Source organism: Numida meleagris, chromosome 11, assembly GCF_002078875.1.
Source record: "Numida meleagris isolate 19003 breed g44 Domestic line chromosome 11, NumMel1.0, whole genome shotgun sequence".
In the NCBI taxonomy this organism is placed as follows: Eukaryota; Metazoa; Chordata; class Aves; order Galliformes; family Numididae; genus Numida; species Numida meleagris.
In genome coordinates, this window is record NC_034419.1 from 6524604 (window position 1) to 6646499 (window position 121896).

Genomic DNA, 121896 nt, shown 5'->3' on the forward strand with positions numbered 1-121896 from the left:
GGCAGCACCCGTGTTGTAACGATGTGATACTATCACACTGGTTAGCAATTTCTATGAGATAAGCTTTGCTGCGAGGAAACAGGGCCACGAAACCGAGCAGCGGCACCGGGCTCCTGCGAGCATCGGGACAGCTGAAATCACAGAGTAAATCCCTGATTAGCTGGGGCCTGAGAGGAGCCAGAAATTATCTCATGCTTAAAGATCAAACAAAGGTACGTGGCCAGATCCTCAACTAATTTAACAGAGCTGTGACTAAATCCATCCATTTCTACAGCCCAGGAGCTGCCTGCTGCCCAGTTCTACAAATAAAGGTGGTTCTGGGGTGAATGCTCAGTGGTTCTTGCAGTGCTGCAGTCCCCCGGTGCGGTTTTAAATGGCTTATTACAACACACCCTCCTATTAAGCCATCTGAACTTTAACCTTTTGCCTTTTTCACTTCATGCAGTGGATTTATCTAAGTGGTGTACTCAAATGGAATTGCTAGATGCTCTGCAACATCATCAATTTATTCATTTAGCAAAGAGCGGTGCCTGAAGGATAGAGACACACAGGCTAATACCGAGCTCCTAACTGCACTCACCTGGCAGGGCCTCGTGTCACTCAGCCTTAGCAGAAAGCCTCACACGCTCACAGCAAAACTCTGAAGTGCTGAATTAGTTCACACTGGTGTTAGCTCATTCCTGGAGCGCCGCGACTTTCCCAGCCATTACTGCGTGCTACTCCTCACCCTCATTATCTCCTGCATTAGACACCTGTCAAAGCCCATCCCATTCCTAGGGAAGAGAATAAATAACTGAATGCTCACCGTGCCTGTTTGCATTGTCGCCTCCATTTTTCCTTGCACTTGGCAGTTCCCTCATTTTTGATTTGCCTTTGCCAACTCTTCTCTCTGCTGGCATAATGCTACATTTCGGGAGGATGGGAAAATTAATAGAAAAGCACTCGCACTGAAAACTGCACTGGGATGATATTAAGTACACCTAATTGACTCGTTAATGAATGCCTCGTGCAACAAAATCATTTTGGTTCCAACTCCTTAATCTGTGATTTTCCATTAAAAAAAGAATAGCGACAGACACCAGTTTAGTTAAGTGCAGAAGGGGGATGGGAGGCAACTCAGAAATAGGCAGCAGCTCCTGGTTAGCAGCTAATCAGAGAAGAGCCTCACCTGCCCAGCGTGCCCATCCTCTCCATCCCCTTGAAGTAGGGCAGATGGAGGCAGCTCCTCACCAGGCCATGTGCCCCCCAGGCCGCAGATAGGCTGTAAGCTGCAGCCCGAGCTGCCTGCCATCAGGGTACCCCGTACTGCAGCTGTCACGTTTTTCAGCCCCATTTCACTTAAATTTAGTCCCTGCTTGGACTTGGCTGCTGCCGCCACAATGGTGTTCACTATGCTGGATCTCTGGGCTGAGGCCAATGGGATGGAGTTCAACAAGACCAAGTGCAGGGTCCTGCACCTTGGCCACAATCCCAGGTAATGCTACAGGCTTGGGGCAGAGTGGCTGGAAGACTGTGTGGAGGAAACCGACCTGGGGGCATTGATTGATGCTCAGCTGCGCATGAGCCAGCAGTGTGCCCAGGTGACCAAGAAGGCCAATGGCATCCTGGCTTGTAGCAGCAACAGTGCAGCAGCCAGCAGGACAGGGATGTGATCGTCCCCTGTACTCAGCTCTGGTGAGGCCACTCCTCTGTGCTGTGTTCAGATTTGGGCCCCCCACTGCAAGAAAGACATTGAGAGCCTAGAGCGTGTTCAGAGAAGGGCAGCAAAGCTGTGAGGGGTCTGGAGCACAAGTTTTATGAGGGGCGGCTTAGGGAGCTGGGATTGTTCAGTCTGGAGCAGAGGAGGCTCAGGGGAGACCTCATCGCTCCCTCCAACTGCCTGACAGGAGGCTGTGGTGAGGTGGGGGTTGGCCTCTTCTCCCAGGTAACAGCGATAGGATGAGAGGGAATGGCCTCAAGTTGCACCAGGGGAGGTTGAGATTGGGTATTAGGTAAAATTCTTCTCTGAAAAAGTGGTCAGGCATTGGAACAGGCTGCCCAGGGAGGTGGTGGAGTCACCCTCCCTGGATGCGTTCAAGAAACGTTTAGATGTTGTACTGAGGGACATGTTTAGCAGGCAATATTGGTGGTAGGTGGATGGCTGGACTAGATGATCTTAAAGTCTTTTCCAGCATTAATGAATCTATGATTCTCTGCTCTCATCATGGCCAGCATATGAAATTTGGCTACATACAGAGAGCTAGAAATGGACAATTAGCAGCTTAAATCTTATTTATGCACTAATATGAAGACGTAAGTAGGATTAGGCAGTGCTTAATCCCTGTGCTTGCCCCTCTGCACAGAAGCAAGCTGTACTCAGAAGAACAGATTTTAGGACAAAGGAAAAACTTAAGCTTAGAGCTTTTCTGACAGATACTGCCAGTGACTTCTCTTTCTTCAGCTTTGGAAACTCCACTCCATTACAAGTGATAGAAGACAAAGAAAGAGAATGAGACTAAGGTCCCTATACATTTTAGAATCATAGAATCATTTAAGTTGGAAGGGATCCCTAAAGGCCATCTAGTCCCACTCCACTGTGATAACAGGGACACCCACAGCTCCATCAGGTGCTCAGAGCCCCTGCAGCCTGGCCTTGGGTATCTTCAGGGATGGGGCACCATCACCTCTCTGAGCCACCTGTACCAGTGCCTCACTGCCCTTAGTGTAAAGAACTTCTTCCTTATATCCAATATGAATCTCCCCTCTTTTAGTCTGGAACCATTTCCCCTTGTCCTATCACACAGACCCTGCTAAATTTTATCCAGACAAAGTCAGGTGCTGCTGTAGATTTACTACAAGTCCCCAGCGACCTGTGGTGACAGCCCCAGAGGAAGGCAGCACTGTGCCCTGGGCCCCTCGTGCTGGTTTTTTAGTACAGGAAACTGATGCAGACTGAGATAGTTTCTACCACAACAGCACTTTGACACACACCCTTTCTCTGGGGGTGCTTTGATATTGGAAGCATGATGTGCTTGCACCAGCCTTTAGCCTTTGTGCCATCACCAACATGACTTTCTTTGTTTCCCGAGATGTTGCCTAAAAACGATATATTTAAGTTATCTTATAATCAAACGCTTCCTCCTAGAAAATGCTTTGAATAGTTGAAATAACTGACAAATCTACCAAACAAAAAAGCTCTTTATTCTAGCTTATGATTACAAAATACATCAGCAAAGCAGCACAGATTTGTGCTCAACCTTGGTCAACTCATGTGACAACCGGTGAAAGGAATCTGCTCTCTTTGGTAGCTTGCTGGAGCGATAGTGCTACTCTTATGGAAAGACCTGGCAGTGCGGTAGGTTGTGGGGAACCCCAATAGAAGAGGCACTGCCTGCACTGCATGGCTTGTCTGATGCTGACATGAGATGCACGTGGTGGTACAGATCAACTTCAATAGCGTGGCTTTGAGGAGAGATAAGAGCTGGCATTATTAACAGCGGTGAAGATGATAACACAGGGGAAACCTAACCTCATGTCTAGCAGTTTGCCACAAGGTTATGAATATTTAGTATTTATTTTAAATACAAACGCATCCGTTCGGTTCAAGTTTACCCTAAAGAGAAGAACTGCTTCAATCCTGCGATTTTAAATGGAGATCTCTAATTAGAGCCAGCCATAAGAAGGAAATGGCACAGTGCATCTTTGTAAAACAGTGAACTACTCTATTCATTTACCCTTCGGCAGTTTCTTCCCTTTTGACCATATATTCTCTCTTGGGCTTGTTCAATACAACAAACTCGTGTCCCTGGGCGGGGGGGAAGGAGACCCTTCCTCCTCACTGAGCTCCCAAAAGCCCATTTAGTGGTCATACCTTTCCTGGAGGAGGGGAGGCTCTGGGGAAACCTGAGAGCAGCCTGTCAGTACCTAAAGGGGCTGTACAAGGAAGGGGACAGATCCTGCTAAAGAGTGTGTCGTAACAGGACAAGGGGAAATGGTTCCAAACTAAAGGAGGGGAAATTTGGATTGGATATAAGGAAGTTCTTCACACTAAGGGTGGTGAAGCGCTGGCACAGGTTGCCCAGAGAGGTGGTGGTGCCCCATCCCCAGAGACATTCAAGGTCAGGTTGGACGGCCTCTGAGCACCTGATGGAGCTGTGGGTGTCCCTGCTCATTGCAGGGGAGTGGGACCAGAAGGCCTATCAGGGTACCTTCCTACTCAAACAGTTCTGTGATTCTGCAACACACTGAGAAAGGCTGATGGTCCAAAACGAAACCCTGTGGCACACACCTTGGTGCCAGAAAGAACAGCAGGAGGGGCTGCACACCACAGGCAGACCAGAGAGGGGCTGCTACGCAGGCACTGCAGAGAGAATATCCCCGAGTTTTTGTTGGTGTATTTTTGTTGAAAGTGGTAACAAATGCAGTCCCTCCGAGCGGTGTGAATCTGCAGCACACAATGCTGCGATCCGGGTGTCTGCTTATATGGGAACCCTGGAAGAGAAATTGTCTGAGGAGCTCCAACTCAGCCTGAATGCACACAACTCACAGTGAAGAATATGTTAAAAAAAATACGTATTCCCTGTAAATCTGGGGAAGAAAAAGTCATATTTGACAAAGGAAAAATAGGTCTGAAGGGAGGTCAGTAGGAATTTTACCACTTGATTTCCAAGCAGCTAGGATGTGGTTTCAAACTGTGACAACACAAGGAAGGGAAATTCCTCCATTTCCCCCTATTCCAGAAAACAAACCCCTTGTTTTAACCTGAGCCGCAGGGTTCGGCGTGGCTGTTTCCTCCCGGCCTCCAGGCTGTGATCGCTGCCAGCAGCCCGCACCGCTCGCCACGCTCTGCATGAATCAAACCAGCGTTAGACTGATGCATTTCTTAGTAACAGGCAATTAGACCTATCAAAATCATTATTAAACACGCTGCTTGCAGTGCTCGCAGGAAGGATACAGATGGTTTGCGATTACAGCAGGGTTTTACAGATCTTATTCCAACTTTAGGGTAGCTGTGATCTGAAAGCTCCCTGTGACAGCCATGGGGCACAGGGGGACGCCGGGCCACGACACCACACTGCTGAGCCCGAGGACTTGAGGATCAGCACGTTCCTTCTGAACACGTTAAGAATGTTACAACATCAGTCAATGCCGCCTGAATCCCAGCCCTGTTTATGAAGAGGCAGCGTTCACTTATTCTAGTCTGCTGAAAGTAAATTCCAACTGAATCGCGTTCTGAATTGGCGCTTCATTCCGTATAGCGCACACGGAAAACTCTTCTAGAAGGATAATGCAAAACAAAGCATCACACTTTTTAATCGTAGCTATTGGCCTTCTCGCTGCCAGCTCTTGCTTTTCTTTCCAGTGTAGCTGATGCTCGTGCAGAACTCTGCCATTCAAGGAAGTGCTAACGGAGGTAATTAAACCTAAGGATTGTTGACATTTACTAGGAGTCACCGCTGGAATTATTGGCCCTGCCGTGCTCAGGTCCCGTTTTACAGTGAGCTCGTATGGCAGCAGCACCCAAGAGCTGAGCTCCTGTCCCAGGGCTGAGCAGTGGGCTACCACGGGCACAGGACAACTCGGGCACGCTGCGGTGGCACCGGCGCATCCCTGAGACCCCCCCCGGTGGGTGGCAGACCTCTCAGATGTCAGCCACGCTTTATAGTGGCACAGACACAAGGCTTTAAGAATTAACACGCTTGGCCTATGGCTAGGCAGCTGCTTTCAGCTTTGCTGCGCAGAGCTGGCACGGCTATCATGTATTTTTATAGACACTGGTGATTGAAACATAAAAATAAAGGAGATTGAGCTTAAACAGCCTGTCAGGGTTGGCATGGCGGGATGGCTGTGATTAATATCCAAACAACACGTTGTTGGTTCTCACTAGATCAAAGTAGGATAAATCCATAAATTTGAAAAAAATAAAACCAGTGTCATAACACAATACCAAAACTCCAGCAATTACTCATTTTCAAGGATGGCACTGCTGAATAATAAAAGATTTGTAGGCATCCAGTGGAAGTTCTCCAGTTATTGTAATTAGGGGCTGTGAATATGGCAGTACAGAGACGGGGAGTACCAGTCAGCACCAGTTCGGGGCTGCCAGCTCTGCAAACAGGTCCTGCTCTTGGCCGCAGTACTCTCTGCCGAGGCACTTTGTTCAGCAGGCGCTGCAGAGCAGCACGCTATTCCAGGATGATCTTGTTAGCAAGCTCGTACCAATTTGCAGGCAATTATTTTGTGGGTGTGGACACACAAGGCATAGCAGAGGAACTGGCATTGAATTGAAGACTCAGATGCTTAGAAGATAGCCATGCTGAGATAGCTGGGGCAGGCTGGGCTCCTGCCACCCCCATGGCAGCAGAATGAAGCCCCAGTGTGCTGCACCTGCCTGCGCCTCAGCCAGCAGCCCACGAGTGGCATGATGTTATTACGTCGTCTTTGCTGTTTTGCTGTTAGAATGCTATTTTCTTCCCTGCATGGCAACACAGCAAGAACGTGGCATGTTTTAGAGGACCTTGTCATCATCTTTGTTTCTAGATTTGTCTCATCAGCAGATTTCTTTTTTTTTTTTTTTTTTTTTTTTTAATATGGCATTTGCTCGGATTGCTGCAATGTACATGTTTGTGAGGGGACCCAGATGTGGCTGGGGGAGCACCAGGCCCTGCACAGAACATCTTTCCCTTCTCGGAGAAGACATCAGTTCTTAGCTCAGCAAGGCAACTTCTTGTCTTCTTTCCATATTTAGAATGATTTTTAGTCTTTCACTATCACCGCACGTGGCCCCTATCTGGGCAATGATAGCAAAGGGCAAACAAGAACAAGCGGGGGGGGAAATGACAATCGGGGACATACGAGGCTGCTTTTGAGGAAGGCATGGAGCACGGGTCCCTGAAGGCCGGCCCCTAACCACGTGAAGCAAGCAGATCGCAGGGTCAGCGTGGAACACCCCCGAGGCACTGGCCCCGCGTGTAGGAAGCTGACAGAAGCAGGCAGGCTGCATCTCCCTGCACTGCGCTCACCGTCTCGGCACATTTACGCGTGGATTTGTGTTCCCGCTGGACTCCAGACACCTGTCAAAACAGCACCACTTGGCGAGACAGCGAGCGCTTCGGCGTGGTGTGCTCCTGGAGATGTGAATGCCATTGTGAGCAAACGCCTCCTGCTCATCACGCTTTCAGCTGGTATTTTTCCCGTCAACCAAACGCGCCGATAAGGCTGAAGTGGCATTGCAAAGGGAGGAAAGGTGCTCCAGGGATGCAGGAAAAAGGATGAACTTGAACACGGAGGCTGGTTGGTGTATCCAAGGGACAGGGCAAGAAAGGAAACGGCATCAACTTGGAAACGCTTCAGAGACTGCCACGATTCTCCGAACGATTCCGCATGTCTAATTAACCTTTAGCTGCATTAATTGGTGTCTGCCCCCTCAGTACTCCCATATGACAACAGCTAATAAGAAGCTCCTCCTATGAGGATGCTCTGGGACTTACACCCTGTGCAGGGCCAGCCTGCCAGGAAGGCACAGCACTTGCCCACCTCCCCACGGCATGCTGCTCTTTCCCTCCTGACTTTGCAGTGTGTGACAAAGGAGAAATGCTTCTTCACGGTTCAAGTGCACTTTTTCTTCCAGTAAGATTTGGTCCTCAGGATCCTTTTTTTTTTTCCTTTTTTTTTTTTTAATTTTATTTTTCCATTTAATTTAACCCAGTTCCACCCTAGCCATTTCTCTCGGAACATTATTTAATCATGTTTCTCTCACAGCTCTCGGGGATTGCTTCTTTAAAAATCACGCTAGATTCTAGTAATTGCGGATGATCACCAGACTGCAGGAAGCAGAAGTCACGTTGTGGTTTCTCAGCTTGCAATATACTCCCCAACATGATGCTAAAACATACATCTGGGGATGGCGGCCACGTGCTGTTACCTGCTCGGGACTCTCACGTCCACCTGCCCTAAGGCACAACTAGAAGATGAAAGCTCCATGAGGGCTCATTCCTTGTGGTCAGCTCTAGAAAGTCACTAATGCAGATTGCTCCAGATGCAGCGTTAGACACTACCAGCAAACCCGAACAGACATGTTTGTTATGGTTGAGTCAATCAGCCCAGTGTCACTCCGCCATTTAGCATGGCTTCAAGAAGACTGCTCGTCATCCACCTCCTGGAACGTGGTACTTCTTGATGCTGCCTAACAGAGGGATTCAGAGCTCGGTTATTAAAAGGGATTTCCTCACACGGACTGACAAGCACGTGGTCCGTACCCTCTCTCCAGACACTCAGTGCTGGAAATACACCTAGCTCCTTCCAAGTGAATTGGACATGTGCAGGACTGGTCATTATTTGAGCACTGGGCGTTTCTGGCACAGCCTAAGGAAGAGGACTCAGATTTTTTCTGAAGCTATGCAGCTTTGCTAACAGAATTAGTACAGGATTGCTCCCAGCTGTTGATATACTAGCCCCGAGGTACTACGTAGCTCTGAGCCTTCTACAACACAGCAAATTTATTTCCCCATCACTTTATTTTTAGTGCAAAGATTTTCCTATTTTAATTCAGTTCCTTATTCCTTTTTTTTTCCCTGACAAGGCTTCAACGATACTTACTGCAATAAAAAAAAAGAAGACTTCTAAAACCTCAGCGAACAATTACCCTTGTGGAAAAATTAAATGGACCGACCACCCTACGAACAACTAAAAAGCACTGGAATTCCTGAGTCACCCAGCTATCCACAACTGCCTGCAGAAATGTCCCACTATTTCCACATTTGCTCAGTGCACCCAGGCCATTATCGCACCACCACAGTGAACTTTCTGTGTTGAAAACCAACATTTCCTGAGGCTCCCTTATAGCTTCAGTATGTTCTGAGTCAATACCGGGCTGTTTATCAAAGCAAAAATGTGCTGCCCCCTGCAAAGCGTGGAAGTCATAATGCGTGCACAGGCCCATACACAGTGCTTAATTATTCTTACTCAATTCAGAAGTCAGCTGGTACTTGCTGTCACCAGTTTCACACTAAACATTGCCACCTTCAACTTCAAATCTGAAGGCATCTTCCTCAGCACAGGAAGTAGGACAACATTGTTTTTCCCAGTTTAGCATCTTCTTGCAAGTCACAGAGCACTATGGTACAAGATCTTACAAGCACATGGATCCTTGTAACACAGTGTAAAAGTCCTGACAGATTCTTTCCTATTCTGAGATCCTGGGACAACTGATTATTCCTTTTCAGGCTTATATACGCTAACTGTAGAACATATAAAATCTCTTTGACGTGAACAGCAAGGTAAGAAACTCCCATGTTAGCAGAGCATCATCTTGAAATACAGGAAAATTACTTGCCATTTGCAGGGAAAACAGGTCCACTTGACTGAAACAATTTGGGGGCTTGGAAATCAGTTTTCCAACACAGCATGCATAGTCTAGACACAGGAACACAGAGTCTCTTTACATTGTACGGATTTTCATTCATTTCCTTATCAAGCTGAACATGACTCATCATTGCTCAGTGCACACTGCACGCACATGCTGAGCCGAAATTAGCTTTTAAATAAGCTTTCCACAGGGCAGTATAGACAGTGACAGGGGAAAAGTACTGGGGAAAACTTTTTTGAAAGCCACTGTCAGTCAACAACAAATCAACACTGCAGGCCAGGTCCTACGTTCACTTAAATAAATGGGTGAAATTAAAGTCATTTATTCCAGGTGAGAGTTTGTTGCTTGAAGATTGAACCACGTTGCTAAGACACGTCCAGGTACCGGTCTTTTACACTGTGCACGTTAAGCAGAAATTTGGCTATATTTGAGCAAGCCACCTAGGTAAGCTGGTCTTAGCTTCCCAAGACTCTATTTGAGAGACTCCAGACAGAATTCCTCCTTTAGTCTAACCTTATGGTCATAGATCACACAAAATCTGTGAGGGCAGCCAGCAACTGCTTTCTGAAAAGCCTGCTTTATCACTATTTCATTTTACAGCAAAAGGTAATCACTCAACAATGTCAAGCCTCCCTAGGCCTGCAGAGCGCCCAGCCAAGCGATAACACAAAGTGCAAGGCAAATGAAAACCTTGCCATGCCCCACACGAACCTAAGAACAGAAAAAGAGAAATGGTAGGTGTGTAAAAAGGGAAGGTGCTTGTTTACAGGATGTGCAGCCTATTATATTTAGCAGCTAATGTTCCATGCTGCTAGTGCAAGACCAAGAGAAGTAACGCGGGTGTCAGCTAGGTTAACCACACACTGTGATCTACATTTTCAGCGTTGCTGGGCAGCTGCTTCTGGGAAACTATGCCAGGATGCAAAACAGGCAGGAAAACCCAAAACTGTTTGTTACCTCAACGCAAAGAACAAGAAACAAATACTGTTGCACTTCGCAGGCACACGATCTACTAAAGGGTAACATTTATCTCTGCCTCCGAGCTCCCTTTGTGCACTGGTAAGCGTCTGTTAAACTGATGACTCAGTTGTCTCTGTTCAAACCAAATAAATGAAGAAAGATGCTCCGTTTCAGAACATCATTGAAGACAACATAGCCCATTGTTTTGTGTTTTTTTTTTTCCCCAGAATAAAATAATACTTTTTCCTTTATCACTTGACACGTTTCTTTTCCATTAACAGCCAAAATGCTGGAAATGTATAGTGTTCTGCACAAGAAGAAAGAAGCTTCCTTATCCTTAATTTCAAACACCTGGACAATATATTCTGCCACACCTCCCCAGCTACTCAGTTTCGCATGCCCATGCTATTTGTGCACTCCATTTACTGGAAGGACAACTGCAGAAACAAAACGTTTTAGAAGAAATAAGCGTTTCTTTCTATTTTATGTGGCTCTCAATGCCAAACATGCCTCTGGGCTCATGAACAATTCCAGGTTCATTGGAATTGTTGCTTAGCACAGTCCCCAGGCTGTACAGGTTTTTAGACATGCCCTGCCTCGCTCTGTAGATAGCAATGGAGATACTTCAGTAAGTTAAACATCAGTACTTGCAGGATCTTTTGTCGTGTAATACCAAAGACTCACCATCACCCTGCACATCCCCACTAACCAGGACTGTGTATTTCTCAGTTGCAACTCTTCACCTAATAGGCCCAAATATTCAGGTCCCACTGATGTCATGGTTTTGTGATTTTCGGTTATTGGTATTCCACATCATAACATCATGTAGTGGACATACCTAGTTCTCAGAAGAGAAGGACTACTACAGTCCCCACGGCACTTTGCTCCTTTGTTACCATTTTCCAGCCGGAGGGAAAAGATAAAAGCTCGCAGTATAAAAACTTGCAGATCACGAGACCTCGTCCCTTTTTTTCCGCCGTCTCTCGTCTTGGCAGCACCTCGCTCTCCAGCCGCCTTATCGTCGGTAGTAGAGTAAGGCCTACCTTGATTTTGGGACATTCTCTCTCTCTGTATTGAATTTATCAGCTTAAATTGTAATTATATTGTATTATAGTGTGTTGTTTTGCATTCCGATATTTTATTTAGTAAATTAGTTTGTTTCTCCTCAGATTGTTGCCGCTGTTCTTTGCTCTCAGGGCCATCTCCCTACCCTTTTCCCCTTTCCCCTTTTCCCGGGACGTGGGCCCTTGGGTCCCCCGTCCCCTTTGTCACGGAATCGGGCCTAACGCCCGTAAACCGTTGACAACTGAGAAGAGAGAGGCGTGACTAAAACGAGGCAGACTACAGATTCACACAGTGCTGACAGCAGCCAAACACAAGTGATGAGGAAAGAGCACTGGATTAGAGGAAACATTTACTGCTGCCTCTCCAGAGCCACATCAGTTTGCAAGCTAGGGCAGACTGACATTTAGGATCTGAAAGCATAATTATAAAACTAAATGGGGAGAAAAACAGATTTTGGAAGTTCAGGGACCCCTGCCTGGTTTAGCTGACTGCAGTTGTGGCATGCCTGCTTATTACTGTGTGAACCAGATTGCTATCTTAAGTCTTCCTTTGCATCTATATATTAAAAAAAGAAAAAAAAGAAAAAAGGCACTGGTTCCTTCACATGTCAGGATACACAAGCTGCCCAGGATTCAAGGAGCTCTGAAGTGGTAGCTCCTTGCATTCTTAGAAGATACGCACTCACGCTTTGAAAAATTCATCATGATCTCAACCTTCATATCACTGAATTTATTTGTATGAACAACTCACACACGTCTCAAGAAAAGAAAGGACAATCCAAAGTCTAAACCGTGCCCGTGATGGAAAGTACAGTGATAGTAGCAGGGTGGCACAATCCTAGGCTGCCGCACACGAGGACAAACCCAAATGCTGCAGTCATGGACACAGAAATGAAGGAAGAAAAACTGCTTACCTTCGGAAGGCCTCCAGTAGGCAGGGATCTGCAGTAAGATACCCCTGCTTCCACTGCCAACCCTTAAATGAGGTCTGGGAAGGGGTGGATCCTGGCTCCCCCCCCTTCCCATCACTCAGGTGCATTGCGTTGCATACACCTGGGCTCCCCTGGGTTGGCCCTGCCTTCCCACCAGGTGCTCCATCACTAGTTCAAGCTGTGGCTTAGCATTTCTGCTACACTGCCTCAAAAAGGAGTGGGGTTAGCTCATTGTATCTGAATACAATGTAACTCCCACTGTAGTCCACAGAGACTGTTCTGTCAGCTTCACTGGGAACTCAACTGGGCTTTGGAAAAAGCCTGCTGGATAAGTATCACAGATTTGGACAAAGGCCACTCTGCTGACCACGGCTGAAGGAATGAGATCCTGACCTCTAACACCACTACCTGTTTCATTTTAGACTCTAGGCTGAGTGTTTTCATGCTATATCAAAAAGGAGCAGAGCTTTGGGATCTGCAGTGGACTCGCATCAGTTCTCCAGACAAGGTTTCATTACCAGCTTTAACCTACAAAAGCTTTTGATGGGTGCAGGGCTCAGTCATACAGTGGAGACTGCCCAGGCAGGGGCCTTGCCATTTCCCCTGTAAATAGAGAGAGGGGCTGGAAATGAAATGAAGCTACTGCACAAGAACCACGGCTCAGATGCCTGCTGATGTGGTATCATTCCAAGCAGACTATAAATCATTTTTACAACTTTTTAAAAAAGAATGTCTTTGGCAGAAGGTGAAGTGAGGTACAGGTAATACTTAGATGTGTGTTTTGACATACTTAAAGTTACTTGTAAAAAAAAAAAAAAAAAAGGAACAAAATGGTGATCCTGTGGAAAAAACTGCAAAAATGTGTGCTAACAAGGCTTATTTTTGGTTAATAAAACTGGAAAATGAGGGATTTATTCCTTTTGTTTTGCTTTACCACTCTTCTCTCCTATTTCTCTCTCAGTAACAAAGGAGGAACAAAGCAAGGGGAAGGGTAAAAGAAAAAAATACACCAAGATTACAAAATCAGTAAATTTTCAAGGCAAGCACCCCAAATCATCACATTCAGGCAGGAAGCTTTGGGGGGGGAAAATAACACACACTGGAAATAATTCCTTTTCATAACCTATACCATAAAAATCACCTTGCAAGGAAGATTTTTCACACTAACTGATTGGAGAGGAGGAGGTACAGAGGACAGAGAAGATGCAAACCATATGATATTTAACCAGCAGCTAATTAAATACGTAACTTCTAATTTGTTAGCATCACAGACTTCAGGAAAGTAATTTATTATATCTACGTTTAAAACAAAACAAAAAGCCCACACACAACCAAATCCTTTTCTATAGGTAAGAAATATACTCACTGATGGAGATCAGTGATTTTCAGCAATTCTAACAAGTTCTGGCTGTATGGAGCAGCTCTTTCTTTCTACCAATATCACAAAATGCAGAAGGCTGAAGAGAAAACAAAAGTTAAGCCAAACCATTTAAAAATTACAGTACTGTGACAGATTTTATTTCATTTTTATCAGAACTACATGCTTGCTACCACTAGGAACAGACATTCCTTTTTTTTTTTTCCCCCCTCTTTTTAACCTATATTAAATGCCGACCTAAAGCTTGCTGTGCCTTGGAGATCTGGCTCAGGAGTTAACTGCAAGAATTTTTATTTAAATAGATAAGCACTTAAGTTTGAAAATTAGACAAATACAAGCGAACAGGAAAATTAAATTACAAATTCAGTTCATACAAATATGTCTTATTCTAAGCACTAAATCCTGTTAATTAGCTCAGATCTTTTAATAATTCTTAAAATACTTATGAAACATTATTTACAAAATATATAAATAAATCGTAGGGCACTTTTAAATTAACCAGTACAGCAATAAAAAAGTCACCTTTTTGTACTGTGTGTACTAAAAACGTTCTTGTTTATTGATCATATCCCAGTTGGCAGTATAAAACATTTGTTCACTTACATTAAAATGGGTTCAAAGAGAAGGAAGGAAGGTATTGGTTTCAAAAGAAAACAAAACAATATTATAAATGCTTAAAATCAATGAGGCTTCTTAATGTTCTTCCCTGCACAGTTTTGCAGTCATTTTTAGAAGTCCCTTCTACAGTATTTGTCTTGTGAACAGGTCATCTCAAAATAGCAGAGACAAAGTTTTAGCAAAAGAAAATATTCAGTACGTTGCTCACACTTCACAAAGACCTTTTACCAGGAGGGAAAGGACAGCGAACGGAATGTCAGTGGCCAGCACAAGCCTTTACAACATTTAACTTAAGAGGCAGCATTTATAGAACTAATCACAGACTATACACATCCTGCACTGAACAGCAATCAAAAGGACTGGAAAATATACATTTAGGAAAACAAGAGACCAATGGTTTTCCATTACCTTTGATAAAATTAATGCTTTTCTCCTTGCCTTTTTTTTTTTTAAACCAGCATCAACACCACCACCAACTACAACTACCTTTTCCATTAACATAATATATGCCAGATAACTACTGTACGTGAGAAATGTACAATAAAAGGAGAGAAACCACTGAATTTCCTATGCAGACACATGAAAATATAAAGCCATACAGATTTCAAAGTGCCATGAATACCAAATTCAAGTGATGGTTTATAGCATGTACAAAAGAAACTAAATGGAACTTGCTCTACGGGTTGCTGAGCCCTTCAGCTGTATCTTCAGTTTCCCCTTTGGCTGCTTTAGCGAGAATTTCCATCCATTTCAGCTGCAGCTCTTCATCTTCTGCACTGAAATAGATAGTTTGCTGGGACTGGCAGAGCTTAAAAACATGCTTCACTTCAAACTTTTCACCAGAACCTGGAAAACTGACTTCGTATCCCGGCAGAGGAATGGGACGTGGACCCCGTCCATCCTAAAAGAAGAGGAAAGGGAAAACATAAAATTCCTGCACCAAACTCTATTTGAAGAACCCCCCTAAAACCACAGCACAGCCAGCAGGCTCGTGCTCACCCTCCCCGCAAGCCTCAGTGCGAGTGGTGCTGCTGTGCTGCTAGCACTGAGCCAAGTGCCACCAGGAGCCCAGCACAGAGCAGCTCTCTGCAGCCTCTCAGGGGCATGCACACAAACCCTCACACACACACACACACTTAAATGAACACATGAGTGCACAGGCATTCTGCTCCTGGTTCAATACTGGAGCTCAGACAACAGCTCAGAGGAGAGACTGTTTAACTAGAAACAACAAAAGGGAATGACTTATCAGTTTTTTATTATTAATCTTATTCAACAGATTCCCTTTTGCAATAAGTCCAGCAGTGTGATTATTGGGGATTTTCATGTAACTCTACATAACCTACGCGTTTTCTTTTACTGAAAACCATTTCATTAGGTGCAGGCAATCATGCCCAGCTCCAGATAGCTGCACGTAGCCATGGGGCATTTGAAAGTTTGGTTAAAGGATGACAAATACACAGAGCTGGGCACTGAGAGCCACAAAGACAACTACCAGGGAGGAGACTTGGAAATAAAAGAGAATTTCAAATTTTAAATCAATTGGCAAATCTCCTCAGAAGGTCTTGGGTTATTTATGATCCCTTTCAGGGTTGCAAAGGAAAGTCAAAGCTCAGATCTTGTGCCATCCTTTAAAAGCCAGATTCACCCGCAGATGTAGGCAGCAATAAAGCTCTCTAACAGTCACATCCTGAGCATAAAGCAACTCCTCTGCTAAGCTGTACGCAGGTAGAGAGCAGGCAGCTTGTTTCACATGATGCCAGCACTTTCAATGTTAGGCCCCAAAACTGAAGTCCAAACCAGACAGATACCAAGCATCTGTAAGGGGACGTTGTCTTCCTGCAGATACGTGCGTCGCAGCCTGCTCAAGTTCAATGTCTGCATCAGAGCTGACAACATCCTCCTGTCTTCCCATACTGAATACAGATGACTTAGTACATCTATAAGGGAGCCAAAGCCCTGAGAACAATAGCAATTAAAAATCTGTATTTCTAACACCTAGGCTAAAGTAATGCATGTCTCACAACTGCTCACATCAATGCAAACAAAGACATTAACCAAAGGGGCAAAAAGAAGACAGTGAAAAATGCACGTACAAGATCTATTAAATTAATACAGGCTTCCTAATTTATTTATCTACTATTTCTTATTGTTACACAAAAATGTCAGGGCCATATGCTTGAAGACCAAGCATTACCCAAGGAGACTTAAGGCAGCTTCATGTCTAACACTGAAGAATTCAGTTCCTCTTCTAAGTGTAACTCACTGTGTTTCTTCTTAGCATACAGTTTCTAGGCCCGGCATATTCAGAACTCAGAACAGGCACACACTGAGCAGATCTAGACCAGACTCAGCTAAAGCAAGACAGTACAGGACAACACAGAGGACACAAAATGCACAAGAGCACAAGCAAGTTCCACCACGTCTACTCTGCAGATCCTGTACTTAAGTTTTATGAAATAGACACTAAGCCTTGTCATATGGAAAATTAGAATTTACCCACGACAGTAAAAAATTACATCATTTGTATCCAAGAAGTGCAGCACAAGAGCAAACTGATGTTTGAAAGGTACATGTTACACCTCCCCAGTACGCGCAGACACAAATTAAACAGACTGCCTTTGGCCTTTCCTTAATATGATGTGCTTGACTTTCTGTGTACCTGCCTGATCCTCAAGGAAGGGATTTGAATAATTTCCTAGAAGTGCACCATTATCAGATAAAAGGCGAAGCACTCAGCCTCTACAGTCACATCACACATCAAAGTCCAAACTCTTTGCCGGACTGTGAACATCTCTGGATTTCTTCTGCCACTGAGCCCTTCTGCTCCAACCTGGAGTCTCAGGGGCTATTCTGAACCCACAAGGAATCCTAGCCCTATAATGAACATGTAAGTGGGATTTAGAGGCCTTCTGCTGGATCTTCCCAGAGATAAATGTCATATTCCATTTTAAGAGCCTAGTGGATATGGCTGCTTGAATTCTTTTTAAATATTTCTGTACAGAACATACTAGGGTTGCATGGTATCAGTATTTCATCAGATCAAGCTTGCATCAAAGCGCAAAGGAAAGCTTCCTTTGGGGTAGATTTAAATCATTTTGCTGAGATTTTCTGCACAAAAATCTACAAGAGATTTAATAACACCAGTAATCATATGCATTGTGCATTCATCCCGACTCTAAACAGCATAATAATAACAGCTTATTTATTTAGGTACTTACAGCAGAGTTAATTTACTGTGCTATTACAGTTATTACAACACCAGAAGACACGCTGTTCAGTTCCTTCCTGTGGGAAGGTCTGTTCCAAGCACCCTCAATGCAGACATCTCTGCCTACACATCCCTTCACATTGCATGAGCCCTCTTACACAAATACACAGAGCAACAGCTGCCCAGTGGAGGCACACTCTCATTGATCTTTTCTGCTTTCAAGCAGGCATAGGAAATCCCTTTGGTTTCTACCTCAGCTCCACTCCTTGCCCACTTATGACCTAATCTGAAACTTGCACAAGTCAGCAAAAGATTCTTCTGACTGGATCACAGACCAAGACATAAAGCTCTGCAGAACTGCAAGAAAAGGACAGGCTTTGTTTTGTGCAGAACCAATTAAAGCTTCAACAAGGTCAACAAACGAGCCACAAACAAATCTCTATTTATTAACCCCAAACTCTACCAAAATCAGATACTCCCTCATTCTCTAGGAGTAAACCACATTTACATGACAAACACAAGATTTTTCTGAGGGAGTTATAAAGCATCATTTTCACTTGGATCAAGCATCCGGCTATGCCAGTTTCCTGCTCTGTATTTCTCCAAAATTAATTACTTCTCTAGCTAGCTGTGCTTCCTTAACTCTGCATTTCTCAATGGCATACAAGTAAGTGTCAGTGCTCTGGAGCCAGCTGTCCATTTTACATGGCAATGGGAGCAGAATGAGAAGCTCCAGTCAGGATCTGTGGAAAGAGCCTAATTTCAGTAAAACCAGTCATCCTTATGCTTGAGGTGGGTTTTGCTTACAAGCAAACTCCTGTAATTCTACTTGGATAAACAAGACGAACAGCTGCACAAATCCAGCCTCGGTCTGAGGACAGATAAAATTGGTATGATTTCCATACCTAAATAAACTGTGAATTTTATCCTCATGCATAAAGCCTTGTACAAAACTTAAACTGTGAACACCCGGGAGATTAATTCGTTCTCTTGGAGCAAGTGTATAAAGCAAAAGAACATAGCTCTTGCTATTTTAAAGCCTGAGAGTCATTCTGCTATTTGCATGAAATCCCTTCTGCAGCATGTGTGCTCTCAGGGCCACCATTAACGTACCAGGAGTTCCAGACCGTGTTAGGTTTATTCCTCCTTCCCAAGAGGCAACTTTCTTTTTTTTAAGATAATCCCACAACTTTCACAAATGCTCCTATGGTCATGCTTCACTTGATCTGTGTTTCAAGACTTTTAATACCATTGTTGGCAGTATTACTTCCAAAAGGTACCTCTTTTGGGGGGCTGCAATTCTCATGCATTTTGCATAAATTCGAACTAGCAAGAACATTAGGTTAATATTAAGGTTTCACTTCATAACTTTTTTCCCTTTGGTTGGACGCTGAAGGGAAGCTGAAGAAAGTACATGAATGGGAACAGCAGTCCTTTGAAGAAAGGACTCATTGATGTTGTTTATAGTCTCAGCCTGTACTGCTGATGTCTGATAGTAAATCCAGGCTTGGTTGTTGAATGTAAAACAGATTAACCTTGTCCTGTATGCTTTCCTGCTGTTCTATCAGGTGATATATCTCACATCGGAAAGAGCTGAGGACACAATCCACTATATTCAACCATCATAAAATCGACAACCAAATGACAAAGGCACCCCTTCCCCCAAAATATGGGATCTTACTAATAATATCAGAAGAGGCTCAAGATCAAATTTGGCAGGACATAGAGCAAAGAATACAGCATATGAAGCACAGAATTTCCTCCAGCTTTCAACCGTGGCTTTGCATGACTGGCAGAAGAGGGTCTGGGGGACTAAGCATCTTTCTGCTTGTGCTAAATATAACTGTTTTACATCCCTTGGGTTATTACTTAGGCTGTCTTGAGACAATCAGCTGAGCACTAGGAGAAATTCTCTTTCTAGGTCATACCATGTAATAGCTGCTGCTTTCCTGCAACTTCTAGTTCCAGTCACTTTTAGATGTCATACACTGTTCCTGGGTGAGGAAGACCAAACAGCTTAAATCTCTCTCTCATTGTTCTTCCCTCCTTGCCCAAGCTTGTCTGTAAGTTAGGATGAATTAATGTATTCAAGAAAAACATGAGAGGTCTGAGAAAGGATTTATCTTAATGTCTGCTGCAGTCAGGACACTGATTCTAGGCCCTGACATCAGGCCTCACATCAATATTTGATGCTCTCCAAGGAGCAAAAGACATTCTGGCTCAGTTTGCATGGGACACAGGGCTTGCACTGGTGCTTTGCTGATGCATAATTTTCACATCAACTGAAAAGTTTAGCAGTAAATCTCTTCTCTCTGCTTTGCTTTTTAAAGCTTTTTTGTTTCCCCTGACTGACTCCACAAAGATCTAAAGATTGGTTTTGTTGCATTAGTTTTAGTGTTTTGTCTGAGGCAACACTGAGTTGCCTTTTCAACTTGTAATTTCAGTCAAGCATCTCCTGTTGACTGGACGGGAAACCAGGCAGCTCGCTGCCTGTGGGATAAGCTGGAAGCTTAGCCAGTGAAGGGTTTGAATTCCAGATGAAGCCAAGTGGGCTTTGTCTGGGGCTCTAAATTTAAGCTTTCACCTTCTTGAGCACTACAATGTTACGCATACTTGTTCAAAACCAGAGGTGTTCTCTCTGACAAGAAGCAAAACGAATACAGTTCCAAAGACAACACATACTTCTTGCTGAACATTTGCTATATGGTAAACTTTACTTCAAATATCTTTATAAAATCATTGGTAGTATTCAGTTTTTAGACCATTCTCAGCTACATCCATACAAAGTGATGCTAATTAAAAGAAAACCCCTCCTATCATTACAAATACAGCAAGGTAGTAGTAGGCTGAATGTGGGCCCCATTCCCTCTTCCATTCCATCCAGAAGATGAAACAAAGCTCTGTATAAATGTATCAAATACCAAATACAAAATGGATGTGGGGGATTTAGTGTCCCTGTTGTCACTTGACATCTTGAGGGCTAAGGAAGCATGATTTGAATCTGTCTTTCAGTTTACTTGTTTTTATCACACACAAATGCTAGTTAGCTTCAACAGTTCACTTAAAAAAAATATATAAGCTTCCTACAGCAACTATGTGAGGTAATGATAAAGTCATGATGCCATGACAAGCTTTTCCAAAGAGTCTCCCTTTGAGGATGAAGAACATCTACATTGCCACAAATTCCTGTGCTCTCAACCTAGAACTAGAATAGCCATAACTATGAGGGGAAAAAAAAATAAAACCAGAAAAAAAAAAAAACTTGAATTGTGATATTCAGGACTGCTTCACAGCTCTGTCGATTCTATAGTAAAGTGCTTTCCCTAATGTTAACATAATAAAACTTTTGAATACATCCATCTGAAACCTCTAGAAAACAAAACAAGAGTTATTACCCCTGTTTCATCCTTCATTGTTAAAAATATAAATTAAAAAAGCTGTGAGTTTAAGCATTTGCTCACAACTGTATCAGCAGCAACTACAGATAAGAAGGAAATTTGAGATCTCTGAGGCTTTGTGCTAAATTCAGAATATCAAGTTCATTTCCATTGTTACAACCAAGTCAAATCCTTTGACCTATTTCTCAGCTAAACTTGCGCTTATTTTTGCAGTACGATAACCTTCAAGAACGACACTTTACCTGGCTAATTCCTTGCAGATACAGAACAAGAGGTTCAGTCTTGGGGATGGTCACCCACATTTTGTACCAAGTCTTCCCTTTTTCAAGGAACTGGAGGTAGCTGCTGAAGAGGCTGTTTTCAGGTGCTAATAAGCTTTGCTTCTGGATGAAGAAAAAAAAGAGAGCTGTTTCTATCATGTTTACAGAGTAAAAATATTTAGAATACTTAGTTTTCCAGAGTCAAACAATACCGAAGGACAAATGCTGGACAGACCATAACTAAAACAAAGTTTAATCATCATTATATACCATCAAGAAATAGCAGAATTCCATGTAATAGAGGCAGATGCTGAACTGCTGTTCCCAGTGGACAGGAAGTTAAATTCCACTTCTACCGAGTAAATTGAGAATGGCAATTAAGATGACACAGCTGGTTTCTTGCTTAGCAAAGTAGACTGGGAGGTGATTTCAAATTAATGAAAAATGTGCCTCAGCATGAGTGAGTCTCCTTTGTATGTAAGGGATGGTGCTGCTGCAAGTCTATACAGAATACAGCTCTATATCACTGGTAAAGGAGCACGAGCCTAGAAATAAGAAATAATTATTGCCTGGAACCTGCCCTATAGAGTGCAGGTCTTCCACTACCCGCTTTCATAATCCACTTCACTGCACAGACAGCAGTGATCACACTTTACATGTCTGAATCGAGTATTTTGGGAAAGAAATGAGAAAAAAGAAAGCTGGTGCCTCTCTACATTCTATAATTACTGTGTAGACAACGTATTTGGTTCATTCTTTCAGAAGCAGTGTACCAAGTGCTCCATGCTTGTTTTAGATTATTGTTGCAGGAGAGACAGGGGAAATGTTTGGAATTTGGAATAAAAACTGTACATAAATACTTGTGTTTCTGTCATTTACATCTTCTCAGCGCTGGTATTAACAGACGCTCTTGTGCATGGCTGCAGAAACATAAGCCAAATCAAAGAGCTCTACGGAGAAAAAAAAAAACAACAAGAAATTTCTGTCTTTTGATAGAAAGCAAAGAAAAAGAAAATTCCTGTTCACATCAGACTTCGCAGAGAAGTCTCCCGAGGATTTCTGCTAATAACATTTGAAAAGTGGCAGTCTCTTCAGATGCTATTAGGTTTGTTAAGAAAGTTTCATGTAAATAGGAGGCAAAGAAAAAGCCTGTCTCTGATCTTTCTTTTTTATATCCGTATTTTCTTGCATTTTACCTGATCCTCTGAAGACTTAGCACAAGGCTAGAAGCCTGAGCATATGAAGGAAAAATGAGTCCCTCTCCTTGGGTTTTTACAGCTTTCTGCTGTAATCTGCTTTCTGAAGTAAAGCCATAGGTCACATTTCACCGGTTTGCCTTTTGGCTTTTCAGATTAACATAGCTCACTGCTGGGTAGGTGTAGGTTTTCGCTTCACTGACAGCTCCACTGAAACAGTACTGGAAAATGTATAGTGAGATACCACAGACTATATGGAGGCATATTAAGTGCTCTTCATCTGTAGACACAGCTATTTTGTATACATGAAGTTTCAGATGGCGTAAAGCTCTGGATCCAGAATCATCTCCCTCTTCTCCACACTCTGTGGAGATGTGAGTTTAGGGAAGGGCAACATGCATTTGTAGCTCTATTTGTATTTCTGAGATTCTAGGTGTGCTGGGGGGCACAAAGCTCAAAAAGTATCTGAGGAGCAGAGTTCAATTTGGCACACGGTGGTAATTGTTACCAGTGCGGTGACCTCTGAGATATTTAGTAGCCTGGAAATAAATAGGACATTCGGGGAAGTATGGGGGCTAGGGCCAAGGTAGCTTTATTTGAGCAAGCATTCATTGCAAGAGTTCTGGATGTGCACCAATAGGTTTGTATTTCTTGCACAGAGTTTAGCTCTCCTCCATGTAGGTTGCTTCTCTTGGGGAAGTATAACAAGGCTGAAAGGTAGGCTTTAAGGAGAGGCTTCAAGAAAGAGGTTTTTCAGAGTTTGATGTTTTTCAGCATAGGTTGCAACTGTTCGCTGATTTTCCACGCAGTATTCAAGCCAGGTTAGCACGTGTCAGCATATCAAGGGGAAGGATGGTTCACAAAGTTAAGATCTCCTGGTGTTTCGGTAGCTCTTTTCAGAATCTGATACACTCTCAGAAGATAAGCCTCTGTGGGTCCACTTTCAATTGAAATGAATGACCCCTTTTATGCATGCAGTGACTTCTGACTGTAATTCAAAGGTAAAATAAATAAAAATCTTTTCTTCAAGTTGACCCATGAAATGTGTTGCATGTGATGGTACTCACACCTCTTCCTGTAGTCTAAAAAAAAAGTGTTGGTAAGAGAAGGTTCACTTGTTGGGAGATGAAAACAAATCATTTGCCAATACGTTTCTTGATCTTGTAAAAATAAAGGTAAGTGATGCTGCTATCATGGTGTAAAGCTTGGTGACATCCGTAGCAATTGCAAAGCAACAGCTTATGCAGTAGAATTTGCAGAAATTGTGCCTTGGAGAAAACAGTCTGCATTCTAGTATGGTTAAGAATGTTTTGGTGAATCCCGATAGTCTTTCAAAAAGGATCCCATGTTTTCACATGATCAAGTAAGAAAAACGCGTTCCGATGACATTTTGGCAGAAGTGCAAAAAGACCCCACATCTTATTTTGCCAAATTCTGCCAACAGTTACTGTGAGAAACTCAAGGTTGGAAACGCATCGTAATTAAAAGTAGCCAGAAGTTTTTCCTATCTTTTGTTACTTCAAAAGCTTAAAGCTTATCTGCAAAGCCTGTGTGCATCTCTGTATGATAAATACCCTATGGGGAACACCCCCACTAACAATTCAGTTTGTATGAACATTCAGTACAATTTGCAAGCCGGCTGGTCAAATGTCACTGTGGAAAATACCAAGGTAATCAAACAATTTGATTCATTTTAAATACATGCGTTTGAATAACAATAATAGTAATAATGGTAATAGACACAACAAGGGCAAGCTAGCACAGCAAAAGTTCCTTAGCTAAACATCATACCTCTGCAGCTTGTCTTTTCTTCTGCTCTCCTACTGCTTCCACTCCAGGGCTGCACGGGCTTACTGGTAGCTGCAGAAAACACTCTTTACACACTCGATTGTGACGACTATTATCTGCAAGTGGTTTAAACTCTGAGCATTTTGCACAGATCACCTGTATCAGAAGGATGGTGCTGTATTAGACATTATTACAACGTGATCTTATTCATACCCTAAACAAACAGAATTGCAGAATAGATGCTACTGAAGTAAAACCCTGAAAACTACTGTAAATATAAAATGAAGTGACCAATCTATAATGCTTACTTTATTTACCTCCATTAAGAATTAACATTTTTGTGATCCCATCCCAAGAAACTCATTAAAGAAAACATATGCCTCTTGGGAAATACTTTATAACTGAGTTAAAAAGAGCTTAGGTTTACAAAGCAATTGGTGTTTTTCAATGCCAATCATAAGACAGTTTTGGAGTGAAGGTGGCTGGCACCTCCTCATTAGTAGGCAGTTCAGCCTGAGAGAACTGAGGCTTCCAAAATTACAAACCATTTTATGAACATAGCCCAATATAATACGCATTACAATTTCTGTCTGATGCCAAATTAACAGCTTTTGATTCCAAGAGCAAGCAAGGAAACATCAGTCCCATGAAATCAGTGCCTGCGAAGAGTGATGGATCTGCAGCTCTGGAACTTGCTTCCAACTTAAATCTACTACTTGCTTTTGAACAGCTGCTCCATGGAGAAAAACTGTCCCCCGGGGTGCAATACAAGGGCAGTCAGATGGATTCAACGTCTATTCAGAAATTACTGTATAATAATACACCAGAAATGCCCTTTGGTTACAAGTATATGTTATTATATGCTTCACTGCAAGACTGTAAGAAGGTAACTGCTTTAATTCGGCAAGCGTTAAGTGAAGAGCCATTCTGCCAAGTTATATAAACAAAAGCAAGCTGGCATTTTTAGAAACATGATAGACTTTCCTTGAGGCAATTTAACTTCTTTCATTTGCTGCTATTGCTGTGTCAGAAAACACTGCATAACCAACAACTATTTAACAATAAATTATTAATAATTCAATTCTTATCATCTCTCTGTCCATAGGGGAAAATCGTTATTTCCTTTCTTAAATAATACTCAGCTTTACAGTGGAACATTTAAATATACAGAAACAATTTATGATTTTAGCTATTACTAAAAACAGAACAAAAAAAACCTGGAAAACTGAAAGTCCCAGCTCTAGTGCAAGGATATCTCCTCCACAGTAATTTTGTTTCAACTGCTGAGACTGAGTATTTTAAACATCTTAGCTATGCATTTACATCTCCTTCCAGCCGAAAATTTATCTCCACTTCCCAAATGAATAACGGTACTTAAATAACATTATTCTGTACTCGTTACATTGGAAACATTGAACCATGAAACTCGAGTCACAGAAGGGAGGTTTCAAGGCACATTACAGAGATCAATCTCATCTTGGCTATGGATGCAATTTCCAGAAAAATCTGAGAATTAAGCTGTCAGTGAATGGCACTGGGAAAGGGCGGCTAAGTGCCCTCAGTAACCTGGCCCCGCACCTCCAGCACTGATTTTTTCAGACTTTACAAGCACTTTGGAGCAAGCAATTCTTGACAATTCTGCTCTAGGAAAAGAAGTGATCATTCATCTTAAATATTGTATCGTTCAGTTGTTCATCCTAGAAATAGCCAGTAAGAAGCAGGGCCACTGGAAGGTCATTTTCTTTCTGCAAATGGTGGGCAACACCTTCCCAGATATATGCACATTCCCAGAGGATGCACCACCCTTCTTTTTAACCACTGATGCAGTATGTGCCTGTAAAACAGCACGGATTATGTCACTCAAAAACAGCAGCAGACATTTGCTCTTTTCTGCCCTACTTCTGAGGCGGTAAAGCAAGTGGAAAGATCTACTCTGTCAATGATGTGCTGTGAACAACGTATTTAGTCCCTGCACTGGAAAAATAAAAATTATCTTCTATGCTCTCTGCAAAGAAACCAAAAGCCTCAATGCGTTCTGAAACTTACTGCTCCACACTGCTTGCAGTGGTGCCGCCGTTTAGTGATAGAGTTGAAGCTCTCGCTGCAGCTCTTGCAAGCCTGTTTCTCCTTGTCCCGCTTGGACTTGGAAGACTTCCTACAGGCATCGCTCTGAAAAGTACAATTGTATGATTTAACAAAAAAATACATATCACAAAATAACTCCCAGAGCTCTCACACGGAGAGAGCAAAGATCTTCCTTGGGTTTCCCAGTAATTCTAGAAAAGAATTCACGTTAACCCTGCTAATGGCCGGAGGCTAAGGTGGAAGCGCTGGTTCAGCCGCTGGGCGCTCCTGGTGTGCTGTTATGTGACTTCCCATCGCTAGAACTAATTCTCCACGTCCAGCCTGACTGCTGACACCACTCCTACAACCTTCAGCCTCCCTGAGTCTCTGCCCTGATGTTCCCTGGGTACAAAGGAAAACAGAGAATCTTTCTGCAGAGCTATTGCAATCACCCTGGCTTGTAATAGGGACAAAACCACAACTAATTACTTCTAATTGGACTGGATCTTTCTGGTTTTACTGATTTTCTACAGCTGCTATTGCAATGTTTCAAACTTTCATACAAGTACATGCGATGTTTTGCAATTCAGCTTGGTGAAGCACAGTTAGATGGGACTGTTCATTCAGGAAAATCACCATACCCCCACATACATAAATATTAATTGTTCAGCAAAGCAAAACGCCTGCAAATCCAACACACGCAGAAGCACAGCAAAGAATTTCACTTTTCCTGTAAAGAACCAGATGTAACCAGTACAACACTGAATTACAACAACTGAACAATGCCTTGGATGATTCACTGGCAAAAATGTTCCCTTCAGATGCTATTAGAGCTCTCCAAGCAAGGCACATAATTAAGGCAACTTGATCTTCTTTTACTGACAAACAGCAATCTACAGAGAAATGCTTTTTATTTGTATCACAGAAGTTGGCCAGTCCTCATCTGTTTCTTACTCCAATTTTGATGATAGTGCTATTTAATTTTTTATGAGATTGCTTTTCCTTCTGACTGACTAGGAACGGATTCCCCTTAAGTTGTTCGATCAGAGCACTGCAGCACTGACAAACGTTATTTTTTCTCCTCTTCTTAAAAGTCAACATTTGAACATAGAATAAAAAGCCTTTTGATTCTTCTGTGAACAACAATTTCATCCGTGTTACTAGAACTGCAAGAGCATAAATGAAGTCACCATTTAAGGTTGGGAGTAGTAACTAGCAGATAATCTTGAAGAATACTAACCAAAAATCAGATTTTGGCTTTCAATTGATACCTGCATATGCCTGCAATGGAAAAATCCTCTACTACAAACTGAACGTACTGCTTACGTGGAAAATGGTTTACTTCGTTTGTACTTCAACAGGAATATCCATCAGCACACCTTTACATGTTTTTGTAACACAGAAATGATTGCAGTTGAATATTTCCTTCAAGGGACCTCATATCTGACTTCCTTGTCAACATGGAACACTGGACAGTGTTCACTTGCAGAAATACACGACCCATGCATCTGATAAAGGAAATAAAGCTGAAAAGCTATTATATTAGGTCTGTTTTATGTTATGACAGCTATGCATTGGGCTTTTATTTTAGACAATTTTAGACAGATTTTAATTCGTGCGGTGTAATACAGCAAGCTTTTGATACAAATTCCACTAATCAAAAAAGGCCCTGTATGAAGTCCCAAGTTGTTTGATAAATACCACCACATTTCTTAACATTTCTCAGCATTATGAAAACACAGCAAGAATACACAAGTTTGAAACATTGCTACTGCAGCTGCAGGAAAGATAACAAAAATGAAAATGTATTTTCTTTACAACTTGGCAAATTCGAATGAGCAATTCTACAAGAAAAACATATTGAATACACCTTATTTAACTGCTGACACTGGGAAAGAAGCGTGACGCCCTTTGCTTTCAATCCCTGTGGAAAGCAATAGACACTGCTGTGCAGGCAATCAGCCATCCACCCAGTGATGGCTCAGGAAGTTGATACCACCATCTTCTCTAACTACACACCATCTGAAAAGAGAGTTTTTCTGTAGTAAACAAGGAAACGCACTGTAATTCACAAACCCTGCTCGTCAAAAGTCACTTTGCATTTGAGTCATTTATTACTCAAACGACATTATTTAATTTTGATGTGTGTTGAGAGGGAAACTTAAGTAAAGCTGCTCTAGCCTCAACTGGACTATCTTGATACTAATGTATTTGAATAATCATTGCATTTGTCTTTCTTGATGTACCCAGACCTGTTTGGAAGTCAGTGAAAAAACACACGTATGAATTCTGTTGTGAGCCAGGATCTAAGCCAGTTTCTTTCAGACTGGACTGTTTTGGTCACTCATTTGCATTAAACTCTTTAAATCTTGGCAAAGGTTTTCTTTTTCCTCAGCCTTTAAAATTCCGGTGGAAAAACAGTATGTACTCCAGAGATAGGTACAACTCCTGCCTAGGACTGTAACGTTTGCAAGGTCAAGGCCTGTGGCTGAAATGCTTAGGAAAGCAGACATCAAATCATCAGTGTGATGTGGGCAAGCAGAGAAGAGCAGCTCATCGGAGCAGCAGGAAACACAACGGGCTCAGCAGATTGTTTTCTGTTGTTTATTACTTGCAGTGTATTTCAGTTTGTTCCAACAGCCAGCCTCAATGCTGCACACACAACATACACACAGGCCGATGGGGCTCATATGGGCAGATACATGAGCACCAAAGGTGTTTCCAGTCTTTTTTTCTCATATACTTCTATAGCTGCGTATTTTCCAGTTCCAAATTACATGTTTGCAGACACCCATAGTGGGGCAGATCATCATCAAGTACTTCTGGAAATGCTGAATATATGCAAGAAATTAATTTAAATTTCTTTGTATATTTCATACTTTGCAATACAACAAAAGTGTTTGGCTTCTTTCTCTATGTGCCAGTGTCACACATGCAAGACAATCTTCCCATGGGTTGTGCTTTCCTCATGCAAACAAGAAGTTTAGTATTAAGCTATATAAACCATTCTAGCAGTGCACTACAGCGAGCAGCCACCACATACCGTACAACAAGCAGGTTACACCTTCCACATTGTTTTTATTGCCTGATCATGATAATGTGCAACGCTAAAGGAAACGCCAGCAGATCCTTCAATAGACTCAGCAAAACCACAGGAAGGAGGCATCAGTTTGCTGACCACCACTACCACCAAGTGGTTTGCATGTGGAAGCTGTGAAGCTCAGAATGTACTTGCTCACAAAGTCACTGAAATGCTTCTTTCAAAGGATGAGATGTTGATTAACTCCACTTTTATCTTTATTTCAGGAATTAAAATTTTCTTTAAATATGCAACTTAACAAAAATGACTTAATGTGTCACAATATACCACGCAAATCACTGACACAAGTATCTATAATCAACCGGAAGGATCTAAATCTCTCTCTCTCTATATATATATGTATATAGAGATACATATATATATATATGTATCTCTATCTCTAGCTACAACTAAAATTTGCTTATCCCAATAAAGCTTTAGACCAACAGAAGTGTTGGTGTGTTTGTTTTTCAGTACTATTTAAACAATTCTTTTCATAAGTAGTTACCTCCCTATAGCAACCGCAACTCAATCAATAGGGCCACTAGTTGTAAAACTGGTCATAAATAAATAAAAAATGCTTATTGAAAATATGAAGTGTAAACAAATAATAAATAGCAACGAGTACACTAATGAGTACACTTAAATGTAATAAGCTCCTGTTAGTACCGGTCAGGTTGCTGGCTTCTTTAATAGTGTTTCACTGATAGTTCGTAAACTTTACCAGCAGGTCACAGTCTTGGAGGGAGATTTAGAGCCTTCGAAGTAGCTCCAAGCTACTACATAATATTCTACAGTACATCTCATCACTTGTGTTGAGGTTTTTTTGTAGTTGTTTCTGTGTTTCTCTGTAAACTTCAGCTGACCCTAAGGCATTTCCTGAAAATCTATTATTCTCTGAAAATATTTTAGAAGGGAGAGACACGAACACTAAAAAAATAAAATAAAAAAGACCATATTAAGGATTCAATCCCCTTTTTGAAGTAGTGCTTGTCTGACTCACAGATGTTTTAAGAGCAAAATTAAAAATATTTTTTTCTAAGTATGCCTTGCCTTTGCAAGCAGCCAATCACTGGAAGGCCGAAGATGTACAAAGGCGCTGTCAACTACTCCTCTGCACTAGCATGCTAGGAAAGAAATCCTCATCAAAATTTGGTTCTGAAGGTGAAATTCTGACTTGCACAAAATGACAGAGTTAACCAGTCTGGTTTCCTTTTGCTCTCGTCCCCACAAGCATTCAGTACGGCTTCCCATCAGACCTTAAAGAACACACCACAACCCTGTGGAAGTGACCACCAGCATCCCTCCAGCTAGGCTCACCGCTGGTGCTGCACATACGAGGAAAAGGAGGATTTACACTCCCTGATGGTGCAAAGCCCTGCGAATAGCTGGGAGTATAACTCAGATGAGAAGTTAAGGAAAGCACAGCTGCATCAGCTAACAACAGAACATAAACCAATACACTGAAATAGCTCTGATTTTTTCCTGATGGAAAAGAAGCATAAAACACCCCACACTACCACAAGTACTAGCCTTGAATTACTTACCCCTCCAAACACACCGCTGTCTGCTCCCGGCATCGATTCCACGGAGCTTGTACTTGCTATCTGTGGGAAACACAATGACACAAAACAACTTCAATGTGGACATTCTAAAAAATCGCAGTTTAACTAACAGAAGCACCGCCGACTCTCATATCTTTGGGATGTCACTCAGCTCTCTACATCTTTTCCTTGCCACACGCTATGAGCCTCCAACTCTTCTGAGATCAAGCAGTGGTAAAACAGGTTCTTTTCCTTTGGAATATTTTTATGTACTTAAGAACAACAGCAACAAACTTTTCCACAGCCTTGAAATGCCGCAGATGAAAATGGAGAGTGGAGAAATGAGTATCCCCTTTCTGCAGGAACTAAGCCACAAAGGGGTCTGAAGCTTTCTGTAAAGATGTCTTCAAAAGATCACAGTGGCAGCAGCCCTGCGGGAGAGCGACTGGCAATGACACTGATTTATTTCCCTCCTGACAGGTGGGTCTTTATTACCATTCCTCTTACATGTATTGTAAGAGCGTGCAAACTGACAGTCTCACTGGATTGCACTTAGACAGACTACATAAGAGATAAGCAGTAACCACAAAAAACAGAAAGTGCACAGTGAAGACAGAGAGCAAGGGAGTGACAGAGACACACTCCTCTCAAGGGGCTCTGGGTGGTGTTTTTTTAAAGGAAATCTTTGTGAAAACAATATTGCCAGGAACCATAATTGCTGTATATTATTGTATAGGGATAATCTCAAGAATCAGGTCAAAATGTCAGACATCGTCAAATCTCTATACCTACAAGAAAGAGTAAATCTTCTGTAGGTGATTCACAGGCAAAGACCAACCCTTAAGGACTGTATGATACTATGTAAGTCAGTAGGGAAAACAAAAGCATGTAAGAATCGCGTGCAAAGGCATGCAGCAGACACACAACTGAAATTAATCATGAGCACTGCAACATATCAAATGTGCAGCCAAGGATAGGAGAAAAGCAATCTGGCAATTTTTCTACAAGCTTATTATAACCAGAGTCCCATTTCTAGTAGCTGTTACAGATCCAGCCTGGAATTCATGAGAGCATCAGTATTTCTTGACTCTTGAGAGTGAAAGATTACTGTCATTTTTTCCTCTGAAGCACACTGCCCAGTATCCTACAAAGATGACGAGGTATGTATGGTGGATGCTGCTCACAGAAGCATGTTGCTACACAGAACGCTCTCCAGTTGTCCAGTTTTCCTTACAGAATTACATCCAGCTGTTTTTAACTGACAGCAATTTCTGGCACATTTAGCCCTGACATCATTTTTCAAAGCTCATTATGCAGATTAGATTATCTCCTAAAAATACAGGTTAGCATTCTGACATAAAAAAAGAATTAATGTGTATACTATGTTCATATCACAGCCAAGAGATAAACCAGAACTCTGTTCTGCTTCAGTTCTATGAACAAATATAAACATGAGGCTACACCATTAACACAGAAACAAAATAAAATGGGGTTCACAAAGAAAGATAATAATTATGAAGTTGAACAGACACTTTCTTAATTAGATAGAGAGAAATATGCCTATTAATCGCCTATCAGCAAAAGATTTTTTCCATCAGAGTATCATAGTTCTGAAGGCAGCCACGACTTAAGAATACAGACACAAACTGATTATTTTCCAATTTTTTCAGAGTATTTTTTGCCAATAAATAAATCGAGATCAATAAGCTAACAGACTATTGTTGGCCACCGTAAGTGACGTGATCGTGGACTCTGAAGGTTTGCAAAGATCTATGCTGCCAGTCTGTGACTTATGCTGGGATGAAAGAAATATCTAACAATATCTAACACCTCTCCTGAGCCCCCTGCGAAATCAGACAGACAAAAATCCAGCCTTACAGAGTCACTGAGGCAGATCGGGGAAGTGGAAGTTCCTTTGATTATTATGTACAATATAAAAGCTGAGGAGGGAAGGGGTAAAAAGATGAAAAGATTCGCAGAGTTCAAGCTCTCCAGATAGATTCCTGTGCTCCGAGATCTTCCAAGTTTGACCACTGATGACATCAACATAGGCAGCTCTGCATCAAATTCCCAAAAATCTCCCTCTACCAGACTCTCTCCTCTTTAGATTTTAAGCAATTATGGTTTAGGTTATTATCATAATATTTAAGTTAAATGAAGAGATATTGTCATTATCCTCCTGTGACTACTTCCAAAAAAAACATTCCTAGCAAACACAGCACAGAGAAATTCACTCCAGTTTCAAGACTATTAAACCTTGGAGACTATTCTGCATATGTGGTTGAAGAGCTGAACCTTTCTGAAACAGACAGCGTTGTTAAGATCCCTATAAAATGCATCTATTCCCTTTCAACTTCTCAGAACTTTTTCAGTAATAAGAAAATAAGAAAAAAAATAAAAAATACATCTCTGAGGAGATGGGGAAAGGTAATGAAGGAAATCTCCCAGGCACACAGACATCATTCCAGGCAGCCAACCACTCATAACACTGAAGAATTACACCTGTTATGCTAAATGAGCCACTCATCTGGAAAACATGACTGATAGGACTCTTGCACTGAATTACCCTGAGTAATTTATTCCATACCTGCATGGTTGAATAACTATGACTGATACGCATTTCAGAGCCAGAGAAATAGAGCTGACTGTACAGTAATGCAAAACAAAATCAAGAATAAGATGACAGTATTTTAAAGTTAGCTGGGTAACTCCAGTTTAACTGTCAGTAAAACTGTTACAGCAAAGAAGAATGAAACATTCATACTTACTGATGAATCAGGAAGATGCTCCTCTTCTTGAGAAAAAGAGCTATTGAAAGCTCTAAAGGTTTCACTGTTCTGTTTGTGCTTTTCAATTGTTGCTTGAATGACCTGAAACAAAAATGCCAGAGAAGACAAAATGTATTACAAAAGGAGCCTTAGAAATATTTATTTAAAAAAATATTTTAAAATTATCATAAGTGAATGTTTAGGATCATTTTATTGAAAACCCCTTTCATTTACAGAAACGAAATGCGAAATTTAAAAGATTTTAAAACAACTGAGAATGGTATTGTTAATTCACCGCCATGAGCTCAAAAACTAAGAATACTATCAGTGCTTCTTGCAAGTCAGACTGCAAGAATACAACCTCTTGCTCTTCACTTTCTTCTCTCACTGCATTTGAGGACTGCAGCACATGGGAACCTATTTGAAGCCTCTGCGCACTACATTGAGACAGTAGTTCAGCAGGGGACGCTGACAGGAGCATTAGATTCTCCATAATCAGCTTTTCCATATGGGACTACTCTGCTTCCTCACACAGCCGCATTTGTACAGAAGCCCCACAAGATCATTTTAAAATCAGAAGGTGCTGACTGCATGGGAATTTCATCCATTTAGTACTGGTTTTGTATTAACCTGAATCCATTCCCTCTTCTCCTCTTCTGTCCTGTTAAAACAAAAGAAAAAAGAATTAGAAAACGTCAACATTCTACTTCCAATATTTTCATTAAGTCTAAGTACTGACATCCTCACAGCTTTATATGCATAAGTATTTTAGCTTTTATGTCTGCTATTTTATAAAAATTGTTGATAGTTATTGACTTTCACTATTACCAAACAAAATAACTGCCAAAAATGTTTGAATTATTACTACAGCAGAATCTAAAAACACTACTATAAGCCTTTTACACATTCAACAAAGCCAATCAGCACAACACTTAAGCACGCTGACAGACTGAAGGCCAACAAACTCTTGCATATGTAAAAGAATCATCTCGTATGCTGATATTCTGGTTTAAAGCTATATCATACCACCTCAGCCATGTAACCTAGATCCTAAGTTTGTACATAAATGTTCACCTAGCCCAAAAGACTGAACAAGCACTATACCTGGCTTGTAGTTCCAGCGATCTCTTTTTTCCTGTTATTGAAAACGTATGAGCCACATTTTGCTTGGCAATTTCTTGGACCTGCAAAAACAACACATCAGCTTCTCGTCTTCACCTTTTTTAAGTCCTGTTAATGACTTAAAAGTACATTAGTTATTTGAAATGCTTAGCTGAAAGGATCACTCAGAATACAATACAAAGGTAGAAAAAACAAAGGATTGTTCCCATTATTACTTGTCTCACTACAAAACCTCTGAATCTGTGTAATTTCCCCTACAGCATTAGGAAAAAAAGGGGCTTCCAAGTCTGAGGGAAAGCTTTCAATCGAACACTATTTTCATATTCACCTTTAATTGATTACTTGGTAATAAAAAATCTAAAAAAAGAGAACCAAAGCTGGATTTTATAATTGCTTATATATTTCTATACAGTCATTTTTTTTTTAGATTCAGATGGGATCTGACACTATCTGTTGGAGAAACAAATCTAAGCATTCAAAACAGTGAAAAGAAGAGAGACAAACCTGCAGTCCTCCAATGTCCATCTTTTCTCGAACACTGAACTTCTGGCCTATCAGCCTGAGTTTTGGCACACAGTACAGCACCATGCTGTTAAACTGTAACAAGGAAAAAATTTAAGTTGAAGAGCTGCACGTAGGACACAGCCAGAATTCTGACAGTTTGGGACGCTGGTGTGCTTTCTCTATCATGTAATTAACAGGGAGAGATTTAAGGAGTAGGTTGGAGTTACACACCATTACTTGAAAGAGGTGGACAGACAGAAACATGTCAGCCACCCATTCCTTCCTGTGACACTACTTGCTCACTCTGGTACCAATTCAACCGTCCTGAAAGCAAGTAAGATCTACTCTGCTGGCATCAGAGAAGTGTGCCAACTCACTCAGCAGTGTGGGACAGCTGAAATGCCCGTTCAGGAGCACATCACAGAAATGCAGCCTCTGAAAGGCTCTCCATTTAAGCCTGACAGCCATTGGCAAAGGCGTGAGCACGGAAGGAGGAAGGAAATCCTCAAGGAAAAAGCACTGAGAGAAGACTGCTGCTCAGAGGAAGGAACAGCTGGGCTCAGCTGGTGAAAGCTTTTTGGGTTGTGATTAGAGAGATGGAAATGTATCAATTCACAGCACAACTCTGGAAAAGAGCAGCAAAAAAAACTCACCAGGAACAAATACCTATCCTGCGCTGTGCCATTCTTTGCTGAAAGTTTCTGAATGTGCCCTTCTTTAATGAGCTCGTTGGCTGGGTTAACAATATCCTCTTCACCACCGAGTCGCTCATAGACTTCCAAAAGCTTGTGCATCTTTTCCTGAAATTAGAGAACCCCCAGAAATTAAAATCTATACATACAATCTACGTGGCCTATCACCCACAGTATCCTTTTTTTGTGCTAAGTGTAAATAAGCAGGAAAGAAAACATTCTTTCACTTCTGATATAGCTTTGTGTTCAAGAATTAATGAATCTTTTCCACGCCCCAACACTTTCTCTCTCTTAGACACTCGTGATTCATAATTGGATTACACCATTTTAATGATATTTTTATAACATATTGACACCAATCTATTCGATATTTTTAGATAATCAATAATAAATATGTATCACTAGAAGAATCATCACAAGCTCCAGTAAAGTCACTTGAAGAACTGAAGACTAGCATGTTACCAAACTCTTTTCAAATTTGAATTTATTAATTCAGCTTCTACTCAACATCTCAGAGTAAGATTTCTGCCACAGTAGGATCATTTCTCAGCTTTTGAGAAGTTTCACCTCTTGCGATGTTGCTGGCGCAATGGTAGGTAGGTCTCCTTTAAGAAGCACAATCACATTCTGAATTTATAACCTATGTGTAAAACCTCAGCGCCATGGCTGCAGTCCTACACAGGTGCCTCTATGGCAAAAATAAGCTAAAAATAAGAAAATAAAGAAATAGGCCTAAATACACTTGAAAATATTTTCATGCCATTCAGGCATCCTGCCATCTTAGTCAAAATTCTTTATGAAAGGGGTGAGCTTTTCCTTTTCAGCAAAGCAGTATTTATGCTTAATATTTAGTTGACTTAAAGTCCCTCTACACAGAATTTAAACAGATAAAGGTAACCCACTTGCAGCTGCTATATTAAGTAATGCAACAACTTTAACAAGTCAAAATAACAAAGGTGCACAAATCTTACTACCGAGCAAAAGCAGTCAGAAATGTTTGGCTTTCAATCACACGCTGGACTGATCTGCTCCAAACAGCACTGTAAGCAATGGTCAGAAAGCGAGGACAGATCTGTGCAAACACACTCAGAAAATACCACCAAACACATCTGTAAACCACACCTCATCCGATACGCAGATTCAGCTGGAATTTCAGGTCTTTGTACTCTTTCCCCATTCCCATTTGACACGAGCTATGTCACCATAAACGTACATCACACTAATTTCTATGCTAACCAATTCATCTATCAAAACAAACCAAAAAGACAACTGAACAAATAAAAGCCTTTAAATAAACACTCTGCAAAACGAAATGGAAGGGAGGTGGGGGTAGACTCAAACAAGGAAAGCACCTAAGTCCTGAGGGCCAGGAGACTTTTTCCAGCAAACCGGAAGATGAGCAAAAGACTCCAGTAATTCAAAGAAAATTTCAACGCATCAAACTACTTTTTTGGAGGGAAGACTGGGATACTAAGAGCAGGTCCAAAAGCTGAGGAACATCTGCCCAGCGAAGAAAAGATATTTTGAAAAGATCGTTTCGGAAGCATGGTTTATTTCTTCCACTACCACCACAGGAGGAAGCAGCCAACATGAATGCTAGCTTTCGGATATTTCGCTACAGCGTTTGCTTTTCTTTCAGTTTGGCTCTGACCCCATGCAGCTGCTCACGCTGTCCCAGGGCTTTGCAGAGGTGTGTGCAGGATGCACCCTGCAGCTGGGGCTGCTCAGGCAGACAGTGAGTGGAGCGGGAACGGGGCAATCACAAAGTCAAACCTCAAAGTCTTACTTGGATAATTTTCATCTGAGCCTTTGCTCAATTAAAATCTACTCATGACGTTGATTTCTCTGTAATTAGAGTTCAGGTTCTCATCAGCAAGGGGTACAAAATTATCTTGGCAGCCTTCCCTTTTTTGCATATTACCAGAAAAGCAGCCCACATGGAAAGCAACAGCCTGGTGGCTTCATGTACCTGCTGCCTGTGCAGGTGTTGTAGAAAGGACCCACCAACATAGTCATTACTTGTGGAGTTGCGCAAGGCCCAAAAATCAGAAAAATTTCCTCTGAAATCTATCTTCAGCAAGAGAAGACGCAAGACTCAAATAGAAGTAGACGGTTTCAAAACTGGCTTTCTCTGAGACATAGTGAAAACAGACAGACACCAGTCGGTTACTTCCCGTAGCAGCCCCAGGAGAGGCAGTCTCATGGTATCCTGGCAGCCCCAGAGGGCACCCAGCAAGCTGCTCCCGTCTGCGCAGAGCCATGTGCTGTCGCCCAGCCCTGATTGCTAGAACAACTCAAACCACTCCGTTTCTAAAATAGAATTTTAAAAAAGGCTGAAAGGGAAGATGGGGGAAAAAGAAGCAGTATATGTAAACAAACCAAAATGAGGACTAAAAAAAAAAATAGGAAAGAACTTCCTTTTAATTTTATTCTTTCCTATGACATTTCTTGATAAAGACAAAGTTTTGAAAGGACAGAACAAGGAAGTAAGGATCTGATTCTGAAGGGGATATAAACCTTGTAACCTATGAATGATCACTAAATGTTAAGCCTGATAAGGGATATTTTAGATCTATAAAATACAGAAGCTCTTGAGGCACCTGTGCCTAAAAAAGAGGTAATATCTGCAACTACTGAGTCATTTACTTGGTTGGCAGCACTGTAGCAGTTCTGTATGTAAAACACACACGAACATTCAGCATAAAAGGCCTCAATAAAATAAGAAAAAAAGTCTACATTGTAAAATTTGGCTTCAAAATCTCCATTATCTTAGGCTGCCCAACCTGAAGTACAGCTTACCAAGGCTATTACTGACACAGTCTAATCTCTTCTCTGTGCATTTAAAACAATCCAAGATTCAACCAAAACAACCTCCATGCCAAAAAGGACTTGAGAAATTAAAAACAGCATGAAAATCTGCAAGGACACCTTATGAATAGACTGAGTTGTGATACTTTCAACATTTTTCAGTGAAAAGCAAGTAATGATCTTACGAAGACCTCCTTCTTCAGTGTATTGTCCCATTAAGAACAGGGTAACTGAAATTTGGGCTGAAAAAATCATAGTAACCACATCAGGACAATTTATGATAAAGATAACTCAGATATCTAATTGATGTTTGAGCCTCATCACACCATATTTGAAAATCCTCTCCAGTCTTGCTTTGTGGAGCCTCCGGCAATGGAGAATGATCAGTTCAAGCAAGCATTTCCATCACATTACAATTCTACTACACAATTTCTACTCACCATCTTTCTGATGGCAGCATTTGAATGGTTTGCTGCTGTAGATATGAGCTCCAGTGATTCTGTAATAAAGGAAGCAAGTTATTACCAGATGTAATCAGAAGAAGGTATAGCACAGTTGTTTTTTTTCTTCTCTCTGATTAGCTTTTTTCTTGCAGAACTGCTGTTGCAAAAGCAAAGACTGATTACATTTTGTCCTTCCTAAACCAAAGGGAAGGCTTATAAGCAGTTACACACATAATCACTTTTGCATATTCAACTGGTTCATAGGTATCTATTTAATCATTTGCTATTTTTCTCCTAAAATCATACATGTGACAAAAAAAATTACCTACAGCCTAGTTCTTAAAGTCCTCATGAGCATGCTCTAAGAGTGATTTCCTAAAATGGAGCTTTGTTCCTTTCTGAAAGGAGCAAGAACTCCTAGAAACCAACAGAAATACATCTCTCTTGTTTCTCTGCGTTAGAAGTCTAACTTGCGTTCCTAGGTAATACATATATTTATAAAACCATTCCTATTTTCCTCCACCAGCTACTGCAAGGATATCCTCCTATATTACTCTTTGGGCATTCATCAGATTAAATAAAAATTCCATATGTTCTACCATTTCCAGCTTCATCACTTTGTGTCACTGTTTACTTGCTAAACCTGCATTTATCACCTGAGAGGACATATCAGTTCTTCTCCAGAAAAATACCAGAATCTCTTTGTATTAATTTGGCCAATAATTTGTTTTATTCAACTCTCCATTGCTACCGCAGCTTGAAGTATCTGAATGTGTAAAGATAAGAAAACTCTCTAAGATTTTCTTGTGTTCATTGGAAAGAGAGGTTTACACATACTTTCAGCATCTTTCCGGTCTGGAGATTCCTCTGGAAGTTTCTTTAAATAGTCCTTCAGGAGAAGCTCATAACGAGGAATCCTTTGCACTGGTTCAAGCATGTGATGCTGCAGCGTCAGGTTTCCACACACCTCCTGTTTCTGTAATGGAGAGAAAACAACTGCAGAAGGCTTTGGTTTTGGTCATCTTCGGTGTAAAACAGCAATGAAAAACGGTCTGTATAGTTAGAGGTGCATAAGAAAACTTTCCAAGCTATCAGAGCTGACAGGTCTTTGCCTCATATCTTCAACATGTTCTGCAGATATACAATATCTTATGTTTTACATTTACTGTGTTTCTTCACACACTCAGAAAAGCTCTTCCCACACATGGCATTCCCTCCCCCCGCTGCCCTTAAGGATTAAATCAAATCAGAAACTCCCCAGAGATACATCACTTGCTAGAGCTCACTGTACGAGCAGCAGATATGCTGCTCACACGCCACCTCAGAAGCAGTTACCTCAAATTCTCATTTCACCTGACCAAGGAAGGGCTTAGCTTTGAGGCTGATTCCACTAAATATTACCCAATAAGGCACTGAACTGCTCTGCTTGAAACAGCACTGAGTGCTGCAGTGTACTTGTTTTCATAGAATCCCTATGAAGTAAAGAGATATCTCTATTTATAAGGAGTGGGAGGAGAAAAGAGAAACATAGTCGAGAAATAATTAACTTGTATTTAAGTAGACAGAAAGTTTCTGTTAGTGATACGATCTCATTCCTGAATCCTACATCAGCATCTTAACCACATACACACGCAATCTTCTCCAGACCACTATTAGTAAGTCTGATGCCATATCTTGCTCTGTTTCAGCATAAGCAACCCCTCAGCATGTATCTCAGTATTCTTTTCTCAGGGAAAAGCACTTGTTTCAGGTATGTGTAGTTTTCCACATAAACATCACAGCCCAAGACACAAGGCTGACTTGCTCCACTCTTGAAGCAAAGCCTGGAGATAAAGAGATGACTGTCTGGTAGAAAAACATTAGCTGTCCTTTCGGAAATTAAGACGTAAATTTGCTCTAAAAAAAAAAAAAAATGTAGTACAGTGAACAGTATTTCTGTTTACAGGAGATTAAGTGAATTTATTATCTCTTTGAGTTTTACAGCACATTTCCCAGAAAATACAACTGGGACAGAAAGAATCCGAGATTCCAGGAAGCACAGAGACACAGATTTGCACAACTGCCTTAGTCCTTGGTTTCTATTCCCCAATCCATTTACTAATATAACCTCCATTGTCTTTTTATTCCTGCAGCATGATGAACCCTAACACTGAACAATAGGGAAGCAGAGGGAGAAGTCAATTCCAGGCTCATATCAGTTGGAATAAACGTGCCAAATGAATCCTCTACAGAAAGCCAGCAATCACAAAGTAACCGTTCCCAACAGGGGAACTTCCACGCTACGTGATCTCCGAAACTTTACAGAGTTTACATTACAATTCAAATGACTTTACTAGAGGGAAGATAAATATCTGTTCTGCTTTAAATGAGTTCGTGTAAGAATCTGAAACACACAAACACAGATTGAAAAAGTACTTTTGTGATGGCTTAACTAGAAAAGTGACAAAAGAAGAGTCCTAATAAACTTAGCAGCTATCAAGCTTTCACCCCAGTAGGTGAATGTGAAACATATAGAAAGAATGTTTATCTTCAAGGACAGCTAAAGTAAGCTAGACAAGTTGCAGTCATTCACTTATAACTCCTATGTGATTTTTGTTCTCTATTTGCTCTCATTTAGTATAACTAATAACTCTGAATGCCTGTGTAAGTACTCTGTTAACAGCTAGGGTAGGCACTGCATTCCTGCAGGATCACAGCAGGCTTCAACTGGTACCTTGAAAAGTAGCTGAAGGTCACAAGAGGAGTCAAATCTTTGCCGAATTCACTATAGTCATGACAGAAGCAGAAGGTGCTGTGATGCCACAGCTACAATAATGTACAGTGAAACACTGCCATCAGTAGGCTTCAGAACCACATCCCCTGCCCTAGCACTGCCAGTCAAAGTTCTGCTCAAGAAATGCACACGGTCTTGGGCAGCTGCCAATGTGTTTTGCAGACTGACAGCTAACAGGAATTATTTGTGTTGATGGAGTGCAGTGCAGAGACAGAATTTCAGGGAGGGCAGCTCTCCGTTTTGCAGGGAGAACAGTTACTAACTGAGTAATTCCTCAGAAAGGCATGCCAGCAGCTTGACGCTAAACTGAAGACAACAAAATGCCCATGCACAAATTCTGAAAGCACAAATTCTTACAGCGCTTGCTCTAGAAGAGGCCCAATTCCCTCCAGAGCCCAGCTGCCCCTCTGCTTCCCCTCTCCACGGGGCCAGGCCAGGCAGGGAGTGCTGGGAGCCCAGCTGGAGTCCTTGGGGGCAGCAGGCAGGCGAGGAGGGCTACAGAGCCCCTTGCACGGAAGCCAGAGCTCCAGGGGCCCAGCACTGCCTGGGCTCAAATTCCAGCCAACAGATGCACTTAGCTGCACAGAGCCTCATCGAGAACAGGCTGGATTTAGACAGAAAAAGGTTAAGAAAAGGCCACGTACAGTGAGAGTCTGGTAGAAGAAGAGCTTTCCCAGTTCCTGCTGCCTTTCCTCTGCTCTTCCAAGAGGGAGCTTCTGTCTGAGCCGACCGGCAGCCCTTACCCTCTGCACAGGGCCTCTCCTCTCCCAGCTTGCTGGGATTACTTGATTCCCGACAGCTGGCCAGCCAACAAGCTCCTATTTAGGGCAGCAGCTGTGCTCCCTGCTCAGCTTAACCCTCTCCCTGCCAGCTCTCACCTCCCTCAAAGGATGGTCCGCACTCTCCCAGCACCTGCGGAGGGATGCTTGCACGCCTGCTCCAGCGTGCTCTATCCTCCTGTGGCTGGCCCAGTATCTGAGAGAGATCCTACAGACACATCAGCATAAGCAGAGCTCTTCCTCCTCCCCACACAGCTTTTTTTAGAAGTACGTGAAAATCCATGCTAAGCACCCTCTGGCAGAGCTGTGGCCCTCCAGCACCATGCACGACTTAATGAGCCTCAGAAACACCAGATCAACAAGGGTGACAGAAAAACCAACAGCTTCCTCCAATCTGTGCTGCACCAGCCTCATAAGGAAAACATCCATGTTAAGAAGCAACACTTAAAATTAGTAATGAGGAAGGGAAATTGAAAAGAGTTTAAAAATAGATAAGTTGAGTATCAGAGCAAGAGGGTGCCTTGCTTAAGGAAGCACATAAGGCAATGTGGACCACTGGAGAGGCACGCAAGTGCTCAGGAAGGACTGTGCCACAAGCACCAACAATTCTTCATTCTGCTGTATAAATATCAACAGGAAATACAACATACAGCAAAGCTATCTCATTCTCTCACTTAAGGAGAGAACTCACTCCGTTCTCCCCCCATACGAAGACACACATAGGTAACAAATAGAGAATTCCTGAGTAAGTCCAACATAGCTATTTGCCTGGCAGTTTTGGCTAAGTTTCATTCTTCAACTTCCATTTCTCCTCTTAAATACACAAGTGGGAGAAAAAGCCAACTATGTGAAAAATCTGTGCTGCACAGCAAAAAGGGAGGAAAAGTCTGCCACTAAAACTATATTTCTTATTAATTCTAAAATAGTACTACCTTGTGGCAAAACACTGTCATGCACTGGAAATGAAAGAAATAAATGAGGATCTCAAAGCCACACTGAGCTAGTTAACAACATACCTGTATATTCTGAACAACATCTTTGAAAGGAGATGACCTCTGCATACATGTGTTCACCATGTCCATTGCCCTGTCAAAATTCTTCACGTATTCTCCATACATCTTCAGAAAAGGAGCCAGTTTCTGCAGGATGTCTCCTAACCGTGGGTTCACACTCCTATTGGAAAGAGAACAGTAAGTACAGAAATCTGTGAAAATCAATTCTATTTTAAGAGAGAAGACACAATAACAGACTTCTACTGCTGTCTCCCACCCACCCATGGAACCCAAGGAAGATAACTGGGCTGGCACCTCCCAGCCCAGCATCACACCAGGCTCCCCAGGGCGGCTCATGGCTGTGTTTGGTCCCTAGGTACTACCAAGCAGCAGCAGGAAGTTCAGATGAGCCTGGAGACTTGCAAGGTCTCCTTTAGTGTCAGCAGCTCTGCCCAAGTTCACAGTTCCAGGCAAAGAAATGCATTTGCTTTTCTCTGCAGATTTGCATTTTTAGTTAAATTGCATATAGGAGAAAATAATTGCTGTGATTTTCTGGATTCATACTATAAGGATACTGTAGGATCCTTGGGGAGCTGTGGCAGTGCAGCAACCCTGCACCTCTGTTCCCCTCTCAGCAGCACAGCCTGCACCTCTGAAGAGCCACGTAAAGCTGAAGCTGTCATTTATGGGGAGATTTCCAGAGGGCTTCTACAGGAGCTTGATGTGTAAATGACAATGAGAGCTGCATATCCAGTTTTCTCATGTTCCAGCCCCCTTGGCAGAACCAGTTTAAGATTCCCTTCCATTTCTTCCCCAGCTTTCCTCTCTCACTGAACTCCTGACTTGCAGACTGTTTACACTAGTCTCCTTTAGCCATGGAATGAGTTCATGCCCTGCCCTGACTTCCAGTCTCTCCAGTTTTCTTTTCCTTTTATTACAGCTGTCCCTGCAGACACAGGTCGAGTGTAAAGGTGCCAACACTTTTTTATTCCTTCCGGATATTGATGACCTATGTGAAGAAGACTGGACTCTAGCAAGAGAGATGTGAGCTCTTATCTTGACCTCATCATTTAGTATAGCTGAAAAGGTCAACTTTGTTGACTTTAATATGAAATAAGGTGCAACATCAGCATTATCAGCACTTTCCACTGCAGGACACTCTGCAGCCAATGCATCATCCCAAGTCAAGGGTCCTACATCTGCCTTACAATTAACCTTTCTGCCTATCACTCCATTTAAAACTTACTACAGTTGCCAATATTGGTAAATGACTGTTATTACTCATATAAATAAAAATATTGTTTTCTTAAAGAAAGTATATGTGCAGCATAACAAACAATATTTAATATCTCACAGAAGGCCAACAAATTATTGGGTGAAAACCTGTCCAATGCTGCAGTATTAAACTACAATAGAAGCAGCTGTGTAACAGCTGTAAACTCATGCACAGATACAAAGTTGTCTGTCTTATCTGTCTCGATTTTCCTTTGTTTGACTGATAAAATGCTAATTTTAGAACAGTGATTTTTATACAACAGCAACATTAAAATATCAAGTGGATGTCTTTCATGAAGTCTCCAACATGGCATGCGAAGTCTAGACTGGGATATGATGATGTGTTTTCCTTCTTTGGGAAATAACTGTGTTTTTTAATATTTCACACTGGGGACAAGATACTTCATCCACAGGGCCAAGATACTTCATCCACAGAGCCAAAATAAGCAGTTTGCTTCTTTTCTAGTACTACAGTTTCACAGTACTGCAAAACAAGGAGAGTGGAAATAAAGTAAGAAAAACATCTCCAGTAGTACTCTGGACTGGAAAACAATTCTCACAAAGTACTCTAGAAACGCTGAGTGCTCAGGTCTACTCCTGTATTCAGGAACAATACAGGTAAAAGAGGTTTAAGAGACTCCATGCTAACGTGTCAAATAACAAGTGAACTACTGCAGCAAACAATTAAAAATGCTGGAATAGAGTTAGATTCCAGGGTCGCTAAAGTTTCTTGGAAATATATTTAGAAAGTAATTGTACTGACAGTTACCCACCATTCTTGTGTAATTCTTGTTTTGAGCTCAGGAAGAAGAAATTGTCCATGGAAACAATAGATAGAAGAAATATTGGAAAAGATGCCCGTTATCACTTCAGACGAAATACCTGCTTCTGACAACTTAGTGCAAAAAACCTGCATGAGACAAGACAGTACCAACATTCAGTTTAAAAAATCCTGAACACAGCAGCATCAGGTTGCAGTATTACAGAACCACAACATCTGACTTTGGCACTCGGTCCCTGGGGATCACCACCCTGAGCATTTTCAGGAGTTTGACAAAACATAAGCCCACTGTCAAATAGGGTCAGATTTATGCATAAGGGCTTACTTCACCATCAGAAATGTCTGGGGGTTGGGGGGGTTGTAAGTCAAAAAGATTGAAACTACTGAGAAGATGAGACATCTTGATTTGGGAGTGTAAGTTGCAAAGAACAATCAGTCCCTGAAGAGCGCTTACTGGTATTTACATACAGCAAAACAAACCATTTGATTATTTTATCTGTAGGAAAATCACACTGTACTGAACAAAAGTGAAGGACACTCCCTAGATTTCTAGGGTCTTGAAACAGCCTTTGCTCATCCATAGCAAACACTGGAAAACTTTCCACAAAGGTTGCAGTGTTGGATGGTGGTAGATGTCTCTCTGAAAGCAGCAGCTTCCAACAAGATTTCTAGCAAGGCAACAGTCCGCCCTCTTTTTTTTTTCTTAAGCAATGTTAATCATCTTCATTTTTACTCCATTTTTACTGCACATTCATGTTTTTCTTTATATAACAATCATATATACCATCTGTAGAGATATATATCAAGTATGTTAGAGAGAGAATTATAGAAATGCCTGAACTGCGTAGGCATACCGAAACATTTTACCTGGAAAACTATTCCAATTCATCACATCAGTGTTACTTTGTCTCCATGTGTAAACACAATGGGGAAAACAATTATGAATCACAGTGGGGAAGAACATAAAAATCACTCTGAGCATGGGGCTGATCCTTGAGGCCTGACTGCAGTAAAACTTACATCTATGGAATGTTATAGAGCAGTCACAGATTTCATTATTTTTCAGTGCCTCCAGTGTCCCTATGATTTCTTCTCTCTGTATCCTCCAAAATGAATTGAATGTTCATGGCGTCTGTACCATGGGCTGCTGCTTTCCCATTTCTCTCTCTGAGATCTGAACACTTGGGCTCCAGCTCAGGTAACCCATATATCAAAAGGTCACCTCTGGGACCTAACGCATGCACCCTAACAGGCAAAGCCATCTCCCACCAAGATGTATCCTCACACTGTTGGGTTACAGGTTAGAGGCTGAACTGAAGACACCATTGCTGCTCACAGAAAACAAAACGTAGCTTATTCAAAATTGAATTACCTGATCCAACAGATGGAGTCTTTTAACATATGCTTCTTCTGTATGGAGCAGTTCGTTTGCAATGTTGAATAGCTTTTGGGGCTCTGTACACTGGAAAAAAAAAAGTTACAAATAACAGAATCCATCTGCTCCAACAAAGCTAACTTTCACCAACTGTTCTCCCTCCCGTGTTCTCCATGGGCCAAATTTCCTGCCAGTACAGAAGCCCAAAGTGAATGAGCTTAACACGTTTCTGAATCTGCTCCACACTTCTCACCAAAGGATCGATTTGCTCGAGGGACATGTTTTAAGCAATTTTCTGAAAGCTGGACAGGACATCACTTCATTTGTATGTTTTTTTTTGTTGTTGTTTTTTTTAATAAAGAACCAGAAACATCCACTAAATCTGGAGATGCATCTTGTTTGTTTAATAACCAAGACACTAGACTGTAAGTTAACAGTTCTCCATTCCTAATTTGAGTTCTGTATGTAAAAACCCACCAGAAACTAGAGAAGACCTGTTTGGCCACGCATTTCACTCCACAGCCAGTGCAGGGTTACTCTCTGGTATATTTTTATGAGCTTTGTACAGCTTTAAACACTCACCAGTTCCAACAGTGTAACTGAAATTACCCAGCAAAGTCTTTCACTGTGCTCATTAAAATAAATAAATAAGGACTAAATCAAAAGCTTGAATACAGTTACGAAGCATAAACTGACTTCACCATTTAGCTAAAACCTACATAGACTCTACAGACTCATTTTCCTGTGTGCTTAGAAATACTTGAATTAGGATGACACCAGATTCAGCTTTCTGACAAACTCTAGATACCTTTAAAGGTCTAGACTTCAAACTCCATGTTTATATGTAATCAAATCAAAACTATGTTCCAGACCTGAGGGCTGGTTGGTTTCTGCCCAGGAGTACAACACTGGAAAGGGGCAGCAAGGATGGCAAAAGGTAGGGAAATTTTACTGGGCTGGAGCTGGAAAAACGACAACTGTGAGGAAGCTTAGGGAGACGCACAAATGGTTAATGCAACAGACAGCACCAACCTGGTGCGATTATTCACCACTCCTTGCACCGGAAAACTGAAGTGCATCAAATAAAACTACTGCAGTGCTGCTTCAAGACTGAGAGCTGCTTCCCCGAGCACCGCGTGCGCAGCCCCCGAGCACACAGCGCAGCAGGCAGCAAAGGTTCCCACAGGCTCACAAAAGGACCGGACAAATCCGCAGAGAACGAGTCCAGCTGAAGTCAATTAAAAACAAAGCCTGCTTCTGCTCCAGGAAGCACCTGGGCCCCTCACCAGCAGCAGTGATTTCTGTCCCAAACACCTACCTCCATCTGCTTGCCAGTCCCTCACTAGACACACAACATGGTTAGAAAGCATCAGTGAAACGCTCTCTTAAGCTTCTTCAATGCCATCTTGTTCTGATTATACACAAAGCCGAAAAGAAACAAATTTAAATTAAAAAACACATTCAGGCAAACTGCTGTGCAACCAAAAGACCTCAAAGCCCTTTCAAAGCTAGCCATGAATCCAAGCAAACCAGACCCACAGTTACCCTACATGAAATAAGGTAGCACTCAGCCCTACATACCCACAGTTCTGTGATAGAAGCAGCAACCAAGGGACGGTGAGTACTTCTGCTGGATTGGAAATGCTGGACTGAGTGAATACTCATATGATATATGTTAATATTCTGGGAGGAAAAATAACAGCACAATGCTTTGAAGTTGTTATGGAGAAACACAACTTATAGATTATAATGAAAGACATTGCTGGCCATCGAGATTCCAATAACAGGGATCTCTCGCTGAGAAAGAATTTATTTGCCAGCTTTGCTGAGTGCCTGAATGAAAGGCGCTGATGTCATCCGGCTGGCACGCCAGCACCCAGAACATCCTCTGATTTGTCTGAATCCTGAATTTGGAAAATAATTATTTTCAACCAAATGCATTTGCCCTCAAAAGTAAATCTTTACATAGCACAGGCACTTTCTAACCTCCTGACCTTCACCATCTGCAACTGAGTTTATACTTAAAAAATCGTGCTGACATCTGCTTGAAGACCAAACCACGGCCGAGCAGAATATCAGCCTGAGCTGAGCATAACGTTTTAAAGCAAGATTATCTTCAGCTGCTGCTTCTGCCAGTGGCAGACAGGCATGTTTTCCAGACAGATCTGCAACTTATTCACCTTTCAGTTGACAGAACGTTGTACTTAAAATAGCTGATACAGTGAATTATGAGGACAGCCCAGCTCCAGCCCTCCTGTGCTGTGTGCTCCTGGAAGGACAGCTTCGACACAGCCAGAGCTGTACTGCGGGGGGTGTGGACAAGGTATTTCATGGTCTAAAGAAAAACTGGAAGAAGTGTGCAACTGAAATGCAGGCTATATTCCTTATGTAACAGCCTTCTGGAAGTCTCTGTTCACACTTACTCACACACTTACTCTAACAGGAACCGAAGAAACCCTCCTTGACTGAAGCAAGCAGGCTTCAGCCTAATGACTTTGGCAACAAAGACAGGTGTGGGAAAGAGTCCTCAGGTAACAAAGAAATCAGCAGAGGCACAGCGTGCCCACCCTGAGGAGACCTGGGGCTTGAGGCACCCCAAACATCACTAACACTGAAGTGAACCAGTAACAAGGAGAACTTGCCACGTACTCAATTTTACATCAGTTCAAAGCGGACGGGTATCCGAGGCTGCCCCCCTCTCCAGCCTTCTCAGAACAGGCACCCAGCAACGAGGCCTCTGCCCAGGCAGGTGGCTTTTATCAAACACAGAGCACGTTCATGGTACAGTACAAACTGCACAACATCTGAGCGACTGCTACAGGGAACGGGTGAAGCCTATTTAGCTTTGCTAACAGAGCCCCGCAGAAAAAACGTGCCATTTACAAGGCATGTAAATGACACGGCAAATAAAATACTCCGCTTTCCACTGAAAATGGATTTTAAGCTGTTTTATTCTTTGTAAATGCGTTTCCCTCCTGCTTTGCCCACCGTGAGCACTCGGCATGACCACAGACCCTCCTGCAGTCCCACACGACAGCCGTCCAACTGCTGCAGGACCTTTTTAGAGCAGCTGGGCTGGCGAAGTGACAAAGGAAGATGAGAAAAGGGAAGTGCCGGTGCTTATTTGTGACACAGGAAGCTTACTGCAGTGCTTGGAGCAGCAGTTGCGCGATGCTCTTTCACTTCTGTGTTGAAGGTCCAACAATTCGTTTTCAGCTGTACGTGTCCATAAAACATTTAAAAGAAAAAGGAATAGCACAACCAGCACCAGCTTCTCATAAAGGGCGGATTCCCACCTGCAGTGGGAGTACATTTACACCTGCAAATACGCAAACGTGCCGATCACAGACAGAAGGTGGGTAACAGCAGACGCTGTGTTGTGCAATGAAGGGCCCCAAGCACGTCAGTGCTTCCTGTGAGTCTGCCCAGCTGCCCAGCAGGTGCCACGCACTGCGAGAAGAGGCTGCGGGCAGTGGGTGCCCTCCTGCAGCCTGTAGCTACCCAGGGCAGGGCAGAGGGCTTGGGCCAACCTGGGCCAACCTGCCGCCCTCCTTCCTCTGCAGAAGGCCCCAGAAAGATCACAGACAACTTCCTAAGTGAAAATGTCAAAAGCAATATGGAAAAGTTGTCCTATGGTAGGGCTTCTTTGTAGTGCTGAGATCTTACTTCACTCAGTATATTCAAAAAAGTGATGATGAGAACATATCAGACTTTTCTTAACGAGCACCCCATGACTGGCCCCATTGTTTAGCTTAGTGCGTACCCTGTGTGGATTCATCTACGGGCTTGGAAAGTATCACTGAATAAGGAAACAAGACATAAAGCCCCCAAACAAAGCCCCCCCCGCTAACCTGCTGCAAGCCAACTGATGGACCAAATCAGGAGGCCTGCACAGATTCTCATAAGAAAATGATTATATTGTCCATGCTCCCTAGTGTCAAATCAGGAAGTGAAGATAATCACTTCACATCCTTTTCAAGGCAAAGTCAAAATCTTTTTTTCCTGAATACACGTGGAGATAATCTTACCCAGAGGTCTGACTTGCAGGACTGTAGGTCACGTTTTCCAACACAAACTGCACTGTGAAATCGAAGCACAACTCCAGCTAGGTACAGGCAGAAGAGGAACACGTCAGTGACTGTACAAGGCCCATGGGGGCTCTCCATTATCAGCATTATTTTACAGAGCAGGTTCTCATGAAGCAAGGCAGATGGAGAAAGGCATTTTTTGGTGATTATTAATGAGCACATGTTACTCTCAGTGAAAAATATCTGAACAAAGGACACAAAGAAGCATTACTCATCTCAGCAGCATCACTCCACTGCTCCCAGGCAGTCGGTGTTCAGCAGAACCTCAGGTAACAGAGGCTGCAGAGCATGACATCCCCTCAGTCCTGCTTTTGTCATCGCTTTTTTTGTAACCATCAAGGTTAACGTGCCTCAGTTCTCAGAGCTCCTGATGTTTTCTGAAACGTTATCAAAACTAATAAGCTCCCCTTGTTCATTCTCATTCTGATAAAAGCTCGCTGGAAATCCCAGTAAGTCACTCCTGCAATCTAAAACGTATCTCAATAATTGTGTGCCAACAGAGAGATCTGTGAGCTTGCGCTGCAGACTCCCAAAGGAAGCCACATCACACTGCAGGGCTGAACCTAGACTAAATAAAACAATGCAAGTCATCTATCAGGCAGCATGACTTCACCAGCCATGGGATGTGTGAAAGCTCGGGTGGTAGACGGAGAGCTCTCCAAAGTAGAAAACTAGAGAGGAAAAAAGCAAACGTGATTCTTTTTCTACTTATGTTTATTCATGAACTTCACTTAACGCAATATCCCAGGAATTACTGAGCCATCGTTAAATCATTCTGCAGCTGTACTTCCCATGCATCCTCCTCCAACTACAACAAAGCTTTCTGGAAAACGTGACTGTTTAATGAGAGCGCTGGTTACCTCTGCCGCGCAGCTGCAGCCCAGTCCCAGCAGCAGGAAGGGGGAGGCAGGAACAAAGCCCCTGACACACAGCCTGCCCTGGGACAGCCTGGGAGGAGGAAGGGGTCACTCCTGCTCACACTCCAACGTGGGTGCTCGCTGAGCTCTTCCTCCCAGTAGGGCTGGCACGCTGCTTTCTGGAAAATTGCCCGTTTTGTCAAGGGTGATGTGAACTTGCAGTCTCAGAGCAACCACGTAACGAGGCAGCTTTGAATCGTGCCTGTTGGAAGCCATGGCTCTGTACCCTTACAGACTCACTCTGCAGTGTCCAGATCTGCAACAGAACCCAAAGGGCAGACTGGGAGGGTGCTGTGAACATGTAACACACGTGTTGGCTTTACCCGACCTTGAGCTGGTGCACACAGTATCCCCAGAAGAGGGCACAATCCTTACACTGAAGGAGAGGCAGCGTGTCTCTAAGCCTTTCCCCCCACGTGGCCACAAAACTGAGCTTACTTCTGGTGGTCAGCGTCAAAACAGCCTTCTCAAAACTGAAATCAACTCAGAACACAAGGACAGACCAGAAGCGCATCACACTAACACTAACTCAGCTAGATGAGACAGCCAATAGGAAGAAAAGGAACACAAGAAAACAGAGCATTTCCTCTTCTAGAGATCTTGCTCTTTTATAAATTCACCAAGCACGCTACTGACAAATACTACCATGTAACTCAGTGCTTCATCGCATTATTTCATATTATATGGACATTCGGCCTAAGGAACTCTATTTAAAAACAGACATCAAAACTCTGATGTCTTAGACCAGTAATTATTTGTAGTATTTGCCAGTAAAGCTCTTCTTAATGACACTGTGAAGTCTTCCACTTGGGCTTGCCACAGCTGCTTTGGTACAGCATGCCTAACTTAAACAGGAAATCTACTGACCAGATTAAAGACCCTCTAATCATTATTCATCATTTTCTTGCTGGTTTGTTGCAACTCATAATCTTTTAAATAATATTTTATTTGCGCATATACCTATATACATATATTAAGAAGATAAACTAATGGAAGTATTTCATAGCATATGTGTTTATGTATGAACATACACATAAGGGAAAGTGAACAGCAGCAGACCAGAAGCCATGCACTGTGATGGTGATGCTCGTGATGTCAGATGTAAATGAGCCTACACTAGTAGAATACTGAAGATACCAGATGTTAATGGACATGAGCTAAGTTTTAACAGATGCTAATAAGAATCTCTCCCACTAATAGCTTTCTGGAGGATCCCCCGCACTGATTCTTCACATACAACACACATCTCCTCTGGCAGTGCAGACCTGCAGGATCCCATCTCATACTGCCATGCATTTACTCCTGCACAGGATGTAGGCTGCCTGCCCTGCAGCCTTCCTGCCCAGCTGATGGGCTGCTCCTGTGCCATCCCCACCAGCTACCAGTGAGACTGCAGACCTGCAGGCAGGCAAATGAGATCACATCCTCTCCATCTACAGCAAGCAGCCAGGTTTGCCAGGCAGACCTGGCTCGCATGGCCCTCACTGCTCCCTAGTCTGCAGGACACCTCATGGATGTTCCAGTCCACAGCTGTTAACAAACGGCGGCAGGGCTGAGCAATGAGCACCATGCTCTGGCTCCCTTCTGGATGGAGTAACAGCAGGAGTCAAAGAGGTCCTGGAGACTGACACCTGAGCTGAGGCTCTGCTGTGCTTTGGAGCCTCTAGGATAAAGCAATACCAGCTGAATAAATGCAAGTTCGTGCAATCAGAATGGAAAGTATTGGTTCATTTACAGGGATACAAACAACTTTCACTTTGACAAGGAGTATTTGCTAGAACAAACTCTCAAGTTTTGCTTTCAGGTCGGCTATTACTGTGACGCCAACGGTATCCATGACACCAAAATCAAGAGTTTCTATTCTTCCCTCTTACTGACCTCCCGTTGGCACCTGACAGATCTGAGGGAATTTGCCCAAGCCTGTGGTACTCAGGTCTGCCAACATACAGCACGCTCCAGGCAGGCAGCAATCCCTACCTCCTGCACACCCAAGTGACAACAGGGCAGCGGGAGCAGGGCCTCCTCTCCAAGAGATTGATTCTTAGTTACACAGCACTTTGACAATATTAAGTCTCACATTTTTTTGTTGTATAACAAAGACTTAAATGTTAAGAAAGGGTGGTAAAACCAGTCAGTTTCAATGAATTTCACATTCAGTGAATTTGCAAAAGGAGCAGCAGTGAAGTACTGGATGGGCAACACCTGCCCCAGGCAACAATGCTGGTGTTTGAGCCATATGAAAGGAAGGTGAGCCTAGTCACACAAGCCTGAGCTTGTAACAAAGAGAAAGGACTGCAGCATAAAGCAGTGCATTCACTAGAAAAATGTGGGGGCTTTTTTGTACCTTCCTGGAGGTGTGTTTGTCTCATCACACTGTCTTTTATTCTTGGAAAAAAGGGGACACCACAGAGCATTAATTGTGCTCTGAAGTTATAGCTGTCAGCACTGAATAACAGAACTTCAAGCACATCACATACTCACATACAATTTCACCACTCTGTAATACTGACTGGTTGATCTGACCTAGGAGCTACTGAATGAGTTTAAACTGTCACCTCTCCCAAAGGGACAAACTCTTGACATACAGAACTCAGGATTTTTTCTGTGACCTCAGCAGAACCACTCAATTCGCATGAACTGAGATGTGAGCACTACAATTCACTAGCTGCAGTTCACTAGTTCTGGTTGTTAGCGCTCATGGTATTGCTCTAAACATGAACCCTGTGTATCAACTGTACTCTCATGATGAAAAACACTCCCAAACACGAAAAAAAAAAACAAAAACCCAAGAAGGGGAATATTTTGCAGACATTTTGCTCAAAGCATCTTGTTTTCTTTTACTGAAACGTCTAACCTATTTTTAAATATAACTGCCCTGATAAGCAGATAATCAAAGGAATCTGTCATTAATGTTAAACACCTGCAGCAAATACGCAACAGCATGGACTCCATTATTCTGTACAGAATGTGAGTACCTACCCTGAAAAGAACTTTTTGCACTCAAGAAGTACTCACATTAAAAGAAACACAGGCTTCTTTAAAAAAAAATTATATATAAACACGATGCTAGAGGAGATTTCCAACATGCATGTCCTTCCAGAAGTTAAGGCCCTGACCCTGAAAGATTCACCATCCAATTAGCCCTCTGCATAATCATGAAGCCCCACTGCAAACAATGTGATTTCACAAGTAGGAGCCGAACCTGCACAAATTCAAACAAAAAACACAGGGTCCAAGTCTTCAGCTACAAACGGTACATCAGTTTTAACAACTTGTCTCTGCCTATGATGCACTCTCTTACAATAAACCTTTTAAATCAAGATTGGAAACCTTTCTAAAAGATACAGCCTAGACCAGGAACAAGCTATGACCTACAGTGAGCAGGAAATTAATGTCTGTCATCATCCTCTGACACAGGAGCAAATAAAAAATCCCCAACACCACACAAAAGCACTGCAAGGGATCTCTGGACAGTCAGAAACAGGCTTCAGGTAAAGTAACAAATCATCTTACCTTGTTTACATCCATATACTCTAACTTTGGCACTTCTGCTGTTTCTTGTTCCTCACTACTTCCTTCATCAATGTCACTGTCTTCATCCTGTGTGGAGTCTCTCTTCTGCTCTGCAGAGGAAGATTTGGTGCCCTTTTTGTCAGGTTCCATCTCCCCTGGATTCCCAGACACACTGGGCTTCTTCTGTTCTGCACCTTCTTCGTTGGGGAAAGTTTCCCCTGCGACGCTACAAGAAGGGCTGTCAATGCCACTGTCTCTGTTGGGAATTTTACCATTACCGTTCAGTTCTGCAGTTGAGTCTTTATTGCCAAGCTCTCTAGAGGGTTCTTTGCTCACATTCACAGCAGTACAGTCTTCATGGCTTTTGTTATCGCCTATGCTTAGCTCTTTAATTTTCATTATGTCTGTGTTAGATAGATCCGCACTGCACGGTACGTCTGGCTCATTTTCATCTGGTTCACTTTTTTCATTTGTTGAACAGCCGCTGGAAGCTACCATGTCACAGTCACACGAGCTCGACTGTTTGGATGAGTCCAGGCCTGGTTCCATCTTAAGAGCTAAATTTAGCTGGTTCCTTTGAAGAATATGTACAGGTTGCCTGCAGGTGAAGAGAAAGCACCCCAGTCATTCACATTAACTATGAGAGGTTTCAAAAGCGCCTCAAAAGAGACTGGGCCTGATTATCATTTGTTTCAAGCTGTATTTTTTACAGCCCCCTGACAATACAAGGAGCATGTGTACAGACACCGCTGTAACAGTACTCACCCAGTATTCAGGTAAAAAAAAAATACACCACTCCTAACCATAACTTTAACTGAAAAGGTAGCATTAGAATCCCAAATCTTGAATACTCCCCACATTGCCCTGAAGAACAGTTTGGTTTGAACATCTGGGGCAATAGGATTAATCTTTTAAAAGAAGCATTTGTTTACGGGTTTGTTTAAACAGGAACTCACTTTCTTCAAGAGAACAAAGCCTTTGGGGCAAGTTATTTTCTGCCAGAGAGGGGACATTTTTGAAGCACAAGAATGCATTACCTCTTCCTATCTGAAAGCGACCTTACTGGATTTACCCAGGTGGCAACACAATATAGGGCACAGTACAGTGCCTCTGTCTCCATCCCCTCTTTATGAAATCAATCATTTCTGTCCATCAGACAAGTCTGGTCCTTGAAGAGGACTTCTGTGCATTTATTAAATAAGCTGTTTTATATATCAGCTTTGACCCCATTTAATATTTCATAGATAAAGGTTTGAAGGAAACTGTTGCACATTATGCCATTTCAGAATACACTGACACTGAACTATCCCCTGCCTCCAAGAAGCAATGCAACAGTAAGTCTGATGCTTATTGAGACTTAGAGAACTCAATTATTTTGTATCACAGTAATCAATTTCCTATAATGCAAAAAGAGTCCTGATATCAAGTCAACTTACAAAAAACAGACTCTAGGCTACTCACTTGTGGGAGAACGCTTAAACTCAGAGAATCTTTAACTCCAAGTTACAAACTAATAATCACTGAAATACATGGTTTCAAAGGTACAAAGACATATTTACCTAATACTTTCAAATTTCTCAATGAGAGTGTTGACTCCTGCTGATATTGGTATTTCTTCCTCTCCAGGTGCTAAGCTCCTCGATGACTTGGGATCAGCTGGTAAAGGCCGAGAAGGTGCAGGAGGAATTCTTTCCTGCCCAGGTTTAAGATGGACAGGCTTAGGAGGTACTAATAAAACAGAAGGAAAAAACAGGAGGATAAATCTTCATCTTCTTTATCTTAAACTGGAAAAAAAAATGCAGGCACGCAATGCAGAACAAGGAATATCCATTCTTTCAACCTTTGTAAATTACACTTGGTGCAGTCCCAAACTATTCCTTATACAAAAGCAAACTGTTGCACACTAAAGAAAAACGATGGTCTTCTATTTTGCATTTCTCCTGCTGTATAAAACGCGTTAACGAACAGTGCGCTCGCTGAAATTTACCGCTTCCTTGTTACCAAACAGGATGCACAGCTCGCACTTTTTTTTTTTTGCAAATAGGCTCACCATCTCAACCATGCTTCTGAGTTTCCCCTCCCATCACTTTTCAAGACTCTAGCACTCTGTCGAATCTCTTATGTCAAAAAAAAAAAAAAAAAAGCTGAACCAAAACAAACCAGCATAGAAACAATCCCACCATGGATTTCAGTGCCTTCTATTTGCTTGGCCAAAAAAACCACAAGTAGAACATAATAGCTTTTCTTCCTTTCATTCTCCCTCCCCCATGTCTTCTGTGGTGTAGTCTTCATAAATTTCCTTCCTCTTTTGGTTCTACATTGAGTTATATACTATATAAATAAAACACATTGTGAGAACTTATACATTCTGCTTAAGAATTCATTAGGAGGCAAAGGTGCATAGTTAAATACAGTATTTAAAAAAACTGTAATTTAAAAAATATATATTCAGACCTTACATTGTTTGCAGAGTAAATGGTTTTGGAAATACGTAAGCAGTAACCCATGGCAACAGGTTCACGTGCTGCCAGTTTCAGACAGAGAAAGCAGCTTCGTAGTAGCAGACTTTACAGTAGAAGGCAGTGTGATTACTCCCAAATGTGTGCTACTTGGAGCAGTGCTGCCAAATATTCCCCCTGATCTAGGGAGTTAACACACAAATGAGCAAACTCTACGTATGTGTTTTCTTACATTGTTCTTGAAAACATTGTTAATTTCAAGCATTTCCAATTTTTAAATAGTCCGTATGGCACATTAGTATTATGAGATTAACACTGTAATGAAGCTTTAATAAGCAACTGTTCTGAGTGTAATTTCAGGGTTACTTTCTTTAGGAGGCTACAGCTGAGAAATGTGCTCCCAAGAAGTCAATCCCTGCTGTCCCTACCCTGCAGAAGGCTGACTGTGTTAAGCTCCAGGTCAGCCTACGTGTCCTCCCTCTTCTGGCTATGGACGGTCATTGTCTGAGCTCAGTGATGAAGAATGGCTGGAGCCCTTAATCTCTGCCTACAGTCAGCATTAAAACTATCTAAGTTACTGAGGTCATTTCAGCACCAAAGAATAAGATCAAATCTTTTAATGATTTGAGCTCTAATGGGATGCTTCTTAAAGGATGACTGAGTAGTGTGGTGTACAAAAACATTTGGAATTCTTGTCTGAAAATGAAGATGTTACAAGTACAATTTTGAAAACATCATCACAAAATCTGTCTTACACAAAAATAACATTCAAGCAGGAAAAGAAAATTATTTATGCATTATATAGATGGATCATGCAGCAGACAGTTACACAATAACCTAGCCTACACTCCCTATTAGGTTCTTAAGAGTTTAACACTAACAATAATGCAGGTCATTTCTATCTATGCAAACATTTTAAACCCTTCTTTTAAATCTTTCCTGTTAACGGACTCCACATGCATTGTCTGAGACAACATACTGTACAGTGTATGATAAGGTATAATAAAAAGGAGAAAAATAAAAAGTAGTCTCTTTTGTTAGGTCTGAATTCTGGTATTTACCGAGGTAATTTGGAGGAAAAGAGGGATCAGCATAGAGGCGAAGTCACTGCTTTTCTTAAAGAATGCTTACAAAGCAAAACTTAAACCACAGAAGGTGTCTACTGAAAAGCTGACACAAAGAACCTATGTCCAGAACGTCAAGGAAATAGCCTTACTTGCCACCATATCTCAACCGCCAGGCAGCTCTGCTTCTCCTCTCAACATGCAGGTATCTGGTTGTAACTCAACAGAAAAGACAAAATAGGCTTCCCAAAATCCACATTACATCAATCTGCAAAAAGCGTTCAAACCATACTGCCAATTTCCACTCCCAAGCCCATTAAATGTCACAGCAAACATTTGTTACCGCTCACCCATTTAAACCCAGAATCATTCTAAACTCTAAAAAGCAGTGACCGATAGACCTGCAAACTGAAAGAAAAGTAACACCAGATGAGCTCATCTGTACCTGCACTGTCATTGCAAGCACTAAACAAAAAGACAATCCTATAAAAACCCAAAGCTGCTGCTTTCAGGGGTGGGTGCAGGACCCGCAGTGGGCGCTCAGCCACAACCGCCATGGCCCAGCCGTCCCAGCCCAGGCCAGAGGCAGTGCTGCCATTTTGTCTCTCCACACTGAACTCTCCATCTGCCTCGCACCCTCGTGCCACAGAGCACAGACCTTGGGTGAAGCTCCCAGTGGCCTCCCTGTACACAGACAGGTAAAATGGTGGAGAAAGGGAAGAAAGGCAGCTGCAGAGAAGAGAGTTAGTGTCATGGGACGCATTTCAGGTGGCGGCTGAGAGCTGAAGCCACATGCTGGAATGGCACTTGCCCAGTCCTCCTCCTGAAGATTTTACATAGCAGCCCAGCGCTGCATGGAGGAGGCAGAAACCAAGCAAGACACACTGTCTTTGTTGCAGACGAAACAACTGAAATAACGAGAAGCAGCAGGACAGAAATAGAAAAGGGGAAGACAAGGTTAAATATCTGGGAGAAGTTACAGCCCAGGGTTGGCCCTGGACCTGTAAGAGCAGGGAGTAAGGACCCCTTCCCTCACCTTACAGAGGGAATAAGAATCCCTCCCTTACCATGATGCGAACATCTCAGCCACTGTGTTACTTCAGGCCTGCCAGCTCACAAGCTGTCCATCTCACAAGTACCTCCTCTACAATAATGCCAAGGGTCAGTGCACACTTGGTAGGTGACCTGATGAAGGCATTCCTATCAAACCGTCGGGCAGTGGTGGGCCTGCTATGGCTTGCAAGGACTTAATCTGCAGTGCTGTGATTTGCACTCACAGGTTTACTTATCTCTGTTAAGGTCCCTTGTCAGGAAGAGATCTAAATGAATATATATTTATATGCTATAAATATATATCTAGATGATATATACATATATCTAAATACAGACAATTAGATATATTTAATATAATTTCATATCTGTGTGTATATAAATACATAAACTACATTTATAATTTTATGTATCTGTATGTGATAAAGCAGACTACGAAGGGTTATTCCCTGGGAAGCGAATACAGGCAGAAAAAAAAAAAAAAAAAAAGAAACCATGACCCAACAGCACACAGCCTCAGGTGGGATTAAAGCAGAGCTGTTCCTAGAGTCTCTGGTAGTGATGCCAGCACGTTCCACTCAACAAATCAACAAGAGCCTTAATGAGGAATCCATGTAGCTCTAGGGTAAAAGCTTCGGGAAGAAAAGTACTTGCCTAAAAATACCATCAAAAACTGGAGGGAAGATTTATGTCGTTTACAAGAGAATGCATCACACTGTCACAATTAATTTTTGGACATGGCCACCAAGAGCAAGCAAGGATAGTTTACAGGAGAAATGTCAACCCAAACACAGGCAATTTAATAAAAACAATACACCGACAGCAGTTTGTGGAACTGTTTCTGTCCCATGAGTATTTTTGTATTTATTATTTTGATGATTTCACTTCCCTAGAAAGGCAAGAAGTATTCTCCCATCTTTACTTGGTACACAGACTGTAGAGGTTACCAACAAACTATATCAGGGAGAGAAGCCATTTCAAAGTCAATAAAAGTGAAGAAAAAAACCTTTACCATCTCCCACCCTTGCAAAGGATCTTACATATCGTTCTCTACTGTTACATGTAAGTATAACTGCAGATACTTTTGAAAGGTAGTTTTACTATAAAGAAGATAAGTAAAATAATAAAATCATTGAAATTTTATGAAGAAACGTCTTTCAGGAAGATCAATGTCACACCTACAACCAAATCTTGTAACAATACTTCGCAGTTTTGGCTAACTTGGCTCACTCTGAGCCACTAGGTCCAATTTTCAAATATTGAGTACCGTGTGGCAGATCCCATGGGAACTCTGACTGGGCCTTGTTTCATGCTGGGTTACTTTTACAGCAACATAAAGAAGCCCAGTTAACTGGGTTCTGTCAAAAAGAATAATAGCAAGAATAACTTCAAGAAAGCATTTTACCTTTGGGTCATCTACTTCATTGAGTCTGGCAGGACTGTGGAATTACCACAGCCCACATATTATCCCTTGAAAGTGATGGGTTTAGCTTACCTTTCATTTTTAAAATACATTAATTCTATTTTTGCATTTCCTGTTGCTATAGATACTTCTTACAATGAATAGAAAACAGATCCAGCTTTAAATAATAAGCTATTTGAAATACTTTTAAAAAAGCTAATGATAAAGAATGAAAACAATATTGCTAAATTAAATTTGGATTTCACAGCTATATGAGGTATAATAACAGTAAAGGGAATGTAGATCAATAAGTTAAGCAATCAGTTACTCTTGAATCAATTTCTTCTTGAAGGCTTCCCTAAGATCCCTCTACTAGAACCCTCCTACTTGTATCTGACTCTTAGAACATAGAATAACTACTTTGGTTTGACTTAAAATTTAGACAAAATAATTTAAAAATATCATGTATGATAGAAGCCTGAAGAATTGCTAGGAGGTCAAAGCCACTTGCCTTGGGGTTTCTGCAGAGGATGCATTTTGGCCAGTGGAGTTTTGGTTTTGGGCTTCCTTCCAGTTTGATGGATACATTGTGCCGGGCTGATATGCTGCAGTTCCCCACATGCTTCCAACGCTGGATTTGAGTCAATGTGACATTTGATTTGAAAAGGAGAACAAGGGCAACCTAGAAGGAAAAAAAGAAAAAAGGCAATATTTATTTCCTTCTATTAATCCTGGAGAAAATGTGTGCTACTTCTAGAAGCATATCATTCTCACATATCCTGAGGAAGGGGGTAGAAAAAGAGGAAGCCAGTCACTCAGAAGTTATTACAACCAATATATCCAGTTTCAATAATCATATTGAAGTAGCCATCTAGTTCGAGTCACCAGGAATTTTGGTAAAGGTATGTATAATTAATTTACTTATTTCTTTACTACAGACTCCCAAAATAAAAGAGTAAATACAAAAGATAAAAGCAATTTTGGACAGGTTCCTCTAGTCAGAAATAGAGGTGCCGCAGCATATAACATCACGCTACTTGGCAAAACAAACAAAAAGCATCACCTAAGTTATGGTGAATGTGCCCCATGTGCTTGGGACTGGTACAAGCTCCATTCCTTCAGAGATGTAATCATTCAAGCTGTATGTTACTGCTATTTATTATTCCTCCTTACATAAAATATTAACGTTCTCCCAAAAGGCTACAGACTAAAAGATCCCATTAAGATAAGATCCAGTGGGAAAACAGAGAACGGCGCGATGAATGTTTGCCTGCCTTTTAATTTCACCTTCTCCATTCATTTTTTGTGGGTACTGTGGAAAACCCATGCATTGACTGCCACACAGCGGATACTATTTTTTTTTTTTAATTTAAGGGTTTTTGGTCTTGTAGCAAGTCTACAGAAACATCATATCTTCAAACTACCTTTGATAGTGTGTCATCTGAGAAGGCATAAAAATGGTTTAAAAAGACTGCGGTTTAAAATTGCTGCATGCGAACCCAAGAATATATATGCTTCCGGCAGGGTGAAGAAGTGGAAAACCTATCAAAAGTAGAAATGTGAATGCTAATCCATAAATCAATAGCACAGGAAACTTGACAAACATTCCTGTTTTGAAGTGGACTAGCTGAAATGCCCAGCACCTTGCAGGAGAGGGAGCTGACTTGCCCCACGTAGAAAGGATTCATCTGAAGGCGAAAATCAATCTTAGCCTTCCTGCGATGCGTTCAGGAACACAGCATGAGCCTCACAAATGCAACCTATTCTTGGCTAGATTTATATTAAGATCAAAAAACTGAAATGACAAGCACCTCCATCCACGTCAACTAAACGATCCTGGGTTTACACTAATGGTATAAAATCAGGATGTGACCTTTTGGATAATGACTTTGAAACCTGAGCCTCACAGACCGCTTGGGAAGATTAGCTGATGCTGAAACTTCTGCAGCAGTAGAGATTTAAAGAAAAAAAGGCATAAAGTATTAATGCTGCTGACAAAAATAGACACAGACAGCACAAATATATTTCCCAGTCCCTGCCACCCAAATATACAATCCCGAATTCCTTGGCATGGCTGCCAGTTGTTGCTGCTGAAGCTTTGTTAGCACTTCCACCACAGAATCTGCTTTTCAGCTACTAAAACATGCTTCTATCCGAAACCAGACATTCGTAAGCACTAGGTTTTATTCAAATATGATTTCACTTATCAGGAAAGCGCAGTGAAAGCAGAGTAGATTGTTAGAGCAGATTAACAGATTATTTCAAACAAATCATCACAGAAGGAGCTTATGCAGCCGCCCCAGCTCTGGGTACCAAGAGCTCCCCATGACAACAGCCATGCCGGGACATGGAGCTTTTGGAAAGGACAAGCTCCTTCCCTATTCGCAGAAGCTCAACACAGCAAGAAATTAAAATCATGCACAAGAGAAAAGCTGTAATTCAAGAAAATAAAAATGGCAACATACAGAAGGGAGACCGGAGCGTTTCAGCAGGAATTCACTGGTGATGGTGACTGGGTGGCAATCCAGCAGCCCTGTACTTCCTGCACATGCATTTTGTTCCTAAGAATGACTTGAATGACCCAACTCTCAGAGGATGTTCATACCTACAGCAGCTCTGTCCTACAGCACAATCCATGCAAAATCACAGCACAAAATCCCCACCAGCAGTAACTCAGCATGGTGGCAAATGCCTTCATTCTGCCTGAAGCAAGCTCTGAACTTGGCTCCGGTTGCTCCAGGACTTGTGCCCAGAGGCATTTCCAGAGCAAATACTTTGCAAAGCCTTACTACTTCCCATTAAAAAGATCCATTTAAAAAAAAAAATACATCGTCTTCCAAAAATACAATATTTTTGTACCATCTTGTATATTGCTTATATGTGTTACTGCTGAAAATAACACTGCTGTTCGCTACTGCCTGCATTTAACCTATGCATATATTGATGAAACGTCCAAAGAGCAAGTGGAAGCAAAGCAGAAAATACAATTGACACGGGCTCAAAAAGAAGAGAAACTTGGAAATCCACAAGTACCTAAAACACGAAATGTAGTGCTGGCCCTAAATCAAGAAAAATATGCATGGATGAAACCACAAAAGTGGCTTTCATTCTTTTTTATTTAATCCAAGCCAAGATGGTTCCCTCTTTTCATCTCTGATGTGGCCCCTAAGGGCTGCTTTTTGCACACAAGACAAAAATCCACTTTCTTTACATATTTTTTCAAGCGCTATAAAATGATCTGTGAAAACAAGATTTACTGGATTATTTCCCATGGAGTTCTCTGAAAGTACAACCCACACATGTGGGAGCGATCCTGGGAAGGGACACGGAGCGAGAAGATGCACCTCTACCGGAGACCCTGCAGGAGGTGGCTGCTCGGAGGCCTCACCCAGCCCTCGTCCAGAGGAAGACTTGGGCAGTGCCCAGCGGGGTTCAGCCGCACCTCGCCATGTCAGCCCACCTCCTGCTCTCCTGGGACAGCCACGGAGAACGACCAAGGATTAGAAGGGATAAAGAATGCTGGACTTGCAGAAAAGGGCTCTACAGACTAAACACACCAGAGAGGCTATGATAAACAACATCTACTTTAAAAGTTCGCTTTTTCTGAGAATTAATATCATCAAGGGATTTTTCCAGACATCCAGAAAGATTAATCTGACTTTATTTCATTGCATGACATTGCATTTTTTGTTGGTTTTTTTTCCCCTTCTTGTGGCAGCATGGCAATGCTGAACATGAAGTGCAGGCTGTGAGCCCCACGCCTCCATGGCCAGGCTCACCCCACATGCTCTGGGCACTGGCATGATCTGCTGGGTGGGCTATTCTAGTTCTGCCAAACAGAACAGGCTGCCCAGGGAGGTGCTGGAGTCACTGTCCCTGCAGATTTTCAAGAGCTACGTAGATGTCGCACTTGATAAAACCATTTACTGGGCATGGTGGGGATGGGTTGATGGTTGGACCAGATGATCTTAGTGGTCTTTTCCAACCTTAATTATTCTATGATTCTAAATAAAGCCCTCCAGCCCCCTGCCATGCCCAAACCATCCCAGCACAGGGACCCAGAGGGAACACCGGCCCTGCTGTGCTGCGTGAGGCTGCCTCTGATCCTTGGGCCCATTCCTGGACAAGAATGGGTCCCAGCAGCCAGGGTGAGGCCCTTCCCAGTGCTGCTGACAGTGCTTCCACTGCTGTCGCCCACAAGTTCCTCAGGCTCCCACAGCCTGCAGTTTCCTAATATTTTGCTGATTTAGGCTGTCATTGAAGTCAACAGCTCCAAAAGGCAACTCAGTGTAATGTGATCCGCCACGTCCAACTCTGAGAGCACAGGAAGACATTGTAATTCTCTGCTCTTTCTTCAAGCATATAAAAGGGAAACTACTCCAGATGGAAACGAGCTGTTATAGCACAGATGCATCGGGTCGTGGTGACTCCATTCCTGTTTTGCAAAACACACATCAAGTGAGTGAGCAACCAACAACAGTCAGACGAAAACTGTCTCCGGGAAAAAACACAAAGACAAACAGAATGTAGGTAGGGGCACAAGATGCTTCTGCAGCTAACCACTCCGTGCCCAGAACTGAGCAGAACTAACAACAACTCTCCATTATAAACAACTAGAGCTATTTTGACTAGGTATTGCAACAGGAACGTAGCTCTTCCCATCTTCTGGCTACAAACTGAGCATACACAATGACCCCTAGCCTCCCCTAACAGGTTTTCATTATTCCCAGTTCAAACACCTTCATTTCCAACTGAAACATCCACTTAGGCATTCCCTGAGCTGTCTCTGATGGTGAAGTTCTCTCTTTGTTCCCTCCTCCTTAGCAAAAGCCTTTCAAGGAGGAGAGGCTCATGTTGTCCTTAAGGCAGAAACCTACGGCTAGAAAGCAAGGGGTTGCAAGGGCAGAGCTAATGTATGCTGAATGAGAAAAGTGTGCTAAGAGGAACTCTGTCACAAATTAGAAGGTGCTGATTATGTCTTCCTCATGTCAGCAGGAATCTGTCAAGTGCTATAATACTTTGCCCTTCACACTCAGGCAGTGTTACAGACACAGTTGTTCAAGGGCGTTCCTAGAGAAACTAAAGCATCCACCACACTGGATGGAAACCCAGTTTTGTGAGCCTTAGGTGCAATGAGCTGCAATGAAATTTATCTTGCAAATTGAAAGAAAGGCATCACCTCTAGCGATGGCATGACACTACCCTGCCTGTTGCAGTCAGTTACAGAATGCCCAGTACCATCCTCAGAGGGCTCCGGAGCCCCGCAGCCTGCAGCTTCTCCCTCCCTCTCCAACTTCACGCTGCCCTGCCTCAGACTTGCTCCTGACCCCCCCTGCTGAACTGAGGGCAGCAATGGCCCTTTCCCACACTGCCATCTGGCATATCCTTCTTCCTCCTTTCACACTGCTTAATTAACTCCAGCGCTTCCCTCAAATCCACTAAAAACTCACCTCTTCCTCCTGCCCAGGGCCCAGATGCTGCACTGGCAGAGCCTCATGCACGGCTCCCCAGGTCTGCCCACACTGCCTCCTGTCCCCATGCTCCCCTGCCTCCTGTGCCCACAGGGCTGCAGATGCTGCCAGCACCGCTCGCAGCCACACCGTGTAGAGCTGCAGAAAAGGCAGCGTGCAGTGGGGCTGCACAAGTGCCCTTCTATCGAGCTCCATGACATTATCAACGGTTATTGCACATGACATCTATTCTTCCGGCATTCCAAAAAGTCAGCCTCAGTAAGAAGAGTGACAGCAAAGCTATCACCATAAGCTTTCAGAAACAATCAAGAAAACATTATGTTTGAAAGCAAGCAATTTTATATCAAGAGAGATATATGTCACTTACTTGTATTCAAGCAGAGACACCCACATTTTTCTTCTTTGCTCAGAGTATAAGGCAACCAAAAGAAGGCAGAGCAGCTCCTGCTGCAGCTCTTGTTTCATGGTTTAAAATGCCATGCTCACAGAACCGGCCTCCCCCATCCCACTTCCTACGATCAGTGTGGTTAGGTGACTCAAAGAATACAAACGTGGCAAGTATGAGCTGAGGCGCTTTACTAAGCAGAAGTTAAAAGGGATTGCTGCAATCTGCAGAAACAGGCACTTAGCTTTACATTTCTGAAACACAACACACAGGATGTGGATGATTTAGAATCCCGAATCTTTCTAAAGTAGAAAAGAAGATAAAGCCACATGCCTTTAAAAGCTTTCTGTTTAGATACAGTTCGATATTAATGCAAGAGCGGAGGTGGCATGTCATTGAAACCAAAAAATCCCAGTTCTCTGCTCTGAAACTCTAAGACTGCTTCGCCAGGAGGTGAGTGGCACAGGGGCACTGCTCACACATCACCTTCCCAAAGGGCCAGCTTGGGGTGTCTGAGGAGCCCCCGAATGTAACAGCATTAAAGTTTGCTGTGAAACAACCCACAGAAATGACAATCAGTGTAACTCAGCAGGCACAGAGCCAGCTAAAAGATTTCTGTAAGTCCTGAAAACGTTCAGCCCTCCTTCTCCCCCTCCTTCTGGTTACAGCTCTTGTGGCAGAACACTCTCCTGGGAAATGATGTTCTGTGTCCTTACGAGAAAAAGTTCCTAAACCACACCAAACTACTGAGCGTCTGAGGAGGGCTGTGAGAAACTCAGTAGATTCAGTTTAACTTACAACCACATAGAAACACATCCAGAAGAGAGAAGATTTTCTTCCAGAGAGAACAAAACAGCTAAAACAAACAGATTTGTGGAAGGACCAACAACTCCCAGACTGGCACCTACAGCATTCTGCTCTCGGGTTCATTGTACTTTTACCCTCTTCTGACTTTTTTTAAATGCCTTAGGTGAAGACACTTCCTTTAACAGACACCTCAATAACATCCTGAGGGTTACCACTGAACATCACTGTCACAGTGTTCTACATAAATTTGCATGAAGTTCTCCCACTTTAACATCATCAGTTTGCTTTAAAGCAAAATACTGCATGCTAACCCAAATAACTCAGGGCCATGCTTCACTGGCAGTAGTACACACTATGCCCCTTGCCTTTCATTATCTGAATCAAAACAGACATGTTGTTGAGAAATCAGTTCTTAGCTTTGACTTGTTGCTCTTCCCTAAACCGCTTCCAAAACCCAACCGCTGCGGGAGTACAGGTCCTAAAAGTTAACTCACTACGGAGAGCCACAACATGAGCTAGTCCTGAAGATCCGCACATGGAGGTAGGGAGGTAGGTGCACGGCTTTCATCGCAATTAACAATACTTGTCTGACCACTGAATAGTTCATTATTGTCTTTAGAAGGGGATGAGAATTCACTGCTGATTTATAATCCTTTCCAGTGCTTCTCAATTCTTACAAGAGCTTTTTAGTATTGCTAAAAACCCAGCAGCCCGATCTCCCACATGCCTAGGACGGCACTCTGCTCACACGCGGAGCTCACCCCGGCCTGCGGGTCCTGGACTCCACCGGCCGCCTTGCCACCAGCTCTCACACAGACACAGTGAGCTGACAAGCCCCTTGGTATCGACTATAAATTCCTAAGATTCCTAAGATAAACGTCTGCTCTACATTTATGTGCATATTTTATAAATTATATATGTGCATAAGCGAAGAGAAAATCTCCAGGTGACAGAAACGAGGAGTTTCACATGTAATTCTCTACTACAGCACTACTCCACATAGGTGTCTAAAACACATTCCTACTGAGACCTTTGCATTCCTTATGCGACAAAGCAAAGAAAAGGCAGAAGCATGAGCACACCTCAGAAATCCAGCTGCCAGAACACCACTGCACGCAGCCCTGCACTGGGGAAAGTGAGAGGACAGCTCACCAAACCAAAGAGGCACTCAGCTGCAGTTGAAGGCTTTTTGTTCTGAATACAAGTGGCCATCATCCCATCCCAGCCAGCTCGGAGTAAGGGCTCCTAAAAGACTGCTTGGATGCTTCACATTCACATCACAGCAGATCGACAAGATCCACTGGGTGTAATTCAGCTTCAAAACTGCTCACAGCAGACAGAGAAACTTTACACTTCTAGGACAAGTAAGCTGAATCTGTGTTAGCCGTGTGGAAGGTCACCTCTCCCTAGCAAAAAAGCAGTCATTTTATACCAGGCTGCCAAGCCAACCCTCCCAAAAGGAGTGAAGATGAGAAAATGAGCAGGGGAAAGGCAGCAAGGCCTGGTTCCTGACTCTGGTGAGTAAAAGAGGAATGGAAGTAGAGACCAGAAAAGCCATACTGAGAACAGTCTGAAACAAAATAAAACTACGCACACTTTAAAGGAAAGTAAGAACGAAACCGAAGCAAAGCACTACAGAATACCCTCCCCTGTCAGAACTAACAATAGGCATGCTAAGCCCAAACACAAAAATATTTTAATTTCCTGTACGAAACAGGATGTGGTACTGCAGTCAGTGCTCGCTTACCTGCGCTGCCTGAGGTTATCAGTGGCATGAGTAGCAGCTGTCTGTTCATCCAGGCCCAGGCACGGTCACACCAGAGGGCAGCTGCAGCCGGGTCACAAGGTGCTGGTCTAACTTTGGCTAAATAACTCCAAGACTAAACTGAAAATCCTTTATGGGATACGAGAAACAGCTTTTCAGTTTAAAACACAATTTATTATTCAGGCGCTGGAGACTACTCAGAGATCAGTCAATTGAGCCTGGCCACAGCTTCACAAAATTTACACTCAACCTGCATTTCATACATGCATGCAGAAAATAACACTGCAGGATACTGAACCCACATCTCCGTGGCTGGAAGGCAGTGCTATGAACTTTTGCGATAAATCAAAGTAAAGAGAACAGGCTAAGACAAACTCATTCTTCTCAAGAAAGCATTTCCCTGGCTTTTCCCCTTGAATGGCATAATTGAGTTACTCTAGACTAAGATAATAGGCACAGTAACTTTATGTGACACCAAGATCAAAGGCAGAAGAAGGAAAAAAAAAAAAAGAGAGATTCTTCCATCTAGTAAAGAAAGCAGGTTAACTGACTTTGAGATTGCAGCATAAAGAGTGACAAAGTAAAGGGGTAGCAGCCTGGGGCAGATGTCAGCTGGAGTGACAGTACAAGGGACAAAAGCCCCACCAGCAGCAGCACGTGTCAGACAGCCACCTCCGAGGGAAGGCAAGCGACATCCCTTGCAGCAGAACGGCAGGCAGGGAGAGAGGGGCAGCCAGGCTCATCTCTTCAGAGCACACCAGTCTTAGTTTATTTCTGCCTCCTAAAGCGCAGAGCAACTCATCTGACTTTGGAACCAGGTTTCAGACTTAATTCCGGCAGCAGGCAAGGTCCAGGTGTCACAAGTTCTGCTTAAGTCACTGCAGGTGCCCACCTGGGCTAGAGATGACCAGATTTATGTTCATATATTTCATTGCAAGTACAATGAAACCCAGAATTCATTAAAAAAGAAAAACACCTCATTTTGCTTTTTCTCTTTCACAAGAAGATGGAAGATAATGCTCCTCTCTTCCCAGTTTATTCCTGACTTATTACTTCCATCACACCACACAGCAGAGCAGCCGCATTTCAGCTTACCCTTTCCTGCCCCTTCCCCTTGCAGTCCCACACAGGCTTCTCATCCCTCTTCTCTGGTTATGAGCTCAGTTCAGAGCTGGTCCCCAGATGCAGCCTGGCTGTTCCATGCACATCAGTGGGAGCTTCCCCCTGGCCACCCCAGAGGCCCCACTCCACCCAGTGCTGCCTGACTCCTGCAGGCAGCGTCCATAGCCATCACCTCAAAGGTCCCCAAGGGCACAGAGCAAAATGCAGCTGCAACTGCAAACTCATTTTCACCACAGATTTCCCAAATTAATGCTGCCACTGCAACTATCCCCAAGCCCTCACTGACCCCAGAGACCGCACTGAGCCCCCAACAGAGGAAAGCTGGAGCAACAGTTATTCGGAGCAACTCTTTTTTTTTTTTTTTTCCCCTTGACAGGTAACAGGTTTTTCATTATGATAAAAGAGTCCTGATTTACAATTACACTGATTATGCAAATCAAAGAGTACATTTCAAGTTAATAACACTCCCGGGAGTTCACATCTGTACTGCTTTAACACAGGAATCGCAGCACCAGAGCAATCCATTACTGTAAAAATCCAAGGAGATTTTGTACAGGTTAGACACAAACAAATTACCCCAGCCAAAGCCACTCCAATTTGTTCCTCTCAGATTACCTGCATCTGAGTGATTTACTGTCTTGGGGATTCTTTTCCTAGAACAAAGAGAAAGATGGCAGACCTGCCTTTTGCAGAGTTATTTATTTGGTGGAAAGGAGAAAGAGAAGGAAAAGCATTACACTGCCCACCCTCCAGTGATTTACAGGGCTTTAACACAAAGGCCAGAATGCAGCCAGGTGCTATGCACCATCACTGAGAGCCCAGCCTTCTTTTAAATCTGTCACAGAAAAAAAAGGCTTCATCTATTTCCTCTCTTACTAAAAGCTTCTTAAATTTTTTTGCTAATGACAAAAGCAACATGCAAGACTCTTTCACACTGCTCTGATGATGTGCTTGTGAATCTTCTTAATGGCAACATTACAGCGGGTAAACTCTCATTTAGCCAATAAGGAGAGATTATCCTTCACTTAAGATTTAATGACAATATAATGCCTCTCCAACAGTGTTCCAATTAACTGCCTTTTTTTTTTTTTAATCTTGAAATATTTTATTGGTTTTAGTAAACTGATAATTATCTTTTGCTCATTTAAAAGGCTATTTAAGTCCTAAATAAAACCAGGTAAAGCAGTTGTTTTTTTGTTTTTTTTTTTTTTTTTTTTTTTTTTTTTTTTTTTTTGGTAAGGAACTGAGCTTCTCTGGGAGAGGCCAGCTTTTCTCCATTATCATAAGGTGCTGCCAATTCATGCTGCAGCATTTAAGCAAAATCAAATTCATTACTGAAAACCGTAATAAGTATTTTTGAACTGATATGCTATTTTGGTAGCAGAGCTGCTCACTGCAAAATATTTGCAGTAATGTACCTCCAGTAGGTCCTGACACCATTAATGAAGAATATATTCCAGCTCTTAGTGCCGCTTGATAACGCCCTATTGGAAATGTACTGCCTTCTCAGAAAGCAGCCGGGTCAAGGAGTCTTGAGGTACTTGGCCATCAGAAATCGGAAGGTTGAGAAGCTTAGGTTGTCTTCCTCCCTTTGGGATTCAATAACAAATAAGGGATTTGCAATCACAGTCCAGTTGGAGTACATGTATCTGAGCCAGGCCTTCCCTAACCCTCAGTTCCTTCAGAAGCAGTACAGCCAACACAGCAGAGGCCTCACAAAATGGCTTGTAAGTGAGAAACGTTTCATTGTAACTGCTTTAGGCCTCCACCAGGACTTTAACCAAAATAAGCCTCCTGACTCTCAAGCAAGAGGAAGCAGTAGGTTTACAGCCTGTGGCTACTCCTATCTGGGCTGTCAGCCAAACCTCCAGGAGCAAAGCTGGCCCGTGGGCTGTGCCCACCACAGCCCTGCCGGCTCACCACTGCTGCACTGGCGCTTGCTGATCTTGTACAGAAGAGTCTGATGGTTCCCAATTCCTACCCAATGACACACGAAGTAAGATAAAAAACTCTGGACATACACATCTCAACCAGGTACAATAAAAAAAAACCTTCAGTGTACACACTGGAAGCAAAGTGGCTGAGATAAGGCGCCATTTCACACAGCAAGGCTAATCCCACCAAACTGAAGCAACCCTGGGCAACTCCTGATGTCAAATTCAGCATTGCTTCCATTTCCAAGGAGACACACAAGCATATTCTGTATTTTCCAGATGGAAGAACTGAGAGTCAAGTGTTATTTTGCTTGCATTAACATCTTTCTGGCCTAGATAAGTGCTTTTTCAACTGTGATCTAGTGTCTCTAAGGACTCAAGCAAGAGCAGGAAAAAGAACCCAGAAAGGTTAAAGGTGCTCCACCAAAACAACACAGGGATAAGTAAATTGGAAGAGACTAAAAACCACTGAACAAGTTCCAGTACTTTGGATCCCAGAGCAGAGAGGATAGTATAAAGCTTTCTTTATATTTACTTCACCCTGGCAAGGACCAAAGAAAGTAGCACCAACTGAAAGGCCTGTAACAAGGACCATGGAAAAAAACCTACAGTAAAAAGATGTATTGTTGGTTTTCCCAACAAAACCCTAGCTAATTTACTGTATCTGTAGTAACCATTTATTTTCTCCTGTTATTTATAATCACATTTTCATCAAATCAGTAGCTACTGACAGGCTGTAAGAACATTCTGTAAGCACCTAGGTGATTATCTGGGACAACAGCTGTAAATCACAAACACTACAATCCTTGTGACTTACAGCTAAATCTTTGCTCTCAAGAGAAGAACATACCATACATGATCTCAAAATTGGATTACAACTCTGACAGTATGACTTGAAAGAAATCTGGGAAAAAAAAGAAACTCAAGATGAACATATATATCTATATACACATTACAATTTCAGAATCAGATCTAAGCACAGACTGTATATTCAAATTAATATCATGGAAACAACTGATATTTTCTCTTGCTCAGTGATAATCTCCAATCCTGAAATAAACTAAGAGTCTGGTCTGTCATTACATGAAATGCACCTGGCAGCTGGCATTTTCAAAGAGAAGTATATGGATGATAAGGATAATTATAAACCATGTTACTTGCTCAGGATCTATCTAAATAATTGTGTTTAAAATTTTATTTCACAAAATAGCATTTACTGTATGGCAGTAATTGTTTCAATAATTAGTGGTTTTCAGGAAATTTCTGACTCATTATTTCATATTGTCCTTTTATTGATGGAGAATACTGAATGTGTACAAGGTATGCTTGTTGGCAAAGCTGAGTTCTAAGGGGAGAGGACAACTGTAAATAACAGAGGGAGTTAAGAGTAAGGGTGACTACTGAAACTTAGAAGCCATGAAGAAATACACAAAGAGATCTAATAGCAGAAGAAAAAAGAGAAAAAAAAGGTTATTGAAAGATTATTTCAGATACTGAATGACTTGTAATGAATTTATAATTCTGATCTCTTACTTGACTGTCAAAGTGTAATTCATTTATATCATCACAATTTTATCAGTTCTTTAGAATGGGTTATGGATAAATGTGTTTTGTTGTCATTTTTCTTCGGATATAGTATCATCTATTGGCTCCAGCTAGCATAAACTGCTGCAAATATCACAGCGCACAGAAAAAACACCTTGGAATGAGTCACCTTTTGAAACAGTAACTTTATACCCAAAGCAAACAACTGAGTTAGCATCAAGCAACAAACAGTGACATGTACACCTTTAAATTAGCCAGTACAGACTGCGCTTCCTTAGCAGCACATTGCTCAGTGTCAGCAAACTTGAGACTTCAGAAGCCCTTCAAAAAATATCAACAATTAAAAGAGGCACATGAAAGCACACGCACAGATGAATTGCAATGAAGCCTGATTACGCCTTCATGTTTGCTCCAGCCCCCTGGCTGCCCAGCACCCCACAAGTGACTGACACCGACTGGCAGCACAGTCGCTCACCCACCACTGACCTGTGGCACCAGAAGACGCTTTTGCATCAAAACACATTGTGATTGTCACCAAAGTTAGAGCTCAGAAAGCGCCTTAAGCTATGTTATTCCTCTCAAAAATTCAGTGAGGCTAATTAGGAGAAGCTCAGAGCTTAGGCTTCATCCTCCCTATATCCAAACGTGGCATTCATAAATATATGCAAAGTGTGTATTATCTTCCATCTCCCTTGGTAGGGAGTGACAGCTCTCTTTCGAGAAACCCAAAAGGAAGATGACAGCCACGGGCTCCAAGCCCAGGTTCTTGTTCCCCTCTGAGCAGACACCAAGGCATGCTCTAACCCCCCAGCATCAGCCCAGCAGGACCTGCAGCAGGACACCCAACACAAGAGTCAAACCCGACGAGGGCCCCAGCCCACAGCGCTTCTCACCTTCCTGAGCACTTGCCGCTCTGTGGTCACCACCTAATGTGGGCTACAGCCATTACGGCTTCAACCTTCAGGTCAAAACCCTCCCTGACAATACACGTATCCCAGGATGAATTTAATCTTTGGAGTTAATCTTTTTGTACATCTCAGTTTCCAGGTACAGAATGGGAAAATAATACTGTGCTATTAAAGTGTTATGAAAATACACACACCAGGTTAACGCTAAGAGGAAGGCACAGAGCACAAGATGTACAATAGAGAACTACTAAATTCCTCTGCCATTTCCTAAAGGAAGGTGATGAATTTGATTAAAGAGAAGCGTGGCTGGCTTAGATTCCAATATATTTTTTGGTCATCTTAGAATTCCTTAAATGACATCTAAAAACATTAAATAATACTTAAAATCAATATTGGAAATACATTTATGGGCATAAAATCCCAATTTATCCAGTGATCTGTTGAAAACACAAATTATAATGTTAAATGAAAATTCCTTAGTTTTGGCATTTGAAAATGATATCATTTTAAAATATTTAAAAAAATAAGCTACCTAAAAGGCAGATTGCTGCATTCGTAACATCTGAATATGAAGTAACACGGCTGCCAAATTGAGTGGCTGTGGTGTTCAAAGAGGATGCAAACAAGTCCATTAAGGCATCGCCATCTGGACATGGGGGACTGGGAACAGTGGGGGCAGGGGCTTCTGTCCTCCCCAGGGAGACACACTGCCTTCTGAGACCATCATTACCTTTATTATTTACACCACAGCACTGACATTTTACAGACAGATAAAAGACCAGAAGCCCAGCCCTTGGAAATGAGAACATACGAGGACAGAGCAAAGCCATATGACCAGCACTAGCCCCTGTGCCTAGTTTCTCCCCTCGTTTGGGGAAGGAAGGAGACCACAAATCTGGAAGCTCTCTGTGGAATAAGGAGTGATGCACTGGAAACACTCAGGCACTGCAGTGACAGCCACAATGCTAAGCTGTAGTACCTGCAAGTGATAACAGGCTGCCAGACTGCGAGGACTGCAAAGGAAGGTCAGCCTATGATGAGCCGAGTGGAATAAGTAGGTAAGAACCAGTAACAGCATGGAATAACCAGCTCCTACTTAGCCTTTATTGATGACTTTCATCTTCCTTTGCATCATGGCTGTAGAAATGAACATTTTCATTTGTTTATGGGTGGCTCTTTGCACCATTTCAGAGTGATGCAGACTGTCAGCCCAACGTGGAACCATCTATTGAGCAGTCAAATAATTTTTTCATTCCATTTTCATTAAGTCTAAACCCATATTCCATCTGAATTGGCATCATAAGATGGATACCAGCAATGAGAGCTCCACAAGGCAGCAAGCAATAGGAAAAAAACACAGGCAAACATTTACCACCAAGAAAAACCCCTGGCTTCCTTCCCCTCTGATGCTCCCCAGCGTCAGAGCACCAGAATTTGGGCTCACTCAAAAACTCCCTCCAAGCAGAAGCACCGCCAGTCACTGCAGCCTGACAACATGCTGCCTCCTCAGAAAACCTGCTGTCACTGCCTGTGTGGTACCAAGAAGAAACAACCTTAAACTGACACATTTTATCTCAAAACTGGGGCAGGCTAGCAGCTCGCACATTAACCACTGCTGAGCCAAACAGCTTGGCGGAGCCTTACTATTCTGCTGTAATGTGATTGCCAACAGTTGCATTCCTGGACTCCTATTATGCACTAGCATGTTCCTAGTTTATGTAAAATTAATTTAAAAGGCACAAAAAAAAAGGTCTGACAAATAGGAGCATTCCAAAAGCCAATACCTTACCTACATCAACTGCCATTTTCAGACTACCTAGAAGTGATCCAAGGTCCAACAGCAGAGAACTCGTGCTGTAGAAGCAGCATTAATTCCATTTTCTCACTTGACACAAAGGTTAAAGCTGGGAAGAAAACTCATTCCTAGAGATTTTTCAGATGTTCTGTTTTCTAATAAAAACGGATGTTTTTTCCATGCACTGAACAGAGGCAAGTCTCACTAAGTGAAAATAAAACTTTCTCATAAGCAGCACTCATTTACAACCAAAAGATCTTGCATATGCCAAATAACCATTCACATGCATTTCTTCAATGAAGAAACTTTCCAAGTTATTATTACACTAGCAAGTATGCCTCAAACAAGAATGCATTCATTATCCAGACTGGATGGGGGCAACCTGGCTTAGAGGGAGGTATCCCTGCCTGTAGCAGAGGGGCTGGAACTACAGGATCTTAAAGGTCCCTTCCAGCCCAAACCACTCCATGATTCTATGATCTACAGATTCATGCACCAAGGCTCTTGGAAGGTGAAAAAATCTATTTTATATATGCCTTCACCTTTCTCACAAACACTCCCCCGCAGAACGTATCTGTGAGCTGGATTCACTGCTGCTGATACTGTACTTTAAATACAGTGTGTATTTACACCTGTACACACACATCCCCCTGAGCTGACTCCCAAACTTCCTCCAACACCCAGTTTACTTAACACAGTTCTCAGCACTGAATCCTCACCCGGCAAACACTTCCTCCATAGCATAAAGCCCTAAGTGCTGCGAATACAGAAGTCAGAGAAACTTTTGAGAAGGATCGCCAAGTTTTAATTAGCTTGCTTTTGTTTATTTTTACAAAGCACGTAACCAAATTTGCTTTTGTCTTTTAATACGGAGGAAGAAATAGGTTACTATTCACTATGGATAATTATCTCAAAAAGCTGGGCTCATGTTTCCGCACAATGCTTTCAGAGGTACGCAGACAAATTATAGCAGCTAGTATCAGTACCCTTTCACAATGCCATATTTTGCAGAAGCTATTTATTCTTTGCTTTGTCCTCAACAATGCTTTAAATCAATTGCTGATTTGTCCGGATAATTAACAACCCAAATCCAATTCTTCACAGATGAATTGGAGCGAGTTTGAGCATCAGAGAATGCAGCTATTCATCAGCAGACAGTCCTCACTCAGTGGATGCACAATGGCTTAAATTTTACTGCACGTTGAAGATGATGCAATTACCAAGCTTGAAAGGAATGTAATCTATACCACCAAAGAAAAGTGTTCATAGCGGTATGATCAGTGAAGGATAAACAAGAAAGCAATATTTTACCATTACAAGAAACAAAAGTACTGATCTGCAGAACACAATTGCCTACATAATGCATCACTACGCTGAGAAACAGTAAGCAGTTAGGTAGAAAACTCATTATGAAGGGAGCTGGATTAATGAAAATGTGAAATCTGGGACCCTTAGGTAGCTATTATTAGTCCATTCATATCAATCTAATTCTCACTGTTAGTACTGCAAGCAAACTGGTGGTAAGTTATTTTTAACTCATCTCTCCAGAAGATGCACCTGAACTCTTCCTCCGTTTTGATTTCTCTAGACATACGTTGCCCAAAAGCTCAGCAGATCTGGCAGTGCAGGACTTATTTTGGGCTACTACTGTGCAATTTGCAGCCACCAGCCCTGTAACAACTTCTGGCTGCTATAGCAGAGATGGCCTGCTGACTGCCCTGCACCCTGCCTCACAGCCAGCGGCAGCACTCACCTTCCTGATCCCAGAACTTCATCCCAGCCACGCTGTGCGTTCCTGCCTTCTCTCCGAGTACTCCCAAATGATGAGTGAGTCCAGAGCTTAACTTCCCAGCAAGCACAGACTGGAAAGCTACTCTCCAGCCAATCACACCCAGAGCATAAGGCACAAATACCTTTCCAGGAAAATAAACTGCTGTGGCCAAAAGACATGGGCAATAGAAATTTTTGTAGGAAGAAAAGAACTTACCGTTTGGGCTTGTTTTTAAGATAAATTAACATAGACGGAAAAAAATAAGAGTATCTTTAAGGCAGACAAGCCTTTCTCCAGGTTCCCTTCGTTGGCTCTGCCAATGGAAAAACATCTCAATTTCTGCAGGTATTCAGATACTCCTTTTGTTGAAAGCAAATTTCCTGTACATGAAGGATGATTATACCTGCTGTATTTCACATGACTAAGCTTCTACTTTTTCACCAGCTACACAGGATCATTTGGAGCTGCTTTACATGTCGCCATGGATCTGCCTATACCTTTCAAGTCATTTTCCCACCAGCAGATTTAGTGTCTTTTTGCCTCGCCACTGAAGCCACTGATGCCATGTTGATAAACCAGCGACACGTTCAACTTGTGTGCTTGCTCCTCATCTTTCCTCCCCCTGCTTGCCTCGGCTGAGTGACCTGCATGCCACACAGGTGCCTGCAAGAGATGGCAGCACCGTGGGCTGAGGCAGCTGCCACTGCGTTCAGGAGGATGACTCTTCATTTGCACAGCATGATCTGGGAGCATTTTGACCCAAACCACACAGTGTATTACATTGCCTTCTAACCACAGATTTCACTCCTTTTCTCTGGGTAATGTTCAAACTAGCAGTAGATGCACAGTCTGAGACTTGCACGTGCCCCCAGGAGTTAAGTAAGTGGTTTAGAAATAAACCCACTTCACATTAATTCAACACAGATTCCCACACTACTGGAGAACTCCTTAGTTCGTTTCCATGTACAGGGGGATGAAGGAAAAACAGGATTTACCCTACTTCGAAATATTCTCTTACTCTTTGCTCAGCCTACCTCAAACATAAAAACAAACATTCAACCCAACTCCTGCACTCTGGGCACGCAAGTGCAAGAATAAACCTGGATGTACTGCTTAGATAATTTCACTGTCAAATGACTACTTCAGGACTCCAGATTGTCAGATTGTATTTCTACATTTTAAAATAAGAACAGGAAAAAGTTAATGAAACATTTCCATTGGAAAACTGCTCAGAAAAGGCACAAGAGACTGCTGCTCAGAAAATGCATAGGTAGAAATGATTTATTTTCACATAAAAGAGCAATCTTTCAAATCAAAGAATCTTTGTTTCAAGAACACTCGAGATACAGCTACATTTGAATTCTGTGAACATTTTGTCTTTCTCAACTGCAAAGGTGACACCATGTAATCTAATGTGATTCCCCTTGCCTTGGTCTATCCATGCAGAAAATCATTACCAAATGAGATCATTATAAAAGCAGGAAGACACGCAAGTTACAGATTATACAGTAAAGCATGTGCTATTTTTACCTTGAAATTAAAAAAAAAGAAAAGAAAAGAAAAAGAAAAAGCAAGCATCAGGAGAAAACACGCCATTAATGGGAATGTTTGCCTGTCTTTTCCTGGTATTTTCAATTTACCTTCCTAAGTACAGGTGTGCTTGAGAGCTCCTTGGGCTTAGTACCTCCACCATAGCTATTCTTCGTTTCCCATGAACACCGACGATAATAAGTGTAGTTTGAGCAATTTTAAATAAAGTGAAGCAAAAAAAGAACTCAATCCAACAGACAGATACTCATCTCCTGAAGCAGACAAGAAAACTAATTATAAACATGAAGCTCAGTGATGAGAAAAAAATTAATTACTGAGAATTACTTTCACTGAATGCCAATTTACTAATTCTAGCACAATAACCAAAGGCATGAAACAAGCATTTCCCAAACAGCCTCACCCTCTCAGATGCACAGCCACTGCTGGAGCAGCCCAAGAGCTTTGGTGCCCCTGTTCCACCTGCACCCATGCTGCCCCAGGTGCTAGGAACCGAGCTGCAGGATCTGATAGAAGACACAAATAATGACTGCAGAAAGCCCACGTAGGGACCCATTCCATACCTTACCTGTTGCAAAGCAAAGCTAACACAAACACAAAACACAATTAGAAAGTTAAAATCTGGTATGAATATTAGATAGAAGATACTCCCCAGTACTCCATTACCAAACTAAAAACCACCAACTGTCAGGAATATTCAGTTGTTCTCCAGTCTCAGTCCTCCGTGACCTAAATATCCACTGATTAGCACTTCTGTGCATTTAACTCTTCAAGGGCCCAATCCTACAAGAACGGAACCTCCTGCCTCTCCATCCAGATTGCTTAAAGAGCACTAGGTTGCTCCTTTATAAGGGAAACTTAACGTCTCACAGAACCAGGCTGTGAGTTCCGTTAGTCCCCTGCATCTTGTACCTATCCACACTTTAGTAAATCTAGTTCATGGCAACTGCTGTTCACTCTGCTTCTCATGTCAACAATTCCAAAAAAGTACAGTTTAACAAGCTATACTCCACTGAACAGCAGAAAGGGTGACGGAGCACTGGAACAGGCTGCCCAGAGGGGCTGTGCAGTCTCCTTCTCTGGAGATACTCAAGACCCACCTGGACACTTTCCTGTGCAACCTGCTCTATGGAACCCGCGTCAGCAGGGGGCTGGACTTCATGACCCCCAGAGGTCCCTTCCAACCTTTATGATTCTACGATTCCATGAAAGACCTGTGTTAGAGAGCAGAACTTAACACAGGTGTTGGCAGTTGGATTAGAGGTGCAGTTTTATACTAAACCCAACGCAGCTCATCCCTTGCATGGGGAAGCGTGGTGAAAGCAGGCCACACTTTGATGGGAGTCAGTGAGATGTGACCGCAGCCCCCAGAAGGCAGAACCGAGCCATAATGCTTTTCCCACCTCGCCACAACGTGCAGGACATCGGCAGCCTGCACCCAGCACAGCCCAGGCAGCGCGATGGGCTGCAGCACAAATCACCTCTGCAAACCAAATCAACACAGTTTCATCTTCTTGCCCTCTCAGACAAAGCACTTTGGTCAGCTGTTCAAAGAAAGCAACCCACGTTAAAACCAACCCAACAGGTTGAAACCTTATTTCAGTGAAGCATTTCCTCCACATGTATCATATTGAAGGCAAGGGGTTTTTAATGCCACATCTGCATTTTTAGTAGAAACAAAGCTTCAGTGGATCCCATGCTTAAGTGAAGATGCTTTGTTTGGGTTTCCAATTGGAACACATGACTGCAGAAATTTTTTGTTTTTTTCTAAAAAGCAAAAAAGGCAAAAAACAACAGTTCTATAAAAACAGGATTCAATTTTAACAACAAATTGTCAGTTCACCCATGCTAGTGAATTTATCAGTTTTGGTTGGGGAGCAGACCCTTTATCTTAAAGAATTAAATTAATAAAATTAAAGAATTTTGGACCTGGGATGAAGTGCTTTGTGGCAGTCCACATCCCAGCACTCCCCATATACCAGGGAAAAGACCAAGCAGAAGGACTACGCTGCAAGCTAGCACCAGTCTCAGAGCAAATATGCGTTGTTCCTAAAAAGATACTGCAAAAAACGATTGCATTCTGTACCTGAAAAGCCTGAAAGTCTTTTTTTACCCCACACAGAAACTGACAAAATGAACAGAAATATATATATATATATCTTGGTTTGATGCACCAGAGGCTCTTACAGCACTACTGCTAACTTTACATGGAGTACAAAGTGTAATTTCAATCTCCAGGATCCTTAAACATCAAGAATGCTGCAAGCCATTGGGGATGTCAATCTGCCCTACTCCCATTGGACCTTCACACATCTAGAGGGTTTGGATTTCATTACAGCATCAGGGTTGTCTCAAGCCATGGGAATAAGGGGAAGTAATTTATTCTTAGAAGAAAGACAATTATCCTCCTGGTTCACTCAGCAAAGAATTCAATTGACACAATCACCACATTTAACTCCAGTATCACCAGGTACACAGAGTAGATAAGAAGCAAAGGGAGTGGCAGGAGCAGCTGAAATCTATTTATGGTCTGATTTTTTTTTTTTTAAATGCTATTCCCCAATTCATTACTTTCAAGTTTTTGCCTCTAGCATTAAAGGTATGTTTCCTAACTTTAAGGCTTTTGAAAGCAAGGTGTGTAACCACAAAAATCTGTATAACCTAACTCCAGCAGATTCTTGCTCTTACTTGTTGTTCCCATCACTGACTTATCTCATTGCTTTGGGCCTCTGGCTCAAATGAAATCTCTTCTCAGATACTCAAGATGTATTTCCAAAAAACTGGATTTTCTGCACAGTTGCTGTATTCAAAATGATAACATTGAGTAACAGTAAGGAAAAGGCGAAATAATGTCACGTAGACATGCAGTTCTTCAAAGGGCACCATTCTCCTCAGCTCCAGATAATTCCTGTTAAACATTACTTGGAACTTCAGCGCCAGTGTTAGACAGAATTCAATACTCTTTCAAATATAAGAAAAAAAAGCCATTATATGACTCGTGTAGCAGCAAGTAAAACGTTAGGTTGACAGCAACAGAGGGAAAACCTCCAGTTCTTCATTTTCTCATGTCAGGCAGGTGCAGTATCATGGCAAAGACAAAAGTCATGTTGTATTTGTTTTTCAATTGACTTAATGCTGAAACATGCTCACAGCTCTGCCACAAGAGCAGCTAAGTCCATATGTTCTAGGAAGATGTCAAAGAAAATACGCTGCACCTTGAGATGCACATATGATAAGGCACAAGAAACTACTGCAACGATTTTTACTTCAGTGAATCCAAATTGGTGTTTTCTTCCCCTCAAGAAGTATGAAGGTATGTTAAAAGTATTTAGTTACTCTTCTCTACTGACAACGAAACGTCACCTCCATCAACTACACTATGAATTACACAGCTTGCCATTACAAATAAGCAGCAAACACTTTCCCTCCCGACCTATAAGCCCTGCAAAGATGGCACCAGATAAAGATCTCCAGATAACTTATCTAGTCCTCAAACTAAATATTGCTTTAGAAGAATCCTGAGTTCTGGCACCCCAAAATACCAACCTTAACATAAGCATCTAAATTCATGCATATGCCAACAGCTGTGGGAGTGGAGACAACAGCCACTGCCTTTCTTGCACACCCTCTCTTCTTGCACACCCTTTCTAACCCAGTTTTTCATTCCTTTCTATACAGCACCAGCACTCCAGAAGAGCTTCAAGTATCCTGTACAGTCCAGAACTCATCCATCTGGAAAAATTTGCACAAGGTGAAACTGAAGTGCCTCAGAGAGAGGGAAACTGAAGACAAATTTCACCTCACCCTGGACAGTGTGTCTTTATCAAGCCTCTTTGAGCAGGGAGGAGCAGCTTGCACCACGTCTTGCTAAAACCTCCACGCTCTTCTCTTGTACTAGGTTCATTCAGAACCACTTAGCAAAGAGAAAATAACTGTCTCTTGACCATAATCTGATTTTTCCTTCACAGCCCATAGGCTCAGGCCATATTCCAGCCTTATCTGAACACAGATGCTCTTATACATTAGCTTACACGTAACTTTCAGAAGCGACAACGCCACTACTGCACAGCACCACGCAAGAGCTCAGCAGAAGTTTCTGGGGCTGCAGCACCGCAATCATGGGAAATGCAGACACATAACTCCTGGCTGCAGGTCCTTGCGTCCCTGTTTAGATTCCATCTGAGCTGCACTGTGAATTATATATATTACAGCACTTACCCCAAAAGCCTTTACAAACATAATGTACACTAAAAGCTGGATAACATTGAGTACTGACCCAACAGGAGCTGTAAGATATTCCCTCAAACATCTCTGAGAATGCACAAATAAATATTGTTGTTAGAAAACAACAAAACACAGAAGGGGTGGAGTGAGAATCTGATCCAGGTCCCCATGTTGTCATGGTGACTTCACAGCCATTATGTACTTCAGACACATTTAGAGGAAGGCTACATTTTTACCCCTCCCCAACCAAATAATGCAAGGAGAAACAAAAATCCTGCCAGCTTGTCACAGGTCAAACAAATGGCAACACAATTCTTTGACTGGGCACTCCCCTAATATTTTAATAAATACTCTTATTGCACTGTGATGCATGTCCTCAGATAACATAAAAAAAGACATAAGCAGAAAACTAGAATTAATAATCTGCCAAATGGATTTTATCAAGCAAGATGAAAATACTGTTTGAAATGTTTCTGAGAATGCTCGTATCAGACAGGTTCCTGCCTTCAGAATATTTAAAAAATCGCTACTTACAACATCATTTCATTCTTCCCCATTTGCAGATGCTGCTTGCAAGCAATTGGTTTTCTTTTCACAAGTGCTACCAGTTCCACATGCTGCTCTTATCACACAGAGCAATCAAATAGCCTTAGCCCAAACATCAGAAAATCCTCTCGACATCTACACACAAATGCTACACAGATACGGGTTTTAGGAAGCATGCAAAGAGATCATAAAATCAATCCGGCTCATTACAGCAGGAAACACAGCGAGCGCTTTACTACCAGCTTCTCAACTGCTCCCACCGAACACGCATTGCTCAATATTCCCGCTTCCACACCAAGCAGCGGCAAATGCACAATGAAGCCAAAGAGCAGGCATCTGTTAAGACACCATTTTCCTACGTGATACCTGCGCAGACATTACCGAGCCCACGAGAAAGCGCGATTTCAGCGGCTCGCAGGCTTACCAGCGGCGCACCCGCACAGCGCGGCCAGCCATCTGCCCGCTCCCACCTCCGGGCTGGGTCAGGAAACTGCCGCGTCCACTTCACAGAAGGATCGTTCTGATAGCCCCCGCCCTCCAAGTTAATCAATTAATGAAGCAAGACTGTTTTTCCTTACTGGGCACCGTACGGACACTAGGTCACTTGAAGGTTGCCCGTTCTTTCCCGCTGTAGGGCCTCCCAAATAACAACCGCCCATCCAAATTCAGCTTTTTTTTTTTTTTTTTTTTTAAATATTCATTCAAAGCTGCAGGAATACCGTCAGCCCTTGACAATGCCAGCCTGCATGATGAAAGAGCAAAAGTAGTTTGGAGGCTGCCGAAAGCCGGCCCCGGGTTTCCATGGCAATAGGCGGAGGGGAGCGAGGGGAGGGGGCTGCGGCGCTGACAGGCCGCGCTGACGGCTGCGCGGGGCCCGGCGGGAGGGGACCACCAGCACCACCAGCACCACCAGTACCACCTGCACCAACAGCACCCCGTCTGCTCCCACTTTTGCTGAATCTCGTAAGGACAAACCGTGCTTCGTTACGCGCAACACTTGGGAGATGTGACGGGGAATGCTGGCTGAGGCACGTGCTGCCCATGAGCCCTGCGAGGAGGAGCTGAAGAGCTGGGAAAGAACTTGTTTACACACTGGCGTTTGCACGGATGGCAATTCCTGTTCACCTGTAATTGAAAATTTGGTGACAAAGATGAACCTGTTGCAGAGCCAAGACCGTAGCAAGGATGACCAGTTTCAGGAAGGCTCAATAAAGAGCATCAGCTTACCACTACAGTGCAGGGAGCAGTGCATTATTGCATTATCGTGCATATTTTGAAGTACATCAGTCAGTGATTCTGTTACTGGACGCAGCAGCCAGGAGTGGCACTGAGTGACCGCAGGGCAGTGTCCGTGCTGTGGTGAGACCCCAGCTCGTTGCCACTGGGCCATTTCAGGTCCTTTTAGAGGTCACCCCATATAATCCATGGCAGACTGAAGCCTGGCACTAAAATCCCAGCAAGGCTGGCTAACATAGTCTAATTGCTATGGGTTTATGGCACTGGTTAATGTACTAAAATTTAAAAATTAGAGACATTTTGTGTCAGCTATACTGGTGCGTATATTGGGCTGAGGTCGGGCTCGTGTACATGTAGCCTTCACTAAATACAATTTTAAATGTTGCTCTTAGCATGATGATGATCTCAGGCAAAACACAGAAGACAATGAAACGCAAGACAGATGCACATGGCCACCACATGCAGTGTCAGCAGTGCGACATGCTAGACTGACACAACACTTACTCTCCAGAGCAACAGCAACTTCCACAGGCATCAGTTCACCATTAACTACTACTAAAGCAATGTATTTCAATTCTGCATGCTAAGGAGTATCCATTCACCGTCTCTGAGTATGCAGGAATTGCTGAAGGCCTTTTAACAACAGCTGTTAATTGGAGAGCTTGGCACACCAGCCAGACCTGTTGCCTCAGCACCTCAGTGCAGGCTTTGGGACACCTGCGTCACATCAGGCCCTTTGGGATCTGTAAGCAGAGCAAACAGCAGCACAGCAGCTAAAGGGAATACGCTCTACATTCCACGGTATGTTTACTTACCATTTCCAGCAGGCTTACTTAAAAAGGGGAAAGTTAAGCACAGAATGGAGCTGAGGCCATATGACTGGCCAGCTGCAGTGTTGAGCTGAGGTTAAGACACCGTGAGAAAAGCAGTGAGCCAGCTGGGCACGAGGCTGGAAAAGCCCAGCCTGGCTGCAGGGAGTTCACATACAGAAACACAGCCTAGGGTTGCTCCCGCAGCTGCTCCAACACACCCAGAGCAGCTGCCTTCTCTTGTCTTCTTGCTCTTCCTCCGGGTCCCATGTGGGAAAACGAGGTGGCACTGGGATCCCAGTGCTCCTCAGGAGGTATAGGAAATCTCTCCCACCGCTGTGGGGAGAAACCCCCTAACCTGGATTCCCTTCTGACTCCTGTCACTGCACTGATTTCCACTTTGGTTTGAGGTGACAAAATTACAGTTACCCATCTTGTGAAAGACCAACTTTTTTTGAGAGAGTATTAAAAAATGTTTTCCCTAACAACATTTCACAGCAGGGAGATGAAATAATTTTCTATGCATACGTACACCATTCCTAAAACACATACTGCTGGAACAGGAATGGGGAAATGCTAGAGGAAAGGTAGCCCGTACTCCTGTAAACAGCAAACAGCCTGATCCATGCATTTGCACAGACTTTCCTCCTCTGCCAAAAATGATTTCAGCATTTCTTCTCATGCCATAAATCAAAAACCCTTATATGAATAAAATGGAAGTCATACTTATTTTGTGACATCACCCTAAGAATGCACTGCTGATCACACAGTGTCCAGCTCACACAGAGCATGACTCTGAGCATTCCCGTGCTCCCACAGCTGCCCCACCACTGCACCCTCATAACCACTAGTAGCAAAGCATCACTCAAAGCAAAATCCCAGCCTCTAAACAAACTCAGAAGTAAATCTGCCAACACAAACATAGCAAAAAGCTTATAATCCCACACAGACAGAGATCTGCGCAGTTCAGATCGGCTGCAGCCAAGAGGCAACCGAGCCACTCTTGGGTCCTAGGCCCACTGAACAGTGTGGAGCTACAGCATGCAGCTCAGCTCGCACAGCCTGATCTTGAACGTTTCCAGCCTCATCCTGTGCTGCCACTGATGCCAGCTCTCCCTTGTGCTCCTCTCTCATTGCCAGCAAGCAAGGGCCAGCTCCGGATGGCGTCAGTCTGCAGCACCCCACGTCCCCTGTCTAGCGGCAGCCACAATCCAATGGCTTCACCACGTGCCCCCTCCTCCTGGGGAGCAGGCTATTTGGCTAGTGAGTTTTTGAAAAGCTGAAAGTGAAAAAAAAAAAAAAAAAAAAGGAAGAAGAAAAGAAGCAAAAAGCCACATACATTCAGGAGCCCTTGACTGCCTGGTTTGAAATGAGCCCGCGGTCCCGAGAGCGGTGAGGGGCAGGCAGCGCAACAGCAGAGCCTCGCTTCCTCAGGAAACCAGATTAAAGAGTCGCTGCTGATAGCAGGGAAGCTCAGCCGGCCCAGGGGAATTTGGATGGGAGTAGCTCAGATGTATTATTCTTTTCGTTAAAAGGTAGGCTGGCACAGGGAGACAAAGGTTGCAACCGAGGCACAGCAGAAGGCCAAGAAACTGCTGCAATAGCATATATTCTGATTATAAGAAGTCAAAGAAAATATATTTTTATACACGTCTATAAAAATCACATCTGTACAGGTATGTCTGGAAATGATAGCCAGGGCATTTCTTCAAAGACTCCCTAAACACATAACAAAGCATTTCTGCTTCCAGACTCTGTAACAGCTAAATAGCAACAGCCTCCCACAAGCCTGCATTCCCGTGATTAAGTGGCTAGTACCACCGCGCTCCAGCGAAGTAACACGCATCATGCCACGTCTCCTAGTAACAGGGCACGATATCAGATGTGCAAAGCTGAGAAAAGAAAAAAAAAAAACAACAGACATCAGTCTTTTATTGAGAAAGACAAAGTGGAACAAAAATGACAAGCGAACGGCTATTTATTACTCTGTAATCTGCTTGAAGCTTTTTATGAGAATTGTTCACACTCAAAGAAATGAAGAATTAATCTCTTGGTTGCTGGTGGCCTTTAAACTGTTGATAACCTCTTCCTGGTGGAAAAAAATTAGAGATGTAATTAAAAAAAAAAAAAAAAAAGAGGCCACTGTTAAGGATAAACTAATGCTTCATATCATGCATACAGCAAGAAAGGGAACAAGGAGATCCCTGACATTTTTTCACCACGTATTTAATACTCTGGTAACTACATCCACCTGCAAGTGAAACAAAGGAAAGCTGTCAGCTTGCCTACCTACAACACTATATATTTGATACAGACCTATGATTTGCTATGTATTAATAGTATCAGTATCAGTTGTATCAATTAATAGTATCAACTGCAGAAAAAAAGCCACAAAAACCCAAAGACACAGTGACTCACTCTAACCAGAAAGTAATGCTGTGCTACAGAACCATTTTTTTTAAGATATTAATAACTTTTAAATAACCACAAAAAAAAATCATACTCACATCTGAGAGCTACACAAGTACACTGTATGAATACATTACAGCTGCCCACATAAAATAGCTAAGAGCCAAATAGTACAGCAGCTCCTTAAAGCAGATTCATAGAGGTATCCAGGGATATGCATAGCGACAGCTGGCAGTTTGTAACGTGTATTTTTGTAATTTTCTCCTGATCAAAGATGGCTGTGTTGGCAGAGACAATTCAGGACACTTTTCATGAGCCGTTCTGTTTTTCCACACGCTCTAACCCAGTCCAAGTCACTAGAAACAAGGCTAAAGTGATTTTTTGCAATTTATTTTTTAAAAAGGTGACTTTTCAAAACCTTCTTTATGTTTCCAACATTTAAAGACCTGGCTCTGCTAAGTGCTAGCACTTCCTTTTTTGTACAATAGCAGAAAAATTCCTCGTATGAGCTCGTAAGGCTTTCAGATGCTACCCAGAAACAAAGGCTGCTTTAAAATATTAATCAAAAAACCTTCATCAAACACTGGCCTTTTTTTCCTCGAATCTGCAATTATTAGAGTTGCATTTCCTAACTCTAAAGCACGGTTTTTGGAACCTGAATTTTCTTTGGCAGCAATGGGTCATCTCATTGTTCATTTGCAAGATGAATTTTTGAAAACTAAATACACTCTGAGAAAATGGAACTAGGATTGCTGTCAGCTCTGCTGCCAAAATACATCCCTGTGAGAACTCAGCAGGTTACGTTTCTGCCTAAGATATGCATTTTCATCCTTGAATCGGAGGGGGTGGCTGTGTGGGCGCTGCGTGGAGCAGGACGCTGGCTGGGAGCAGCAGGACCCACCGCTGGCTCCCTCCCCACCTGCTGCTCTCCTGCTGGGAAGTTCGGGTGCACCAGCTGAACCTCATCGGATCCCAGAGCCTGCTCCCACAGATTCCTTTTTTGAAAGATAAATCAAGACTTTGAAGGTTGAAACCAAGTGTATTATGCTTGCAACATTCTTTTTAGAGAGGGAAATTAAACTGTGCAATGCTGACAGTAAGAATCGAGCTAGATGCCCCATCCCTGCAGACACCCAAGGTCAGGCTGCACGGGCTCTGAGCACCTGATGGAGCTGTGGGTGTCCCTGCTCACCCCTTCAAGGGCCCCTTCCAGCTCAAACAGTTCTGTGATTCTAGATCATTGTTACTGAACTGCCCAAATGATCTCCATGAACCAAATCTTTGCTTTCCTAGACTTAAACAAACTAAACAGAAAGCACTGCCCCGGTCATACGGATTCATGCAACTTATTTTGGACAGTTCCCCTTACGATCCTGCAGAAAAAAAAAAAAAAGAAGTTACATCACTTGTTGGGTGTAACTGGTGTCAAGAGAAGGTTAAACATTCAAATATGTTCAGCTACTGAGAGTTTTAGAAGAAAACATAACCAAAAAAAGAACAATTCTGCAATGAAACTAGATGCACTGGTCCTTATATAAACATCCTTGATACATCCATGTTATACCATGTACTTGATAAACGTTCTAGATTTCACTGTACACAAACTGTACCTACAGGCGGTGCTGATAATCACCTTCAGCAGCAAACACTGAAGTGCAATTAAATGAAATGTATCAGAAAAATATGAAAGGCCCCACGTGCCTTTTTCAATTCACATTATTTACATGGTCAGCATACGATTCAGAAGTAAGAAGCACTTCCATGAACTCCCAAACTTGTATGAAATCACTGATGTGAACTGTATAACCACTTGTAAAACATTTAGAAAAGAGGAACAAAGCTAGAAAGAAGAAACAACAAAATACAACACGCATATTTATTCACAGTTGACTTCGCAATTTCCAATTCGGGTTTATCAGGACAAAAACCCACGGACTCATTTCCTCCAGTTTCCAGTGAAACTCGTTATTAAAATACAGAGTTTTAAATAGACCGTGACTTCACACAAAAAACAAAGATAGTCTTTGTACAAGGGGAAACACACTTGTGTACTTTGAATGGTGCGTAACACTGAACAGCTTAGCAGGAGCATGAGCCAGGCCAAGTCTTTGTTAATTTTATATATACATGTATATATATAAAAATTAAATAAATATATATATAAAATTTATACACATACGCAAGCACATATATGAGAACGACTGCCTAGGTACCTTGACAATCATTCCCTTCCATAATTAGGGATCTACTAAGAGGTAGTTTGCTGCTCTATCAGTAATTTCTCACAACTAATTTCATGGATCCTCTTTTTAAGAGCAATAGGAATAAATATTCACAAATAACACCACAGTGAAGAAATTTCTTCCCAAACCTTCACCTACTGCTCCTACAGCAAACAGTGCAAGAGAGCAGGGCACTGTTACTGCTCAGGTGTGAAGCTCTGCAGTCCTCCTGGTGTTACGAAGAGGGGCTGAAAAAGGTTCAATCACTTTTCCTTCTTGCGCACAGCTCCGGGATGCGGAGCACCAGCCCTGGCCCTGGGTGAAGCACTATGACAGCTGCCCGTTGGACCGGTGGGCAGCTTTAATTTCATTACTACTACAAAAGCACCTAACAATCCCAAAGGAAAGCAGAGCCCAGTGAGATAGGCACTGTACAAACACTTACTAAAACAGTCTTTGTTCACAGTCCAAACAGGGAACGCTTGAAAATGAAAGAAGGGAAAGAAGTCCGGTGTTGCCAAGGTTTCCCAGCAGGCGCAGCTCGAGCAGGCACTCCCGGCCAGGGGTCAGCCACCCACTCCCCTCTGGCAGCAGCTATCAGGTGAAAAAGTAAGCGGAGGCCTCGGTCTTCCCCCCAAATAAGTAAGCAAAGCACATCTTGGATTCACACAACTCCTCGCTGGCACACGGGCGGCAGGGAAATTTGGATGGGAATCCCCTGCTAAAACACTGGCAGAACATCACTAGTGCTATAGAAATCAAACTGTACATTAGTCATGCTCCCATGAAAGCAGAACGTGCAATTCTGCCGGGAAAAAAAAGGCAAAGGAGCACACAGAGAATAGACACCATGCAAAGAACTTAGCACCATAAAGGCATTTCATGCAAGAAGTAGTAAAAAGAACACAGTATTCTGCCACACAGATTCATTTGTACTGAGCACTAAGTATATTTGCTAAGAAATCAGTCCCCTAAATGATTTAAATTGGTGCTTCCGAGCAAAGCTTCCAGCTTTCAAAGCACTCGCTTCCTCTTCATGCTACGCTGGAGCACTCATTCTGCAGCTGTCATTAGAAGTCTTAATGATCCAAAGGCCTTGTCCTGCGCAAGTAGAAGCGCTGGACTGACTGTCACAACTCTATTAAAAATTGATTCTAAACGTACCCACGGACAAATGGGAAGAGACAGCCAGGCTCATGGATACATTTTTGTCAACGTAACATTGTGCAGGAACAGAATTGTATGCTTATAAGAACGTATACGTAAATATATGATGCTCTAAAGAGAGACCAGTTCTCATCCTCAAGCATTGGCCAAAAGAACACAGCCTGAGCCAAAGAAAGGGAAATGTTCAGCAGATCCTCAGCAATGGCTGCACTGCCCAGTAACATGCATTTTGCACAAGCAAAGGTGAGAGAACTCCACAGCAGCAGTTGTGGTGCTGAGCTGCTTTCAGAGCTCCTGCTGGGGCTGCTTCCTCAGCAGAACACCCAAAGGGAAGCACGGGGCCTCTGCTCCACTTTGTTTTCATATGGATTCAAAGACAGTAAAAATGGTGTTAATCAAATGGCTCTGTGGAAAGCTGCACAGCAACAAAAAGACTGTCATTATATTAGCAATTTTAGTATGGACTATTGCTCCTCATTTTTGAGGAACCTCTTGCCTTCAAAGATTTTTTCTGCAGCCTTTGCAAACATCTGCATGTGTGTATGCTTTCACAGAAGAGTCTTTTTTTTTTTTTTCCACTTTCACATTTTCTTTCACTTTATGTAAAGAGAAAGGCTACAATTCACTCAATCGCTCATTTCTCTACCAGGCTAAAGAGGTACAAATGACCTAGATTCCTTGCCAGGAACAAGCAGCAGCACACTTGCCTGGCATGGCAAGCCAATGCGTCTTACTAAGCCAAGGCAGAAGTTAGAGCTGTGCTGACACAAAGAAAGAAAGAAAGTCTGAGCATTCCTGATAATTTCTACATTCTATCAATCAAAAAAACAGTGCTCCCACAAAGATCTGTACCACGATGATCAGCACAAGCCTGCAGCTTCTAGAGCCTTCATCTCAGATTCTGGAATGTGTTCGATCATAACTAATCAGGCTTAATGATAATCTTATTATTACAAAGGACTTTTTCCCCCCAAAATCCCAAAGCGCTTTATGATGCAGCATTTCTACTGACACGGAATAATTGATCAATTACAGAAACTGCAATCACCTCCCAGCTGAGATTTAGCAGGTTTTTTCTCAGGGGAACCAGTCACAGGAAATACAAAGCAACAGGCCAAGTTCCTCGCTGCTGGCCAGCTGCCGCTCTGCAGCAGCCGCGCAGGACGCCAAGCACTGCTGGTTGCAGGAGCACCGCTGCTCCAACAGACCAACTAGAGATGCCCTGCACCCAAAGCAAGATCAGTTCCTGCAGCAGGATTTACTTTTGTTCTCCCATTTTTTTCAAACAGCCATGAAACTGCATCCTGGCTTGAGGAATAAAGTTATACCAGGCCCTCTTGCCTTGCACCAACTTGCCTATTTTATGGCACCTAGGGCTTCTATTTTGAATGCTGCTCTTCTAAGCACAGTCTCTTGCATGGGTTTAAATGTCTGGCACGAGATAGTCAAAAGAGTCCTTTGTTCCAGCTTGCTGCCAAGAGGTTTGGATTTGGGCTGGTTATCGTTTGTTTCATCCATACTAATGACATGCTTTAGACAAACATTTGGCAATGCATTCTTGGCTGGAAAAACCTATTTTCTCGAGGAAATATCTTTCCATATTGCTAAGTGGATAGGAAAGAGAGTACCCCTATATGGAAAACATGGAAAACTCTGTACTGGTTACAAAACAAAACGCAAAGCAAATTGGACCTATCGGACTACAGAAAAAAGCAGGGTACAAGTGAAGCAAGAAAAGGCAAAGCACAATATTAAAGAAATACCCAGGTTTCCCTCAGTGAGAAAATGTGTACACCATGAAGTCTAACAAATTACCCATGCCCCCTGGTTATTTGCAACTGTTTTAATCCAGAGTTTCCCTGAACCACCCTGTGACTGCTGTCCTGCCATGCTCTTCTGCAACCTGTAAAACACGATTTTCTACACAAGTAAGGTCAAGTTTGTATTAAGCTAATTAATTTGTTGCCCTAGGAACTTTGCAGCCTTCCGGCTGCCTCCAGAATCAGTTCAGATCCTCTTTAATTAAGAAGAAAATGAAGTTTTATGCCTTACTCCTTGTCCCCTTCAGTGGTACACAGTACCACTCTCCACCACTCTCCCCCAGAGCCCAGGAAGACCCAGAATCCACAGCCAAGGCAGCAATAATCTGCTGTAATTTACTAAGTTGAGCTTCAACAGATGTTTAACTGGGGCTGAGGTTTATCATCAATAAATTCATCACGCTCGCTTGGCTTTGGTTCTAATTGGGGATGCATAAACTCCCATCACCTCATTACAAATCTCATTTGAACACGGTTTAAAAGTTAGGGTTAAGTCTGAGAATTGGTTCTTTATGTTTTCTTTGTAATTGTTTCATGGGGTTTTGAGATAAAGCTGAAGAAAAGAGTAACAAAAGGGTGACCACAAGCAATGCAAGAGAATAAAAAAGTGTGAAGCGAAAGACAAAGGGTTGGATAACAGATGGAGAGGGAAGGGGAAGGGCAGCAGGGAATACCACAAATGTCCTGTGAACTATTTCATGCCAGCTTAGCTTTGCTGAGATTGGACATGGAATTTCTCCATTTTAATATACTGCCGAGGTACTGGGGTGAAGAAAGCGAAAGGGAAGATGCAAGATGTGTTTTTAATCTGTGCACAGGATAAAAGACAAAGCAAAACTGAAATTTAAATTACAAAGGGTAACAATTATTAATTTCAATTTTGCCAACCCCCTCCAAACACAAGCCTCAATGTTCATCCTGCCACTGAAGAGCTCTCCAAGTTCTGTGTAGGCCTGTCCACCTCCCATCTGCATGGAGGCACCCTGACAGTCAGGGCTTGCAGTGCCTCCCCCCAGCAGACCACAGAGCTCTACCAATGATGCACTCTTAGCCCCACTTCCAAGCCAGACTGACCCTCTGACTAACAGAGCATATGAACTACTGGTTGACCTAAAGCCAATACGCACTACCTGGAAAATGTAGAATTGTAGCCTTGGAAAAGTTAGCTTCAATCCTGCAACTATAAATAAGATATTGCTCATTTTCTTCATAGTGGAACACTACAAACCTGGTGCTAAAGGAAGCCTGGAGCAGTGAGAGGCTTCAGCTGCAGCAGCTCTGACTCCAGCCCTGAGAAGCAGCTCTCCAGCACAGCCACCCTGCTCTGCTGCTGGGCTCAGCTCCCAGGAGGCGCCTCCAGCCCCACGAGCAGTCACACTGCTTCACATCCCAACTCCAGGATTTCAGGACAAGCGTTCAGCCACGTTATTTGGCTAGCATTCACTACAACTCTTTTATTTTTATCCTTTTTTCTTTTTTTTTTTTCCCCCCGTCTATCACAATTTAGGAAGAAACCTATCACAATGCTAGGTTAATATCCAAGGGCATTTTTTTCCAAATCTTTTCTGCATTCTCTACAACTTAAGAGAAAAAAAAAAGCCAGCAGAGGAAACCCACAGGGTGGGCCACGTAGCAAAAATCTGCAGCTCCTAAAAATTAGCAGTAGTGAACAGACAAGCAACACGATCTTTCCAACTGTGCAGACTGAACTAAATTCCTGAGCAAGAGTCCGCTAATGAAAACGACCCATCGATTTCCCAAGATTAATGGTGGGACAGATTTCAAGCACAGGTGGACTTGCCAGCATACATACTGCAGTGTCACTAACCGATAGGGGAATTTTTCAGAGGAACTCAATCATTACATCAAGAATGTACATAAATCCATGAGCCACACTCACACAAATCTATAAGCAGAACTTATGCAAGACTTACTTTAAACATCTGCTAAACAGATGATTCCCAGACATTCAGCAAGAAGTATCATTCCTCCTTGCTTCTCATGTACAGCAGCTTTTTTTGCCCATTACTAGTTGTCCAGGGACAGACAACTAAGTTACATTAGACTAAAATTTACAAGGTAGGCAAGGTTTATCAGTTATTTGTTTTTTATTCACTTTAACTAAAAAAATGAAACAAACAAAAAAACTGGAACCAAATTTGACACTTCGGAATTTCCCCACAAATTCCTGTTCTTCAAACTTTACAGCTACTCAATAGAAATGGCAATTGCAAAGAGCAACACGATCCAGCACACTTACCAAACACTGGCACACCGTGAGGAGCGCAGAATACACCTCCATGTGTCAGAGTACAGGAAAGAGAAACTTTTATGCACAGAAGGAGCCACTGTGGCTCCTACAATCCCCATGGATGGCATTAAGTGGAGAGGAACAAGAATGTCAAGTGCCTCGAAGAAAGTTCCTTGACCCAGCAGATCAGGTCACGGTCACATACAGCAACCCTGAGCAGCCAGCGCTTCATTTTGTTGAGAAATGAAAAACAGGTCATTAGTAAACAAAAAAGGAAACACAAGTTGACTAAATGGGAAGGCAAAGTCATAGATACATGTTTTCTGTTGGAGAAGAAACTTGCTAGCTGCCTAAGTTATACTGTTTGAACGATAGTATCAACAAAAGATGAATCTTAAAATTTTTGATTGAAAGTACTAGTGAGGCATGTTACTCTCAAAACCATAGTGTGATTGATTCCATGGATTAGGCACAACACCTGAGCAGCATGTTCACCAGAGGGTAAAGAAAACTACACAAACAGAACAAAATCTACAGCAAACCAAGTTACTTAGAGGAAGGGGAAAATACTTCATACAAAATTATGCGTTCTTCTTTTAAACCAAATACTGACTCTTCTCACACATCCAGAAGACTCCTAAATACTACATGGTTTGAACTGTAATGGCTAGGCCCACCTCTTACTCCCCTCACTCTACTTACAAATTCCTTCTCAAAATGAGCAGCAGCGAGAAACCTTTCCACGTGGACAAAAACATTGCTAAGGCCAATGCAGAACAACATGGAGCTGCACTGCCATGCTGCAGCCTGTGCCGCAGGGACAAGCCCTGGTTCCCTGCAACCCCACGGCCAGCATCCCATGGTGCAAGCCCACATTTATAAAAAACATCACAAGGAACTCTTTACACCGTAGTACTTTGTTGACTTAAATTTCTACAGCAAAGCTTTCTGGCTCATTGTCCACTGTCTTCTATAGACACAAAAATGCACTTGGGAGATACGCGTTAGCCCTGGACTTTAACCCTCAGTTTATCACACAACTTCAGCGTGCTGAGTTCAGCTCCACACTGGTGTAAAAGAGAACAACCTGTCCTCAGCTCTGCGTCATGGCTTGCAGGGACAGGTACATTTTCAAGACATGTTGCACTGACAATGCCATGTCTGCACCATTTACATACTTGTCAGTGTGCTCAGCACTGCGTCACGGCCTGCACACAGAGCAGGGCCACAAAAGCACTCCGCTTCCCACAAGCTGAGCAGTCTAAGAACACAACCTACAGTGTCTGTCCTTGCCCCTGCTATCAACTTGGCTCTCAACAAGAGCATCATTTTTAGTATCAGTTCACCAGAAGGTGATCATGGTTTCAGTTACCTTTTGCCCTTAACAATTCTGTTCAAAGCCTTCACGTAAATTTCGTGATTTCCTTTTCTCATGACAACCAGGAAGAGCACAACTGTAGAGCGTAAGCATTTTTGATACATGCACTGAAAATTTCCATATGAAAACATTCTGGAAATAAAGTGTTCTGATTCTTTCCTACATCAATAAAGAAATACAGCATTCTTACTACAAGACCATGCATCTTCTTCTCATCTTCAAGCATCAAGTGTCATCTGGTGGACTGACACAGAACTGCACTGAAAGTAACCTTTCTTCAGAGCATATTTTAAAGGAAAGTAAAAATAAACAAAGAAGAGATTCTATTTACCTATAACTTCAGAGATGCAAACAATACAAGTACAAACCTCTCCCAGGTGCAAGAGTTGACAACAAGAACAGCCGTAAGACTCTCAGAACACAACTAGGTACTTTACTGCCTTACCTAGGTGAAGTTCAGGAAACTCCAGGTACTTACAGCCTAGTCAGAAACCTACTAAAAGGCATCCACCTATCAGGGACAAGGCTATGTAACCTTACATGTTATTTAATACAAAAACATCAGATGTACAAGTAAGTGTGAAAGTGTTCTTTTGCTGAGCCTGTAAATGCTGTATGTCTCCAGCAAAGACAAGAAAGAACTCTCAGTCAAATTACTTTTTTTTTTTTTAATGCAATCTGAGATCTGTAACTACCTGAGGCTGGAATTGAAGCGTTAAAGGAAAAGCTGCCTCCAGTGATATGTCAAAGCTGTTCTCCCTTATGGGGCTTTGGAGGGGGAGGAAGAATTCAAATGCCTTAATCAAGACCAATGAGTATGCTGCAATGCTCTAAATAAAAGAGCAAATACTTTCTCAAAGCAAAACTTTCTTCTCTTGTGAATTTTCAGCACATTTTGGTCTCTTTTCTCTAAATCAGCACTGACCTTTGACACCAGGATTATAAAATGTACATCTCCTTTCTTATGGGTGGAGGGAAGTATGGGTAAGAGACCAAAAAAGAGTAGAGAGACTGCAACAAACTGCTAAGGAAGCTAAAGGGAAAAAAACAAACAAAACACAATAGCCACTGCCAGGATCACTGCCAGAAGATTAACTCCGGTCAGAGTTAACGCTTTGACTCTACAAGCAACTTCATCCCTCCTGCCCCAACATGAATGCATTACTTTAAAGGCACCAATTTTGAAATACATTATTATTACATAACTAGCAAGCTTGATAAGCAAACCATGGGGCATACACCTTTAGGAAACATCCCAGTTTCTAGGAAGAAAGAAGAGAATAAATCAAGTTGCAAAGTACAACAATCAGGTGTGTCTTCAGGCAGCCTTTCCAACAACCTTATCGCCCGTTATGGGAGCCCTGGCTGCCAAGAGCACTGCAGCTGTTGCGTGGTTTGGGGCCATTGCGATGTCTGCTCACCAGGGAGCAAATGAGCTTGTTCGCCAAGCACTGCAGAAGTGAGCCCCAGCTAAGTTCAAACATAAATCAGAGGCTAGCTGGATGAGCACTGACAAAGCTCATCTTGCACGAGAGCCTCAAGCTGGCCATATCACTCTGCTGACTGCATTTTGTCCCCAAGCCCAGCCAGAGTTCCACTTCACTCTCCTATGCCTTCAGCCATATAGAAAAACAGGTCCTCTGTGCCCCTCAGGGGAACATCTTTCAGTTTTCCCCCACACCTGGGGCCAAGGGAATCCAATAACTGCAGCATGTTAAGTAAAGTCCTGGCTCTCTGGGAAAAGGGAAGGAAGCGAGCATCTCACCAGCGATGTCTGACGGGCAGCAGCCACTGGAAGAACGTTTGGGGGCACTGCTCCCTCAGCACCCCAAGGCATAGCTGGTTTTGGCACATGTTGACAGCATTCACCTGAGAGTGGACCCACCTGGTTGCAAGGGAGACTGCTTGTTTCAAACCTCAAGGATTATCCAGAGCATAACAAACCGCGTTCTTCAGGCTAAGAGCTGTCTTACCAGTAAGAAGCTAACCTAGGCCCAACCCAAGCTTTTGGGTAGCCTTAAAACTAAACCCATGTCCAGCAGTGCTTTCCAGGCAGTCCAAATTACCCAATTCTTTTCTTCTTCAGACTCTAAATAAAGTCCTCAACTGCCCCAGATGAGGTAAATAAAAGACAAAAAGCTTCAACAGATCAGAGGAAACAAAGCCAATCCTCTTCTCTGACTTTCTCAATAGCTGTCAGAAGTCCAACTGAGCTGACAAAGCCCAAAAAGCATTACCTTAAGGCTCAATTCAAAGGTAGCTGATCCACAGCCAGATTAAGTGTAAGTACTGTATGCTGACATCTAAAGCTTCCGTTGTTCGAATTACACAGTGTAAGTCAGCACTTAAGACAGGGCAAGTTTCTGGTTCTCCCAATTAAATACGGTAAAGCGATAAATGCAAAACATAATCTCCTTAATGGCAGAAAAATCAAGAATCAGGGAAGCAGCCCCGTATCTCTCAGTAACCTCATCACCTGCAGCCCAACTGCAAAGGAAAATGTATTTCTTATCCAAAAAAAAAAGAAGAAAAAAAGGCAGGTAATAATCAGCGTACTGCTCCATGTGTGTCCCACTCTTGCTCTGAGGTGAAGGTAAGGCCTTGCCATTATTCTAGCAGGATAAAAAGCTCCCAGTTCTGCTCACATGATAAGAGGAGCCCTCTGCCGCGAGCTGCATGCAGTGCCGCTGCCAGCACCAAGTCGTGTTGCAGCTCAAGGCCCCAGAATGTCTTAATCCAGTGCCAAGTAAAGCCACTTCAATGTGGTGTCTTCATACCCCATTAGGGATTGCAAACCCTATGTTTAGGGGCATGGAAAGAAGCTGAGAGATTTATGAGAATTAGCATGGCTGTATCTAGAGTTTCCTACAACACCCACATTTTCCAGCGGAGGAGACCTGTGGTATTCTGAGGATTCAACTAAATGCCAGTCTACTCAACAGGAGCAGACGAAATTCCACCAAGCACCAGCTCCAGCTAAAGAAATCTGACATACATCTTACAGATTCCTTAAATACAAATCTTTCTAGTGCTGCCTTTATTGTTAGTGCCAAGCACGCTGTCTGCCAGCACGGTAGTAACTCAGGCTTGCAATGTGAGAAGAGGGAGGGGAGGGAAGAAAGAAAAAAAAAAAAAAAACCATTCCTAACAAAACTAGCAATTAGGAGTTTCTTGCAACACACCAGCAGAGGACTGGTGATCAGCAGCAGAAGCACAGCTGAAAAAGTTATTCTTCTGTTAGACTCAGTTTGCTGCCACACAATGCCAAGGCAGCCTCTGCCACCACGCTGACTCCCTGCAAGATCCCAAGAACTGGTGCAGGGCAGTCAATGTTTTAGCTTCCCATTTTAAATAAGATCACTGCAAAGCTCCTTACTTTGACGGGATCTAAATCTTCCTATTTTTCAGGATCCACCACCTTCTCCCACTACCCCCGTAAGTACACACACAAGCCCTGAGCCACTCATCACATGCCATGATATATTCACAAGGAGATACCTTTGACTGCTGCAGTTCCCCCCATCTTCTGCGTGATTTCATACAAAACAAAATCTCCCAAGTTCAAAGTCCTTCCAGAGGAACCCATGTTCTTCATAAGCAGAATCACAAGGGGAGCCTCTAGTTAATTTCCACTGCAACCAACCCTCACCCATCCGACAAAGAGGAAAAAAAAATAAAGTAAGTTTTGTTCCTACATTTATTTTCCCAGTGGAACAGAGGGGTGTAGCGCAGAGCAAGAGTATGTCCCTCTCATTTCCTGCTGTTACTGACCAAAGTCCATCATACCACCTAGATGATAAAATCCCTATCAAGCTCGTAATTAGAGAGTGGAAAAGACAGTAGAAAAACAGCTTAGAATAGCCTGGCTTTTATCCAATGATATTGATATTTTGAAGAAAAAAATTAACTGTTAAGCACCCTACATGTTAAACATGACGTTATTTCATTCTCTGTATCTTCAAAGAATTTTTAAATAATTTAAGGATTACCCAACACCTGGCCACAAAGGAGGGAAAACTGGTGACATGACTTACTGGGATTTCTAACCTTGGCTCCTCATGCAGCTGCTACAGATCTCATTGCACACCTATGACCCCAACTTCAGGAAAATAAATAACAGTACTCTTGCAAAACTGGAAGTAATTGCAAGGGAATATACTGAATCTCCCCGAATCACAGAATCTGTTTTTCCTGACAACACTTTGGTAAGTATTTTACACACTGCTGTACTGGGTCTGCTCAGTACTGACTAAGCTGACAACAACATTCAGAAGCTTGTGCTTGTTTTTGAGGCCTCATCCTAAAATCCATGAAGTTAAAGATGACTGTGCAGAAAGCAGAGTGTTTCACAAGTCTGAATACTCCTGGCTAGACGATATGGGACTATGGCATGCCCTAGCCTACAAACACCACACATCCTCAATTAATAGTGGGTTAGCTAACCTGAAGTCAGGGAATAACATCTGTTTTCTCATGACAAATCCATCCAAGGTTCTGGCAGTGTGTACTCCATGAACTCCATCATGGCTACAACAGATGATGCTATTTTCAAAGGCCTCCTAAAAGCAAGGAAACCAACCAACAACCCCCCAGCACAAGTATGGGCAACAGAGATGTTGCCGTCTTCCCGTGCAGCAGACCCTCAGCTATCCTGACCACACTTCAGTACGCTCTTTCCATTCGGCTCCACGCAGCCAGGTCCCAAGCACCTCCAAGTTTACTTTGCAAAAGAGCGTGTTAGGACAGCTCCTAAACTTGGAGGTGAGCGAAAGGAAGCAGTTGTTCGGATTTAAACACAACCAGTCATTTTTACACGAGTGGCGCGACAGAGTACGAGGGCAGGAAGAAAGTGAAAGTGTTTGCATTAACGTTCTGGATGAGTTACTGTGCCTCGAATGGATTCAGAAACAGGTTTGCTGGACGGAGCACGGGTCTGCTGCACTGCACCAAATGTTTAGAGCAGATTTGTCAGTCCTGAAGAAACATCCTCAGCCAGGAAGGAAGTCCTTACCACAACAGCTCTCAAGAAGGGATGCTGCTGCAATTAAATAAATTAAGAGAAAACTAAGGGATTTATTTCAAATGTCAACAAAACTTGAAAATGTATTTAACTTGATGTTAGCCCTTGAATTTGGGCTACGTGGAGAACAGATTTAACGGGTGCACCGGAACGGCAGCAGTCCCACTGTCCCACTGAGCCCAGCTCCAAGCAGGACACGTATCTCAGTATCCCTACACCACGTGCTGCGTATTTCAGCCAGGGCACAGCACCAAATACTGCCATTATCTAACTGCTACAAACACATCTAAGCCCTCAAAAATTCTGCTTGCAGAAACCCACAGCAATGTCTGTGCTACAAACCCTTCATAAATCAGACTTTATCAAGACTGCCATTAAATAAACGAAAAAATAACAATACAGAAAAATTGCAGACTTCCAGTTTTTGTTGGTTTTTTGTTTAAACAAGCTAGCTCAAATCCTGCAATTGTGAGGTCCAGCACAGGGCTCTTAAAAATAGGTTTATCGAGATTGAAAAGGAGAAAAATTCAGATACTGCAGTTTAATCACATCAGCAACACCAGCAAATTTAAATAAAGAATCTGGATCTACATACCACTCGAAAAAGCCAGCTGGGTGCAGGGAATGGGGACAAATTTACAGGCAGCTTAAGTGTCAGCAGAACGCACGGCAGTACTTTTTCCACCACTGAAAACCAAAAAGACAGGACCAAAGCAAGAAAACACCATCTACATCCAGTTTCTGCACATTTCCAGCAAAGAAAATCAAACCTGTTGACAACAATCTTCATGAAGAAAAATCTAATCAATTAAATCGACATAATAAGCAGCAGAAATTACATGAACTTACTATACATATTTCCATGAAACTATTATCCAACCACAGCATCAGCCAAAAACACGTAAAGATGCAGCATTTTAAACTGAGCTCTGCATATATACCTAGCAGTAACTTGAACATCACCACCACTATTTCCAGCCAGGACTCCCTTTTCCAGAAGAGTTTGTCAGACAGATTCTCTTGCTTTTCAGGCATGTGATATGGTTGACCACCTCAAGTCCTGCCATTAAAAGACATCCAGGAGGAATCAATCCCCATGTAAAGTTCTGCCTAGTGAGGCTGCTCAGACAAGGCTTTATCTTGCTCCATCCTCTGTTAATCCCTTTATGCGTGACCTCCCCTCAATATCTGGCAGCAGAAGCACTGGGGGTAAAAATGTAATACTCCTTCGGGCAGTGTCTTTTAACACCAAAGTTGCTGAAAAGCCAAAAGAAAACCAGAGCACTCAGCATAGTTTGCTGTAAGTGAAGTGACAGTCTTCTGCGTTATTATGCCAGACTGAAAAATCAGGATTTGGATTTTAAGGTCTGACGTATACCTTTGAGCACGTTTGCACACCTTTTCCACCACTAGATTTCCAAATCTAAAACCGTCATGGAAGTTACAGAATTGAGTTACATTTGAACCGCTCCCCTTGTATGTTTGTGCTGCTTTTGAAAATCTTAACCAACGCTTTAAAAAACCCAATAAACTGAAATTATGTTCCACAAAATGTATTTTCACGCTTTCAGTACAAATGATGAATTTCCAGCAATCTTAAAACTAAGGCACGTGCCATTTAGAAGTCCTTAAGGCACTTCAGAAGTTAGATCAATATGAAATACCTATTAATGAACTAAATGTCTCTTAGATGGAGCTTCATCTTTTTTCCCCGCTGCTTGAAGCCTCCATCAGTTTCCAGCCCCAGTGCCTCCTCGGCCAGCCCCCGCAGGGTTTCACATATGATGTGCACTTCTATGGAATGACAGCGATGATGGCTTTCGTTCCTTATCGTATCACCACACCCAGGGCTCTGCGTGCTACACCCACGGCCTCCATGCTCAGCAGTCTGATTTAACAAATAAGGTTGTTGTTTTTTTCCATGGCAATATAGAGGAACTTTAATTCTGGGGAAAAAAATGAGAAACCAGGGGAAGCAGCAGCATGATGATGCAGTTAATGAACTGTGTGCATATGAGCTACTTAAACTGTGAACGTCTGATCTAAAACCAAAAGTTTCAGCAGGCTGCAAGCACTAACGTGCATTTTTGCAATTTGGTCACCAGTCGGATATGCAGATCAACATCACGTTAGCCCATAGCTGCAGCAGCTCAGTTTTGATGAATTTTTAAGACATACCATCAGCCAAGCAGATGCTGCACCAGAAATGCATCTTGGAAAGAGATTTCAGCATGAATATCCTGAAGGCCTACAGTACTACAGAACCACGTGGGGAGAGAAGAGGTAACAGACCAGGAATAGAAGGAAATGGAAAAAGCAGGTGGGAGGTTGACAGCTCTCCTCACCAGCAGCAAACAAGGGTACTCAGTTGTCCTGGAGTGGGACAAAGAGGTGACCAGGAATGCTCAGAAAAATCAGCAGGATTTGAGCGTCATCCAGTGAAGCTTACGGAGTACATCAGGAAATGAAGGCGGTACAACCTCACGTGTCTGGCCAACCTGGAATGAGCTCTTAGCAGCTGATACCTGGGACTGGGAGACCTGAGCAATGAATGTACAAAGGTGGATGTACTGGAAAACAAAGAGCAAAGTTTAAAACCAGCCTGTGTTGTCACGGTGTCAGATCTTAAAGCATATTTCACCATGTCATTTCCAAATGACAGACATCATCCATAGCTCCTGAGTTGCCAACCTCCCCATTGAACAGAAAACAAGACAACACCTTATGGAGCTTCTATTACCATAACTCATTATTTAACACAATCCTGCTCTATTTTTGACAGTGGTTTTCTTTGTAACCCAGCTCAACAAGGAGGAAGGAAAGAGAAGGGAACCATCAAAATAGTACATGCTGTGCTGCAGTTGAAGGTGACCTACTTTAGTCCTTTGGGAGAGTCAATCAGGATTCAAAACGCAGTACTTTGCTGGTGCACACCGCAGCCAGGCTGAACATTCCCCACCTCCTCATGTTTGTTGTCAAAATACAATGTTTTGAGACTTTGCGCATACAAGCAAAACAATGGAACCGCTCTGGTGATAGCTGCTTACCAAGTGCAATCAAACTAACTAACAAAGCAGAGCCAAACCAGAAATTAAAGCAACAAGTTGTTCTGCATTCGGCAAACACCAATGGTGGACCCTAATCCCAAAGGATATCGTGGCTGTGGCCACTGGCAGAGCGCGAGACTGGACTAAAATGAAGACTAACAAAACAGTTCCTTTATCCTCAAAATTCACTTGCACAGTTTCCTTGTCCTAACAAGAAGATGAGCAATTTTTAAAATGACTTTTAGGATTTCCATGGTCTGGGAAACACACAAAAAAACTGTCTCAGTGTCTTCTCTTTCAAGTGAATAGAAGAGCATCTGTTCTGCATTCCATGTGAAGCAACTCCTCTGACTGCACAATCATCAAAACCAAGCAGCTCTAACTCAGACCAACTACCCAATTCCAGCCATTCCAGGGATGAGGCAGGCTTTTATTGTCAGTTTTTTATTCTAAGGAAACTTTCCTCCCCTCTGGCTGGTCACTTGCAGCTTCATTAGAAAACTAGGAATGGCAAGACACGTATTTGGTGAAGCTGAAAACACTTCTAAGAAATTGATTTCAGAACTGCAGAATAGCGAGGGGCTGTTGTTCCCCCTCAGCTTCCGCATTTGGCTCCACACTTTTACAGCTCAGGAGCTGGCTGTAAGAATTTCAATAGCGATTAATAAAACAGATACAGAAGGGCTCAGCAGGCAGCACTGTTTGTTTCTCCATGGGAAACTTCAACCAAGCGAACAATTCCCGCAGCCAGCACGAGCGATGCACGGAGGTGGCACACCTGGCTCCAGCAGGAAATTGGAAAGCTGAGATTTTCCTCTAGGCAAATTCATCCACCCCCAACCCAGGGCTTTGCAGATATTCAACAAACAGGAAAAAAGGGGAAAAATTTAAATAGAAAAACCATATACGCTACTTCAATGCAAAGGGTAACAGTTCCAACATGCAGCTATCCGCTGTTATAGCTGGGGGCCAGACCTTTAATCAGTGTCAGTAACTGCAGATCCAGCCACGGCTTTGGGAGTTCTGGGCAGAACTGTGTCAGCCTCCAGCACAAATCTGACTGCAGGGGCGCAATCCCGCTGCTGTCACATTTAACCAGCAACACAATGCACGGCTTGTGCTGGCTTCGTGCTTTAATGCCAGGTAGAGGATGGCAGAGATGGGCTATGGAGAGGAAGCTACACCAGCGCTCAGCCGTGCCGAAGCACCCTGAGGAACCTGCCTGTCTGCATGTGAGAGAACCGAGCTCGCTGCCTTCCTCACTCTTCTCCAGATCAATGCAGCAGCGCTGGGCATGCTGCGGGACAACAGCAGCAGCCAGAAAACAAAAGGATGGGAGGTAGAGGTCTGGATGAAATCCACAAACAAATAATTCCTTTTTTGTCTTATTTATTCAGTTCTCTATTTTTCTGTACACTGGAGCATCTTTCTTTCACTTCTGCAGTGTCCATAAGTTTAATTTTAAACATACGTTCCTCAAAATCTCTTCCTCCTTCTTTCAATGGTTTCTGCATTTCACAGAATCATTGAGGTTGGAAAAGACCTCTAAGATCATCTAGTCCAACCATCCACCTACCACCAATACTACCCACTGAACCACGCCGCTAAGTATGACACCTACCCTTTCCTTACTTACCTTTGCCTTCTTTTCCACCTCAGTCAACCCTTTATTCCATCCGCTTCACTTCAACACAAACATTTTTATTCATTGTTTTGAAGATGTGGGTGAAATTCCACACTCCCTCAAGCACCTTCAGATACACACAGGGATGGCAGCAGGTGACATCGTATCTCCGCAAAACTTATTCTAGAATACTGCGATGTTTGTGGAGCGACAACCAAAATACGCTGAACAGGTGATTCTTACCAAACATGGAAAAAACACATCTGGAACCTTCTCTGGGCCTCCTTTCCCCGTTCCTTCCCCATCCCCAACGTCTGGTACAGTAACTTTCACCCTGTTCCAACCTCAAGGCCCAGAACGATTGCTGAAGTAGCAAGAATCTCATGAATGTAAATATTTGCTCAGGGTTAAGTTACCAAGAGAGAATTTCTGCTCAGAGCCTACAAGCTCAAAAAGAAAGAATAAAGAGGGGCCAAGAGTTTAAAAAAACTAGTGCCCAGTGTTAAATTCCTTCATTATAGTTAGACACCTGCCTGCTTTTCAGAAGTCTAAAACAAACCAGAGAAACCGCTGATGTCCAAGTGACATTTAGATGCCTCCCTGCCCTCCAAAAAATACTGGGACTATTGGGCTCTTTGGACTTTAGGAAATGGAAGGCTTCAAAAATCTCTGTACAGCTTGCCATGATGATGCCCAAGGAAGTGTATGCTGCACACACACTGTACCTGAGTACTCATCCAAAGGATGTAGGCTGGGTTTCCAGTATCAGGCTGATGCCAAACCAGAGTCCAAAGTCCCAGTGTTTCAGCCTTACACATTAATTAACCAGATCAATGAGCAGCATAAAGTAAAGGCAGGTGTAGCTACACATAGCACAGTGGCTCTGTATGCTTCAGCAACTCAAAATACTTGACGAGAGAGAAAATGGCAAACACCATGCAAAATTCATTCATTCAGAAGTTCAGCAAAAACACTCTGTACTTCCACCTTTATTAAGTCAAAGAATTTCTGAGATGTGTTAAATCAATCTCTGAGGAAATTCAAAGAATTTCAGAAGAACTGCACTTCAGAAGAATTACATTCCAAAAAGAGAAGCTTCAGCCTTTAATGTATACTTTCAGTCACGTCGCTATTTTTGTCCATACTGCAGTTCGCGAGGACCTAAAGCATTTAACAGTCGCTCGCCTCTCACAGCCGTTTCCTGTGGTCTGCTCCATCCCACTCTGTTAACGCCTTCAAGATTCTGTCATCCAAGGAAATGCCTTTTCCTACTACTAATAGCAGATTCGAAGACCATGAATCGTACATTATTCCATTCACTGCCCGATGACAGCTTCTTACTCAGAGTCAAGAGCTCGCCTCAGAGCTGCAATCAATACTTCTAACACTGAAGTGCACTGTAGAAACCCGTACAATCTAAAAACTTAGAAACGGCCGTTCTTGCTTTTAAGAACTCTGAGTGCTCCAGAAAGTCACCAGCATCTAAAGAAAGTCACAAAGGCTGTCTCAGTGCCTGACGGATTCCTTCCAGACAGAAAAGCTCCTTCCCCAGGCAATCACTGCATGACACGGCTACAGAGAGGAGCCCAGGAAGGCTGCCAAACCTCCCCGGGGTGCCGGCCACGCTGAGCCCAGGCTTCCCTGCTCCTCCCACCAGTGCCCATTACGTCTCTCAGGCAGTATCTAAACGCATTCATGCAAAAGAAAAGTTAGACTTGGGCAACCGTTCTATGCTGCAGTTGACCACATTTATGTGCTGGCATGTCAGACCAAGCAACACAAAAGGAAGAAGCAATCTGCTGCCATCATGCAGAGGTGCTCCTGAAAGACACCCTGAAGGGGTTTGCAGCACTCCTGGCCCCGAGGCAGGCAGCTCAGCTCTCTGTTAACAGAGCTTCTGGAGGCAATGAGTTCATGGAACCACCTTTCTGAGCACCCCAAGGAGCGTGCAGGGAATCCTATGTGAGAAGACTGAGGTTATGTCACGCAAACCTCCTCTCCCCAACTCCACTCAGCCCCTCGCAGCAGTTCTAACACCAGCCTGCTGCCCCACACCACAGTCTAAAGCCAAATAATTCAGTGCAGCCCCAAAAACAAGGAAGTGGGAATACCAATAAATGAAATAGAGTTGCATTTTGCACAAAGACCAAAAGAGCAACAAAAGTCAGTGACACCAGAAAAAAAAGCAGGAAGTATTTGGAGAGGTAGTGGTCAGGGACAGCAGAGGCAACATGCTGTAAACAGTGTCATTACTGGGAAGCCAGTTCACTACAGGGCACCCTGGGTGCTTCCCACAGAAGTACACAGCGACCGCTGCCCAAAAAAAGCAATGGCCATACCAGTGAGGGAATGGAGAGGAGCATCAGCCTCTGCCTCCATTCAGTGGTGCAGGAGAGGACACTGCATGAGCACTTCACCGCGCTGCCACAGCCGTCCGGCACTGAGATAAAGCACGCAGTGTCCTAATGATACTGAGTACAGATAACGCGCAAAGCCATTGACTGAGGAAAAAAATTCAAAGACCCATAAAATTTTAAGACACTGTGAAGAGTAAAATGCAGACATGGTAATATGGTTTCTCCTACAACCTCCTGTAGGAGATGGCTGGGGAGTGGGGGTAGAGGGAGGGGCAGAACATTTCCCCTCAAGCACTCCGCAGCACCTCCACAATAGTTACACCAACAAAGGCCTTCTTGGGTTTCATGCCTCATCACCCCCAAAGCAGGGGGTTCTTGCCCTGACAACCTCCTGATTACCGTACACTCCAGAGAATGCAACACTGATGTGCAAATATCAAGCCCCAATTTCACGGCAGATTTTCACAGTGGAGGTGTGGGGTGCCACGCCTGGCAGGGCTGGGCCCTGTGCCTAGTGGGGAGCTGGGAAGGAGGACAAGGAACCTGTGCGCTGAAAGCTGGGGGTGGGCGAGCAGCACGGATCGATGGTGGGCACCTCATGGAGACAGCCACTGAGGAGATCCACCACCTCACGGGGACAGCCACTGCGGAGATCCACCACCTCACGGGGACAGCCACTGCGGAGATCCACCACCTCATGGGGACAGCCACTGCAGAGATCCACCACCCTACAGGAACGGCCACTGAGGAGATCCACCACCTCACGGGGACAGCCACTGCGGAGATCCACCACCTCACGGGGACAGCCACTGCGGAGATCCACCACCTCCCTCGTCATCTCTCACTTGTACTTTAGTTCACTTTACCTCAGGCTATCTCAAATTCTCCCTGTTTCCACATCTGAAAAATATATGATGTTAACTCCTTACTTAAAGGAAAGTGCAGGGAATCTGGAATAGGAGAGATATTTTGCAAATGGCATCAAATATTCATCATTAGACAACAATCATAAACCAACGTCTCTGAAGCAAAACATTCACTTTCACATTAAAATTTGATAATGTTAACAAAACAAATGCCACAGTACTTATTACTACTTTTAATATATAACATTGTTTATTCCACTCGGGTAAGTTAACATTCACATAGCCAACAAGTCCAAGCTCCAATACAATATCCACAACCAATCATGCAAAACAGGAGTATTTATTACTTAGTTTTTATTAACCACCTCTCTTTAATAGTTTCACAATCTTTAAGTTTTTATTATTTAGTAGAAGAGAAATATTTAAATTGTTTACAAAACAGCCTGAAGAAGCAAATGAATCTTATTCATAAGCATTTTAAAAGTTTGCAGCTGTTTTAGTAGGAGCCAGTTTACAGCCAAAGAGAAACAAAGCATTAATCACACCACGGTTACATTAACACTCACTCTCCTTTTGATTCACATAAGGACTACACGGGCACACTAACCAAAGGAGGACCATCTGCACCAGCATGACTGCTGTCTGATGGTCTTCTCAAGATTCCTAAATCGAAAGCAGGTACAAACAATTTGAAGGCAATACATTCATTGCCATTGAGTAGGGCCGGCAGCAGCAGATACACCTCAGTCAGGAACAAGAACATTCACCCATCGAACTGATCCACGTGGGAGGACAGAACTGTTTCCAAGGACAGCCCAAGGATGCTGTTTGGTTTTCACTGAAAACCAGAGGGAAATGCATGAATTTTAGATAGGATTTCAGAGGGCTGCACTCTCCACATTGTCCCATCCCACACAGCTTGCTTGAGAACAAAGCTTTCCCAAAAACAAACAACTAAGAACTTAATCATGGAGCTTGGAGTACAAAAACCTAGGGCTGCATTGAAAACAAACAAACAAAAAGCGGCCACAAAGCCTGTCTTGAAAATACTGCAATGCAAACAATGCACAAGTGAAAAATTATCGCCTTGGATTCCGACCTCCATGCTTTTCCTCCTGGTGTCACAGGGCCCCAATAACCTGCTCCCACTGCTCCTGACCTAGGACTCTTCCTCTTCCTTGAGCATGCTAAAGAAGCTCATCCCACACAAGAAGCCATGAGGACCATCACTGCTCTGTTGAATTCATCACTTTCATTGGCTGGAACAGAAAATTCTTTCCTGCATCTCTGACAGACTTCAAGTCCAAATATGCTTTCAAGTCTCAACTGCTTTGCACATCATCACCTCCAGTGATGTGGTACAGGGGACATTCACCAGAGCTCTGCAGGTCAGTCTCTCCTGTGGCACTGCCAGATCACACTGGATTTTCCTTAAGGAAAGGGCAACCAACTCCTATCTTCCTTCCCCATTGCTGTGGAGGATACCCTGCTGGGCTTGTATCAACACATTTGTAAAGAGACAGAGCTCCCCTGGAAAGACAAGGTCCTGGATTCATTTTCAGCAAGACATGCACTTAAATGCAAGGAGCCGCACTGAGGGTACACCGATTCCAGCTTCCTCCAGACTGGACTGAGCCTGGGCTCAACGAGCAGGGCGCATGTGATCCAAGTCACGAGAGCAAGCAAGCTCCTCATCTACAGACATCGCTTACACCAATCACCACACGCCAGCTGCTCTAACTTTGAAAACAGAAATAACTCACTCACCAAAGACAACCACAGTCACCAAAACTACATGTTCATGCACGTGGTGGGATATTTATAGCACCTACCTACCAGCATCTAACTTGAGACCTTTGGCTCCTTCTGTAACTAACAGAGCTAGGCTGCTAATGCGGGTACCCCAGACCACCTCCAGCAGGCTTCAGTCTGCACCACAGGACCTGTCTGCAAATGCAGCGTGCTGCAGCTCACTACCCAAGGAGCTCAGGAGATGCCAGAGGTCAGACTGGGCATCCCTGCAGCCAGGGCAGGGGGGGAGCCTCAGCAGGTCTGCAACTCACCGTTACCTTCCTTGGGTTTGTCCAGCCTTTACCTACCCAAGAAGCCAGGCAGAGGAAAAATTCTGCTTCTGAAATATTAGGATTTTTTCTTCAAAAGGAGGATCTCCTTTGAATTCTATTTGATTTTTATCACTTATCTCTAGCATTACTATGCAAAGGAGAAATACGGACAAAACCAGCTTGCCCATGTCAGCACGTGATGTTATAAACACAGCTCTCCTGGACTGAGTATCATCTGTATAACTAAAGCATCCTAACAAATGATACGAAAACTAGCTTACTACTAAAATACGCACCTTATCAAGAACATAAAAAACACTTTTATCAATGTGCTTATCAGCATATATTCTATGTGCATTGTGTCCACTTCTCCGCATGGACAACAAACCCAGTTCTGGTCGCTAACAATTGCCAATGGTCTCTTTCACTCCTTGGTGCTGCTGCGTTTCAGGCACTGCAAGAAGACGTTCGCCTCCAATTCTTTCCAATTGTAGAGCCATTTTCCTTTGTGTTAAAGTTCCCTCCAGCCTGCATGGGAACTAAGGTAGAGCGTATCCCTTTAACATAGCTTAACCACTCTTAGTATTTGGAATGGAAAATGTGACTTAGGTACCGAGGTTTAAAAAACAGCTACGATGTATGCAGCCAATTTTCTAAACATGAATCTCATAAGGATTTTTAGGGCTTTTTTCTTTTCTTTTTGCACGAGAACGTAGAGCTTAGGAGAGACAGCCAGCTCAACGCAACAGACCATTATGGCTCAGAGGTTTCCAATTTGCAACTAGAAATGGTTTACATTATAAGCACTAACAGCTCCAAAAGGTATTTAAAAAGGAGAGAGCGGAGCAAAAACTTGGCGTTTTGCGACGCCTAAATATGGATCGGCAGGAAATAAATTTGATCTCCGCAGTTAATAATAGTCCTACCAAAAGAAGCGTTTCACAAAACCGGTTTTATGTGGTTTTCGGAGAACTAAAAATACACGGCCGCAGCTCGGCGCCGCGCGGACCCCAGCGCCGCCGGACAGCGCGGAACGCGCCCCAACAAAGGTGCGGGAGCGAGCGGGGCGGCCCGGCCTGCGGCTGCGGGCTGCGCGAGGGAGGGAAGAGGCTGAAGGGAGCAGAGCGGTCCCACGCCGCGCGGCTCCGTTCCGGCCGCCCCGCTCGGCCCCGCGCCCCCCGCCCCCCCGGCCCGAGCAGAGGGCCCGGCGCCGCCAGGGGAAGGGGCGGGCGGCCGCGCTGCCCTCCGGCCGCGCGCACCTGGAGCGGGGCCGCCCAGGGGCCGGCCGCTGTCCGGAGAGCCCCCGCCGCCCCCACCCGGGCGCTCCCCGCGGCCCCTGACCGCCCCCGGCCTCCGCCGAGGAGAAGGCAGCGGGCGGCAGCGCAGCCCGCACGGAAACTTCTCCCCGGGGACGCGGGGTCCGGCCCGGCAGCGCAGCCTTACCCTTACCCTTACCCTTACCCTCCGGCTCCATCTGCTCCCGCCGCCGCGCTCCGGCGCTCCCCGAGCTGCTGCGAGTTGGGCCGGGCGGCGCGCCGGGCTGAGCGGTTACAAAGGCGGCCGCCGGGCGAGGGGGGTGGGTTTCCTCTCCCTCCCACTGCAGCTGCATCGCGCCATGAGGCGCCGCGAGCGGGACGAGGCGCCCCCGAAGGCGGCGGAGGCGGGAGGGGCTCCCAGCGCCTCGGCTCCAAGCCGCCCGCCCCAGCGCGGCCCGGCCCGGCCCGGCCCAGGCGGCGAGCGGGACCCGCGGGCAGGGAGGGAGGAAAAGAGGGAGGGACGGAGGGGGCCGGCTGCCCTGCGGCCAGGTGCAGATCCCGGCCCGGGGGCGGCGGGGGAGGGGAGCTCCGCACGCCTCGGCACTTCGCTGGGCCAGCAGGCCCCTCTGCCGGCCTCGGGGCGGGAGTAGAGACCCCGTCCCTCGCGGCCCGCCGAGCCCTTCAGGGGAAAGAAGGGCCCGAGGGGACAGAACTTCGAGGGGCTCCGCAGGCAGAAAGCTGCGGTGCTGTCAGGACAGGGCGCCCGCTGCTGCCAGAAGTTGGCCCCTTGGACAAGCGGTCCTCCTTGAAAATACCCAAGCTGTGTACCCCCATGTGCAGCAGGGAGGGTTTTCCCCATTTTGCTGGGCAAAGCCCCAGAGTCCTGTTGCATGTACAAAGCCAACGGAGTATGAAACTTCCAAAGGCTACAGGCAGCCCCACCAGCTGTTGTCTCCAGAGCCAAGTCCCCATGGTGCAGCTGCTGAGGCACGTGGCATGTGGCAAGGCCGAGCTGAAGGAACGCGTTCCATTGCCACAGACAGTTCACCACACCACTGTCCTTTCCTTCATTTACAGGGTGGAGAGCAAAGAGAAAATGAGCCCTGGTGTTGGGTCCTCTCAAACAGCCCAACTGCTGCTCTCCTCCCAGGAAACCACCCCACACCATAAAGTCTTTCAGTGCTGCTTGAAAAGCCGGGCCAGGACTGACTCACTGCTCTGTGCCTTGTCAGGGAAAGAATCAGTAAGGTTGGAAGAGACCACGAAGATCATCTAGTGCAACCATCAACCCATCCCCACCATGCCCGCTAATCACATCCCTCAGTGCCACATCTACACATTTCTTGAATGCTTCCAGGGACAGTGACTCCACCACCTCCCTGGGCAGCCCGTGCCAGTGCCTGACAGCTCTTTCTGAGAGGAAATTTTCCTAACACCCAATCTGAACCTTCCCTGGTGCAACTTGTGGCCATTCCATCTCGTCCTATTGCTAGTTGACTGGGGAAGAGGCTGACCCTCGCCTCACCACAATCTCCTTTCAGGCAGTTGTAGAGAGCAATAAGGTCTCCCTTGAGCCTCCTCCAAAACGAACAGTCCCAGTTTCCTCAGCTGCTCCCCATAAAGTTTGTGCTCCAGACCTTGTCAGGAGCTAGTGTGACTGAGCCGTGATGCTGCCCTTCGCCTACAGCCGGTTGTCCATTCTGTGCTGCTCACATGGACAGAGCAGCCTTTCTGCAGAAGGTGTGCAACGACCGAGTGGAGACCCCGTCCTCAGGTGAGGTGTGTGTTTGAAGGACGGCTTTCTGAGAGTTGGGTTATTCAGCCCCTCACTGCAAGAAGCGAGTAATGCTGAGGCCTAAAATCACATATCACACACTCTATCTGCAATAGAACAAAACCAAGGAAAACTCACAATAGCATTTTACCCTCAGGAAAAATGTCAAAACAATTCAGATATGTACTGGGTGGGCTTCAGTCTGTCTTTTATTACCCAGTAATCAGCGGTTGCTCCTTATCTTTCCCCTGAAATGACCGGCTTTGATGTAGGCGTCATGCAGTTTTGGGTAACTTTAATATTGTAGTGCAGAAGAATAGTTGCGTGATACAATTGATAAAAAATGGATTTCTTTGGACTAATTATTTCAGAATATAAGGACTAGTTCTAGAGTAAACCTATGAATAAGGTCTAGCTAAACCAGAGGAAGGAATTCTGAAGCAGATTTACCAGTAAGGAGCCAAAGTGGATTTCTTGACGTTACTTTGATGAATCCCATCTATTCAAGATGCTGCCTCAAAGCATTAATACACGTACACAAAAGTAATATGCAACCAGCCATTTCAGAGATTAAACACTCTGCATTTATCGCTGTACAAAATGGCTATAGCTCCCTGAAATTAGTCCTGTCCTTTAGTTCAACAAGACTGATCATCTCTGAAGGACTTTCTCATCAGAGCAGATCCGAGCTTACCAGCTATTGTTACACAGTTATCGGACATGGCCGACATTCAGCAGGAGAAACAGACTTAACAATTGTTGGATGTTATCCAAGTTCTTTGCTCTCAAGAAAACGAGGTCCTTGCTATAATGTATAGAGCTAAGACAAACAATTGTTTACATTAAGCATATTTGATATAGCACCATAAGAGCAAACGGCCATCATTCTTTAAAAGGGTTGTTTTATTTCTTGTGCATTTCTTTCCTCATCCTATCCAGCTTTTGGGTTTGATTGGTTGTATTTTCTCAAAGAGTTAGGGGATTTTTCATCGTAGGTGCTCTCAACTCTTACTGTCTGGGCATGGACGGTGTTTAATTTGCATCTCTGACCAGAATCTGTTGAATTCAATGAGCAATTCTGAAGGGAGTTTACATTTTAAGCAAATATTAAGTTGCGGCCATTGCTTTTGGCCAGCTAAGATAGTAACAAAGGGCCAGTGTAAGTTTCTTCGCATCTAAGAATAAGCCATTTCTTCAAGTAAGGAAAGTAATTTGCAGTCAGTGAGCAATTTCAGTAGATAAGCAACAAAGAAAGGTGTGCTCTTTTTTGCAGCTCTACTAAGGAGTTGAAGGAATAACGGCTGCTGAGAAGATGGGCTGCCACTACCAGCAAAAAGCAAACCAGCCACAGAAGTGGTTTTGTAACACAAAGGTGTTTGCTGGGAAGCTTCCTCTGAATGTTGCATAGTTGCTTTTTTTCCCTTGAATTGAGAAGCATCCAATCATTTAAGAGCGTGGGGAACAAAGCCTGGGAGTGGGATCTGGGGCATAGTTGGAGTAAAAGCATAGAGCTCAACCTTCTACTGACTTGCAGGCTGTAGATCCATCCCTGGCTACGCTCAGCCTTTCCTCCCAGCATGACTGTCAGAGCTGCCTCCCTTCAGTCTCTCATGAAGGAAGTCATAATAGGAACACATTTGTCTTGTCAACATTTCTGTCACTTCTGCTGTTCTCAGGCTCTAAGAAGTCAAAGCTTCTGTTAAATAGAATATAAACTGATTGTCTAATGCACTGAGCTGCATCTTTCTGAGCACTCTAAGGTCTTAGTTTTATTAAATCTTATTTACAAGTGCAAATTGCACTTAGTACAACATACTTCCATCCTTGAAGCTTTGAAGCACTGGGCAACATGCACTGAACGTTCCCTTTATCATGGGATATTTTCTGTTGTTTTCAAGCCCTTCATTTCTAAGGCACACGTATACAAGGCTGAGAGAAAAGGGTCGATACGTACAGCATAGGCAGTTAGTGAAGTTCACACAAACACTCGTTCTTTCTCCCTGCAAAAAGAAAAAAGTTACCTGTCATAACGCATTAAAATTCTTCTACAAGAAGAGTGCTCTCAACACAAATTAATTCTCCCTCATGGTAGGCTTTGCAGTTAAGTAAGGATTAATATTGCATGTCGAGGAAAGATAAATGTAAAGAGGGTAAAAATAACCTCTCATGCATTTAATAAGACATTGGAGACCAAGAAGCTAAGGCTCTGCAAATACACGGTTTTGTCTACATGCTTCTCATATAAGAGATGCATGTTGTGTTCTCTTCCAGATGATGTAATCCTCAGGGTGACCCTCATGTGCTTTTGCCATCATATGACACTCCTCTACTGGATATACAAAGTTCCTTTGTGTACAGATTCCTTATTTATAACTCTTAGAATTTTGATCAGAGCATTATTTTTTTTTTCTTTTTGCGGAGACTACTTTTAATTTGAAGATGAAGATTTGGAGATGGATATAACTTGTCTTTTGAGTATTTATGCAATCTCATTTTCATGACTCTGAAACTGCATCCTTTCAATTACAGATAAAGAAGTACTGCTTTATTTCTCATTCACAAGGAGATTAAACCAGCAACTGCAATAAAAATTTAAAATTTATGGCAGCACTGAGGCTGATTCTGTTGCTTTCACTTTATATTTACAAAAAACTGGGAATAAATGATTCATCAAAGGTGGCTTTCGAGGGGAAATACTTTGGAGATGAACCCCGCTGAGGTAGGGTGGTTTGTTGGGTTTTTTTTTAATGATACCTTAGGCATAAACAAGTTAATTCCATACTCACCAACACCAGTTACCAGAGCAGCTAGGAATCCAGAGAAAAAACAAGAACAGAGCAGTAGAGAGACAAAAATAAGGAACTGCAGATAAGAGTGAAGTAGTCTGACATCCAAGACACAGGTCTTGCAGCAGCTTTTACGCACAGGCATAAGATTTTATTAGCAGAGGGGAATACTTAGTGTTTAATCCCTGCTTCATGACTGACTGAAATCTGTGCTAGGGACCGTATTCCCTAACACTGAGGCATGTCAAATCCTGGACTTCCTAATCTCAGTGGTATTCTTTATACACCAGCCTGACAATTTTTTTCATATGCATTATTTCAGGTCTTCTGGAGGGTAATACACAAAGTTATGCTCTGGACTCTCTGAAAGCAAGCAGAAGTAGATTTATATCACAGATAAGCTGTGATCACAGTATGTCATCTTCTCTTTCCAAAACCTGATCTTCACAGGAACAAAAAATATTCTTCTTGGTGTCCCCAAGGAAGACAACAGAGCCATTATTCATCTTGTAAATGCTGTGCAAGGGAAAACAAGAATCCTGTTGCCCTTACTCTGGTATCAGTGATCTACAAGAACGCTGGATGCTTTGCTTCTCTCCTTTCTTCTGTGTCTCCGAGCACGAAACAAGGGTAGTGCCCTGGATCAGGAGCGGACTCCAGGTGTCCTGACTGGAAAGTTACACTTCATCTGCAACTATCTGCACGCACAGAAGATGATGATGATGAGGAGGAGGTGTTACTGACCTCTCTAGCTAAAAGCCAACATGTGTGGCAGCCAGCAGACTCCTGGTCTGTCAGTGAGTGCGTCTCTGTTTGCTTGCCACAACCAGAATACCAGGGTAAAATTAAGACAGAACACAGTAGTGTTGCAGAAACCTCTGTGCATATATTAGGTTGTGTTTACGGTGGTTCTGCATTTATATTTTTAGACTACGGAAAGGTGTAGACTCGTCAGACATGTATATCCATCTGCAGAATTAGGGATGAACTCAGTGACCCCAGAGGGTCCTTTCAGTCCCACATTTGTAATTTATTTTGTATCACGTTGTAAAGTAAATGAGGAGTTAAAGCTTGTCACCATTTGATTAACTGTTTCCAAACAAAACTGACTTTTACACTACCTCAAGAACAAGATATGCTTTATGAATGTAATCATCTGACATGGCACAGATATGTCAAGGTTGATATTTTTCAAAAGCGAAGCCTTTCAGGAACATAAACTCCATTATTCAAAAGGAAAAGGACAGAGGTACCTAAATGCTCCCGACTTTGAGCAGGACTTGGATGAGGCCTTTTGAGAAATTATTAGTTAGGAAGTAAGTAATGAAAATGGCATTGTACATTTCTACCTCAAAATTTTCAATAACACAAAATCAGCCAAACTGAGATTCTGTCAGTTTTTGCTTTGGTAAGCTAGGTATTAAAACTGGAATCTCTGTAACAGAGAAGGAAATACTGTTTTTCTGGACAGGGTTAGATTAGAAGTTTACTCTGGTTTGAAAGACACTAGAAATGCTAACTTTTAAGATATGCCATGATGGTCCAGCAGACTTAGCTTGGCTTTTCATCAGGAAGAGAGAATTATAGCACTTGATTTTTGTCATCCCAGTCAATATTAATCTGGGTGCAGAAACCAATGCTGGTTGAATTTGAGTTTCGCTAATGGCATTCTCATAATGTTATGGAAGTACTACAAATCAGTTACCTCAGTATTTGTCTAACTTATGGGTGACCCTGCAAATAAGTTAAAGCCAAATTGTTTAAAACTTCTTTTTAAAACTCTGAAAAAAAATCATCAGAATGGTTAGTACAATATTTACAGAACTAATACAAACGTTTTTCTTTTAAGAACAGATTCTTTGAGCCTTCAAGTGATTACTAAAGTTTTCGTACAAAAACACTCTTCAACCATCATGTATCAAAGTTTCAAACCAGCCATCGCCGCTTGCTCTTCTCACAGACCTAGACCATGCATTATCACAATCGTGATGAAGGTTTGCCTTCATCTTTTGTGTAAATAAGAAGTCTCTTTCTTGTTGAAGTCTTCTCTTTGCAAACTGAACCATTCAAAAAGGAAAAGATGGCAGAACGAGGGCAAACCATTTAACGTAGGTCTTTCTTGTGTAGTTATCAAATTCTATCGAAAAGAGCTTGGGGCCAATGTTTCCCCACACTTGCATGGACCTCCATGTTTTACCACAATTCAGTAGTGATTAAGTATCCTCTTTTTCTTGCCTTCATACCTTAACGCTCCCAATGAAGTCTATGTTTTCATTCAGTCTTATCATAGAGAGGGGCTGATTGGCTCTGGGAGCTGTTTTTACCAGGTAGTAACAGAATCTATCAG

At 43.1% G+C, this 121896-nt stretch overlaps 1 protein-coding gene and 1 long non-coding RNA gene across 9 annotated transcripts; one reads left to right on the top strand and one right to left on the bottom strand.

The window, feature by feature from the left end:
- FGD3 (FYVE, RhoGEF and PH domain containing 3) lies at positions 13799–115704 on the bottom strand. 8 transcript variants are annotated; one of them, XM_021409281.1, is made up of 19 exons: positions 115189–115704; positions 62155–62325; positions 57228–57396; positions 55669–56266; positions 47148–47237; positions 45768–45904; positions 43744–43900; positions 40013–40151; positions 39173–39231; positions 35886–36032; positions 35233–35325; positions 34711–34790; positions 34237–34267; positions 33607–33708; positions 30842–30901; positions 26198–26320; positions 24155–24307; positions 21150–21290; positions 13799–15199 (listed from the first exon to the last, which is right to left on the bottom strand). In XM_021409281.1, the coding sequence occupies exons 1-19, from the start codon at positions 115340–115342 to the stop codon at positions 14975–14977; spliced, it is 2829 nt and encodes a 942-aa protein (XP_021264956.1). In that variant the 5' UTR covers positions 115343–115704; the 3' UTR covers positions 13799–14974. The 8 variants fall into 8 exon arrangements, with proteins under 8 accessions (XP_021264956.1, XP_021264953.1, XP_021264958.1 ...); XM_021409278.1 differs by having other exon boundaries at positions 115195–115471; XM_021409283.1 differs by lacking the exon at positions 115189–115704 and adding an exon at positions 97388–97405.
- On the top strand, positions 116504–119365 carry LOC110404717. The gene is made up of 2 exons (XR_002442470.1): positions 116504–116763; positions 118037–119365. It is a non-coding gene; the product is annotated as an uncharacterized LOC110404717 (long non-coding RNA).

Bases quoted from the DNA above. Each gene is read 5' to 3' on its own strand.
- FGD3 (XM_021409281.1), bottom strand. From the start codon at position 115,342: ATGCAGCTGCAGTGGGAGGGAGAGGAAACCCACCCCCCTCGCCCGGCG. The intron at 30,902-33,606 runs GTAAGTATGAAT...TGTTTCCCACAG, and splicing joins AGCATCTTCCTGATTCATCA to ATAGCAAGTACAAGCTCCGT. The intron at 21,291-24,154 runs GTATGATGTTTA...TTCTTCATCCAG, and splicing joins AGAAAAGACAAGCTGCAGAG to AAGCAAAGCTTATTAGCACC.